The sequence below is a fragment of the Dipodomys spectabilis genome, unplaced genomic scaffold (genome assembly GCF_019054845.1).
Source record: "Dipodomys spectabilis isolate Male_0828 unplaced genomic scaffold, ASM1905484v1 ptg000266l, whole genome shotgun sequence".
Classification (NCBI taxonomy): domain Eukaryota; kingdom Metazoa; phylum Chordata; class Mammalia; order Rodentia; family Heteromyidae; genus Dipodomys; species Dipodomys spectabilis.
In genome coordinates, this window is record NW_024870943.1 from 2,719,921 (window position 1) to 2,851,969 (window position 132,049).

Genomic DNA, 132,049 nt, shown 5'->3' on the forward strand with positions numbered 1-132,049 from the left:
TTGTTGTGTTGGGGATTGACCCTTGTGCATGCCAGACAAGTGATATAGAGCTGGGCTACACCACAGCCCCAAGTTTTGGGTTAGATTTTTTGGGGGGGAGGTTGAACTCAGGGCTTTGTGCTTGTTAAGCAGGCTTTCTATGATTTGAACCCTAGTCCTCTTTTTTTTTTTTTTTTTGTCGGTCGTGGGGCTTGAACTCTGGGTGGGCCTGGGTGCTGTCCCTCAGCTCTTCAGCTCAAGGTGAGCGCTCTACCACTTGAGCTACAGCACCACTTCCGGTTTTCTGGTGATTTATTTATTTATTTATTTATTTTTGGGGGGGGGGTTCCGGTCGTGGGGCCTGAGCGCTGTCCCTCAGCTCTTCAGCTCAAGGCTAGCGCTCTACCACTTGAGCCACAGTGCCACTTCCGGCTTTTTTTTTTTTCTGCTTATGTGGTGCTGAGGAATCGAACCCAGGGCCTCATGCATGCAAGGCAAGCGCTCTACCACTGAGCCACCTTCCCAGCCCCTCTGGTGATTTATTGGAGAAAGGAGTCTCATGGTCTCTCCTGTCCGGGCTGGCTTTGAACCACGATCCTCAGATCTCAGCCTCCTGAGTAGCTAGGATTACAGGCGTGAGCCACCAGCGCCCGGCTCCTCTTTGTTTTGAGTTATGTTTTGAATAGTCTGTTTATGCTTAGTTAGCCTGGACTTGAGAGCCTCCTTCTAGGCTTCCTGCACAGCTGGGCTGACTAGGATGCTCCACCACACACTTCTTTAAAATAAGTAAAGGCGGGCCTGGGTATGTAGAACGCTTGCCTAGCATGCATGAAGCCCTGGTTCAATTCTTTAGTACCACATAAACAGAAAAAGCCAGAAGTGGCACTATGATAGTTCTAGCCTTGAGCAAAATAAGCTCAGGAACAGTTCAAGCCCTCAAGTTCAAGTCCCAGGGCTGGCAAAAAAAATTAAAAAATAAGAGTTTTGTCTGGGGCTGGGGGCTTATGCCCATAATCTTAGCTACTTAGGAGGCTGAGATCTGAGGATCAAGGTTTGAAGCCATCTCGAACAGAGATATCCAACAAAAGGCAGAAGTGGAGGTGTGGCTCAAGTGGTGCTAGCTATGAGCAGGAAAGCTGAGGCCCCAGTTTAAGCACTAAATAAGGAAGGATTTGTCAGTCATGGGGCTTAAACTCAGGGCCTGGGCACTGTCCCTGAGCTTTGTCTTCTCAAGGTTAGCCCTCTATCACTTTGAGCCACAGCTCCACTTGTTTTCCTTGTGGTTCATTGGAGATTGGAGTCTCTCATGGAGTTTCTAGCCCAGGTTGGCTTTGAACCACGATCCTCAGATCTCTGCCTCCTGAGTAGTCAGGATTACATGCATGCGCCATGGCATCCAACTGTGCCTGCTGCTTTTGTCCATTGCCATTGGCTCTTGGATATGAACTCGGGAACAGTGCCACCATTTCAGTAGACAACCTGCCTAGCCAGTGCCAGGCCCTGAGTTCAAGTCCTGATGCTGTCAAAACAAAGAAACAAAGACGAGACACACTGATCAGAGGAAATTCTGTACTTTATTTCTCTCCTAGCTCCCCCCAACCCTGGACCAGCGCCCCCTTCACCTATGTGTAGCCCATCCCAACACCTTCACAAACACTGATTCTTTCCCAAGCTAAAATAAATCCCCCCTACCCAGCCACCAGCTACAGCACCCCTTTCTTCCCCACCATCTGGATCTGTGGACTGGCTCCCTCCCTCCCTGAGCTGGCCTGCTTTTAAGCTGTGTTCTCTTCTTTGCATGGTAGCTTCCCTCCTAGCTTGGTTCTGTGGCCCCTCTGCCCCATTTGCAGGAAACCACTCATTGAAATCTCAGAGCCTCATGGGAAGGGAGCAGAAGCCATGTACCATGCCCTGGGCTCATCCCCAGTCCCACAAGAAAAAGCAAAGGAACTGCAGAGCCAGAGCTCCTAGCTCCCACAGAGGGCCTCAGTTCCCTGGGATACACTGGGGGAGAGGGGATGTGTGTGTGTGTGTGTGTGTGTGTGTGTGTGTGTGCAGATGTTGAACATCTGGTAGGGGGGAAAAACTCAAACATGGGTGAGAGGCGATGATGAGGACAAAGACAGAAGGGGACAAAAGGGGACCTGTCACTGGGCCCCAGCCCTGTCTAGCTGCTGCGGGTCCTCTGGCTGCGGGCCTTGTACACCTCGATGAGCAGATCCTTGACATACTGGATCTCCCGCTCCACCGACTCCGCCCTCTCCCTCAGCTCCCGGTTCCTGGCCTCCAGCCCCTGGCACTCGCCCTCCAGGGCCTCGCCCTCCGCCCGCTTTCTCTGGCGGTACCTGAGAGCCGCTGACTTGTTCTGGTCTCTCTTTTTCTGCTTGCGGTCCCCACGGGTGGTAGCAGGATTGGGGTAAGGGGCTGGGCGGCAAGATGGCGGTGGTGGTGGAGGAGGGAGAGGAGGAGGAGGAGGAGGGGGCACCTGGGGGCCTGGCAGGGATGCCAAGCCCATGTCCCCCGGCCCAGCCTCACTGCGGCAGTAAATGGCCAGCAGGTCCAGGGTATCCAGGGCAGGGGGCTGGGGGAGGTCAAACGTGGGGAGGGGCAGAGGGAGGGTGGGCGCAGGTGGCAGGGGTGGTGGTGGGGAAGATGGTGGGAGGAGGGGGGCATCCAGGAAGAAGTCTTCCATCTGTTCTAGCTCCTTTTTGAGTAAGGATGCCATGACTTCCAGATCAGGGGGGGCTGGGGAAGGGGGAGGGAGGGCACCGGAGGGAAGTGGGGCTTCCAGGGGGAGGAGAGCTGTGAAGTCAACTCGTTCGGTCATCCAATCAGAGAAGCCATCACCTGGGGGTTGAAGAAGGGACAGAAAGTTCCCTGAGCTCTACTGGGTACTCACACGTACGTGTGTATGTGTGTGTGTATGTGACTTATTTGCTCAGATTATTCAGGGAAACTAACCGGTCAGTTAAGTGTTTTCTTCTTTTTTCTTTTTTTGATGGGTCCTGGGGCTGGAACTCGGGGACTAGGTGCTGTCTTTGAGCTTCTTTTGCTCAAGGCTATTGCGCTATCATTTGAACCACAGCTTCACTTTTTTTTTTTTTTTGTCAGTCATGGGGCTTGAACTTGGACGTGGGCATTGGCCCTGAGCTCTTTTGCTCAAGGCTAAGGCTCTACCCTTTTGAGCCATAGTGCCACTTCTGGTTTTCTGGTGGTTAATCAGAGATGTGTCTCATGGACTTTCCTGCTTAGGCTGGCATCAAACTAATCTCAGATCTCAGCCTTAGTAGCTTGAATTAGAAGGCTGAGCCACCAGTGCCCAGCCTCAGATCCCTTGAGTAACTAGGACTACATGTGTGAGCCAGTGGAGTCCCAGCTAAGTTTTCTACTTAGAAATCATCTTCTGTCTCTTGCCGGTCTCCCCACTACCCTGTGAGTTCCAGGGACCAAAAATCAGGTTACTTTTGTCCCTAGATGTGTCCCCAGTATCTAAACTAGTGCTTTGGCACATTTTTAGACTTAAATATTTACCAAATGAAGGAGTAAATAAACGAGCTCTTTCCCTGTCCCTAGGCCCCCACCCCACCACTTTACCCCATATCCATTCTCCACTTGCCTTACCTGCCAGGGGCTCTCCCCCCCCTGGAAGCCCGCCCTCCAGGGCTCCCCCAAGGACCTCATAGGGAGCCAAGGGGGCAGGGGCCAGGGGGAGTTTCCCATAGTCTACAAGCCAGCCCAGCCCGCTAGCTGGGAGCAGGGCCCTGTCCAGCTCCAGCCCCAGGGTTGCCAGGAGTGACATGGCCGTGGCACAGGCGTCGGACACCGATGGCGATGAGGGCTGTGCCAACTGGAAGGTGGCTCTGACGGTTGCTCAATTGGGTGAGGACGGGCACCAGGGTAAAAGTGGAGGACCTGCATGAGTGAGACAAGAGTGGGTGGGGTCAGAGGCCAGCCTCACCCACCAGCAAGGAACTGGGAAAGCCGGCCACGCCCAATGCCTATTGGTGGTGGTGAGGTCTTCCCATCCCTCCAATCAAGGCTTGAGACCAGGCCTTGTCTTCTTAGAATTCTTTCCCCAAAATTTTAAGCCCCAATTACTCCCAAGGGAATTCGCTTTTATTAGGGAACCCACCCCTACCCCTCTACCTTGTCACCTGACAAACAAATCTAAACGTCTCCCAGGGGAATTACCTTAAGCCCCGCCCACCCGCTTCCTAATACTCCTCTGGGAGAAAAATAATTTCAAATTCCCAGGGGAATTTTCGGCGCCATTCCTTCCCTGGGTTTCAAGCCAAACTAGTGCCCGTGGGAACTCCTCCACACTCAGGCTCTCTATCAATGTCATCCACGCAAATCCTGCTTTTCCCTTTAAATCGTTACAATGATCAGACTGTCAGTCTCTCCCCAAGCCCCGCCCCCACGGCCTAGCCCCGCCCTCAGCCTCCCTAGAGGCCCGGCCTCTTTCTCCCGATGAGCCGCGGGCTCCCCCTAGGCTGTCCTCGTCCCCGGCTCCGGTTTATGGAAGCCCCGCCTTCTGCTGTCAATCTAAATTAATCCCTGCCCACATTGGTGGCCGAAGGAAATGGAGCTAGACTCTGTCCAGCCTTCGGCGCGGCAAGCGCCAAAGCGCATGCTCCAACTGTGGGGCCGAGCATTGTTCCCCAGCTGCCACTCTCTAGGGGATTACTGCGCAAGTGCCACCCGACACGGTCCGCCCTTCCTACGGAACAGGGCGGGATTAATGCGCAAGGAGCAGCAGCTCGCGGGCCACGTGTCCAGGCTAGTGCGCATGCGCAGTAGCACGAGGGTGGCCTTTAAACAGCAACTCTCCGGGAAAAACTTCCTGGCTCTCCCCTCTACCGCTTTCCCCGCCTCCTTCTCTTAAGCAGAGTGCGCATGCTCAGCAGCGTGCTGAGGCCCCCTTCTGCGCCTGCGCGACCGTGATTCTCCGCTCGCGTTCTCCCCCACCCCCCACCCCGCCCTCCCCGGCTTGGCGGTGCAGGCCGCGAGCTGCGAAAGGGCGGGAAAGGCGGTTGGAGAGGGAGGGGCGAGCGGTTACTTACTCCATGGCTGCCGAAAAGAGAGGCGGCGGCGGCCTCGGCTGAAGGAAGAAGGCGGGAGCGGTGAGCGCGGGCTCGGTGAGCGCGGGCACGGGTCCGGGGTACGACGGGGTCGCGTTTACAGCGCCATGGCGGGGGCTGCGCGGGCGGCGGCGGCGTGGCGGCGGGACAAGTCGTGGTCTGAGGACAGGGAATGAGGCGGCCCCGGGGACCGGGCACAGATATACTCGGGGCGGCGCGGCCCGCCCGGATCCTTCCGCGCCCCGCCCCGCCTCTGCGCGGGCTTCCCCCGGGAGGCCGCCCCGCACCCTCAGGATCGGGGGGGGGCCGAGCCCCTGGCCCCCCATCTGGCCATCTCGCCTCTGGGGCCCGGTTCCGGGGCCCGGCGCGTCCGCTCTGATGAGGCTGGGGGATCCGACCCCATCCTCCCCTCTGACCCACGGCAGCTTCTTCTCTTCTCTCTCTGGCTCGCGAACTTCCTTCCAGCTCCGCTTTGGACTCCTCCATATCTCCCCCGCCGACCAAGCACCCCAGAAAACCCGCGTGGGTTCGGCGGATGTGAAGTCACACCCATGCCGCGCCGCCTTCAAACCCGAGGACTGGCCTGGGGCCTCGGTTTAGTATTCGTAAAAGGAGAAAAATCTTCCGTGATGCATGCCCAGAGTCAGCCCAGGCCACATAGCCAGTTCCAGTCCAGCTTGGGTTAGACTAAAAAAAGAAGAAAAAAACTAGACCAGGAAGCCCTGAGCTTAGAACTCTTAAAACCCTTTTTTTAAAGTTAGTTTTAATTTTTTAATTTTGTTTGGCAGAACTGGGGATTGAACCTAGGGCCACACGTTCTACTCAAATATTCTAGCACTTGAGTTACATTCCCATCCCTTTTGATTGTATTGACTCCCCCACCCCCACCCCTTTGGCAGTCTTGGGGCTTGAACTCAGGGGATGGGCACTGTCTTTTGCTGCTTCTGATCAAGGCTAGCACTCTACCACTTGCGCCACAGCACCACTTCCGGCTTTTTTGTGTATGTGGTGCTGAGGAATCGAACCCAGGCTTTCATGCATGCTAGGCAAGCACTCTACCACTAAGCCACATTCTGGGCCCTGTATTAACCTCCCCCTCCCCCCGTCGTGGGGCTTGAACTCTGGGCCTGGGCACTGTCCGTGAGCTCTTCTCTTCTGATGGTTAATTGGAGATAAGAGTCTCATGGACTTTCCTGCCCTGGCTGGCTTTGAACCGCAATCCTTAGCTCTCAGCCTCCTGAGTAGCTAGGATTACAGGTGTGAGCCACCAGTGCCCAGCTGTATTGACTTGTTTTTGGTCAGTTGTGGGGCCTGAACTCTGGGCCTGGGTGCTGTCCCTCAGCTCTTCAGCTCAAGGCTAGCACTCTACCACTTGTGCCACAGCGCCACTTCCGTTTTTTTCTGCTTATGTGCTGCTGAGGAATCAAACCCAGGGCCTCATGAATGCAAGGCAAGCACTCTGCCACTGAGCCACCTTGCCAGCCCTGTATTGACTTTTTGAGATAGGGTTGTAGGTAGGGTGGCTGGGATTATAGGTGTGCATCTAGGTAGGGTGGCTGGGATGTCTGGCCGCCACTGGATATCTGTTAGTGAGAGGGAGCTTGTTTGCACTCTGCTTATAGCCCTCCACCAGCCTGGTGACATGTTTTTCTTCTGCTGTGGTTACCTCTCCCTTCCCTCACTCTGCCCCCATTCCTATCAGGTCATCCCACATGGGAGTTTTCTCATGGCAGTTAAGAGACCTGAGTCAAGAACCAGAGAAGGCAGGGGTCTTGAGAGTTACATGCAGGCTTCTTCAGCCCCCTTCCCTGTCCCATGTAGGAAGTCCTTGGGATCTGACTACCTTCCCATAGAACACTTCTTATCCATTCCATTGAGCATTTACACTCTGTTGCCTTTGCTGATAGGTGCTATATTTATATAAGCAGTATAGACAAAACAAAATTTAAAAGCAGTCAGGCACCCGTGGCTCATGCCTGTAATTCTAGCTACTCAGGAGGCTGAGATCTGAGGATCACAGTTCACAGCCAGCCTGGGCAGGAAGGTCCCTGAGACTCTTTATCTCCAATGAACCACCAGAAAACCAGAAGTGGAGCTGGGGCTCAAGTGGTAGAGTGTAACCTTGAGCTGAAGAGCTGAGGGACAGGGCTCAGGCCCAGAGTTCAAGCCCCATGACCAACCAAAAAAAAATTAAAAGCACATTCTGGAGCCAAATTATTTGGGTTCAGACTGCAACTGCACCCTGTATGACCCTGGCATGACTTCCTTGTGCCTCAGTTTCCTATGTGGACATTCATAGTGTGCCTGGTATACAGTAGTACTGCATAAGGGTTCTTACTAGTATTGCCATAGATATGTTCTGACTCCATTGTTAAGCTGTAAGTGCTATAAAACTGCTCTTCCACATTTTCAGGAGACATAGGGACCCACTTCCACTCAGTAGATGAGGACCTGGAAGGTTGAGTGGGGTTGGGGCTAGGCTACAGGCCTGCTCTGGGCAGTGAGCATGCACAATTCTTCAGAATCTGCCTCTGAGAAATGTCCTGGGGGTTGCTTGTTTTTGAGATAGGGGTATCATTCTGCTGCCAAGGTTGGTGGTCTCAGTTGAACTTCTTCAGATTTCCCAAGTAGCTGGGACTATAGGTAACAACACCCCTCATTTAGCCCGCTGCCCCTTGCTGGGGATGGAGCCCAGGCCTCAGGCATGCTAGGCAAGCATTCTACCACTGATATACATCCTAAGCCAGCATGTATTTTTAGATATTTTTTTGTAGACAGGACTTCAGTGGTAACAGCACTAGCAAGCGGGAGGGTTTGAGTTCAAGTCTCAAATGCCAAAAGAAAATTCAAAAATACTATATTTACAGGAAAGATATGGTGGAATTTCTTTTTTTCTTTATTTTTTTTTCTTTTTCTTTTTTGGTGGCCATGGGGCTTGAACTCTGGGCCTGGGGCACTGTCCTTGAGCTCTTCTGCTCAAGGCGAGTGCGCTACCACTTGAGTCCCAGCGCCACTTCCAGGGCAGAGTTTCTGTCTGCCCTTCACCCTTGCTTTCCTATGGTTAGTATCTTGGACTGCTCTGGGGCCTTTGTCCCAACCAAGGAAGCTGCTGACTGAATTTCACACTTGCGATTTCACTAGTTATCAAAATGCCCATTCTCCGTCTCAGCAACCACCCAGGACACCACACTGGTCAGCCATGTGTCTCCTTAACTGTGGCTGCCTTGAGGCCCCTTTCTCTCATGACCTTGACAGTCCTGATGAATTCTGGATGAGTGTTCATGAAATGTTTTTCAGTTTGGTTTTGTCTCAGACTTGGGTTACATTTTTCCCCCTTTTTGTTTTCTTTTTTTCTAGTACTGGAGCTCAGGGTCTCATGCTTGCTCAGTTTGCTTGCATGGATGGCACTCAACCACTTTGAGCCATCCCTCTGGCTTAGCCTTTTGCTTGTTATTTTTCTGCCTGGCCTGGCTTTGAATTGTGATCTTCTGTATCTCAGCCCCTTGAACACTTATGAGCCACTGCACCTGGCTCTTGATTTTTTTTTGTTGTTGTTGTTGTTGCGGGGCTTGAACTCTGGGCCTGGGCGCTGTCCCTCAACTCAAGGCTCAAGGCTAGTGCTCTACCACTTGAGCCACAGCGCCACTTCTAGCTTTTTCTGAGTGGTTTATTGGAAATAAGAGTCTCAAGGACTTTTTGGCTCCGGCTGGCTTTGAACCTCATGTCTAACTGGAATGAATTTGTGTAGGAGAATGCTGTTGCATGCAGCATATGCTGAATGAGAAGACAGTGGTGGGCCCCTCGTTCCCTGTGTCAGCTCTTGGACCTTTTTCTCTCTTTAGCTGTTGTGTCCCACTCAGTGCTGCTGAGTAGGTGCTGGTCTGCACACTTAAGCTACTCTTCCCAGCAGCTTCCAGATATGACGGTGAGACATCCATGGCTGTCTGCCACTCAGGTCTTGGCACCCTGAGCCGTAGCCAGTGCCCAGTCCTGATCCAGCATTCAGATGCCGCAGTCTGACCTCTGCCTCTAGGTTGCAAGTGCTGTGGCCTCTTCAGTCAGCGGGGGTTGGGGGGGGAGGGTGTTGGGGGAACTCTTTTACAGTGCGGAGGGACTTGGCTTGGGGAGTGAGGCGGCAATTGCAAGCAGGTTGCATCACCCCTGGTTGTCTGATGGGGAGGGAAATGAAGGAATTCTTTGGAGACCTCCATTGCCTGGCAACACATGAGTAGCAGAGCCCTGGATGAGAGGCTCCAGCACAGGAAGGAGGTAGGATATGGGGGGAGCACACCAAGAAGGAAGGAAAGAAGCCAACCGCATTGTGCAGGACCCTAAAAGTCTGGGGCATTATGCCTAAAAAGGGGCCTCAGCTTCGCCTGCAGGAGACAAGACCGAGGCGATACAGGAGTTGCATAGAAACTGCTCAACAGGAAGGGCACAGACTTAAAGACACGGTGGGGTGCCTTCAAGCCTGGACCTTTACCCCAGTCTTGCTCCTATTGATCAGTTGCCAAATTCTGTTGGCTCCTGACCTACTGCTCGCCATCCATCTCCCTCTGCCCTAGAGGATGCCCCTCACCTATTTCCCAATCCAGGCAGAACCCAGCATGATGGAAAATCCTACAGTTTTGCATCAGATTCTGGACCCTGCCTCTCTCCCCTCCCCCCTGCATGGTCCTAGCCAGGGGGGGTACAGGAAAGGGCCTTGGTTCTTTCTGCAGAAACAGATGTCTGTACGTGACTGTTTTCATGAGCACATAGGAGACAAAGGTGAGGGCCTTCCTGGGTCCCAGAACTGTCTGAGCACACCCCCCCCCCCCCTTTGTTCTGTAGGTGTCAGCAGGGGAGGAATTTGGCACCTGGTCCTGAGCAGCACTGGGAAGATAACTGGGTCACGAGGCTGGGGGGGAGTGAGCAGAAGTTTGAAGGTGGGTGTCCTGGCAAACAAGAGCAGGAAGGCCAAGGCCAGCTCTGCTGGGGAAAGGGCAGTGTGGGGAGGGGGGCTGGGCAGGTCAAGCACAGAATGCCACGTGTCCCAGGGGCTCAGAGTCCTCCAGGGCCATCTTGTCCCCCTGGGCGGAAGTACTTGCAGCCTCAGAGCTGCTCCTGTGTGTCACCTTCCCTGCTAGTGTCCTCGCATCACTCATCCCTGCCTCCCTCTGCACAGCCCTGCTTCCCTGACCTCACTCTGCCTCTTCTGAAGGCCCTGCGGTTGCATTTAGGGGCCACTCTCAATCTGGAAGAATGTCTGCTTCAGAAGATGTTTAATGTGCCTACAGATACCATTTTGCCACATAGGGTAACGTGCATTGGTGCTGCAGACTAGTGTGTGACAGCTCTGGGTGGCCATTTTTTAGCCTTCCACATTTCTTTCAGATCCTTGGGCAAATTACAGGGCTGCTGATGGGTATTCCTCACATGCCACCAGGGACTGGACACATCCCTGAAAGGACGGGGTGACGCGTGTGTGTGTGTGTGTGTCTCAGTTGGTCGAGGGGCCTGAACTCTGGACCTGAGCGCTGTCCCTCAGCTCTTCAGTTCAAGGAGAGCGTTGTAGCACTTGAGCCACAGTGCCACTTCTGGCTTTTTTTTTTGGGGGGGGGGGTCCAGTCGTGGAGCCTGAACTCTGGGCCTGGGCACTGTCCCTCAGCTCTTCAGCTCAAGGCTAGCACTCTACCACTTGAGCCACAGCACCACTTCCAGCTTTTTTCTTTTTGCTTATGTGGTGCTGAGGAATGGAACCCAGGGCCTCATGCATGCAAGACAAGCACTCTACCACTGAGACACCTTCCCAGCCCCCAGGTGACATGATGGACAACGTAGTGTCCTCTGGCCCAGGTTGCTGTCTCTTAACACCATGTGTGCCTTCCCCACATGCTATTTTCCTGAGCAGGAGAACAGAGCGCCAGAAGGAGTAGTAGGCCCTCCAGGAATACACAGGCACTTCTCCCGGGGAGCCTGTCATACTGGGCAGTGGTGCCAGCCTGGCAGTGCAGAGCTGCTGGCTTTACAGGGTGAGTGGAAATCCATTCTTTTCTATGAGGCTCAAGTTGTTTTTTTTTTTATTGTATACTTATGTGGTGCTGAGGAATTGAACCCAGGGCCTCATGCATGCAAGGCAAGCGCTCTACCACTGAGCCACCTTCCCAGCCCGAGGCTCAAGTTTTGAAAGTCAGTGAGTACCTCACAAATTTGGTGTTGTTTGGGTTTTTTTTAACTGTATTTTTTGTCTTTTCTTTTTTGGTACTGGGGATCGAACCCAGGACGTTGCACTTGCTAGGCAAGCACTTTGCCACTGAGCTACATCCCAGCCCACCTCACAAATTTGGAAACACCCCCAATGAAGCCTGAATGTATCTAGGACTAGGGCTGTGGGTCCACAGGACCTTTCTTAAATCTGTGGTGCTCTCATGACCATGCCAGAGAGTACGTGGTTTCCCTGTGCAGCCCAAGCTGGTCCTGAACTCATAATTTTCCTGCCTTAGCTTCCCAAATGCTGGGATTGCAGGAATGTGCCTCCAGCCCAGGCTACCAGGTACACAAGGGCACAGGAGAGGAGCTGAATCCAGCTTGTCCTCCTGGGCTCCTTAATGCCCCCTCAGCAGGTGTGTGGGCACTGCCCTGTGGAGAGTGATAGGGGCCCATGGCTGTGAGAGCACTAAGCTTCAACTCTTGAGATGTGTGAGTCCTTTGCCACTTTTCTTGACCTTTCTGTCTACCCCACCACAGAGCAGGAACTATGGGAACAGAGCTAGGGCAAGGGAGGGAGGGACAGAGGGGGTGCCTTCTGTCTTCTATGCATGGTCTGCTCCACGGGGCATGATGCTGATTTGGATTCAAGAGGGAAAAATTCTGGTCTTAGAAGGTCATGGACATGGCCTAAGTGCTGGACATGTTGGATGGTGGTGGCAGGGAGTGAAGAAAGGTCACATCAAAGAGCCTCGGGAGTGTTAGAGGCTTGGCTGGCAGCCTGGGCCAGAGTCCTGTGTGGCTTTGGACAAGTTACATAAGTTCCCTTGACTTCAGTAAACTCGTCTGTAAACTGGGAGGACTGGTATTAGATCCCCTCTTAGGAAATTGCTGGGGAAAGTGATTTACAGGTGAAGCTTGGAAAGCAGGGCCTGGCATGTGTCTTGCAACATAGTAACTGCCGGGCCAGGTGTGGCTGTGGGGTGATGCTCTCTTCCTCTCCCTGTGGCTGCTCCCACTTGATTCCCAAAGAAGCCTCCACCACAGCCCAGTGTGGGCACCCACCCCCACCCTGCAACATCACTGCCTCCTCCTCCTCCCCTCCGTTGTTGATAGTGGAGAGGCCGGGAGGGAGCGATGGTGTGCAGCTCTCCACCCTACTCAGACACCTGCTGCCCGCCTGGGGCCCAGGGCCTTCCTTGTACCAGCTGTCCTGCCTGTGGAGCCCCGTGACCTGCACCAGAGGCCTGAGCATGTCACTCTTTTCCTTCAGCCCATCATCAGCCACCATGACCAGTTCTCCCTCTCCCCCCTCCAAGGCATGGTCCTGTCTTCTCTCAGCTTGGCCCCTACCTAGCACAGCACCATAGTCAGTTGGCTGGCTAGTTTAATATCTCAGTCATGTCCGTTTACCAAAGTGGACATCCAGAGTTATGCAGCCACTGCCAGTGTCAGAATGTTTTCATTTGTCTCCCCCCTACCTCCCTGACCTCTTGGCCATTGTCTCTCGTTTCCTGTCTGGTATCCTGTCTTGGAGTTGCACTCCGCAGAGGCATGAGTAGTAGGCTGTTCTGCACATGGCTTCACTCAGCTTTGTCTTTGCACATATGCCAGTGCTTTGTCTTATGGAAGTCGGATTGTGTTTAACTCTTCATGGGCTTCCACCACTGCACGTTTGGGTTGTTGCTCTTAGGAACAATGTCGCTGTCCTGTGAGCATGCATGTGTAAGCTTTTGTGCTAGCAGATATTTTGGGTACTTGGGTTCTCTTGGGTAGCTCTTAGTGCTTTACGGCGTCACAGGGCAGCTTGGAGCCTGACTTTCCAAAGTGGATGAACTGTGTGTGTCGCAACCCCAAGCTCCAGCTTCTCCATACCTCACCAGTACCTGCCCATTTCTCTGCGTGTGTGTGTGTGTGTACGCGCGTGCACGTGCGCACGCGTGCATGCATGCACGCACACGTATGCACCAGTGCTAGAATGTAAGCTCAAGTGCATGCTTTTGCTTTTTTTTTTCCTGTTCACAGCTGGTGCTTTACACTTGAGCCATGCCTTCACTTGTAGTTTTTTGCTGGTTAGTTGGAGATGTCTCACAGACTTTTCTGCCCATACTTGTCTCAAATCATGATCCTCAGATCTCTACTTGCTGAGTAGCTAGGATTATAGGCTTGAGCCACAAGCATGATATGCATGTGCTTTGCATCACGTTGAAATATAGCAAGACCATAGAACCTCCTACCCTCTGCCGTTTAGCAAAGAGGGGATGGTGTTTTCAATGCAAGAAAGAAAAAGTTCTTTTGTTTTTTAATAAAGTAAGGGTGTTGGGTGCCAGAAGAATCCTCAGATCTGTTCCAGTCTTCTTTTATGTTATGTTAAGGGAGGTAGTTTAGAATCTTCCTTGGGAGCAAGACATGGTAGCATATATGCCTTGTAGCCTCAGCTATTTCGAGGCTGAGTGGCAGGAGGATTACCCAGGGGAAAAAGCTGCTGTTTGTCCCTTACCTGAGCTCCTGGGTGTGGCCGGGCCTCTGGAGTGCAGAAGAGAAGGTAATTGCTCATTAGTTGTGAGTTGATTTCTTGTTGATTTCTTTCCAAGGAAAGAAGGAAGAAGAGGGGGAGGTTGAGAACTTAAGTAAGGATCCAGGAGTCACTTAGTCATGCTGTGGGAAGGGGGCAGCAGCAGGGGTTGGAATCTCTCTGAAAGCCTTGCTTTCCCCATTTACCTGCTTAAAGTAATTTCTAAGACTCAGTGAAATGCCAAAAGAAAGGTACAGAGCTTCGCATGTGCCACCTCTCCTGTATACACAATACAAGATGCATAAGTGACTGCGCTCAGGGAGCCTCTGGGAACAGCCTGTCTCCCAGGACAAGAACTGGTGGCGAGGGATGGGGACCATACTGTGCCTTTTGTCCTTCTCAGTGGAGAACCGTGTGCAAATGGCGTCTGCGCAGGCAGCCAAGCTTCCTGCCTGCCACTGGGCCTGGGAGGAAGGATGGCCTCATGAAGCCCTGAGGAGGCAGTGGCACCCCTCCCTGTCCCTCTGTGTATTCATCCAGGAGGTGAGAGAGGGCCTGTGTTCCCACATATGGGGCCCGCAGTCTCTCTCTGTGCTGCAGATTTACTTGGAACAGCAGCTCTGTGCCTGTGTCTGGCTTCTTGTAAATCTGGGATGAGGTGGGGTCCCTCAGGTGGGTAGCTGTGTAAGAACTGAGCAGAACAGCCCATGCCACCACCAGTGGCACCCTGTGGAGGACCTGCTACCCTGTCCTGTCTGCCCCACTCTTTGGAGCCATACTGCCTGCCTCTTCCAGGGGCACCGGCCCTCCTACCTCACCTGAGGGCTGCCAGACATGGTACTTGTGTGTGTGCCTGTGTGCGCCGGTACTGGGTCTTGAACTCAAAAGACCTCGTTGTTGTTGTTGTTTTTTTTGGGGGGGGTCCGGTTGTGGGTCCTGAACTCTGGGCCTGGGCGCTGTCCCTCAGCTCTTCAGCTCAAGGCTAGCGCTCTACCACTTGAGCCACAGGCCACTCACTTCTGGCTTTTTTCTTTTTGCTTATGTGGTGCTGAGGAATTGAACCCAGGGCCTCATGCATGCAAGCAAGCGCTCTACCACTGAGCCACCTTCCCAGCCCCAGACCTCAAGTTTTCACTTGGCTTTTTCTACTCCATAGCTGACTCTACCACTTAGGCCATGCCTCCAATTCTGGAGAAAAGACTTAAGTCTTTTTTTTTTTCTTCCTGGGCTGGCTTTAAGCTGTGACTCAGATCTCAGCCTCCTGAGTAGCTAAGATTACAAGCATGAGGCACCAGTGCCCAGCCTTGATTTCCAGTCCTGAAGGCCATCCCTGAGCTGACCTGTTTCCTAGCTTTGGAGCTTTTCTTTGGCATGAGGGAAAGAGGGAAACTGACCCAAGGGATGTTTAAGGTAGTTTGGAGTTGGAACAAGATGTTTGACAGGGCAGAAGGAGGGTAAGAGAGAGAAGTGGGGCCCAGGAGAGGAAAGAGTGGTTGAACCCCAGGAGGGGAATCAGATTCCCCTGAGTGCAGCCGCCCACTGGTTTCTGGTGTCCCTCTTTCCTCTCTCATCTCTGCTCTCACTCTTGGCAGTTTTCACTCCTCAGGCCCTACAGCTCTTAGTTATACAAAAGAGTTTCCTTGTGATATTCCTATACGTGCGTGCAGTGTGTCCCCACCAAACTCACCTCCATCTGTCTCCCTTGCCTCCTTTCAAATATTGTCAGCAGGGCTGGGAAGGTGGCTCAGTAGTAGAGTGCTTGCCTTGCATGCATGAGCCTCTGGGTTCCATTCCTCAGTACCACGTAAGCAGAAAAAGCCGGAAGTGGTGCTGTAGTTCAAGTGGTAGAGCGCTACCTTTGAGCTGAAGAGCTGAGGGACAGCGCCCAAGCAGAGTTCAGGCCCCACAACCGATCCCCTCCCCCCACCCCCCCAAAAAAAATCAAATATTATCAGCAGGTTCCATTGTTCTGTTCTTATATGTGCAAATAAACTACTGTGCCCATACTCAACCTCAGTGACCCTCTCTCCTCAGCAGCCTGTCTTACTTTACTGGACTCTTTTAGGTATATAAATTGTACCAAGGGGTTTCTTTGTGGTATTTCAGGCATGTGTATAAGCATTGATGAGAATGACCCTCTCTGGTGCTAGGGATGGAGTATGCCAGGCACACGCTGCTCTCCTGAGCCCCACCTTTCCTTGCCCAGGCTGGCCTTCAGCTTGCCATCTTCCTACCTCCAGCTTGGAATCCTCCTGCCTTCACTTCCTGATCCTCCTGCTCTCCTTCTGAGTAGCTGGGATTGTAGGCATGAGCTATCACCCCTGCCCTCTCCCTAGAGTGTTCAAATAGCTAATTCCATGGGGCCAGAGGGGCGTGTGACTTGCAGAGCCGCGGCCCTGTCCTTCCTAGGCCCACTGGCTCTGCAGTCACAGTGCCACCAGGTGGTGGCCGACCGCACACCAGCAGCAGAACGTGGCTCCTGAGCAGTTAACCCCTTCACTTTCCAAATGCTGTCCAGAAGAATTCAGACCATCTCAGCTTAGCACTCTTGATTTCAGGTGGGGAAACAGAGGCATTTTTTTTTTTTAAGCATCTTAGATCCCAGGGCTAGAAGTAGAGGTGCTGGGCCACTTGTACCACAGGCTGGACCTTGCTCAGCACTAACATAGGGGAGAAGATCACACTGCGGGTACTGGGCTGTGTAGAGTGAAGTTCAGAGTACTGTTTCTGTGAATTCCAGTTCCTTTCTGACCAGAGGGATGCTGAGAATCCTAAGGAAGGCAGGGGCTGTCTATAGTGCTAAGCCAGTCCATAGATCAGTATTGGCACCCACTGTCATAATTTCAGGTGCGAGATAAACCAAGAGTGTCTTACCTGGGCCTGGCGGTCCCCTCAGGAGCTGGGTGATCACCAGATTTGCTTTAAGGTGTGCAGAGTCAGGACAGCCCGGATACCTGGCTAACCCTTTACTGTGTGCTACCTCAAACCCCTTTACACCCAGACACTCATGGTGCTTCAGCCTCTTTCTTCACCTGCGGCCCTCTTCCACTGGACACTTCTCCATCCTCGTCCCCTGGCTCGCCTTGACACTCCCGTTCTCTTTACCACCCAGCTTCTCCCTGTTGACATGGCTTCTGCTCTGAGCCTGCCTGCCTGTGGCCTGCTCCTGAGCTCAGAGAACCATCCTTGCTCAGAAGACTTACCCATGGTGTATCTTCGGGGGTGCATGCTAATCACAGAGCCTGGAACAGGCTGAGGTGACACAGGCAGTGTCTGTGCTGACAGCGTGTAGTCAGCCAGCCAGGCGCCCGTGTGAGGCAGCTTCTCCTGTGTGATTTAAATAGTGTGCAAAGAGCTTTTTATAAGTACTCTTCTGCATATTTTTAGCTGCAAGTTACTAATAGTGGAAGCCCTGGAGCTAGGTTGAGTTCGTGATGCGTAGGTGTAGCTGTTCCACGGTGTAACCAGCCTGGCTCCAGGTGTTTCCACTGTGTCTGTGACACAAGAGTGGGTGTGAGCGCAGGGCAGGGTCCTGTGCTTCCATGCTCCAAGCGACAGCATTGCTGGGACACTGTTGTGTGTATTAGGGTGCTCTCAGGAAAACTGGCAAGGGAGGAGGACTGGAGCCTGAACTGGGCCAGGCCCTTGGGTTTTCAGCTGTGACCTTGTTTATTCTTTTTTGGGGGGAGGGGGGTCCGGTCGTGGGGCCTGAACTCTGGGCCTGGGTGCTGTCCCTCAGCTCTTTAGCTCAGGCTAGCGTTCTACCACTTTGAGCCACAGTGCCACTTCCGGCTTTTTTCTTTTTTGCTTATGTGGTGCTGAGGAATTGAACCCAGGGCCTAATGCATGCAAGGCAAGCGCTCTACCACTGAGCCACCTTCCCAGCCCCCCTTGTTTATTCTTCACAGGGGTAGAGACTGTACTTATAATAGCCAGGGAAACAGGCATGGAGTGCTCTGGACTAACTTGCCCAAAGACCCAGAGTGGCAGAACTGAAGGTCTTTCCATGGTGTGAGGAGTGGCTTTGTCCCTGATGAGTAGCTTTGGGCTGCACCGCCTGGCTGTTTCAGGGACAGGAAGATGGTGAGGGCTCCGTGTGAGCCCCCCAGGTTCAGGGCTGTGGACCATGCAGTGGAGTAGAATAGAAGATTTACAGCAGGGGACCATGGTCTGGTCCCCTCCTGAGAGAGGGGCAAAGATGGAGTGTCATGCAGTGCTGGCCATATGGTTCTTAAGAATGGGTTAGCTGCCCAGAAGTGTCTATATTAGAATTCCCATGAAGAACCCAGAATGGAAGAGAGCTGACTGACTGAATTAACACTAAATTTGAGGTCAACCACATACCACATCCGGTCTTAATCTCATACCCCTTGCCTCCTTTGTGTGTATGGGGACAAGGGAAGGGCTGTTTGGAGGCTTGAATGTGTTCTTGCTTAGCTTTTTAGCTTATGGCTGGGGTCTACCACTTGATTTACACCTCTAGTTCCAGTTCTTTACTGGTTGATGTTGAGCCTCTCATTTATCTGCCCAGGTTGGCGTTGAGCTATGCACCTTAGATCTCAGCTTCCTGATTGCCTAATTATAATAAGCATGGTTGTGTGTGAGCCACTAGTGCCTTGCTTTTATTTATTTATTTATTTTTGCCAGTGTCTTAACTATGTGGTTTAGGCTAGCCTCAACTTTAAAATCTTCCTGCCAGCCGGGCGCTGGTGGCTCACGCCTGTAATCCTAGCTACTCAGGAGGCTGAGATCTGAGGATCGCGGTTCAAAGCCAGCCCGGGCAGGAGAGACTGTGAGACTCCTATCTCCAATAAACCACCAGAAAACTGGAAGTGGCGCTGTAGCTCAAGTGGTAGAGCGCTCGCCTTGAGCTGAAGAGGTGAGGGACAGCGCCCAGGCCCAGAGTTCAAGCCCTACGACCGACAAAAAAAATCTTCCTGCCTTCATGTTCCCAGTACTAGGATTACAGAGGTGTGCAACCTCTCCTGATCCCAGCTCGCAGATCTGCCAGGCAGTTTATACTTCATGCCTGAGTTCGTCTGCTCCACTCACAGATCATTATAGATTTAGTGGCATAAGACAACACAAAATCCTCCTCCTCTTCTAGGAGTTTGAAGTCAGGGTGCTCTCAGGGCTCCAACATCTGCAGACCCCAGGGAGGATTGCTACCCTTTCTTTCCAACCTTGTACTTTCCAGCTTCCTTGGCTTATGGCCCCTTCTTCCAGCCTCATCTTTGATGTGTCGATCCCTTACCCCAGTTGTCACATAGCCTCTGCCTTAGTCACATCTGCAGAGTCCCTTCTACCATATAAGGTCACAGATGCCTGGGTCAGGGATTGGGTCATGGGTGTGGTTGGGGGTGCTACACTGCATCCTGTGCTGACCCCGCTGGAAATCAGGACTGTCTATTCCTGCCACAGCATGGCTACTGGTTGGGGCCAGGTGACACAGAGCTCCCTCCAACAAGCTATGGTCAAACCTGGCCCTGGGTACCATCCCCAGCCAGCCTAGAAACCTTACTCAGCTCATAACTTGTAAATCTCTCGCATTGTCTAAGCCGTCTGTGTAGCCCAGGCTGGTGTCACAGGCCTGCTGTTTAGCACCAGGGAGACAGAGGGAGGATGATCAGAGTGCTAGCCTGGCTCTGTAGCAAGACTGTGTGTGGAAGGGATCGGCCTGACACCTCATGTGGACATAGATGAGTGCTTTGTGCTGCGAGGCCCTCAGTCCTTCGGTATGGCATGGTGTCAGTGCACCCCACATCTGTCAGGGCCTGGGAAGTGCTGTGCCACGTGAGGCTGGCTGGCTTGTGGATGGGACCAGTGCCTGGCAGTCGCGGCAGGCCACAGCCAGGCTCAGCTCCTAGCTCAGCACTTGCTAGCTTGTGACCCTGGGATGCCATCACAGCTCCCGCCCTGGGCACTGAAAGAATCTGAGCCTTCATTTTGCCCAGCCTAGTGCTGTCTCCCCTTCCTTGCTTGGTGGCTTCAACTTCCCAGGTGCACCATGGCATGCTTTGGGCTCATCGCAGAGTACAGGCAGCCAGTGGGAAGTGGGCTGAAGTTGAATGGAGGTGGGAAGATGGCCAGGGAAAGGGCCAGGTGTTTCCTGTCTTCTGGCTCCATATCTGCCACTGCTGCCTATCCTCGAGCCAGTTGCTATAGCCAGGGGCATCTAGTGCCCTGACTGAGCACCACGGTTTCCATGCCCACCCATACTCTCCATTCCGGAAGTGCTGGGGCAGTGTGCTTGCCTCACAGCCTGGATTGGTTTCCCGGGCACATCTTGTTGTGCCAAGTCCAGCCTGGTAAGCCATCTGGCAGCAGGCAGCAGGCTGGTTCCCGTGCACACAAAGTGGGTCCTGGGGAGCAAGTTTCTGGGGGTATTTGGTGTCCTAGCCCCACACACTGCACATGCCTCCATCAGGCATCCCTGGACTAAGACTGGTCCAGGCTGTGTCCTGCCTTCTTCCTGGCAGTGGGAAGTTCCCACTGTACCAACCTCAGTGACCTAGCCAGAGCTCCCAGTGCCCAGCCTTGGGTGTGGCATGGGCGGGGCTTCCAGAATCTCCTTTGCTCATTGGGCAGAGCACAGTTCAGGTTATGCAGAAGGATGGGTGCTGCTGTTCTAATGCAACCCCACACCGCGCATGCTCCGTCAGGCCTCTGCCTTGCCTTCCAAAACTGATCATGTCCCTTCCTCTGCTTTAAAAATCTTCCCAAGGTTGCAGACGCCGAAGGATTGGCTTGGGAGCTCCGGAGTAGCTGCTGTCGCCAGAGTCTGGAGCCATGAGCGGGTTTAATTTTGGAGGCACTGGGGCCTCTACAGGCGGGTTCACATTTGGCACCGCAAAGACATCAACAACCACACCCTCCACAGGGTTTTCTTTCTCTGCTTCGGGCACCGGATTGTTTAATTTTGGGACTGCCTCCCAACCGGCTACAACCACCCCTACCACCAGCCTGTTCTCGCTCACGACCCAGGCTCCAGCCACACAGACTACGGGGTTCACTTTCGGAACAAATCCTGCTTCTGGAGGAAGTGGCTTTTCTTTAGGGATCAGTGCCCCAAAGCTAAACTTGACCAGCACAGCTGCCACCTCTGCCCCAGCAAACACAGGCGGCTTTGGGCTTGGCAGCAGCACGCTCACCAATGCCATATCAAACACCAGCACCTCCAGCCAGGGGGCTGCCCCCTCTAGCTTTGTGTTTGGCTCCACTGCCACCACCACCACTACCACCACCACCTCCACAGCCCCAACCACCACATCTGGAGGGTTCTTGTTCACCAGTGGAGGTGCAGCCCAGTCCGGGGCCTCTGCATTCAACATTGGCTCCTTGGGCAGTTTGGCCCAGCCCACTGCCCTTCCCGGGTTACCCTTCAGTGCTACCACCCCAGCAAGCACCGGGGCCGGGGCCAGCACCGCCCCTGCTACCACCACCACCACCACCACCACCAGTGCCGGGCCCACCCTCTTTTCTTCCATAGCTGCTGCCCCCACCTCGTCCACCGCCCCGGGGCTCTCCCTTTCAGCCCCAGCAACCACAGCTGGGGCTCCCGGAGCTGGGACACTGGCCTTCAGCCTGAAGGCCCCTGGAGCAGCTTCTGGCACCTCCTCCAGTGCACCTACGGCCACCACCACCACCACTACCACCACCAGCAGCGGCGGCTTTGCCTTGAGTTTAAAACCACTTGTGCCAACCGGGATCCCCAGCAACACAGCAGCTGCTGTGACCCTTCCACCTGGCACCAGCACCACGACCGGGGCTGCTGCCTCCCCTGTGATGACCTATGGGCAGCTGGAGAGCCTCATCAACAAGTGGAGCCTGGAGCTGGAGGATCAGGAGCGCCACTTCCTGCAGCAGGCCACCCAGGTGAACGCCTGGGACCGCACGCTTATCGAGAACGGGGAGAAGATCACCACCCTGCACCGTGAGGTGGAGAAGGTGAAGCTGGACCAGAAGAGGCTGGACCAGGAGCTCGACTTCATCCTGTCCCAGCAGAAGGAGTTGGAGGACCTGCTGAGCCCACTGGAAGAGTTGGTGAAGGAGCAGAGTGGCACCATCTACCTGCAGCATGCCGACGAGGAGCGTGAGAAGACCTACAAGCTGGCCGAGAACATTGATGCGCAGCTGAAGCGCATGGCCCAGGACCTCAAGGACATTATCGAACATCTGAACACATCTGGCGGCCCCGCCGACACCAGCGACCCCCTGCAGCAGATCTGCAAGATCCTTAATGCACACATGGACTCGCTGCAATGGGTCGACCAGAACTCCGCCCTGCTGCAGCGCAAGGTGGAGGAGGTGGCCAGAGTCTGCGAGGGGCGCCGCAAGGAGCAGGAGCGCAGCCTCCGGATCGCCTTCGACTGAGGCTGCGCGGCTGGGCCATCCCATCTTCTTGTTCTTCCTTTCAAGTGATTTGTGCTGTTGGGAGAAGTGTTGTGTGCTTTGATTTCTAGCTAGCAAATGGCAACTGTTTGGACCCCTCTGATCCAGGCAGAAACCTCGAGAATGTTTTTGTGTTTATACTTGTGTCCCGGCCCCTTCTCCCCTCATTCCTACCCCCACCCCATCCCCCGGCTAAGGGACAGAGCAGTGCTGGCCCTGCAGCCACCCTTGTCCAATGCAGTCATGGGTGCAGGGCGAAAAAGACTGCGGCAAGGAAGCTGTCCTCATAGGAGATGGCAGCCTGGTCTTAGAGTACAAGATGTCTGCTTGTGACAACTAACCGGAACCAGGGGCAGCTGTGAACTGGACAGCCAGCCAGCTAATGGGAGAGGAGCAGCCAGCTAAGGGGACCTGCACAGGAGTAGGGGTAGGGAGGGTTGGGGTGCAGAGGCCTCCTCTGCCGTCTCATTTATCCTTGAGGAAGCCAGAGACTGCACCACACCTGTGTGCTGTGCTTTCCCGGGTCCAGCCCAATTCCTGTTTGGTGGAGAACAGTGGCAATCAACCTGCCACAGCACCAGTCCAAAGAAACATCTGCCACCGTGGCCTCCCTTGCCAGAGGCCCTCGCAGCCCTGGCCCCGAGCTTCCCAATGCCAAAGCAGAGTAGCCACAGTATCTACGAAGAAGCCAGCTGTGTCCAGGTATCTGTTTTCGCTCTGTGCTTTGCTGTACTCCTGCAATGCCTATGGTTGTATGTTGCTTTCTAAATAAAGTAAGAATTTTGAACTGAAGTGCCGTTGGTCTGTATATGTATTAGACATGGACTGAGCAGGTCCACGGCTGGAGCCAATATCATTGGTCTGGAAGGCCAAAAGGAGCTACCCACCAGTGCAGGAGGAAGCCCCTTTGTGGTAAGAGGGGGTGACATGACTCCAGCTGTTCCCCATGTGGGGACTTGTCCTCTGCCACCATCCTGACGGCATCAGCCTAATGGGGACAGGTGGTGTCTGTCATCCGGGGCTGGCTGGAGGGTTCTGCTGTGCTTCAGTGGGGTGCAGATTTGTGTGGGAGGGTGACTTCCAGCTACTGGCCTTACCCCTCCACAGGTGGGGAGGTGGCCTTTTGCCCTCCCTCCTCCTATTCCACTCAGTTTGCAGCTTCACAGCCCTGTTTCTACAAGTCTTACAAAGCAGAGATGCTAGGCAGTCATCATTTCCTTGTGCCATATTGGCCTCTGAAGCACACAAGTTTTGAGGGAGTTTTTGGTCAGTTGTGGGCCTTGAACTCAGAGCCTAGCTCTGTCCCTGAGCTCTTTTTGCTCAAGGATAGTTCTACTACGAGCTACAGCTCCACTTCTGGTTTTCTGGTGGTTAATTGGAGATAAAGTCTCACAGGGACTTTCCTGCCCAGGCTGGCTTTAAACCACAATTCTCAGATCTCAGCCTCTTCAGTAGCTAGGATTACAGGCATGAGCCACTGATGCCTGACTTTTTTTTTTTTTCTGGGGAGGGGAAGGAGTAACAGGGTTTATAAAAGTATGGAATAGGGGCTGGGAAGGTGGCTCAGTGGTAAAGTGCTTGCCTTGCATGCATGAGCCCCTGGGTTCGGTTCCTCAGCACCACATAAGCAGAAAAAGCTGGAAGTGGTGCTGTGGCTCAAGTGGTAGAGCACTAGCCTTGAGCTGAGGAGCTGAGGGACAGTGCCCAGGCCCAGAGTTCAGATACCATGACGGGCAAAAAAAAAAAATGGAATAGTTCACAAGTTTGTGTGTCATCCTTGAGCAAGGGCCATGTTAATCTATAATGTTCCAATTTTAGCATGTGTGCTGCCAGAGTGAGCACAAGACATGAGCTTTGTTCCAGTAGATGCTGTAGTGGTATGGGAGAATGAGCTTAGAGGAGGGAGATACCCCCTCATACACTACCGCCTTGATCTTCAGTCCTTGGGCCTCCAACCCTCCCTGGCTATTCTGCTCAAGGGGAGGCCTTGGGTTGCCTAGACTTCAGTCTTGTGTTCCAAAAATAAGTTGGAAGTTGGAGTGAAATGCCCACTTTGTCCCCTACAAAGGATCTTGGGCACTGTACTTTGAACAATACAAGTTCTTCAAATAAGTCAGGAAAATCACCATGTGTAGTCCCAGCAGGCTACTGGGGCAGTCAGGGAGGGGTCCCTATGGTTGCCACCTGTGGACATCCGCCTTCTTATAACTGTAGTTTACCTTTCCAGGAAGAAAACAGGCTGATCGTTGTAAGTTCTTCATTCACTAACATGAAGACAAATGTGACTGAATTTGGACTCAGAGGCTTTTAAAGGTGACTCTCCTTTAGTAAGCGCTTACCAAATTTCCTTTCCCCATTAAAGTCAGGCATACTGGTGCACACCTGCAATCCCAATATCCAGGAGGCCAGGGCTGCCAAGGTTTCAGTAAATTCTAAGTTTGGGCACTGTAAGAGGCAGCTGGTGTCCTGTAATCCCAGCTACTTGAGAGGCAAATGTCAGAAGGATAGTTACCAAGACTCCATCTCAACTGATAAGCTGGGTGTGATGATTCTCATCTGTCATCCCAGATACACAGGGAGTATTTAGTGAAATTGTGATCCAGGCCAACATGGGCACAAGTGCAAAGACCCTATTTGAAAATTAGCTGTAGGAGCCAGAGGCATGGCTCAAGTGGTAGAGCCCTGCCTAGCAAGTACAAGGCCCCAAGTTTGAATCCCTGTACTACAAGAAACAAAACTGAGCTGGGCTGGGCACTGGTGGCTACTCAAGAGCCTGAGATCTTAGAATCACGGTTCAAAGCCAGCCCGGGCCAGAAAGTCTATGAGACTCATCTCCACTTAACCACCAGAAAACTGGAAGTGGCGCTATGGCACAAGTGGTAAAGTGCTAGTCTTGAGCTGAAGAGCTGAGGGACAGCACTCAGGCCCAGAGTTCAAGCCCCACGGTCAACCCAAAAATAAACTGAGCTGGGTGCCAGTGGCTCACACCTGTAATCCAAGCTACTCATACTCAGGAGGCAGAGATCTGAGGATCGCAGTTCAAAGCCAGCCTGGGCAGGAAAGTCCTTAAGACCCATCTTCATTTAACCACCAGAAAACCAGTAGTGCTGTGGCTGAAGTGGTAGAGTGCTTACATTGAGCTGAAGAGCATAGGGATAGCGCCCAGGCCCAGAGTTCAAGCCCACAACCAACAGAAAAACTTTTACCACCAGGTTTTTGGCTTTTTGAGATCCTCCAGATGGCCTTTTCAGGATTACAGACATGGGCCACTGGCTCTGCCAGGGTTCAGGTATGGCCTACATCCCACTATCACTTAACATTGAATCCCTTTCCAAGTGTCCTAGGCCCATCTCACCTCCAGACACCATCCAGCTTAGCCACCATGAACACCAAAGATTTTCCTGCTGGGTGACCTTGACTGGACCTGGGGTCATAGCAGGTCATCCCCTGTGTCTAAGGAGATAGTGCCCTTTCCCAAGTCCACAGAACTAGAAGCAACAGGCTATCACTCAAATATAATGTGGAATCTCCATTCGAGTCTTGATTCATACAAATTTAAAACCTGAGATGATCCCAAAAATGTAAACCTTGATTTGATGGTATTATATTGCCATTTTACAGTATGAAAGTGGTATTGTAGTTTTATTTCTTTAAGTGTGTAAGTTCTCTTATGGAACATGGGGGCAAACTATGAGCCTGTGTTCTGTTGTCAATAAAGCTTTATTGGAACACAGCCACGCCCTAATTTGCATATTGTGGATGGCTGCCTAGAGACAAACCACAAAACCTGTAAAGCTTCCACTCTTTCTGGGAAAGTTTGTGATACAAAACTTCCCAAAGTATTAACCTACAAAATAATAGGATGTGGCTGAAAGAATGGAGGCTGTGGAGTAACGGGCACGCTGGCGTCTGTTTCTGTGTGTGTTAGAAAGTGTCCAAAGTAGCACACTTTGGAAACAGGAGGTCCTGCCCACTGCGTCCTCCCGGCTGCTCAGACCACGCCTCAGGACCTGGCCACCGTCATTCGCCTGGTTCTGCACATACCCAATGATGACTTCTGTCCCTGGCTAAGCAGAAAGGCCATGGGCACTAAGCGAGCCCCCCTGAGCCAGCTATGCAGTGAGTGCCCTTCACCTGGGGTCCAGGGTGTTCTGGAAACTGGGGAAGGAGGGCTCTGGGAAGGAGACCCCTCCCTCGGGGTCGGGGCAAAAGATCAGGGTCTCAGGTAAGTGTGTGGTGTGCTCCCTCCCATCCAGCCTGGTTCCCGGACAGCCCTGCCCCCTGACTGGGGGGCAGTCTCCAGACAGACACAGCAGGAGCCAGGTCCCTGGGGTGCGGGGCTCCCCAGATTTGGCTGCTGTGCATATGACTTAAACACTAGAACTGTCACCATCCGTGTCGTCATGAGGCTGGCTGGAGTTGACCAAACCTAGGAGGGTTTTTCCACCATTATTCCCTGGAAGACTCCCACTTGTTTCTTAGAAGCAGAATTTCCCCAAACCAACTGAAGAAAACAGGTGTTTGGTGTGGCTTCCTTACCCCACCCTCCTCCACTTTTGTCCTACAACTTTGGCTGTCTCTCAAACTAACCAGCGCTGCCCACTGGCCTCCTGGGCTCAGGCCTTTCTAGCCTCACCTCACTTAACCCAATATGATCTCCAACATAATAGGCAGGTGTGGTTCTTAAGCTTGGTGTTCGTGGCTCATGCCTATCATCCTAGCTACTCAGGAGGCTGAGACCTGAGGATTATGGTTCAAAGCCAGATGAAACACATCTCCAAAAAGCCAGAAGTGGAGCTGTGGCTCCAGTGGTAGAGTGCCAGCCTTGAGCAGAAAAAGCTCAGGGACACTCCCAGGTTCTGAGTTCAAGACCCAGGATGGTGGGCATGCATGTGCGAGTGTGCATCTGCGCGTGTGCGCACACGTGTGTGCGCACACACACACACACACACAGCTTGACAACCTGAAAAGCAATCCCCAGTTGATCCATGACCTGACCCCAAACCAAAGCAAACAGGTGGCTGGGGGCAGTGGGGGTGGGGAGGAGGTTGCTCCTTCCTGTTATCCCAGCTGTCTCAGGACAGTTCTTTGCAATTATTCCCAATGTTGGCCCAGATTCCCCCCCTCCCCCCCCCCCCCCCCCGTGGTGCTCTGAAGGGCCACTTTGCCCCACCCCACATCACTCCATCGGGTAGTATCTGAAGATGATTTGGGTGTCTCCCCATGGGGAGGGGGGGTGCTATGATGTCAAGTGGGCAGAGACTTAGGGGTGTTGACCCCTACCATGCCCCAATGGCTCTATAGAACACACCAGGCTGGGCGGAGCTGTGAGCAGCAGGCCACTCCCCCACACCTGGCCCCAGGAGCCCTCCCTACTCCTTTCATTATAAGTCCTCCTGTGTGTGGACATCTGAGCTTGAAACTGGGCCTCCAGGCAGAGGCCAGGCCACTGTTTGCAGATGTGGACCAGCTGCGCTCTGTTTTCACTCTGGCTCTCCCAGCAATCCACACCCGGCAGCATTCTGTGGGGGTTTCCAGCCCATTCCCAGCAGCACCTCACCCTTTCCTGCCTCTGCTTCCCTCCTTCCAACCCCGGGGGGATGCTTGGGTGGCCAGGGGCATGGGCAGAGGCTCCTGCAGGCCCAGGCTGTTTCTCTGAGGGGTCACCCCACAGCCTGGCCTGCCCTGAGTGCCACAGTAGGTCCTCAAGTTAGGAATGAGAAGGTAGGGGGCTGGGAAGGTGGCTCAGTGGTAGAGCACTTGCATGCTCGAGGCCCTGGGTTCGATTCCTCAGCACCACATAAGAAAAAAGCCAGAGGGGCTGGGAAGTTGGCTCAGTGGTAGAGTGCTTGCCTTGCATGCCTGAGACCCTGGGTTCGATTCCTCAGCACCACATAAGCAAAAAGAAAAAAAAAAGCCGAAGTGGCGCTGTGGCTCAAGTGGTAGAGTGCTAGCCTTGAGCTGAAGAGCTGAGGGACAGTGCCCAGGCGCAGAGTTCAGGCCCCACGACTGAACCCCCCCCCCCAAAAAAAAAAGGGAATGAGAAGGCAAGACAAGTGATCACTTGCCAGGGCCGCTCCAGACCCCTCCTTTAGGTGTGCCACAGGCGCTGCACACAATGCTGCCTGGCTGTAATCACCCCTGAGAAGCAGCAGACTGGGGCACTGCTGCCCCCAAAGCCCCGCCCATTTTGCAGAAGGGGAGACTGAGGCTCAGTGAAGTGGAGCCAGAGAGGGACTTGAGAGAACGGGACCCTGGCCCAGGTCTATACAGTCCAGGGAGCAGAGACTGCTCGGGGACCTCATGACCAAGGACAGGGCTAGTCCCCTCCCTTACCAGTTACTTAAATATTTATTTCTGGCCTCCCAGCCGCCCCCAAAAAGAAACTGATACTTCCTCCACATCCCCACCCCCCCTCCAGACTCCGCCTCCAGCCAGACTGTCATTTCCTGAAGACCAGCTCCCAGGGGAGGGGGGCGGTTAGGACCAGCCGATTTAAGTAGGGTAGGGCCCATGTGGAGATGGTACTTGCACCCAGGGCTCCGAGGGGTCCAAGGTAGGGCTTTGGGGAGGCCCCTGCTGGGGGATAGATATGGGAACTCAGGGGCCAGGACTGACAGGGAATGGGGAGAAATAATAGATGGGGCAGCAGAGAAAGAAGGCACAGATGGGCAGAGACAGAAGTAGATATGAGGGGATTGCGGGTTGGGGAGGCACTTTGGGGGACCCCAAAGAATCTAGGTGGAGGGGGCCCAGGAAGAGCCCTAGAACAGCCCCTGAGGAATCACTAGCCATAGTGACCCCTGCCTCTCCCCCACCCCAGACACGGCCTCCCACCCCAAAGTTATGGCCCAGCAGGGTAAGTGGATCGATGATTGGGAGCTCTGGGGTGAGGGGCGGAGTCTCCTTGTGTCCAGGGCCAGTGCTGAGCCTGTCTTCCTCTCCCCAGCCCTGTACCTCTTCCTCCTTGCCCCCATCCTCCTTAGCCTGGCCGTCTCCCTGGATTGGAAGGGGGCCTCCGGCCAGGACCCATTTGAGAGATGCATGCATGACCCTGACTACGACCAACTGCTCAAGGTGGTGACCTTAGGCCTCAACCGGACCTTGAAGCCCCAGAAGGTGATTGTGGTTGGCGCTGGTGTGGCCGGGCTGGTGGCTGCCAAAGTGCTCAGCGATGCTGGACACAAGGTGAGAAGCACTGCTTGTGGTCTGCCTTGAGTCTTTCCTGCCCCAGGATAGGAGCTTTTTTGTTTTGTCAGTTGTGGGGCTTGAAGTCAGGGCCTGGGCGCTGTCCCTCAGCTCTTGGCCAGTGCTCTACCACTTGAGCCACAGCACCACTTCCTGTTTTCTGGTGATTCATTGGAGATAAGAGTCTCACAGACTTTCCTGCCCGGGCTGGCTTTGAATCGTGATCCTCAGATCTCTGCCTCCTGAGTAGCTAGTATTACAGACGTGAGCCACTGGCACCTGGCTAGGATGGGAGTTCTGAGCTGAGGCTGCCTATTCCTGCAGGGGGACAGAGGGGGACTGCAGGGATGGAGGGAGGTAGAGAGAGGGAACTTTTCTCTCCACCTCTCCCACCCATCTCAGAGGGAAATCCCACTCAAAGTCTAAATGTCAGCGGGGAGTGAGAATGGGGATTTGTGTTGGTGGAGATAGAAATTCCACCCGAGGGAAGTGTAACCTGAAGTCTAACCACTGTGGCAGTCACTACAATCTGAGGACAATGGGGGAACTCTCCCCACTCCTCTGAGCTGGGAAGTCCCTATACAGTCTAGCTGGTGGCCTTTTTGCTGCAGTCTGGAAAGGCTCACTTTCCATTCTCCCACCACCCTTAGAGAAGGTCCTCCTAGTCAAGGTCTGTGCTACTGTAGGGAAAGAGGCAAGCGGGGACAGGCATGGGGGTGGTGGAGGAGGGAGGAGCTGAAGGTCTGCTTCCCCCCGCCCCAATTCCTCAGGTCACCATCCTGGAGGCAGATAACAGAATTGGGGGCCGCATCTTCACCTTCCGGGACCGGAAGACAGGCTGGATTGGGGAACTGGGAGCCATGCGCATGCCCAGCTCCCACAGGTGAGGCCTGACCTGTTATCCCCGTACCCCTTCCTTACCCAGATTTGAGCTGGATTCTTGAGTCTGTTCTAGGTGCGGGGGATAGACACTCCAGGACCTTGCACAAGTGTTCTACCACTGAACTGTCCCCCTACCCTGTGCCAACACCTGACCCCTGTACAATCTCTCTGTGGTCCCTAACACCGCCCTTCCATGATGCCCTGTCCCCAATGTCCTCAGAACCCCAACCCTGCCCATCCCCTACCTCCAGCTAGCCATCCCAAATCTTCTCATTCCAGTGAAGCCAATCCTGTTCCTCTTTCTGCCCCCAAACCTGTCCCATAGCCTCAATCTCTGACCCATCCCTACTCCCCGGGTCCAAGCACCTCTAGGGACAGGCCCTGCCCTCTTCTGCCCCAGCCGACTTCACCCTGTCCCTCTGCCCCATAGGATCCTCCATGAGCTCTGCAAGAGCTTGGGCCTCAACCTGACCAAGTTCACCCAGTACGATGAGAACACATGGACGGAAGTGAACGACATAAAGCTGCGCAACTACGTGGTGGAGAAGATGCCTGAGAAGCTGGGCTACACCCTGAGCATGGCGGAGAAGGGCCACTCACCAGAGGACATCTACCAGATGGCTCTCAACAGGGTAGGTGCTGGCTGTGCATCTAGCTTTAGCTTCCCTGGGGCACTCCTCAAGCCCAAGCTCCACAGGTTCCAGTTTCTTTTCCTCCTTCTGTATACTTGCCTTTCGTGCGTGCGTGCGTGCACGTGTGTGTATGTGTGTGTGCGCGCGTGCATGTGTCTGCCTGCCTGTACTGGGGCTTGACCCTTGGGCATACTGTCTTAGTTTTTTTTTTCTTTTTTTTTTTTTGGTCTGTCTTGGGGCTGAACTCAGCCTGGGTGCTGTCCCTCAGCTCTTCAGCTCAAGGCTAGTGCTCTACCACTTAAATCAGTGCCACTTCCGGCTTTTTTTTCTGCTTATGTGGTGCTGAGGAATCGAACCTAGGGCCTCATGCATGCAAGCCAAGCACTCTGCCACTGAGCCAACTTCCCAACCCTAACCCTTTTAGTTTTTTCGTTTAAGGCTGGCACTTTACCACTTGAACCACACCACCACTTCTGCCTTTCTGGTGGTTCACAGTCTTGCTTCTTCTACCCCTCCAGCTTCTTCAGGAAATTTGTCTTATCCCCCAAAGTCTCCCTTGGGGTCCAAATGCACCCAGCTTTCTTCCTTTTTTTTTTTTTTGTCAGCTGTGGGTCTTGAACTCTGGGCCTGGGTGCTGTCCCTCGGCTCTTTAGCACAAGGTTAACCCTCTACCACTTAAGCCACAATGCCACTTCCCGTTTTCTGAGCAGTTTATTGGAGATAAAAGTCTCACGGACTTTCCTGCCCAGTCTGGCTTTAATCTGTGGCTCCAGGTCCAGTTTTCTTTTTGTTCTCCAAAACCCACTGAGCTCACCCGTCAGTCCTGGCCATGCCCCCACTCAGGAGCTTCTGCTTGACCCCTCAGAGCCAGCTCTCATCCCTACTACCAGAGAGCCTCCCTTGTGGCTTTAGGGAGGAGCTGGCCACAGCTCACTCTGAGAGCCCTGTACTTGTCCAACTCCTTCTGGGGACCAGAGTGGGTGACCAGTCCAGACTGGTTCTGTGCCTGACACTGAAAGCTGGGGGCTCAGGAAAATGGAACTAAGTGAGGGACACATCCTCCCAGGGCAAAGGAGAGGGCAGAGACCTAATGGGGCAGAGAAACTCTGGGGAGGGGACAAACCTTGAGACAAATGTTGAAGCAAGGATCCCCATGTGCCAGGAAAAGCCAGGACAGGAGAACCATGGGGCAGCCTGGCCCTTGACACAACTCTATAGAACTCAAGCTGTTGTGACAAAGGGCGACCAAGGGCTTGCAGGAGCTTGGGATCAGTACATTTCTGTGGCTTTTGGTGTTGGGGAGCCCAGGAGGGCTATGGGTGTGGGAGGGCTAGGGAAGCCCCCAGCAGCCATGACCTGTCCCTGTGGTGTAGAGTGCCACTTCTGTCTGTCCCACGATGGGCCAGGCACACATGGTTGTTGAGCCCCAGGACCCAGCATGATGGAGAGACCATGCCTGCCTGTTTGGAGCTTGCAGGTGGGCACAGAAATAGAGATGAGCTGTGGTGATGGCATAGGCTGAGGGCAGCTGTGTCGATGAGTGCGGGGGAACTCACACACCAGGGCTAACACCTGAGCTGCAGTGGAGGGCACAGCGTGGGCGAAGGCCTGGGGTCTTCAAAAGGAGTAGCAGATCACTGGCCAAGGCAGAAGCAGGCTGGGGAGTCGGCCCTCACCCCAAGGCAGCCCAGCACCACCGGCTGTTCTTTTGCAGGCCGTCAAAGACCTCAGATCTTTGGGCTGCAGAAAGATGATGCAGAAGTATGAACGGCTCACGCTCCTGGTGAGTCTGGCCTCAGCCTTGCTCTGAGAAAAAGGCCAGAGAGGCGTGAGGGACCCTGGGCTCCCCATCCGTCCTCTGGGCCCGGGAGTTGTAGGGAGCTGAGACGCCCTGCTGGGGAGGGACCTCCACGGGAGTGGGCGGAGCTGGCTGGGGAGGGACCTCCACGGGAGGGGGCGGAGCTGGCCGGGGAGGAACCTCCACGGGAGGGGGCGGAGCTGGCCGGGGAGGAACCTCCACGGGAGGGGGCGGAGCTGGCCGGGGAGGAACCTCCACGGGAGGGGGCGGAGCTGGCTGGGGAGGGACCTCCACGGGAGGGGGCGGAGCTGGCCGGGGAGGAACCTCCACGGGAGGGGGCGGAGCTGGCCGGGGAGGAACGTCCACGGGAGGGGGCGGAGCTGGCCGGGGAGGAACGTCCACGGGAGGGGGCGGAGCTGGCCGGGGAGGGACCTCCACGGGAGGGGGCGGAGCTGGCCGGGGAGGGACCTCCACGGGAGGGGGCGGAGCTGGCCGGGGAGGAACCTCCACGGGAGGGGGCGGAGCTGGCCGGGGAGGGCCCATCCCAGCCCTGACTTGGGCCACGTCCACCCCGCAGGAATACCTGCTTGGGGAGGGCAACCTGAGCCAGGCGGCCGTGCAGCTTCTGGGAGACGTGATGTCCAAGGACGGCTTCTTCTATCTCAGCTTCGCAGAGGCCGTGAGGGCCCACAGCTGCCTTAGCGACCGGCTCCGGTGAGGGGCTGGGCAAGGAGCAGGCGGATCCCAATAGGGACCCGCAACCGGGGTGGGAGGGACCAGCGGGGACAGGAGGATCCCAATAGGACAAGCAACCGGGGTGGGCGGGGCCCCCGGGGCGGGAAGGGGCCCAGGTCACGCTGAGGTCCCGCCCGCAGGTACAACCGCATCGTGGGTGGCTGGGACCTGCTGCCGCGCGCCCTGCTAAGCTCGCTGTCGGGGCCGGTGCTGCTGAACGCGCCCGTCATGGCAGTATCTCAGGGGTCGCACGAGGTGCGCGTGCACATCGCGACTTCGCGCCAATCGCGGAGCCTGAAGGAGCTGACCTCCGACGTGGTGCTGATGACGACCACCGGGCCGGCACTGCAGCGTATCACCTTCTCGCCGCCGCTGTCCCGCAAGCGACAGGAGGCGCTGCGCGCGCTACACTACGTGCCGGCCACCAAGGTGTTCCTGAGCTTCCGCCGGCCCTTCTGGCACAGCGAGCACATCGAAGGCGGCCACTCGAACACGGACCGCGCGTCGCGCCTGATCTTCTACCCGCCGCCCGGGGAGGGCGCGCTGCTGCTGGCCTCGTACACGTGGTCGGATGCCGCGGCGCCGTTCGCCGGCCTGAGCCTGAACGAGGCGCTGCACTTGGCGCTCAAGGACGTGGCGGCGCTGCACGGCCCCGTGGTGTACCGGCTCTGGGACGGCACCGGCGTCGTCAAACGCTGGGGAGAGGACCCGCACAGCCAGGGCGGCTTCGTGATGCAGCCGCCCTTGCTTTGGCAAACGGAAACGAATGGGCCGCTCTACGACTGGGCGGTGCCCTATGGCCGCGTCTACTTCGCTGGAGAGCACACGACCTACCCACACGGCTGGGTGGAGACGTCCGTCAAGTCGGCGCTGCGCGCGGCCATGAAGATCAACAACCGGGAATGGTTTGGGCACACGGTGGCCACGAAGGAGGGGCATGGGGGCGCGCACCCGGGGGCCAACGCGGAGGGCCACGGACCCGTGCGCTCAGAGGCCAACCAGGAAGGTCACGGACCCGTGCGCTCGGAAGTCAACCCAGAGGGCCACGGACCCGTGCGCGCGGACGTCAACTCGGAGGGCCATGGACCCGGGCGCTCAGACGTCAACCCGGAGGGCCATGGACCCGGACGCTCGGAGGTCAACCCGGAGGGCCGTGGACTCGGGCGCTCGGAGGTCAACCTGGAGGGCCACGGACTCGTGCGCGCAGAGGATCTGGGGGAGCTGGGAGAGGCATCCCGGGGCGGAGACCGCCCGGAAGCCGGCCACTCCTCATGCGGAGGGTCCAAGGAAGAGGAGGCCCGTCCTGTTGCCCCACGCTTCCTCTCCCTTCCCCGCACCACCCACAGGAAGCGCCCATAATAAAGTATTTTCTCTAGAAGCCTCATGGTCCATCCCCTCCCTGGCTCAGTTTGTCTGGAATGGAGGCCTCACCCTCCCCCCGAACTTCCAACAGCCGCGTGACCCTGCAGCCACCCCCCGGAGGGGGCCCGGCTGACACTGGCCACTCAGCTCCTAATGGCTTTCCACCCGGCCACCGCTTAAGCGCCGAAGAGCCCGTCTAAAAAGTAAGAGACAGCAGCCCTGACTGCAAGCAGGTTAAACACGAGTTTATTTTTTCACATAAGCAGTAGCTGGGAGGCCAGGCTCGAGTGGTGGCCGTGGGATTCAACAGGCCTCCACACACCAGTGTCCTGGGGGCCTTGCCCTACCAACAATCTCCAGGGCGCTACCCAGCCTGAGCTCCGGTCTTCACACCTCCGGGGCCACGCCCTCGCCGCAGGGCCCACCTCTCGTGCCTCATTGGCCAGGCACGGTCACGTGGTCACACCTGGCTCAGGAAGCCATCCCCCACCGTGCGGAAGTCAATGCACAGCTGCTTTGCCCCCCAACACGAGGCCAACCGAGCAAAAATGTCAGTTTACTGAGAGCAGCCAATCAGGAGTCGCCGCCCTGGCAGATCCTGCCCAGGCGGGGTCCAGGCCCCAGCGGCTGGGCCTCTAGGCGTTGGTGCTGTCCTCCTCCTCCGGCAGGATCTCCAGGCTGCTGTCCGGCTGTGGTGCTGCCTCTGCGGGAGCTGGTGGGGCTTGCGGGGCTCGCCCAGGTGATAGAGGCAGCGGGGAGGCGGGGGGCGAAGGGCTGTGGGGCTCAGAGGGTGGCACCAGGCCCAGGACCTCTTGCACGTTGTGAGGCAGCTCCTGGAGGAGCAGGGAGGATGAAAATCAAGCTTTCGGGGAGAAGAGGGCGGGGAGGGGGAAGGAGGGGGGACTCACTGGGCAGGCGGTGAGCTGTCGGTACAGGGCTTCGGCCCGCTTCAGCACATCCTCCACGCTCAGCTTCATGGTCAGCTCGTTGATGTGCTGTGGGAGGGTGAGGTCAGACCTGCGTCCGCCCCTACTACTATCCCCACAGGCGCCCTCCCTCTTCCTCCCTCTCACTCCCCCATGTGCCCTGCCCCCCCCAGGACCCCTCCCATTCCCACTTCCCCCACAGGAGCCCTGCCTCCTCCACAGCCTCCCCCAGTCCCATTCCCCCCACAGGAGCCCTGCCTCCTCCACAGACCCCCTCCCCTCCACAGACCCCCAGCCCCACTCCCCCCACAGGCACCCTGGCTCCACACAGGCCAGAGGGGGCACAGGAGGCTGGAGGAACCCTCACTTTAAGGATTTCATTGGAGCCAAAACCAGACAGCATGAGGGTGTCCCGTTCCATGTCCAGAATGGCACAAGCCACCAGTAGGTGCAGATTGGGGCCAGGAAGTCCCGTCCACAGCACCTGGGGGGGGGGGGGGACGGGACAGAAGAGACTTCTGTCTGGGGTTCTACTCAGGTCTGCCTCCCAGCCGCCCAGCTCCTCCCCCTTCTCCTTCCTCCAACCCTTCCATCCAAGCTGGTTGACACACCTCCCACAGCCGCAGGATGTCGGGGAAAGGGAACTCTCTCTTGAACCAGATGAGCAGCCACCGGAAGCAGAAGCAGAGAGAGCCAGAGTCCTGTGAGTCTGCAGAGGACAGAGGTTTGTTGGGCCATGAGACAGTGAGTGGCCGATTTCCTCATTTCCCACCCGCCCTGTTCCAGGTCAGCAGGGCCAGGCACTGAGAAGTGACCCAGACTATCCCAGACCCACCAGGGCAGCTAACGTGTGTGGCCACACAGGGGACCTTTCCCACCCTGCCTGTCCCCTTTACTCAGGTTGGCCTCAGGTCTTAGGAGGATCCTGGGATCCTCAGGCCTCAGCTTGCTGAGGAGTTAGGATTACAGGCGTGAGCTAGCCCAGCACCCAGCCCAAAACTTTTATTTCCTTGTTAGTAACTGGAGGAATACATCATCTCTCCCCAGTCAGTCCTGCCGTGTCCTTGAGGAAACGTCCACTCATGAGTTCTCCTTAGTTTGTTATCTGAGTTTCCAGCACTTTTCACAAAGAAGAGATGAGAAAGGAAGTTTCTGGCCAGGTTATGGGGCCTGAGAAGCAGTTTCAGACCCAGCCCAGGTGAGCCAGAGCTGGCTGAGAAGAGCAAGAACCCCCCCCCCCACTTTGGGGGTAAGGGAAACCTTATTTCTGAAAAGTACCAGCAACACCTAGAACACAGCTGACACAACTTGGGATGCAGTGAGTGTGGCAGGTCAGCTGGATGCCCGGCTATATCAGGTACCACAATCCATGCTTGCAGAGGCTCTGCTCACAATGCCAGGCCACGCACGCGTACCCAGAAGCCTTAGGTTCTGGGAACTATGGGATGTTTCTCTAGTTCTTATCAAGTCCTAGTGTTCTCTGTGGCTACTGACAGGAAAATTTTGGCCAGGTCCCTGGTCCCACGTCCCATGCCCACCTACCTGCCACCCTAGAGACATACCCAGGAAGTCGCAGAGTGGCTGGTCCAGCACCCTCAGGAGCAGCAGAAGTTGGCCAAGCTGCCGCTTCATGGTCTCCTGGCTCTCCTCAAAGTTCCCCTGCTGTGGGGGGAGTGTGGCAGTGGAAGGTGGATGAAGGGCCAGAAGCTGTTTTGTGTGTGTGTGTGTGTGTGAATACTGAAGTTTGAACTCAGTCTTTTTTTTTTTTTGGTCGGTCATGGGGCTTGAACTCTGGGCCTGGACGCTGCCCCTCAGCTCTTCAGCTCAAGGCGAGCGCTTGAGCCACTGAGTCACTTTGGGCTTTTTCTACTTACGTGGTGCTGAGGAATTGAACCCAGGGCCTCATGTATGCAAGACAAGCACTCTACCACTGAACCACCTTCCCAGCCCCTGAACTCAGGGTCTTTTGCTCATGCCTCCAGCTGTGTGTGTGTGTGTGTGTGTGTGTGTTAGGGGTGTGTGTGTGTGTGTTTGTGTGTGTGTGTGTGTGTGTGTGTGTGTATCCTGCTTCTGGTACTTGACCTCCAGGCCTCTGCTTTTTCTGCTAACAGCTGGCACTCTTATCACTTGAGTCATGCCTTCAGTTTCAACTCTTTGCTGGCTAATTGTAGATATTTACTTTTCTGTCAAGGCAGGCTGAACTGCAATCTTCAGAAATCTCAGCCTCCTGAGTAGCTAGGATTACATGTGTGAGCACTGATGTCCAGCTCATTTTGCTTTTGTTATTTTCCAGTAGGGTCTTAGTGCTTATAACTGGGTAGGCCTGCACTACTTACACTTCCTGGACTAGCTGGGATGAATGGTGCATACCTCTGTGCCCAACTATAGGTATGGAAGGGAGTTTTGAGAACTTTTTGCCCAGGCTGACGTCAGACCTTGATCCTCCCAATCTCAGGCTCCTGAGAAGCTAGGATCACAGGTGGGAGTCACTGTCCTCACCTGAGGGCCCTCACTCTGGAGGGCCTGCCCGACCCCCATAGCTCCCCCCGCCCCGAGCCTCACCACAAGCTCCATGAAGCCACAGAAACACCAGAAGGCATCAACCTCATTCTGAAGGACGTAGAGGATGGGGGACAGGAGGTCACTCATGCCCTGGACATAACCTGACAGAACACAGGGTCAGGGGATGGCCCCAGGCCTGCGACGCCCCGGGGGCCTTGCCCCCACCCCCAGGGCACCTCACCGAGGTCGAAGTGGTACATGCAGTAGGTGAGGAGGATGTCGTTGAGCAGACCCAGCCCTGGGTTCTCGGGGCCCTCGTAGAATTTGTTGGTCCTGTCCGTGCGGCTCACGTCTCTCTCTGTAGGGGCCCGATGCAGAAGCAAACGCAAGACAGGTGAGCAGACTCATCCCCATTGGCCTCCATGCTTCCCATGGGCTCTCGTCCACCCTGCAGCTGTCCCTGCTGACCACATACGGGGAGACCAAGGCCCAGACAGGCAAGAGCAGGATCTGCAGGTGGGAGCTGACAGGACCCCAAGCCCCTGCCCCATGTGCCAACACTGCCACCAGTGCCATCTTCATCTCCCTCTGAGATGAGCCCTTTGCCCTTGCCCTCTGTACCACAGACCACAGCTCTCCCTCCTCCACGTGGTACCCACCAATAAGGCTGCGGTAGCCGTGCAGCAGCGAGTTTCTCCGTTCCTGCTCGGGACTCACCGACTTCCACTGTAACTTCATTCGGAAATACTCATCTCTGAGAGGCGGGTGGGAGATGACAGATCCTGGCTCTCCCCCACCCCAACCCACCCCCCAAGTCCCAGTCACTCCACAGCCCTGCTTCGCCTACCAAGATCCAAGGCACATTTGCCACTCCCCTCCCCCTTCTGACAGTCCACCTCAAGACTTGGGGGAGGCTGGCACCTCTGTTAGAAAGTATGCCAGGGACAGGAAGAGTAGGGTACAGCTGTACCCATGAAGCCCAGCAAAGGGGCTAGTCACAGCCAGTACATGACACACATGAGGAATGAGGTGAGAGGGGACCCACGGGGGAGACCAAACACACTGCAAAGCTGTGATTACTAAAGCAGTGTGGCACAGGGATGAAAACAGCATGGGAGACAGGAGCTGGTCCATACGAGCAGGAGGGGTCTGGCTGGTTCACCATTGTGCCTGGCAACCACATGGCAGGCTTGTCACGTGGGTCTGTGGAACAGTCCTATTGGCCGTCCATGGTGTCCCTATGCAGCTCAAGGCCAAGCCTCACGGGAGACATGAAAGCCTGAGGCTCCGTTTTCCCACTCACGTTTTCCTGCGCACATGGGCCTTGTGTTCCTCAGCTGAGTCCTCCCAGCTGAAGTAGCCCAAGAGGAACTTCCAAGCCTCTCGCCGCAGGCTGGGGCTCAGTCCCTGGGGGTGGAGTGGGAAAGTTCATGGGGGCCTCCTCCTAAGCCACCCACCAACCCAGGCCTGTCTCCCCATCTCCCCATGCTCACCCCGGAGAAGATCCGGTTCTTCAACTCAGGCACGTGCTGCAGGCAGCCGTCGGGGTTCATGTGGCGCGCCCACTCCTCCTCTGTGACCGGAGAAGCCCGCTCCACAGTGGGCCGGGGCCCTAGCTCCACCTGCAGAGCCCAAGATGGCTGAGTCCCTGCCCCGTCCCCATCTCCAGGTAGCACTAAACCCTCATCTGGACAAAGCCTCAAGTCAGAGGAGGAAGCCTCAGGAATCCTCTGTGCCCGGCTCACCCACAGGTGCTAGCAAGTCACTCCTTATACGACCCCAGGAGGAAACTGTGGCCCAGAGGAAGGAAGTCACCTGACAGCCTGTGTGCCCAGAAAGTTCCCGCAGATACTCACACAGGAGATGACCTCGAATCCAGGCTCGGCTTCATCATCGGGAGGTGGGAGGTCAGGAGAGGAGGCCCCCTCGGGGTGCGGCTGGAGGGCTCCCCGGAAGAAGTTGGTCACCCGGGAGAAGCTGCTGAAGGTCGTGGAGTAAGGGTCCTGCAGGAAGCGCTGGAGACAAGGAGGAAAGTTGTCACGGCTCCCACGCAGGCTGCGCCCCGCCCGCACCCTGCCAGGCGCAGAGGCAAGGACACTCACAGACACCACATTTGAACTGTCCTGGTCGAAGAGCTGCAGGTGGTGGAAGGAGTTGGAGAGGGCGGAGGAGTCATGGGGGAAGACAAGGTAGAGGCGGGAGTCCTGTGGGGAGCTGGGAGGCGGGAGGGATGCACAGGTGACACACGGTGGAAGGCCTCGTGTCCCGGGTTGTCCCTACCTACACTTGTTCCAGTGTCCTAGCTACCCTTAGAATGCCTCATTTCTGTGTATGTAATTGCAGGGAGAGGGCACAGATCAGAGCTGGAACTCAGTGGGTCCCACATGACCCAAGGCTGTCCAATGAGGGCCTTCCATTTCCCTGGCCAGGATAACTGACTCAGGGAAGAGCCAATTAAGAAGCAGCCCTGGGGTTTTGTTCCACTAGAGCAAGAGAGTTTTCTCTCCACTGGGACTGTTAAGCCAGGGCTGCTCATGGCCAGAAGATAACAGGACCTCAGAGAGAAAGGGCAACTCTTGGTCCTGCCTGAAATGAACACCATTTTCTCAGTTACATGAGTCAATTTCTTTTTCTTCTTTGACGTCAATTTGAACTCTGGTGTTTCACAACACAGCCCTGAGGGTTGGGCTGCAGCTTCGGGGGGGAGGGGGGGGGAACGGAGAGCCTGGCCCTCAGGTAGCTCACCTGGCCAACAGCAGGTAGCGGCTGAGGACACGGAGCAGGGCGCGGGTGCCCCCATGGTGGAAGTGTAGCGCAGGCAGGGAGCCTCCGGCCTGGGTCACCAGGACCAAGTAGGCCCAGCTGAGGCCTGGCTTGGAGCGGCGGATGGACTTCAGCTCCCCCAGACTGACCGAGAAGGCCCAGGGTCCCCGGGGAGAGTTAGGCTCTGCACCTGGAGACAGGGGGAATGGCATGCTGCTGGGGGCAGTGCAGGAGGCAGGGGCCAGAGCAAGCTGATGTCAGTCAGTCTCACCTCTAACCTGCTCTTCACCCATACCTGAGCCACAACAGAGGGGCCAAATATACTCCAAATATTCTCCAATATGCCCAGAGTTTCTTGTTTCTGGCCTGACGCAGGCATCTCTTTGAAATGGGAGAGAAAACTTCCCAGTGTCTCTCAGAGCCCAGCTCTGAAAATGCCTCTCCCCAAACGGCCTTGCCTCTCTCCTAATAATAACTCAGTACTCCATTTTGATGGCCCAAGTCCTCTTCAGGTCCAAGAAGGTGTAGCTAGCTGCATCCCCGTGTCCTCAGTGGCCTGGCAACCTTCAGGGATGGGAATTATGAAGGTGCCCAGGGCCAATTCACTCTGTTTCGCAGGGGCTAGAAAGCCCAGGTAGCCATGTTTAGTGTGGGCAGAAAGCCCATACTGGAACCATGAGTACTAAGGGCAAGATAGGTCTCACTTGCCCAGGTGGTGGTGTCAAGCACTGATCAGCATACCTTTCTTGGGCTCTGAATGGTGGGGCCGTGGCCTCACAGTGCTGATGACGGCCCAATCAGGTTCATAGCCTGGGTCAAAGGTGGGTTCCTCCTCAGAGGTACCAGACTCAGCCCCACTGGAGTCCTTGGGGGAAGAAAGGAGAAAGAGGGGCTGTGGACTCAGGTTCTAGATTAGAGCCTCAAGGTCCTGTTAGAAGGCAGGAGTAGGGCTGGGATGGTGGCTCAGTGGTAGAGCGCTTGCCTTGCATGCCTGAGGCCCTGGGTTCGATTCCCCAGCACCACATAAGAAAAAAGCCGGAAGTGGCGCTGTGGCTCAAGTGGTAGAGCGCTAGCCTTGAGCTGAAGAGCTGAGGGACAGCGCCCAGGCCCAGAGTTCAGGCCCCACAACCGGACCCAAAAAAAAAAAAAAAAAGAAAAAAAAGGCAAGAGTAGAGTGCTGGCCTAACACATATAAGTTCTAGGGATTAGGGCCTCAGCTTGGGAGAGGAGAGAAAAACAACACAAAGCCACACGCAAATGAGCACAAGCAGCAGGATTCTTACTAACAGTTTTTTATTTTTTGGTCCGGTCGTGGGGCCTGAACTCTGGTCCTGGGCGCTGTCCCTCAGCTCTTTAGCTCAAGCTCAAGGCTAGCGCTCTACCACTTGAGCCACAGCACCACTTCTGGCTTTTTTCTTTCTGCTTATGTGGTGCTGAGGAATCGAACCCAGGGCCTCAAGCATGCAAGGCGAGCGCTCTACCACTGAGCCACCTTCCCAGACCCCTAACAGTTTTGTAAAAGGCATAAAACCCCAAGAACCCACCACACTAGTAAGTGAAGAATTGCGCATGGCACCTTAAAATGTGAAAGTTAGGGGTTAGAGGTGTGGCTCAGGTGGCAGAGCAATAGCCAATGAGCAAAAGCATCAGGTACTGAGTTTGGGTCTTGATCTCAGAAGAAAACAGAGAAGATGAAAATACTAGCTGGGTGATGGTGGTGGCTCACACCTGTAATCCTAGCTATTCTAGAGACTGAGATCTGAACACTGCGGTCTAAAGCCAGCTCCATGCAGAATAGTCTGTGAGACTCCAATTAACCATCAAAAAGCCAGAAGAGGAGGTGTAGCTGAAGTGATAGAGCACTAGCTTTAGGCAAAACAAGCTAAGGGAGAGCATCAGACCCTGAGTTTATGCCCTTAGTTTTGGCAGAAAAAAAGTGAAAGCACTATATTATTCAACTTCAAGAAGAAACCAAGTATAAACACATGCTATACAACGGAAATCCTGAAAATGCCATAAAAGATGGTTGGTGTGACACAAGGAGAAGGCCCTGAGTTCAAACCCCCAACTAAAAGAGGCTAAACAACCCTGCAAATACACTGGGCCATAGTGCACTTACATTCCTTTTTTTGGGGGGGGGGGGGTCCGGTCATAGGGCCTGAACTCAGGGCCTGGGCGCTGTCCCTCAGCTCTTCAGCTCAAGGCTAGCGCTCTACCACTTGAGCCACAGCGCCACTTCCGGCTTTTTTCTTTTTGCTTATGTGGTGCTGAGGAATCGAACCCAGGGCCTCATGCATGCAAGGCAAGTGCTCTACCACTGAGCCACCTTCCCAGCCCTGCACTTACATTCCTATAGTACCAGTAAGAGAAATAATACTAGGTTGAAGGGACTGCTGGACAGACTCCAGGAAATCTGCAGATGAGAGCTGTCCTGAGAGCTGAGGAAGTGCTGTTGACGCCCATGAAGGATAAGGAGGAAGGATGGATTGTGGCAGATAAAGCAAAAGATGAGAGCCTCAAGTGGGCCTGGCCTTTGAACTTGATGGTGTACTGCACCAGGAATATGTCACACTACAAGCAACTGGAAGCCCCTTCTCTTGCACCAGGGCTCCCTCAGGAATAAAGAGGGAGGGGCATCTCTCCTTTCCCACACAAAAGGAAACAGGGGCAGAGAGGACCTAGTTTACAGCCAGGCTCCCACAGCAACGTTTCATTCAATGCCTTCCACCGCTGCGTCCAGAAAAGATGAACAAAAAGGGGAAAGCGGGAAGCCTACCTTCTTGGAGAAGAGGATCTGCGTGGAATCTCCGGCCTCCTCCACCGGGGCCCAGTGCAGGAGGACGTCATTGTCCTGAGGGAAGTGAGGGGGACTTGGTGGGTCTCCCACCCCAAAGCCTTTCGCTGTCCACAGCCCGACCTCATTCTAGTTCCCACCCTGGTCTTCCGAAGATCTCCTCAGGTTGACTTCCCTCCCGCCTGGGGCCCGCCCAGCCCGGATCCCTTCGGCCTCACCTTCTCCACAACACGGATGACGCCCGCGATGAGGGAACCCGAGTCCTGGTGCTTCTTGGCGCTTGTGTGTAGGTACACACCGCCCTTCTCAAACACCACCTGCGGGCGGGACTTAGTAAGCGCCCGGCAGGTGGCAACCAATAGGAACGGCCTGGGGGAGGAACTAATGCAGGGAAGGCGGGGCCAGAGACGCAGAGCGGAGGCGTGGTCAGGCTCAGAGACCCGTCCAGCGTTCGGTGTCGGCGCGCATTCCAAGGGGGCGGGGCTAAGAAATGCCGTCTCCCTCTGGACCGTGGAGGGAAGGGTGACAGCGCGTTTATGGCGGGACGGCGTTTGCCGAGGCTCTGCCTGGTCATCAGAGTCCCCACACGCCACGAGAGAGAAACACATTAACCGACGGGGGCGTTTCGTACAGGCGCAAGCCAGGGAATGGGGTCAGGGTACTTACCCTGTAGCCGGATTCTTCCATAGCCGCCGCTGAGGCCCCACTGTCCCGGCCAGCTCCTTTTCCGGGTCAACGTGTTGTCACATCCGGAGAGAGCACTCCCCTCAAAGCTAGCCAAATGGTACCACTCCTACCTTACTGGAGCTGGAGTGGACGAAACCATCTGTCAAAATGGGGGAGACTAGTAATACAAAAAAATCTAGTCACATGACAGACGGCGAGCGTGGAGGCCGCCAGCGGTAATACGCATGCGTAGTGCTTCCACTCGCGCCACGAAGTAAACAAGTGGGTGGATCCCAGAGCGCCACACCTCTGGCCTCCCGCGCTCCCGGGAACGCCCACCTCCTCCATCTTGTGTACTGGCACCGACGCTAAAGCACGTGCCATTTTGCTCGAGGGCACAGCCGTAGCCAGTCGGCCGCGGCCATGTTAGTGCGGGGCACCGCAGCGAGGTGTCGGAAAAGGGGAACAGATAAGGGAAAAGGTGAGAGGAGCTGTTCAGCCGCAGAGGCGCTGAGGGACTCAGGATAACGGGACGAAGGCGCCAGCGTCCCCGCAGACGAAGCCGTCCCCGATGAGCTCCTGAGTCACCGCGGAAAGTGGGTTGAGCCGCCATTTTGAAGCTGGGCAAACCGAAGCAAGAAATACTGCCATATTGGATCTTTTGACAGCTTGATGCGGAAGGGGGGTAGGTTGGAGGGAGGGAGAGCCCATATACATGATGGACAGGTGAAACCCGACTGACTGTCATGTTGCGGACGGACACCGTGCCCTTCGCGTCTGAAAACTCGATTACCAGTGCAGGGACGTACGGTGGCTTCCTCGGTTTATTACGGCCCCGTGTGAACATGTGCGGACAGCCATCTTTCTTGGGGGCAATCAAACTGGTCTAGGCTAGTTCCTGCCTCAGGCGATACCTCACACCATCTTCCTTATGGGCACTCTGCCTTTTGTCATTGTCCACTAATGTGGATGAAGCCTCCGTGTCCGCCATATTTGTCTTGGGTGGCCCCGGAAAGGGAGGTGGGGTGTGCGCAGAGGAGGCGGGACATGCAGGCGGAAGTGACGCGGGGGCGCCGCCATGCCTTTTGAGGGCGGTGACGGCGCCTGGCCGTCCATGCTGGCTCCGGGCACGTGAGTGGAGGCGGCGTTGTGAACCCGGGTATGGGGAGGCTTTGGCCGTCCTGAGGTGGAGGGGCGCTGGGAGCGAGTGCGGCTAACGGGAGGGGCCCAGCTGGCATTGGTTAGGGGTCAGCTCGTCCAGCGACCCTCGGTTGAGTGCTGGAACAGAGTGTCCCCACAGGAGCCTGTCGTGCCTTTCTCGAGGCAAATCGTAGTCAGCCTCGTCTTTCAGGGCCCAGATCCATTTGGGGTGCTTAGCCTTGGGCGTGGGCAGTGTACGCACGGCTTCGCGGGGTCGTTCGGGGGGTTCAGGGAGCCCCTCACCCGGCCAAAGGCGGGACTTCCGGTCCTGGCCCCTCACCTGGGCGGGATTTCCTGTTTTCTTCCTAGACCCGTGGTTCTTGGCTGGCTCCCGGGCGTGGTGGGGTGCTGAGCCCGACGTTCAGCTCGCCCCAGCATGCCTTCACTCCCGATCTGTGGGGTGTCCCACTAGTGACTCTCGGTCACTGGCGGACACTCCCCTGTCTACACCTCTTGAGAGGCCTGTCACCTACGCCCCCCTCCTGGGAAGGTGGATATTCGTCTCCTGCCCCATCTGTCTCCAGGCCTCCGCTCCTAGGAGGCGACAGGATTTCCTCCTGGAGGGAGGGCCAGGAGACTGCCACTACTTGGCTACTTTCCTGTCGGGTCACGGCCCCGAGTCCCCCGGCCTTTCCAGAGAGGTCCGTGTAAGTTGCCCTCTTCCTTTTTGCAAAACTCTGGCTGCTCTCTGAAGTGAGGGTACGGTCACGAGCCATTCACTTGGTTTCATCCCAAGATCTAGTGCAGAAATGACTGGATCCTGTTGTCCTTTCCCTGCTGTCATTTTAATGGAAGCCTCTTGTTTCCTAGGGACTGGAAAGTGAGAACCCAGGCTGGTGTGTCCTTGGGCGAATCCCATCCCTACCCTGAGCATCTCTTTCCTCCATCAGATAGAGGAAACCCTTGTGTCTCGTTATAGCTGTGTGCCTACTGGGCAGTGTGGCAGCTTGTGTGAGCCTCACTTTTCCCTCCTGGAGGGCAAGACTATAATTTCTAAGGCAGCCAGGGTGGCAGGTGGGGATAAGAACAGGCTTAAGAGCCAGGTGTGGTCTGGTGGCTCAGACCTGTAATCCTTACTACTCAGGGGGCTGAGGCCGAGATCATGCTTTGAAGTCAGCCCAGGTAGAAAAACCAATTAACCAGCAAAAAAGCAGAGTTGGAGGTGTGGCTCAAGTGGTAGAGCACTAGCTGTGAGCAAAAAGCTGAGCAAGAGCCAGAGGCTCCGAGTTCAAGTTCTAGCTCTGAGTCCAGGCTGTCCAAGTGATGACTGCAATTCTGCCTCTTTCTGGCCCTGAGGCTTAGTTGGCGGGGTGATGATCACAGCCCTCATAGGGAGGTGAGGAAGGGCTCATGTGTGGGCCTTGCCTGGATTAGCCTTCCTCTTGTTCAGTTAGCAACTTCCATCTTGGTGAGTGAGCTAGGAGGTGAGAGGTATGCAGTCCTTGCACAAGTTAAGTTTCCAGCACATTGGCTCCCGTGACTGACGCTGATAAAGGCCTACACAATGAATTCTGTGGCCTATGATGGGCTTGAACTCCTCTAATGCGTTCACTACCTCTTCAAGGAGGTCCCTGCTGTCTGCTAGCTCTATTTCAACTGCTTTGGTTAATGGAGAAGAAAGAGGCACAGAGACAACCAGTAAGTGAGCCAAGGGCACACAGCAGTTTTCAGTCAGCGTTCAGGTGGAAACCCAGCATTCTGCCTCTTGGTTTTCTCACTGTTGTCTGCCTGGGGCCGGCCTGTCTGGAGGGGCATAGCACCCTAGCCTGGGGGGTCTTAACAGACTGATGTAGGAGGCGGGCAGTGGTACAGCTGTCACCAGCTTGAATGACAGGAGCTGGAGTGGAGGGAATGCAGGCATCCAGAGAACTCTCGCAGGGAGAAAGGAGGCCTTTGGTGTGGGCGTGCACACTGCTCTCCCCTTCCTCAGCTCCCACACCAGGCCGCCCAGTCGTGGGAGTGGACAGGGAAGGGGCTGGAACACGACACTCAGGCACTGTGGATGGCAGCCTGAGGTGAGGAAGAATCCCCTCCAAAGGGCTGAGAGATTGGCAGTGCCAGGTGTGCCAGTGTCTGCCTCAGCAGGAGAGGACAGCAGGGTGGGAGCCGGGGCCCGGATTGTCTTTTAGGGTTAGCTATAGCTGTAAGAGAGAAACAGCTGGGATCCATCGTAGCCAGCTACTCTCTTCAGCCAGCGGGTCTCAAATGTCATCTTCCAGCATGGACCCAGTGGTGGGCAGGTTGCTACTGACAACTTTTCCTCCCACTTTACTGGTATAAGCCACCTTGTCACTAGAGGCTGCGACCTCCAGGGTGAGGATGAGCCGTGAGGGACATGGTGACACAGGATAGTGGCAAGGGTCGGGGAAGTAGGAAGTCTGGAGAAGGCACCACAGTCAGCCGGGACAAGCGGGGTGCCATGGGTGCTCAGTGCCCCACGGGCACCAGGCTATCCCAGTTCCCCTCTCCTGCTCTGGCCCACAGGGCGCGGATGGCGTCGGGGCGGCCAGAGGAGCTGTGGGAGGCTGTGGTGGGGGCTGCCGAGCGCTTCCGAGCCCGGACTGGCACAGAGCTGGTGCTCCTGACCGCCGCGCCCCCTCCACCCCCCCGCCCGGGGCCCTGCACCTACACTGCCCATGGCCGCGGAGCTCTGGCTGAGGCTGCCCGCCGCTGCCTCCATGACATCGCACAGGCCCACAAGGCGGCCGCTGCAGCCCGGCCCCCTGGACCCCCACCTGCCCCACAGCCACCCAGTCCTGTTCCCAGCCCGCCCCGGCCAGCCCTGGCCCGAGAGGAGGAGGAGGAAGATGAGGATGAGCCCACAGAGACGGAGACCTCTGGAGACCGGCTGGGCGGCAGTGATAATGGAGGTGAGAGAGCTCTGGGTGGGGGCTCCATGGCCTGGCCCTGGTCAGCTCTCCAAACGGGGCTCTCCTGGGAGGGACACTGCCAAGGACATTCATGTTGTGATCCCAAGATCCTCCAGGGAGGCTGGCTTAGAATGAGCTGCGTGTCCTTGGACCACTCAATTACCCTCTCTGAGCCTTATGCCTATGTCCTAAAGTTAGTTTTTGTTGAGGTTCTTGGGAGCCTCAACGTTTTCACAAAGTCAGGGCTCAGAGCTAGTGGTCTCACCTTCCAGAAGAGCTACGGCCAGGGAATGCTAGGTGGTTTGCATGTGTGTGCGTGCATGAATTTGGAAGTTGGATACTTCCAAGACTGGACTGTAACTGGGGCTTTGAGAAGTAGGAGTTCTTCATTTGTTATTACTCATGGCCAGCCTCCTCTCCATTGCTGAGAAAACCACACAGACTAGAGGACAGAGTACTGGGTTCAAATCCTCCTGGTGATGCCACTTTTTAAGCTGTGAGCCCTCGGGCAGGTGACACGACCCACATCTCCACCTGTGAAGAAGGAGTCATCTTCCATCCTGTCAGCGAGGGTTTTGTTTTTTTTGTGTGTGTGGGGCGGGGGGAAGTGTCGTGGTGTGGGCCAGAACTTGGGGTCTGGGCCTTGTCCCTCAGCTCTTCAGCTCAAGGCTAGCGCTCTACCACTTGAGCCACAGCACCACTTCCGGCTTTTTCTGCTTATGTGGTGCTGAGGAATCGAACCCAGAGCCTCATGCATGCAAGGCAAGCACTCTACCACTGAGCCACCTTCCCAGCCCTCAGCGAGGGTTTTGAGTCACACCATCCCAGACATGTTAGAGGTGTCCGGTCATGTTTGGTGTTGGCTCCCAAGGGGCAACAGGTGGACAGGAATGGCTCCATTAGTGACGAGGCTGGTGCCAGGCATAGCAGAGGCAATGGCCGGCTGTAGGTGGGGCATGTGGTATGGGCAGCCTGACCACGGGCCTGCGCCATCCACAGGGCTCTTCGTGATGGACGAGGACGCCACCCTCCAGGACCTGCCTCCCTTCTGTGAGTCAGACCCCGAGAGCACAGATGGTGAGTGTCCCCTGTCCCCGGCTCCCCTCGTCACCCTGGGGCCTGGGACCTGTACAGAGACGGGGCTGAAGTTGGCCATGGTCTTGCAGATGGCAGCCTGAGTGAAGAGACTCCAGCCGGCTCTACCACCTACTCGGTGCCCCCTGCCTCCGCACTGCCCACCCAGCAGTATGCCAAGTCCTTGCCCGTGTCTGTGCCTGTCTGGGCCTTCAAGGAGAAGAGGGCAGAGGCACGGTCCTCGGATGAAGAGAATGGGCCGGTGAGGGCAAGGGGGACTGGGCGGAGGGGGGGTGGGTCAGAGCCACTACCTCCAGGGATGCACTGTCATCCCCTGGATTGGCCGTGGGGTCTCGCCAGAGCCCCTTGGCCCTGTATCCTGGTGCCTTGTGGGAAGCAGCTCCAGTTACTGGACACTCGGCCCCGAGGCCTGCCATGTCTGCTGTCCTTTCTTCTGCTCAGCCTCCTGGCTCCTGGGCCATGGCTGTTATTGGCTCAGGACCAGCCCTTTTGGTGGCCGTGTGATGTCCCTGCACCGTCATTGCATCTGGGCCCTTGATAGCCCCTTATTTCCAGGCGAGACTGAGGCCATGGAGGTTCCCTACTGGTGGGTGGCAAGTGCACGCCTAATGGACGGCAGCAAAGGGCAGAGCGGCTAGGAAGGCTTCCTGGAGGAGGTGGTGTCTGCGTGGGGTGCAGCAGCTCCTACCCAGGGCAGGACGAGGTGGACCAGGCACCAGAACCAAGGCGGGACGCGCTGGGCGGGCCTGGCTCCCCAGTGCAGGCTCTGACCCCTGGGGTCTCGGTTTCCGCAGCCTTCCTCGCCCGACCTGGACCGCATCGCGGCCAGCATGCGCGCACTGGTGCTGCGGGAGGCCGAGGACACCCAGGTCTTCGGGGACCTGCCGCGGCCGCGCCTCAACACCAGCGACTTCCAGAAGCTGAAGCGGAAGTACTGAGGCCCCAGGAGCGAGGCTCCGGGCCACGGCCGCCCGCCTCACACTACGCCCCCGCCCCGCCCCCGGGGCTGGCCAATCGGAGAGGGGTCGTGGCCCGGCCTTGGGGGGGCCCAGCCAATCCCCAACTCCCTTCCGGCCTGCCGCCTCCGCGTGAGGGGGCCCAGACTGTCCTGTTTCCTATTGGTCCGTCGGCCCTTTTTCTGCCCGGCGACAGTCTCTTTCCTCGGTGGGATTGGCTCGTTCCCCGGGGGCGTGGCTAGTACTGAGCCGCGTCGTTCTCTCGAGCCACCGAGTTTTGAGTCGCGAGACTGCTGCTCCGGGCCCGCAAGCGCCCGGCTGAGCCCCAGGATTGGCTAGTGGCGTCCACGGCTTGGTGACTGGGCAGCTCTTCCATGCGACCGGCTCCGATCAGCCGCGCGGAGGCGTGGCCGAGCACCCCTGCCGAGCCCCGAATTTACACTACTGGGCCGGGTCTTTTTTTTGCCCGTCCTCACAATTGTAAGCCTACTTCTCAGGGATGGCCCAGTCCTGTCCCTGCGTGTCACCGGCCCGTCCCACAACAGCCTGCCAAACAATCTCGTCCTTGCGTTCAGGACGGTACCAGCTCTCGCCCCTTTCCCCCCACCCCCACAGGTGCCTTAAAGGGCCCTCGTCCACCCTAGGTGGGGGGCAGGGGCTTCACTCTCCTGCCCTGGCGTGGGGAAGAGAGTGGGGTGGGATTCGGGAGTTGGGAGGGGCGCTCTGAGATTAAAGTTTTACCTCTGATACATGAGTGTCAGGTGTTGAGTGCTGAACCTTTTCTAAAGCCAGAGAACACTGCGAAGCCAGAGGTGAAAAGATTTGCCCCAGCCGGGCACCGGTAGCTCATGCCTGTGATCCTAGCAACTCAGGAGGCTGACATCTGAGGATCACGGTTCAAAGCCTGCCAGGGTAGGAAGGTCGGTGAGACTTTTTGTTGTTGTTGGTTATGGGCCTAAACTCTGGGCCTAGGCACTGTCCCTCAGCTCTTCAGCTCAAGGTTAGCCCTCTACCACTTGAGCCACAGTGCCACTTCTGGTTTTTTCTGCTTATGTGGTTTCTGAAGAATCGAACCCAGGGACTCAGGCATGCAAGGCAAGCACTCTACCACTGAGCCACCTTCCCAGCCGGTCCGTGAGACTCTTATCTCCAATAAACCACTAGAAAACTGGAAGTGGTGCTGTGGTTTGAGTGGTAGAGCACTAGCCTTGAGCTGAAGAGCTGAGGGACAGCACACAGGCCCAGAGTTCAAGCCCCATGGCCAACAACAACAACTTAAAGCTTTCCTCCCCATTTTATGAATAAGAAAACGGGGATTCGTGGGGAGAACAGTCCTGTGTTCATGGGCGGGATCTACATTATCAGGGGTATGACTGTTAGAACTGGAGTCTTTGAGGACTGGAGGCCAGGAATACCCACACAAGAACACCTACCAGGCCTTGTCTGGCACGAATAAGCTGCCGGAGGGTAGACACTGGCTAGAAATTAAGGCTGGCAGAATTTAATATGAGTATCAAGGGATGATGGATATTATTTACAAAGAATATGTATTTATCTTCTATTGGTCACATAGTCCATTACACAGTACCTATTAGCCACAGACTTTTGCTGCCTTGTTATAAACACTATTTGCTCAGTATAAATTCCCTCTTTTCCTCCGTAACAAATCCAGAGCTATCTGGACTATTTTTTGTCTCCTAAACTGAAGTTCCGGATATCCCTAAATTAAGTCCTTTTTTTTAAAGAATGAATATAGGGTCTGGGAATGTGGCTTAGTGCTGCAGTGCTTGCCTAGCATGCATGAAGCCCTGGGTTCCATTCCTCAGTACCACATACACAGAAAAAGCTGAAAATGACCCTGTGGCTCAAGTGGTAGAGTGCTAGCCTTGAGCAAAAGAACCTCAAGGACAGTATCCGGGTCCCGAGTTCAGCCCCTAAGACTGACACAAATAACTTGGGGCTAGGAGACTGAAGAGCGTCTCACATCAGAACCCCTCCTGAGGAGTGCAAACAACGGTGATTTTACACAGGGCTAGTTGCCTGCGTCCACACGTTCGTTCTTAAGCTCTGGCAGGAACTGACCATCTTCACTGTAAGAGGGAACTGCGGCATGCGGGCAAAGGAGAACATCTTGCTGTGGCGGGCGCGATCGTGGGGTGGGGGCCCGGGTTTCTTCCATTGGCAAAAGGATCACCGAAAGGCACGGCAAGCTTTTATCTACTCCAGCCAAGGGGCCGCGGAAAACCTGCAGATGGAGGCTCCACGCGCCCCCTACTGGCCAGGATCCCACACTGCAGTCGGGATGCCGAGAGGGCGGAGCCGCGGGGGCCTCGGCACCGCCTAGAGGCGGTCCTAAGGCCCAGAGGGGCCCGGCTCGCGGTGGGAGGGACCAAAGCACCGCCTCTGCGTCACTTCCGCCTTCGGAGTAGTAGAGCGGCGTGCCGCAGGCGGAGCCTCTAGGGCGTCTACAGACTTCGCCGGTGAGTACCGGGAAGCGTGAGAGCGCGCAGGGGCGGAGGGGCGCCCTCCTCCCGACCCCCCAGGGCTGGGAAGGCGTCGTCGCCTGGGAGACGGTCGGGACCCAAGGCCGATGGGTGGCAGCCGAAAGGGGAAGTTCCCAGTGACCTGAAGGGGGCGGGACTCCCGGGTTCAAGCCCGGCCACCCGTCACCTGCCGCGGGTCCCTCCTCATCCCAGGCCGGAGCCCACGATGGCCGAGGGCGAGGCCCGAGGCCGCCTGTGGCTGGAGAGCCCCCCAGGGGGGGCGCCCCCCATCTTCCTGCCCACGGACGGGCAAGCCCTGGTCCTCGGGCGCGGACCCCTGACCCAGGTTACAGACCGGAAGTGCTCCCGAAACCAAGGTGGGTGGGGCCTCGGCGGGAGGGGGTGGGCCTGCGCCGGAGCGGGACCCCGGTGCTCTTGGAAGGAGGGCACCACCGTCATCCCAGAGAAAGGGTCTGCTAGCAGTCTTTCCCGAAGTTGACGGGTGTTCCTGGGAAGCTTAGGAAGCTAAAGGGTGTGCCCGACCTGGAACCAGCCGGGGGAGGGCAGGGCGGGGTGAATCCCGGGAGAATTATGCTGGGCACTGGAGGTGCAGAGGGCATCTGGAAGCCTGAAATGGGCCACTGCCCTACCGACCCCATGGGGAAACGTAAATGTCCTTGGTGATCTGTGTCTTCACTTGGTGCAATCCTGAGCAAATCGCAATTGTACATGGTCCTAGGAACTTTCCCGCTTAGAAGCCCATTCTCCCATTTCTTGGGGGTCAGTGATGGGATGGGTACTGTAGCCCCCCTGCTTCTGCTGAGGCCTGGGAGCAAAACCTAACCCAGCCCCCTCAATCCTCAGTGGAGCTGGTTGCAGACCTGAAGACCCGGACGGTGGCAGTGAAACAGGTACCTGGGCTTCAGCAAGGGCTGGGGGCAGAGTTCTGGGAAGACTCACCATGGTAGGGAACTTTTTAATTGGGCAAAATTAGAAGCTTATGACCTCTCCAAATCTTTGATTGGTCATCCGCAGCAAGGAGGTGGAGCCTGAAGCTTTGATTGGTCATTGAGAAAGTTGAGCCTCTTGGCTCTTGGAGTAGAGTTATTCCCAGCTGTCCCCTTTTTCTCTGCAGCTGGGTGTTAACCCTACAACTGCTGGGACCCAGGAATTGAGGCCAGGGTTGGAGGAGTCTCTTGGTGTGGGGGACACACTGTATTTGGTCAATGGCCTCCACCCGCTGACCTTGTGCTGGGATGATACCCACGCACCAGGCCTCCAACCAGATTCTCCACCTGGCACCCCACCGGTGACACCTCCCAGGGAGAAGCGGGAGGAGGAGGCCAAACAGCAGAAAAAGCGGATGCGGACAACATCCCCAGGTTGGCAGAACTTGGAGAAGCTGCTGGTGTTCACAGCACCTGGAGTGAAGTCTCAGGACAAGGTGAGGGTCACACCAGACTGGAGAGCAGTGGGAACTATATTGGGGGGACCCAGCTGATCCAAGGGCGGCTGCTGTAAAGGCCTGCTGTATGTAGGCCCCTGCTGCCCCTAGGGACTGGACTTCAGTGATGACCAGCCTGGCCCTGTGCAGTCATGGTCTTATTCTCAACCCTACATGATCCTTGAAACACAGGTGACCTGATGGGTTGTGAGTGCCCCATAGAAGCCTTGGTCTGGTTTTGACTTTTGTGGTAATTAACCCGCTCTGGTGGATCAGTCTGGGCACGATGGTGGGTGATTTATGAGTGTCCATCTGCACGAGTGGGTATGGGGCACAGGAGAGACAGGAGGCGGTATGGGCCGGGCTCTGTACTTAGAGCCGGTACGGCTCCATTCCTCCTGTGCCTGGGCCTTGCATGAGACGTGCGGACCCCATGCCTCTGTGTCCTTGCCTCTGAGACAGGTGGGGCTGCAGAGAGCAGGTGGCAGCCTGGTGAGGCCTCGAGGGTGCAACTGTCCTCCGTTCTTGCTGTTCCCAGGTGGCTGCCTTTGATCTGGACGGGACACTCATCAGCACCCGTTCTGGAAAGGTCTTTCCTACCAGCCCCAGTGACTGGAGGTGAGAAGGGGCCAGAGAAGAGACCAAGTGACCGCTTGGAGCCCCTGGCCCTTGCTCAGGCACTGCTTCTCATCTGTCTTAGGATCTTGTACCCGGAGGTTCCTAGGAAGCTCCAGGAGCTGCATGCCCAGGGCTACAAGGTGTGTGCGCATGCCCATGCTGCAGGTCTGTGGGGGGTCTTGGTGAGGGGCCTCCTGGTGACATCATCTGCTCCTCAGCTGGTGATCTTTACCAACCAGATGGGCATTGGGCGAGGGAAGCTGCCAGCAGAGGAGTTCAAGGCCAAGGTGGAGGCTGTGCTAGAGAAGCTGGGGGTTCCCTTCCAGGTATGGCTAGAGGGAGGCTGGGGAGAAGTGGGAAGGGATGGGGGCCTTGCCAGGAGGATGGGGATCCAGAAAGAGCCAGCCCCAGCATGAGGCCCAGGCAGGGGCTGGGACAGACCTAGTATACGCTAGAGGAGAAGCCAAGGAGACCTAGGTCTCTGCCATACCCACAGGTGCTAGTGGCCACGCACGCGGGGCTGTACCGGAAGCCAGTGACTGGCATGTGGGACCACCTGCAGGAGCAGGTGAGCCACCCCTCCCCCCCACCGCCGGGTCCCATGTCCTGGGACCTCCTCTTCCTCTGCCTCCCTTGGTCCTTGACATCGGTGTCTAGCTGTCCTGTCCCGGGGGTGGCTTGAGCCCAGTGCTCTTTAGCCATGAAGACCAGAGTGGCTGACGGGTGCCGGTGCGGGCATTCGTTTGTGCCCCTGTGTGCCAAGGACTCCTAGTGTGACCAGCCACCCACAGTGCTTCAGCACCTGGGTGTCTGCAACCTGAATATCTGGGCTGGTGTAGGGCGCTGGGGGGGCTGTGAGGCAAGATAAAGGGGTGTCATTTTTGCCAAGGTGGTGGGGGCCTCTGAGAAAGTGTCCTTTGAGTAAAGGTCACGGGAGTAAAAGCTGCCCGGCTGGGCATGGCAGGCCAGGCCACAGGTGGCTGGATGTGGGCACAGCACGCCCTCTGCTGGCCGCCGGGGCCAAGGCGGGGGGAGCCAGGCGCCAAGTGGAGTCCAAATCCTGGACCACTGGAGGGAAGGGACCTGAGATGTGCAGTGCAGGACAGTGGAGCAGCGGGGACCCCTTCCGTGCGAGGTGTTGGGGTGCTCAGTACCTGTCTCTCCCAGGCCAATGAGGGCGTGTCCATCTCCATCACAGACAGCGTTTTCGTGGGGGGTAAGGCGGAGGGGGGGGATGAGGTGGGGGATGGGGGGGCGGGACTGGGTCTGGCTGGGTGGTGGACAGGTGCCTGTGTTCCAGATGCCGCCGGCCGCCCTGCCAACTGGGCCCCGGGCCGGAAGAAGAAGGACTTCTCCTGCGCAGACCGCCTGGTAAGCCCTACCCCATGCCCTGCACCCTGGGGCCGCGGGCACCGCCTGACCTCGGACCCCCTCTGCCTCTCCAGTTTGCTCTCAACCTCGGCCTACGCTTCGCCACGCCAGAGGAGTTTTTCCTCCAGTGGCCAGCAGCCCGCTTCGAGCTCCCAGCCTTCGACCCAGTGAGTTCGGGGGGCAAGCGGGGCTTGGGGCAGGAGTGAGGGCACAGACCCCATGTCCCCCTCCTGTCCCCCACATCCCCCTCCTGTCCCCTAGTCCCCCCCTCCTGTCCCCCACATCAGCCCCACATGCCTCCTTCCTCTCGTCCAACCCTCCAGAGGACTGTCCCGCGGTCCGGGCCCCTCTGCCTGCCGGAGTCCGCCACGCTCTTGAGCACCAGCCCCGAGGTGGTGGTCACCGTGGGATTCCCTGGGGGTGAGATGCCCTGACGCCACCCTCAGTCCGGCTGCCCTCGGGGTCCACACCCCGATGGCCCCGCACTGACCCGATCCCGCCCCCCAGCCGGGAAATCCACCTTCCTCCAGGAGCATCTGGTGTCGGCCGGATACGTCCACGTGAACAGGGTGCGACCCTGGGCAGCCTCTAACTGGGCCGCCCTGCCCACCAGTGACCTGTCCCCCTCCCCCGCCCCTCCCCTCTCCCCCGCCCCGTGGTGACCTGTCTCCTCCATCCCTCCCACTCTGCCCGCAGGACACGCTGGGCTCGTGGCAGCGCTGCGTGAGCGCCTGTGAGGCGGCGCTGAAGCAACAGAAGCGGGTTGTGATCGACAACACCAACCCGGACGCCCCCAGCAGGGCCAGGTATGAGGGGCCCGGAAGGGCTCGCGGGAGGCCCCGAGTGGGGTCGGAGGGGCCGGCGACAGCCGGCATCTTGCTATCCTCACAGGTACGTCCAGTGCGCCCGGGACGCGGCCGTGCCCTGCCGCTGCTTCCACTTCCCTGCCTCGCTGGAGCAGGCGCGCCACAACAACCGGGTGGGTCCACCCCGCCCACCCCGCGGGGGTCCAACCCCTGGCGTCCCCCCCCTCCCGCCCCACCCCCCTCGAGCCGCCCGTGTTCTCTGCTCCCCGCAGTTCCGGGAGATGACCGGCTCCTCGCACGCGCCCGTGTCTGACATGGTCATGTTCGGATACAGGTACCTCTCCCAGGCGGGGCCCGACGGGGCGTCGCCTCCCTTGGCCTCACCGCCCTCTCCTCCCCCAGGAAGCAGTTTGAGGCCCCCACGCTGGCCGAGGGCTTCTGCGCCATCCTGGAGATCCCCTTCCACCTGCGGCTGGAGCCGCCGCTCGAGCGGCTGTACCGCCAGTTCTCGGAGGGCTGAGCTCCGGCCTATACCCCAAAATAAATGTCTATTTTTGTTCCAAGCCTGGCGGCCTTTGCGGGGAGGATGCGCCGCTGGGGTCCGGGGCTGCGCCAGACGCAGTGCCCACCGCGTGCTTGGAGGTGAGGTCCGGGTCTGCAGCACTGGGCGGCCCGATCCGATCCCGGCTCACTCTGTTCTAAAACAGGACCCAACCCTGCCAGCACCGCTTTGCTGACGGCTGAGCGCGCACACAGCCCCGAGGCCGCCCGGCCCACCACCGGAGCCCTCCTGGCTCCTGGAGAGGGCACAAGAAGGTTCCAGAGGCTAAAGCCACTGGCAGTCATTCCTGGCTTAGGGCAACTGGCATTCACTACCTGTGCCACGTGAGCTGGTGACACATCTGCAGCCCCCACCCACCCCAACCTCTCAGGACCCCAATCCCCTCCCACAGGATGGCCCCTGGGCCACTGCTGTGAGCAGTGGGCACAGCTGCGCCCCTCATGTGCAGGAAGCAGTGATAGGGGTTAAAAGACTTTATTGGGGAACAGCACAGGGGCCGGGACCGTCCTCGGTGACCGCAGGGCGCTGTCGTCATGGTGCTGGGCAGGCGCAGTCCCGGGGCCTCTGCTCAGAAGCATGGAACCTGGGGGGTACAGTGCAGGGGCTGGCACACCCCGTCCACAGCTGGCCAATGGCCAGCAGGTGCTAGAGGCAGGCCTGTCATCCTGGCCCCCGGGGGTGGGGCCTCTTCCCGGCCCCCCCACGGGTCCCAGGGTGCATAAGCCTTCCTTTGGGGCGGGGGGGCACTCACCAGTCTCCGCGGGGTCTCGTCTGGGACTCCTGAAGGCCCGGCTAGGGGCGCCACTACCCCCCCATCTGCAGAGGGAGAGGGGTGGTGAGGGGCAGGGGCTGGGGGGGGGGGACAAGGGTGAGGTGGGGGAGGGTGGCGCTCACCCCGCGCTGCTGCTGCTCCTGCTCCAGGTTCCGCTGCAGCACTTGCTGCTGGTTGGCGATAACGCGGCGGATGCCGTTGACGAAGTTGCTCTGGTCATGAGGGATGAGGCCGATGAAGATCTTCTTCTCAGAGGAGTAGAGCAGCATGAGCACTCGGATCTCGCAAGAAGCCTTGTAGGAGAAGTGCACGCAGCCAGCCTGGGAGTGCGGGCCGGGCACGTCACTCACAGGCCGGCTGCCAGGGGCGGGGTCACCCGTGGCAGCCCCTGGCAAGGCAGGGACAGGCTGGGCCCCGGGGCAGGCGGTGGTGGGACTCAGGGCACGTGGAGGTGTGTGGAGGGCCCGCCAGGCTGTACTCACAAAGCCGTTGTCCATGATCCGGCAGAGGCTCTTGAGCGTCTCCAGGTCCTTGGTGAAGTGGAACTGCACCAGGCGCGAGTTGCGGAACAGCGGCACGAGCGTGGTCTGTGGGCCAGGGCAAGGCGCAAGCTGTGCCGGGGAGCCCCGCCCAGCCCTGGGCCCCACACCCCTTGGCCAGCGCCGCCCCACACTTACCAGCAGCTGCTGCGGGATGAGCTGCATGCACAGCTTCCGCGGCCACTGCTCCGTCCGCCTGTGGACACGTGGAGGGCGTCAGGTGCGGGGTGTCGGCGCGCGCTCCCCATGCCTCCCGGCCCCGCACTCACAGGATCTCCCCCTGGTTCACGTAGACGTGGGACGGCAGCCACCTCTTGGACCGGCTGTTGGGCTCAGGCCTGGGCTTTGGGGCAGAGCAAGGGGTGGTGCCTCAGGCGGGGCAGACCCCACAGGGCGGCCCTGTACCCTCAGGCCTGGTCCGCTCACCTCCTGCCACTCCATCACGCCACTCCACGCCAGGAACTTGTTGTTGACGATCTGCACAGGCCCTGAGTGCATGCCTCCGGGGCCCACGGCCTGAAGGGGAGGCGGGATGGGATGCGCCCTGGAGACCACCCCAAGACCCTGCACCCCCTGCCTGGACGCCCCCTCCCACCATGCTCTGCCTCAACCAATACCCCAGCACCTCCTGCCCTCCCAAGGCTCCCCCGCTGCCAGTGCCCCTTTTGTCCCTCATCCTGGTGGAGCTGCTCTCACACCCCTGGGTAAACTGAGGCCCACCTGCTTGCGGGTGGTGATGACCTGGCGGATGGCGTTGACGAAGCCGCTCTGGTCGTAGGGGATGAGGCCCATGAAGATCTTCTTCTTGGACGAGTACAGCAGCATGAGCACGCGCACCTCGCACGGGGAGATGTGAGGGAAGAGCATGCAGCCCGCCTGGGGGAGGGGGAGTGCTGGTCAGGGCCGGGTGCATGCTGAGCTGTCTGCACCTGGGCGCCTGCCCAGCCCCACCCCACTGTCTTGCGACCCACGCAGGGAAGTGCTGCATGGCTGCTCATTAAATGAAGTGCCAGCAGAACCTCTTCTAGGGGCGCAGAGCGTCTGACAAAAGCCCACTCACTTGGTGTCTGGGCAAAGGGGGGAACCTGCTACCTCCTCACTGCCAGCCTAATTTCCCTTTGCCCTGGGTCATGGACCGCTGCAGGCTGAGAGAAGCCCGAGGCCAAGTCTCCGTGGCCGTGGCCGTGGCCTGGCCTCGTGACCTGCCCTGCAACCCCACATTGCCAGTGGGGGGATTGCTGAGTCCGCTCCACCCCCAGCCCTTCTAGCAGGGCAGGGGGTGGGGTTCCTTCGCGGAGCCACGCCCCTCCACTGCCGATCACGCCCGCCAGGCCACGCCCCCAGGTCACGCCCACTCACGAAGCCGTTGCCCATCACGCGGCAGAGGCCCTTGAGCGAGTCGCAGTCTCTGTTGGTGAAGTGGAACTGGGCCAGCTGGGAGTTGCGGAACAGGGGGCCCAGGGTGGTCTGGGGGTGACAAGGCGGGGCAGGTCAGCAGCGGTGGGGGCCCCGGAAGTGGCGGGTCACGGGGCAGGGGTGGCGGGCGCTCACCAGCAGCTGCTGTGGAATCAGCTGCATGATCAGCTTCTGCGGCCACTGGTCCGTCTCCCTGCGGGGAGGGGGGCGGGTCAGGGGGCGGCGCCGTCCGCCCGGGGCCGCCCACCCCAGGCACTCACAGGTTCTCGCCCCGGTTCACGTAGGCCTGGCACGGCAGCATCCGCTTGAGCTTGGCGGTGGAGTCCGAGTAGGGCCTGCGCTTCTGCGGGGAGGGAGGGGAGGTGCGGGGTCAAGGCCTCGCCCGGGGCCCAGCCCACCCCCCTTCCCTCTGGCCCCGGGACTCACCTCCTGCCACTCCAGAACCCCGCTCCAGGCCAGCAGCTTGTTGCTGAGCCGGTGCTCATTCACCGCCAGCCCCCCGAGGGTCAGCCCCGGCGAGGATGGCCCGATGGGACCCAGGGCGCCGAAGACCCGAGCGCCTTCCTGCGGCAGAAGGGGACACTGAGGCTGGGGCCAGGCTGCACCACACACTCCAGTGGGGACCTCCCATCCCCTACAGGGGGAGCAGGAGGGGTTCCTCTTCTGTGTCTCCCCAACTTAACCCTGCCACACTAAAACACACCCCTAACACTGCAATGGACAAACTTCACTTCCAGGCTCCATCCAACACCTCATGGCCTGCTCCCAGGCTGCTGGCCCAGTGGGGTGCTGCCAGCCCCCCCCCCCAACTCAGAAGCCAGATGCCCTGACAGCTTTCTGTGCCTGGCTGTGGGGCCTTGGCACAGCTGCCCCACGCAACAAGCTAGCCAGCTGCCAGCCTGACACACCACTGGCCCTGTCCCCCAATGCCCAGAGCCCTTCGGAGGAGCCCATCACCCTCAAAAGAGAGCTCAGATTTCACTTGCAGTCCAGGTGCCCAGGGCACCTTCCTCGCTGCCCCCAGAGGAGCTGAGTGAATCAGGACAGCGCGTGGAGGGTCTCATACCACCATGTGCAAGCAACAGAAAAATGCAAAGCTGCAAATCATCACAGACACTCGATACAAGCCAAAGCCTCTCAGAACAAGCCAGGGAAGGGTCTGGAAAGAGGCAGGAAGCCCATGTGTGAATGCTCAGCGGTAGGCAACTCTACATGAAAACATTCTATGTGGTATGGTTGATGGGGCTTGAACTCGGGGCCTGGGTGCTGTCACTGGGCTCTTTTGCTCAAGGCGAGTGCTTTACCACTTTGAGCCACAGCACCACTTCTGGTTTTTCAGGTGGTTAATTGAAGGTAAGAGGCTCAAAGACTTTTCTGCCTGGGCTGGCTTTGAATCATGATCCTCAGATCTCAGTCTCCTGAGTAGCTAGGATTATAGGGGTGAGCCACCAGAGTCCGGCAACCTTCTTATAACAGCTCTTTCCCAAATATGAGGTCTTTTTTCTTTTTGCCCCAGTCCTGGTTCTTGAACTCAGGGCCTGGGCACTGTCCCTGAGCCTCTCTGTGCTCAAGGCTAGCACTCTACCACAAGTCACAGTGCCACTTCCAGGTTTTTCTGTGTATGTGAATCTGAGGACTCGAAACCAGGGCTTCCTGCATGCTAGGCAAGCACTCTACCACTAAGCCACCTTCCCAGCCCTGCATATGGTCTTTTTAAATCAGAATAAGCAGCAGGGTTTGCGTGTAACCCAGCTTCTTGCACATACCAGGCCCTGCCACTTGAGGCACGCCTCCATCCCTTTGCTTTTCGTTTTTGACAGGGTCCCACTAACTTTGTCCTAGTTGGCCCGGGACAGAAATCTTCCCTCCAGCTCCTGAGTAGCTGAGATTACAAGCATGTACCACCACACTGGCTTTAAATTTTCATTTTTGTGGAGCTCATGATGCATAAAAACAATGAACATGTTTGCCATCAGGCCAGGTGACCTGGGGGTGTGGCGATATGATCAGGAGGAAGCTGGGAGCAAACGCAGTGAGGAAGTGTTGGGGTGAAGACAGACAGGAGGATGGCCTGAGGGAGGATGGCCTGAGGCAGAGAATGGCGCTGCTGAAGCCTGGAGTTTCTGGACATTCAGCATCGGATGGCTGGGTGCTGGCATATGAAGCATAAATGTAGTGAGGGAGGCTAGCTGCAGGAGCCACAGGAGCCCACGCCCACGGGGCTGTGTGTGGACCAGAGCTGGTGCGCTGCACACGTGCTTAGGGCCTGCATTGGACCCATGGCCAGTGTTTACTGCCATGCCGACAGGCCCAGATTAGTAGCAAGCAAACACGATTAGAAGCCCAACATCACTTCCAGCTACACCCTTCAAGGAGGCAGCGGTCTGGACAGCGAACCCCTCTCTCAGCCTCTGGAGAGCGGGGATTCTGAGCAGGTGCCAGCTGGCCCAGCTCGACCCAGTTCCTAGCACAGGAGTCGGGACCTGGAAGCACAGGCAGAAGGACAGGACGGCCCCTTCCCCAGGCCCCTCTGCCCTCCTGCCACGGAGGGGGCGGGCCGCACTGAGGGCCGCGAGGGGAGGGTGTATTCGGGCTAGGTAGACGCACGGGCCTCGCTGTCACGCGTGGTGAGAAAGTCTAACTCAACAGGGAGGCGCCAGGGGCGAGGGCCTCGTCCAACTCCTCGCGGACTCCCGGAGAGCCGCCGAGGCGAAGCGGGGCCGGGGCCGAAGCGCGCCCGAACCCCCCCTCCCCCGCACACCGGGGCCAGCGGTGCGCGTTAGTCCGCGCGTGCACCGTCGCGGTGGGCAGTTGGAACCCATCCTAGCCCCCAAGCAGCGCCCGATGTGTGTCAAGGGGGTGCGGGGCCCCGAGGCGCGCGGGGCTCGGCGTCCGCCCCGCGAAGGCGGCCCGCATCGGCACGGGCGCAAACGCTAGGTGCGCAGCGCACAGCCGCCGTCCGCGCGCAACGCCGCGGCCCGCGGGCGCCACGCGCGGGGCCCCCGCGCCGCCTCCCCACGCCCCCTCCTCCAGCCCCACACCACGGCTTTCCGCCCCGGGCCTCCCCGCGCCCCTCGCCCGCTCCCGGCCAGCGCGGAGTCGGCGGAACCCCGAGCGCGCCCCGCCCCCGTCCCCGCACACCCCCGCCCCGGCCCGAACGCTGAACAAAGGGGAGCCCGGCGCGAGGGGGAGCAGGCCCGGGGGTCCGGACCCCCCTCGGGGCCGCGGAGGGGACCTCCAGGACCCAGGGGGCCGCGGACAAAGGCGGGAGCCGGGGGCGGGGCCGCGGAAGGCTCTGGAAAAGGGCGGGGGGCTCACCATCGGAGGGGCCGAGCGGGCCCGGATCCGCGGCGGCTGCGGGCCTCGAGGCCCGGCCGGCCAGGAGCGGGAACGGACGGCTCGGACGACAAGGGGCCGCGGGGGTCGGCCGCGACCCCCGAGCGGGCCCCCAGCGCTGGAGCGGTGCGGGGCGCGGCGCGGACGGACCATGGCGGGCGCGGGCCGAGGGGTCGGGCGGGAGCTGCCGCGGGCCGGGCGCTGGGCGGCGGGAGGCACCGACACTGAGGGGCGCGGGCTCGCGGGCCGGAGAAGACGGGCCGGGCCGGGTCGTACCAAGCGCGGGGGACGCCCCGTTGTAGGGGTCGCCGCGGCCGAACCACTGCGGCGCCCGTGGGGGGAGATCCCGGCGCGTACCAACTGCGACCGCGAGGGGGTGGGGCCGGAGCGTACCAAAAAAGGTCGGCCGAGCCCCGGAGAGGAACGATTGGCAGTGGCGTGGCGATGGGCCGTCCCAGCGAGGGGGCGGAGCTGCGAAGACGTGCGGGCCAGGAGCAGCTTTGAGGGGGGTGTGGCGGCAGCGAGACTGCGTTGGGAGGAGTGGAAGAAATCAGGCGATACCAAGTCGGCCACGGGGGGGGGGGGGGTAACACAAGGAGCTCTCACCAAAGTCCCGAGAGACGACACCAAAAGACCTGGGGAAAGACGGGAGGCTGGACTAGAGGGCCAGGGGGCCACGGAAACTACCTGGAGGCCTTGGGGCTATGGGTCGCACCACGCACGAGGGAAAGGCTTTTGGAAGCGGTGACGTGGCTAGGCGGGCAAGGGACTACAACTCCCAGAGTACTACGCGAGACATGGGCGGGATCGGGGGGGGTCCTAGAGGCCCCATTGGTCTTAGCTGCTTGCCCATTGGCTCCTGGGCCAAGGTTCCACCCACCTCCTCCTGCACCTCCAAGCTTCTCAGACCGCTTGTCTCACAGTTGGTTGATTCTTTCGCTCAACTAAAACCGAGCGCCCACGTAGTTGCTAGTTGTGTACGATGTTGTTTCCGTTTCTAGCAACGAGGGGCGAAGAGTCGCCCTGAGACGTAGGTTCACAGCTAGAGTCACCCCCGAGAAGGCCGGTGGTAGGGCGAGGGAAGATGGGGCAGAGATTGTTTTCTGTTTTGCAGGACTGAGGATGGAACCCAGGACCCCGGTTTGCTAAGCTTGGGTTCGACCATTGAGCCAGCCCCTAACCTTTTTGTGTACTGGCGGTGTACGGTGTGAACTCACGGCCTCAGCTTGCTAGGTTGGCTCTCTACCATTTTAGGAACCAGCCCTGCTTGTTGGTTACTTTGAAAATGGAGCCTTACCCAACTTGGCTGCCCCAGCTGCCTTGGAATCATGATCTTCAAGGTCCCAACCTCCCAAATAGCTGAAATTACAGGAGTGTGCAACCAGCACCTGGCTGCAGTTTGAGAGTGACCATTTTCACTCACCCAAACAGGCTCGCAACGATGTTTTGTTTTTCCCCATTTCCTCACGAACTTTCCAGTCGTGTCTCATTGCTATTAGAAATTATAACAATGCAAGCCAGGTACTAATGGCTCACTGTAATCCTAGCTATTCATGAGGCTGAGGATCGTGGCCAGCAAAAAGCCAGAAGTGGAAGTGTAGTAGAGTGCCAGCCTTGAGCAGAAAAAGCCAGGGGACAGTGCCCAGTACACACACACACAAACACACCATGCATTCCAGCCTGGCCCCAGTAGTAGCAGTACTTGCCAAAAACAAAAGGATCAGACTGTTTCCAACTACCCACTCCCTTCTCCCTTCCGGGGGCAAGCTAATCTTTACACACTGGGGTGACTTTTATCTTCTGGTGTTTGGGAGGAAAGCTTTCTCTGGAGGTTGGCTCTGTCAGTGCTGGCTGGCTTTCAGGCCGGCCGGGGCTCACCTGTGCTGGGGGTGCTCCACTTGTCCTCTCTGTCTCTGCATGTATAGCCTGATCAGGTCACAACAGTGCCCATGTCTCACCTAACTGGATGTGATGATCAAAAGGACCCTGGCTGGCCATCGATGATCAAACGTGGCTGGCAACACGTCTTATCTTTCTGACAGTCTGTTTTGGAGCCCAAGGACGATTTCCTGCCTGGCACATTCACCCAGTGAAGCGCGTGCAGAAAACCTCCAGCCTTTGCTCTTCTTCCCCTTCAGCGGCCTCTGTCAAGAGACTACTCCTTCCTCAAAAACCAAAACAAGAAACAAAACCAAAAACCAAAACCACCACTTCCATGGCACCACTCTTGCCTGGCTCCCTGCCCACCCCTCACACTGTGGGTCTTCCTGAGGGTACCCTCTTTGCTCTGGAATCTTCTTCCAGAGATCACAAAAGAATGGCAGCTGGATGGCAGATTTTGTTTGATCTTCACAACGTTTTTTAATTTGCAGGCCATTAGGCGAGGCAAGCACTCCACATTCGCCACAGTCCCCGTCATTCCCTACTGGCTTACACCCGTCCTCGTCACACATTTCATCACCTGCCCAAGCCCCTGGAGTCATCTGAGTTTTCAAAAGCCCTGCTACATGGCTGGCCTGGCACCTTCTGCTGCCACAAGCCCCCTACCCTATCTTCACATGCCTGAGAATCTTCTGGAGTGCTTGCTGTAAAGGTGGATGGCCAGCCTCCTCCCAGCCCTAGACTTGGTCCAAAAGCTCCAGGGCAGGGATCAGAAACTCGTGTCTCCAAGGGGCCAGGCGGCTCACACAAATGAGTGAACTAGTCAGGTATAAGAAAAGTCCAGGGCCACAAAGAAGATCAAATTGGATCTTTACTCAACTATGGTGAAGGCACGGAACAGAATACAAACATGTATGATACTGTCGTCTTATGCTTTAGATTCAAAATTGAAAAAATACAAATTGAAAAATAGAACTATTTTAATTATTAAAATTTTGCTCTCTCATAATTCTCTTGCTCCTGTGAGCTGCGGCTGGAGGGCCGGGCGAGGCCGGGCCGGCAGGGGTGCTCAACCAGCCTCGAGTCCTTCCACTGGAGCCATTATTTTTGAGTCAGAGTTGTAACGGAAAACAGCTGCTGGACCCGCGTGGGTACCCCCAAACGTGGACAGAGCTGAAAAAAAATCTCACAGTCTTCCAAAAGAACAGTGTTTAAGAACCAGCGCCCGCCCGCCCTGATTTGCGGTCTGGGCTCACACAGTAGGCCACGGGCCGACAACAGCAAAGGGCCAGCATTGGCTCATTTCAAGAAAGGAGGGGTGGGTGGTCCGGGGAGCCTCTTGGTGGGGGGAGGGGGGGGGCTGGTGTGGGGCCCACAAATGTGGTAGACAGTAGCCTTTCACAGTCAGAAAGCAACTACAGCGAAGGAAGAGCCCCATTGTGTCAACGGCTCCTGGCGCTGGCGGGGTTGGGGCCGACATGGCCATGTTCAAGGAGTGGCTTGCGCAGAGCCCCGCAGAGGCAGCCGGGGTGCAGAGGGGGTGCAGCTTTTGCGTGATCTGAAATGGCCCCAAGTTCAACCGCTGGGATTTCTGTCACAAGCAAGGCTCCCCTGGCCCGTGGCTGGAGCTCAGAGCTTTGTGGCAAAGGTCTCCATGACGTGTGCTACTGGATTCCTGGGGAGGGCGGGGGAAGGGGGAAGGATGGGGGGGGCCGGACCTCGGTCCTGAGCAGATGCCGCAGGGTGACAGATCCTGGCGTTGCCACCGCTGCCTGCGGTTGTGCTTACGAACCCCTGAGGCGCACAGGGACACCGGCTTGTCTCAAGACATGACTAAGGGGGGGGGGGGGCTATCTTCCAGCAGAGGGCCTGCCTTGGCGCCCCCCCCTGCCAGGGGAACACATCTTCGGTCACCTCAAGATTCTCACCACCACCAATAAATAAAGCTAAGTGGTTGGACAGAGTTTAGGAGCGGCGGGGAGAGGAGGCCACGTGCGGAGGACTCAGCCAGGCACCCGTGAACTCGTGGCGCCGTGCAAATGCCCGTGGCACTCAACACGCCTCACAGTCGTGCATTCCAACTCCTCTCCACACTCGGGTGCTCGTGCCCGGGGTTGGGGGTGGGGTGGGGTTCTCTTCCCATCACTCCTTCCGCTCCTACTGACACTTGAGCCCCTTCTTGAGCTCGCTGAGGATGGCGGCGCGCGTCTGCTCCGTGTACTGGCTGTAGCTCTTACTGTGCTGGGACTCATAGTGGCGCTTCAGGTTGTACTCTTTCAACACAGACACGATTTTTTTGCATATTAAACACGTAGGCATGTTCTTCACTTCCACAAAGAAATAGTCTCGCTCCCATCTTTCTCGAAACACGCGGCCCTCTCCTTCTCTCTTTCGTTTGGCCACTTTTGAGAGACATGGGTATAAGAAAGAGTTCACTTTTCTCTGATCGCTCCCACACAACAACACAGTGCCAGCCCCGAGACGCCGAGCGCCCTCCCCGCGGGGCGCGGGAGGGAGTGCTGGGGACTGTGGCGAAGCAAAGGGGCGTGCTTAGCCCGCTGCTGCCAGGTGGAAGGGTGGGCCCAGGGGTGCCAGGTCTTCTGATTGGTTAAGAGCAGCCGTGTGTGTGTGTGTGTGTGTGTGTGTATCATCCGTTTTGCACAACTAACTCATCAGAAAAAAAGTGCCACATCTGCTCACCCAGGGAAGGCCAAACAAAACCTGGCTGCAGCGCGGCCACGGCCCATAGTCACGAGACGCAGCCTCCCCTGGGATGGGCCAGGAACCCGCATTGCCAGCCAGCGAGCCAAGTGCGGTCCACACGCGGACCACGCTGACCAACACTACCCTACAGTCTGACAAGATAGCCACTCTGCCTGCAGGACACCCCTGCGCCCTGCTGCCCCGGCCTCTCCTAGGAGGGCTTTCCGAAGCCTCGCCTCGCCTGGCCTGAGCCAGCTCCCCGCCTCAGCGCTGGCCACCGTCCATCCACCTCGTGCACACCAATGCCTGCCCTGTCCACACCTGTTTCCACCATCACACGCTGCCCCTCGGGCACCACTGACCTACCACCTCAAACCTGTGCCACTCAGGCCCTCCGGGGGGGCTGCTGGCACTCAGCACACCCCTCTCGGCCTCCTGCATAGCCGAGGGGTCACCCTGACACCAGAGCCAGCCACGCCTGTCCCCGGCGTGCCGCCTACCCTGAGCCCCCAGGATACACCTAACTGCCCACACTGGGCTCTGAGCCCAGCCCCGCCCGTGGAGCCGTGCCCCGGGGCCTGCCCTCCTGACTGCTGCTGCTCTTTGCAGGTGCCGGGAGCCCCGGTGGGTCAGATGCTCTTCGGGGCTCCCTGCCAGGCCCATGCCACACGGGACCCTGGGTGCTTCCTGCCTGGCTGGCAACACTGCCAGCTGAGGCAACAGGACGTAGCCCTGGGTCTCCTGCCCACAACTGGGGGACGTCAGTGACGGGAGCCGGGGTGTGTGTTCAAAGGAACTTTATTGGGTGTTGGGGTTCAGATGAGATCCATGAGGATGTCGTCCTCCATGACGCTGGGCTGCAGGCCCGGCTGGGGGACCGGGCCCCGGGGACCCCCGCTCAGCAGCATCTGACCTGGGGGGCAGGGGAAGGGACTGCATCTCCCAGAAGGCCCTGGGCCTGTGTCCTCCCTCCTCCTCTGGAGCCCAGGCACTCCTTTTTCCCACGTAGCTTTGCGAACCCAATGGCGGCACCTTCTGACCCACGTGCTGGCAGTTTCCCATGAGCCTCTCTGACCCTAAGACCGTTTCCAACGCCCATGGGCGAGGATCATGGAGAGACTTTTTGTGCCCACAGGCTGGCCTTCCCATGGCCCTCAAAACCCTCGAAGGGCCTCGGACGGGACACTGTCCACACCCCTGCCCTCCTCTGCAGCCCCTTACCTGGAAGTGGCGCACGGGGGGGCAGCTGCGCAGGCCAGGACTGGGCGGGCGGCGGGTGCAGGAGAGGGGGCCCCAGCTGGGGCTGCCCCAGGCTCTGGTGTGGTGGGGGCAGCAGTGCGGGCGCCCCTGGTGGCTGCAGGTGGTGGAGGGAGGCCTGGGGCAGGGGCACCCCAGACTGGGGCTAGGGGAACAAGAGGGAGGCTCAGAGGCCGCTGGAACCCATGTGGCTCCCCATGCTGCCTCTGGCATGGAGGCAGCTGGGAGGGGTCTGGGGGTGCGGAGGACAGCAGCGGGGTCTGCCTGGACCTCACCCCGCCGGCCAGAGCCAGCCTCCCTCCACCACACGGGCCAGGGGCCACAGCTGCCGCCACCCCACCCCAAATCTCACCGGTGGGGGATTGAGGAGGAGGCTCCGTAGTTGAGGGTTGGCTCCAGGATTCTGAGGCCGAAGGGTGGGTCCTGGAGGGGGTGGGCCAGGGGCGGCTCCGGGGGGAACCTGGGGTGCACCTGGAGGAGCCTGGGTGGTACTTTGAGGCTGGGGTTGCCCTGCGGCCCCAGAGGCCCCCACAGTGGCCTGAGGCTGGGGCTGCGGTGCACGGAGCTGGAGCTGGCAGAGAGAGATGGGGGTGAGGGAGAAGGGCAGAGCCCCAGACTTCTTGATCTCAGAATAAGTGAGAACAGGTGATATGCAATCCCTGACTTTCCCCCAGCTGTGTCCTCACCAGATTCTGTGGGGGCCTTGCTTGGTCCTCTAGAATAGGGCCCAGGCCTGGAGGCGCCTGCTGTGCCCCCATCTGCAAAGGGGAGAAGAGGTGCAGGTCAACGGGAGCCATGAGGATTGGGGCACACAGGGGGCGGGGGGGGGCTGAAACATTTTCTTGGGGGCCAGGCAGGCTTGGGAGGGGGAAACACACTGCCAGGCACTGAGGAGAACGGCCTCCAGGAAATAGGGTGGGAGCTGGGAAGGTGGCTCAGTGGTAGAGTGCTTGCCTAGAATGCATGAGGCCCTGGGTTCAATTCCTCAGCACCACATAAACAGAAAGCCAGATGTGGCGCTGTGGCTCAAGTGGTCGAGTGCTAGCTGTGAGCTGAAGAGCTCAGGGACAGTGCCCGCCCAGAGTTCAAGCCCCACGAACGACACCCCCCCCCCAAAAAAAAAAGAGGCTGTGTAGAACTTGGGGGGCCATGACTTGAGAGACTGGAGATGGAGAAGGCCAGGGGAACCCGACTGAGCTGGGGTCATGGCTCACCCCTCGCTGCTGCTCCAGCTTCTGCTGCTGGACTTGCTTGTGGTTGGTGATGACCTGACGGATGCCGTTGACGAAGCCGCTCTGGTCGTAGGGGATGAGGCCCATGAAGATCTTCTTCTTGGACGAGTACAGCAGCATGAGCACGCGCACCTCGCACGGGGCCGTGTGGGGGAAGTGAACGCAGCCCGCCTGCAGACAGAGGCTCTAGATCCCTCTCCACTCCTGGAGGTAGCCCACAGCCCTCTCTACCTCCTGGTTCTAGGTTTCAGAAGCTCAGAAGTGGCTGAGCAGAGAGCCCTCATGATTGACAGCTGCTCTGGGGACTTGGGAGTGGTTTGGGAGGAGCTGGAGTTCTGGCAGGTATGGGGCAGGATCAGCCTGGGGGTAGGGGTGCAGCTCAGGGGATAGGGGAGACAGGAGAGGCCATGTTGCCCGGCAGCCGGGGGCAGCTGGGATTGGGACCTGGCAGGCAGGTGCCTGGGCCATGGCGGCATTCAGCCCACAGCAGGCCCAGGCCCAGGGCGCTGCACTGGCCTCCCCATGTCCAGTCTCGTCCAAGTGGACAGAGCACAGGGAGCCCTGAGGAAGAGCCCCAGAAAACCCCAACACTGGATCCCAAGTCCCCAATGTGAAACTAGGCCTGCACCTCCACTTCCAGGCTCCTATTTACGTCAAAAATCAACATCTGCTCTGGTGCCTGGCTTGGACCCCAGCCACACACACACAGGGGACACGGTTCTCATTGATGGGGCAGGCAAATGGTCACTCGGCCCAGCTACCACTGAGGGCACCCCCCCCCCATGCCCCATGGACACAAGTTGAGCCAAACTCCCAGGAGCTCAGAAGGGCGGACAGAAGAGCGGGTGCCCAGGTCACCCCACACTCACAAAGCCATTGCCCATGATGCGGTAGAGGCCCTTGAGGGACTCCTGGTCCTTGTTGAAGTGGAACTGCACCATCCTCGAATTCCGGAACAGAGGGCCCAGGGTAGTCTGCAGACACAGGCAGCTGTGAGGAGAGGAGCCGGGGCAGGAGGGACAGGGGGAGCAGGTGGGGGAGAAGAGAAAGGGGGGGAAAGGAAGGGGGGAAATGAGGGAAGAAGGTGGGAAGGAAGGGCAGGGTGAGGCGCTCACCAGCAGCTGCTGGGGGATGAGCTGCATGATCAGCTTCTGCGGCCACTGCTCCGTCTTCCTGGGGGAGGGGAGCAGGACGGGGTCAGCAGGGTGGGACCCCAGCCTCCCCCTCCCCTACCACACACATCCAGGCCACCACCTACAGGTTCTCTCCATGGTTCACATAGACCTGACAGGGCAGTGACCGGGTCAGCTTGGTGCTGGCATCCACCGAGGCTGGCTTAGGTTTCTGAGGGGGAAAAATACATCTCAGGGAGGAGGGCTCCCCTGGTCCCTCCTAACCCCCACCCTGGTGGCCCCAAAGCTCAGGACACCCCAACTTGAAGTCTTGGTTCCTCCTCCACCAATCCACGTTCATCTAGTCTCAAAAGTCCCCAAACTTGGGGGCTCACCTAGTCCTAAGTCCTATAGCCCACTAGACGCCAGGGCCAGAGTTCTGGGGTCTTCACCATACCCTAACTGACATGGGCGCTTGGATTATAGGCAGAAGCCACCAAGTGCTCGACCCAATACAACTTTTTTTTTTTTGTTGGGTCTGGGCCTGGGCACTGTCCCTCAGCTCTTCGGCTCAAGGCGAGTACTCTACCACTTAAGCCACAGCGCCACTTCCGGCTTTTTTTTCCCCTGCTTATTTGGTGCTGAGGAATTGAACACAGGGCCTCATGCGTGCAAGGCAAGCGCTCTACCACTGAGCCACCTTCCCAGCCCCCTCAACACAACTCTTTTTTTTTTTTTTTGGTCGGTCGTGGGGCTTGAACTCTGGGCCTGGGCGCTGTCCCTCAGCTCTTCAGCTCAAGGCGAGCACTCTACCACTTGAGCTACAGCACCACTTCCGGTTTTCTGGTGGTTTATTGGAGACAGGAGTCTCACGGTCTCTCCTGCCCGGGCTGGCTTTGAACCGCGATCCTCAGATCTCAGTCTCCTGAGTAGCTAGGATTACAGGCGTGTGCCACCAGCGCCGGCTCAACACAACTCTTAACCTGGGCTGCAAACCCGTGGACTCTTGGGACTCATCTCTGGACCACAAGTCCTGTACCTCAGGAGGCCCCTGCCTGTCCACTCACCTCTTGCCACTCTAGAACCCCACTCCATGCCAGGAGCTTGTTGGGGACAGACTGCTGCCCACCGAGAGCTGGGGCCCCCATCTGGGCAGGAGAAGGGCCGCTCACCCCGCCGGGGGCCACGGAGCCAGCCTGAGGAAGAGGAGGAAGAGGAGGTGAGGCCGTACTACAAGGACAGAACAGAGCCCACTCCTCCTTGCCTCTCACAAGGCCCCCGCCACCCCAAACACAAGGACGGTGAAGTCCGTGTAGCTGGAACTCCCAGTTCCAAGGTCCCAGAGCTCTGCCTAGCTCTGTCACAGCGAGATTCTGCCCCAGACTCTCCCACCCCAAAGCCACACAGCATGTGCACCACGGGCTCCAAGATCCTGGACCCGGGGAAGCTAATTAGGAAGTCCTTAGCCAGGGGAAGCGGTGGAGGACATGCCAGAACATACCATAGACGCGGCCCCAGACTGGGCAGGAGGGGCCAGGCCTGGGCCAGGCGCTACAGTAGACACCAAGCTGGGCTGGGATGAAGGAGGCGGCTTGGGGGCACCAGGGGGCCCTTGTGGCAGTGTGGAGGCTGGGGCCTGGCTGAAGGGGGGCCCCACTCCTGAGGCAGCTTGCTGCAGAGGGTTGATGGGCGAGACTGTAAGAGAGATCGGGGCACAGGTGAGCTCATGGTGCGGGAAGAGCCCCGCCGCCCGCCACCCACCTGCAACTTCAGCCCTGGACTCACAGCGTGGGCCCAGCCCAGCCTTCTGGTTCTTGGCAGCCTCCACTGCATTCTGGGCAGCCACCTGAGCGGCACTCAGGTTCCCAGGGACCTGAGGATGGAGGGAGCCAGTGAGAACCATGCACCCTGGGCCTGTGGGCCCAACACTGAAGACACCCACCCTGCTCAGGAGGCCACGACTCTCGCATCAACCACTGCCACCACTGCTCCACCCACCCACCCTCCTTCCCTCCCAACATCCACTGGAGACGGCTTCCCCTTCCATGTCCACCCCAGGGCTCACCCAGGTCCTCCCAGGAGACCATGGCTCCTGCAGGCCCGAGTCACCTCCATACCTGGTACTGTGGTGGGACGGGGGGCAGAGCTTGCTGGGGGGCTGTGGAGAGGGTGGCAGCCGAGGATGGGGCAGGAGGCAGGGGAACCGGCTGCTTTGGCTGGAGCGGGCCTGCGGCTGAGCTACCCCCAACTGGAGCATGACGGACAACCGAGGCCCAGGAGAAGGGGTTAGAGGTGGAGAGTGGAAAAAAGCCAAAATCAGGTCCGAGGGCACAGGAGATACAACAGCCCCAGCCCAAGGGGAGAAAAAAACCCCAAACCGGGTCAGCAGGCCTGGGGAGATGGTAGCTCTGGCTGGAATGCGTGGCTCACCAGGCAGCACCAGCCCCCGCACCAGCACCATGTGCCTGGGGTCCTGGCTAACGTCCGCGGGGGGCTGCAGCGGCTCCAGCAGGGCGGGGGGCGCCGCCTTCTCAAACAGAAGGCGGAGGGCAGGCAGCTTCCGTGGAGACACAATGGAGAAGTGGATCCCTCGCTGCGGGGTAGGGGGCAAAGGGTCAGGACAAGGTCCCCCTCTGCCTCCCACCTCACCAGAGACTGGACAGCAGGGGCCCTAAAACTACAACTCCCATCAGGCAGTGGTCCAAGGACAGCCAGAGCTGTAACTTGAACCCACACCATGGAGGGATCAGATGTTGAGCCATCTATGACTGCTCTGGGACAAAGGGGGTCCATCCTGTAGTCCTCCTCCCTCAGACCCAGGGGCTCATCCCACAGACCTGCTCCCTCAGACTGGGGCCCCTTACCTCCCCAATCTTCTGCACGAGGCTCTCAGTGGTGCACCCTGAGTATGTGGTACTCTCCACAGCTGGCAGCAGATATGGGGGTGAGTTGCAGATCAAGAGACAGACTCGGTGTGTCTGGCCACTGAGGTGGGGGGATGAGGAAGATGTGAAAGCAGGCACCCCAAGGGCTTGGAGGTACACACAGCCCACCCACACAAAACCGTGTGCAAAGCCTTCTTTCGCAAATGACAGCACCAAAGCGCCCAGGTTTGGTGACTTGCTGCAGGACATCAGCAGCTAAAGGGGGGCTGGAGGAAGTCCCACCAGCTTCTCATAGACAGGCTATGCATGGCGGGGCAGGAAAGAGAAAGGGCAGGAGGAAGGAGACCAGGGCGCAAGGAGCGGGCGAGTAGGGACTCACATCTGCTCTCGCATCTTCTTGAAGTCATCAAACAGCTGCAGGGCGGTGCTGAGGCCTTCCGCGATGAGGCTGCAGCTCTCCCCGCCCCCCCCCATGAACCTGCAGGGGGTCGAGTGCTCATCAGATCCAGGGGCCACACATAGGAGCTGCCACCATCCCAACCCCATGTCCTGCCAAACAGCCTGTCCCAGACTGCCCCGAAAGTTAGCCACCAACTACGAGCTCCCTGCTCTTTCCATGGCACCTGAGGGCCAGGCCTGGAGGCCAGCAGGCCCCTACGAGGCCTGGAATCAGAGAATGGATGGGCAAGGAGCCTGGAAGCAAGCTCAGGGCCCTGTGAACCCCAGTCCTGTCCATCTCCTTGCTCCTTCCTCTCTTCCACGCCTCCTGCTCCATCTTTCCTGTTTTTCTTTTTTTCTCTCAAGTCTGGCACTCTATCACTGAAGCCACAGCTCCACTTCCAGCTTTTTGCAGATTTAATTGGAGATAAGAGACTCATAGACTTTCCTGCTCAGGCTTAGAATCAGGAAAAAGAAGAAAAGAAGAAAGGTTGGAAGTGGAGGCATGGCTAAAAGGGTGAAGTGTCAGGTGCTGAAAGAGCTCAAAGCCCCAAGGTTCAAAAAATAAAAAAATAAGTGGTAACTTAAAGGCTGGGGGCGTGGCTCAAATGGAAGAGCCATACCTTGTCATCCCAGCTACTAAAGAGGCAAAGGCAGGAGGATGGAAAATTCCAGGCCAGCCTGGATTACATAAAGAAAGAAAGCGTGAAACTCCCTAACCTTATGAGACCCAAAAAACTTGCTTTTGTCTCATTGAACACTGTCACCCAAGATACATCCCAGCTGACACAATCAAATCAAATGAGAAAAACTTAATGAAGGGCTGGGAATGTGGCTTCATGGTAGAATGCCTGCTAGCATGCATAAAGTTCTGGGTTCCACTCCTCAGTACCACATAAACAGAAAAGGCCGGAAGTGGCGCTGTGGCTTAAGTGGTAAAGTGCTAGCCTTGAGCAAAATAAATCAATAAGTCAATAAATAAAATAGAAGCTCAGGGACAGTGCCCAGGCCCTGAGTTCAAGCCCCAGAACTGGCACAAAAAAAAAAAAAAATTAAAGGAAAAAAAAAAAAAAAGGAAGAACAAAATGTGGTCTGAATACCACAAAGTTTGTGCTGAATCACATTCCCAAAGAAACCCAAAGATGAAATTACACTGAAAGTGCTCAGGGTCTCTGTTAACCTACTCAGGGCCCTCTGCCCCTTCCCCCCCAGTGCTGGTGCAAACTCAAGGCCTGATGCATGACAATCAAGCACTCTACCACTGAGCCCCCAGCACCCATTTTTTGTCTCTTCCATTACCAGGCCCCAGGGACCTCAGTGCCAGATGCCATAAGAGGCAATGATCACGTTATATGTTATAGACTGTGATAGACAATTTGCTCCAGGAAAGTTAGAATGAACTTGTGACTTTAAATGAGCATCATTATTCCACAATACTGTGAAATTCGGGAAATTATGTAATCACTTAATCACAATTTAAAAAAAAAAAAAAGAACCTCAGGGAAGGTAGGGAGGGAAGGGATGGTAGGGGGAAAACAATGGAGAGGGTAACAATGTTCAATAGGAAGTATACTCATTACCTCACTCATGTAACTGTAACCCTCTGTATAGTATCTTTACAATAAAAAAAAAAGAGGCAATGATCAAAGAGAATAAACAAGACCAGCAGCCATCCTGGATGCAGGGGTAGTCACCCAGGGCTGAGCCCTGCCTGCCTGAAGCCTGCTGACAATTCCTTTCATCTTTTGGGAGCTAGAAACTTTTGCTGACCAATTTAATTGCCATCACGCAATGAGGACCCCAGGTCTGCCTGCCTTCCACCACTCCTCTGTGGAGGTCATTAGCCTTGGAAGAAAGGATAAGGGACATGGGGGAATGAGCTTTCCCAAGGAAGGCCCTCCCTGCCCCCCACATGCTAGACATGCCCGCGGAGATAAGATTTCCCCAAGAATGAACAAAACTTGCTGTTACAGCCCCAGGAATGTCACGGACACTGAGTGCAGATGGTTACAAATGAGTAGATCCAAACCGTGAGAAGAATGCCTGAGCATGCTTATCTGCAGGGCGTTTGTCTTTGGCTCTGGGAACAGCACATTCCAAGTTAAGGGCCAGAGACACGAAGCTCAAGGTGTTCCCTTCTCAGCCCGCTTATCTCCCAGAGATTTCTCCCACGGAAGGGCTGCTTCTCCCAACACAGCCTGTCTGCCATTACCTTCCTTCCCTGTGGTACTGCGCCCCACAGGAGGCAAACAACAGGAGAAAGACAGAGATCCCAACACTCACAGGGCAGTGAGGGGACCAGCAGAGGATCATGGGACAGAAGAGGGAGCAACAAGCTGCTTGAAGGAATGAAGAAAGGAGTCCCACATAGGAAGATGTATGAGGTAATGGAGTTTTCTGGGAGTGATCAGGATGGAGTACATGCTAAAGACTCATTCATTCACTTACTCATTCATCAAAGTATTCCTGGGGCCTGCTTTAGGTACGATGGGGACTAGTGGCTTGAGATGCATGAGACCTCATTTTGTAAGTTATTTATGAGCTAGCCAAGTTGTTCTCCACTGGGGTGAATCTTGTCTCCACCCTCCCCCCCCCAACATTCAATAATTCCTACAGATGATTTTATTTTTTTTGGTTGGTCGTGGGGCTTGAACTCTGGGCCTGGGCACCGTCCCTCAGCTCTTCAGCTGAAGGTGAGTACGCTACCACAGGAGCCACTGTGCCACTTCTGGTTTTCTGAGTGGTTTATTGGAGATAAGAGTCTCCTGGTGCCGGGCGCTTGTGGCTCACGCCTGTAATCCTAGCTACTCAGGAGGCTGAGATCTGAGGATCTCGGTTCAAAGCCAGCCCGGGCAGGAGAGACCGTGAGACTCCTATCTCCAATAAACCACCAGAAAACCGGAAGTGGCGCTGTAGCTCAAGTGGTAGAGCGCTCGCCTTGAGCTGAAGAGCTGAGGGACAGCGCCCAGGTCCAGAGTTCAAGCCCCACAACCGACAAAAAAAAAAAAAAAAAAAGAGTCTCATGGTGGCTCATGCCTATAATCTTAGCTACACAGGAGACTGAGATCTAAGGATCTTGGTTCAAAAGCCAGCCCAGGCAGGAAAGTCCATGAGACTCTTATCTTCAATAAACCACTCAGAAAATTGGAAATGATACTGTGGCTCAAGTGGTACGGCACTAGCCTTGAGCTGAAGAGCTGAGGGACAGCACCCAGGCCCAGAGTTCAAACCCCACGACTGACAAAAAAAAAAAAAGGAAAAGAAAGAAAAGCACTAGGGATAGATGCCAAGGCCTGGGGCAGTGGCAGCTTCTGATAGTGTATCTCTGTCCACACTCAGCATCCTGTGTGCACGCACGCGCGCGTGCGCACACACACACACACACACATGTGCGCACACCTAGCAGCTTCCTCACTTCTCTTGTAGGAGTTCACTCCCTCTAGGGAAAGCCAGCCTGGTCACACAGCCAGCCGGAAGAGGTGGGGCTCCTTGGAAACAGCTCTTCTGTGCTACTCTTGAGTGACTGCAACCCTAAGAGAGGCCACGACTGAACCATCTAGCTAAGTGTAAGTCCCAAATTCCAGACCCACCAACAGTGCACAGGTCAATTACTTGTTTAAAAAAAAAAAGAATTGGTGAGAGACCAGAAAGCAAAACAGAAAATATAGAATATGACCAAGGAAAACTATATGTACACTTATGGAACTATCACAATGAAACCCTGCATAATACACACTAATAAAAAAAATTGTGGGCTGGGAAGGTGGCTCAGTGGTAGAGCGCTTGCCTTGCATGCCTGAAGCCCTGGGTTCCATTCCTCAGCACCACATAAGCAAAAAGAAAAAAGCCGGAAGTGGTCTGTGGCTCAAGTGGTAGAGTGCTCTAGCCTTGAGCTGAAGAGCTGAGGGACAGCGCCCAGGCCCAGGCCCACGACCAGACCCCCCCCCCCCCAAAAAAAGAAAAATTGCTGGGCAGGGTAGTATATGCCTATAATCCCAGCATTAAAAGAGAGTGGGGAGGAGGATCTCAAGTTCAAGGCCAACCTACGGAGCATAGTGAATCCTGGGCTAATCTGGGCTATAAAACTTGTCTTGAAAACTCCTTGTGGTGTTCAACCACTAAGTTGTTACGGGGAACCTCATTATACAGCAACAGATGAAAACGGTAACGCACAATACACCACCATTGCCACTTTGGAGAATGAGCCACAGGCACAGGAGCCTTTCCCCTCTGGGGAGAGAGGTTCTGCTGAAACTGTACACATGAATAGATAAGTCAGACAGAAACAACTCCATCCTACAACTCCTTGAAGATAATATTCAAAGAGGACAGGAAAAAAAAAAAAAGAAATGTCTATGGGGAATAAGGAGCTGTCATTCAACCCCAAGACACAAGACTCCAGAACTAAAATGTGAAGCAGGAAGACCTGACCCAAACCACACAGCAGGATCTCCTAGCCCAGCCCCAGCCCCAGCCCCTGGATTCAGGCCTCAACACACCCATTTGAAAGGCCAAGGACACAGGGCTGAGGTGGCAGAGGAGAGGGTCACACACAGTACAAGGAACAAGATGAATCCTGCCAAGCACAGAATCCTCCCCCAAGTGACAAAAGGGACAGAAACACATCACCCTGGTGGTCGCTTCAGCTACCCAAGAGGAGAGAGCTCCAGCCCAAGCCACCACAGTCCTCCCACCCTCTCCAAGCAGGGGGGAGTGCTCACCTAATGCCATCCAGCCAGGTGACAAACTCATAGGCGCTGCTGGTGGGGGCGTGGCATTGTACGTAGGACTCCGGGGCACAGTCCACCGTGTTGAAGACCACAAGGCTATACTGGGTTCCCCCATACTGAAAATGGGAGACAGAGACTTTTAATCTGGGAGGAAAGCTCCAGTGAATCCGAGAAGGAACTAGGGCTCCCAGCTATCTCACACACCGAAACCCTGACCCACACACTTCCTTCCCCCTCAGGACTCCAGGCCTGAGCCTCTGCCCTCAGACTCAGGGGTCCAAGGCCCAAGCCTCCTCCCTCAGACCCAGGAGACCAGGTCCAGCCCCCAGTCCTCCTTCCTCAAACTTAGGGCTCCAGGTCCCAGCCCTTCTCCCTCAGATTCATTGATCCAGGACAAACATCCTCTCTCAGATCCAGGGATTCAGCTCAACCTCCCCTCTCAGACTAGGGGTCTAGGGCCCCAGCCTCCTCCCTCAAACCCAGGAATCTAGACCCCAGAGTCCTCCTTCAGACCCAGGAGTCCAGGGCCAAACTCTTCCCTCAGACCCAGAGGGCCAGCCCCCAGCCTCCTCCCTCAGACCCAGGAGACCAAGTCCAGCCCCCAGTCCTCCTTCCTCAGACTTTGGGCTCCAGGCCCCGGCCCTTCTCCCTCAGATCCATAGCTCCAGGACAAGCTTTCTCTCTCAGACCCAGGGATTCAGGCCCAGACTCCTGTTTCAGACTTGGGGTCTAGGTCCCAGTCTCCTCCCTCAAACCCAGGAGTCTAGACCGCAGCGTCTTCCCTCAGGCTCAGGGGTCCAGGTCCCAGCCTCCACCCTTAGACCCAGGGGTCCAGGCCCAGCCTCCTCTCTCAGGCCTAGTGGTCCAGGCCCCAGCCTCCGCCCTCAGACCAGGCGAGCCCAGACTCACGTCTCCCCCGAAGTCCGTCTCGGCAGGGGGCCCACCATTGAAGTACCTGCGGGGACCGGGGTAGGTAAAGGTGGGGTCAGGTTGGCGGCCGGGAGCGCCGGTGGGGGCGGGGCTGGGGCGCGGGAGCCGCACTCACTCGATCGCGGGGAGCAGGTAGTGGTTGCGGAGCCCCTCGAAGTAGGGCCCCAGGTTGGCGGTGCCCTCAATCACAAACACCACGTCGGCCACCAGGCCCCCGGCGCGGGCCGGGCCCTCGGACCCGGGGACCATGCCCCGCGCCACCCCCGCCGTCGCCACCGCCGCCACGGTCGCCGCCGAAGAGCGGAAGTGCGCCTTTTTCGCGCGTGCGCCCTTGCGGGTCCGCGGCTTGCGCTGCGCATGCGCGCCGCCATGCTTGTGCGGGGCCGCCCGGGCCTTCTTTTTTTTTTTTAACTTCATCACCGTTCACACGCACGGCGTGGACGTCTCTGACGGGGTTCTCGGAGCCCCAGGGGGATGGCTGAAGTACTACGTGAACCCTAAAGAGCCAACTACCGGTCGCTGAACAGCAGCGCCTCTTGCCATCTTTGAGCGGGGCGCCCGTTTGCCCGGGGTCCGGGGGGCGGGGTCAGGAGGCCTGGTTGCTACGCAACGCGTCCACGGCCCTTGTTTCCTCACAGAGAGCTCGAGTTTCTGGTTGGCCTCTGGGGGAGGGGCGGGGGCAGGGAACGAGGGCAGGACCAGTCACGTGGTCCGAAGCGCGGTTACTAGGCAACGCGTAAGAGTGGCAGCTGGGAAGCCGGTGCGAGTTGTTTTCTTCCCTTCCCCGCCCCCCCCTCTAAAAGAAGCCGTAGCCCAGCCCAAGTGGACGTTGCTAGGCAACACCTGATAGTTGTTTTCTGGGAAAAAAGCCAGAAACTGACCCAGAACATAAATACATTCCAAGAGGATTAAAAATGTGAATGCAACAAATGAAACCCGAAAACGGTATCTGAAGGGAAAGAATATATGGTAAAATCCTGAAAAACTGGAACTGACTCGAGTATCACTCCCGCAAAAACACAAAATACGAAATCTTGATCTGTTGACTCTTCGAAGACCGCATAAATTGTGTTGAAAAATACATAATAAAGTGGAGAACATCTTTGTAACACGTGTGGATAGAAATTTGTTATGCAAATGCATCTTGCGGATAGCAGTTTCGAAAAATAAACAACATGAAGACAGGAAGGAGGCTGAGGAAGCCTTATTCCCTACATAAAAAGACCTTTCATCTGGTAATCCCAGCTATTTGGAGGCGGAGGCAGAACTATCGCAAGTTCCAGGCCAGCCTGGGTAGATAAAGTTAGGAGACCCTGTCTCAAAAACAAAACACAAGGAAAGAACTGAAGGAAGGGGGCATGCATGGTCTCAGCGGGTTAAAGTTTCAGTTATCATAGGGAAAAAAATTAAACGAGGATTTTGAATGTTCCTAACAGAAATTATGAATGATGGATACAGCAATTATTCCTGATCTGATCTACCTACATTGTATGTATTGAAAGGTTACACCATCCTACTGGAATATATACAATTCAGTGTCCACCAGAAATAAAAATATGTAATTTTTTTTTGCAGAACCTAGAACAAAAATGATGATGATGATAAATGGGACATAAGTTAAAAAGAGGAGGGCTGGGAAGGTAGCTTAGTGGTAGAGTGCTTGCCTTGCATGCATGAGGCCCCTGGGTTCAATTCCTCAGCACCACATAAGCAGAAAATGCCGGAAGTGGTGCTGTGGCTCAAGTGGTAGAGCGCTAGCCTTGAGCTGAAGAGCTGAGGGACAGCACCTAGGCCCAGAGTTCAAGCCCCATGACCGACAAAAAAAAACAAATTTTAAAGAGGAACTGTGAGAAGAGGGGTGTGGAAAAGGCAGGAGAGAAGGAGAGGAAAGGGTACTTGGGGGTGAAGAAATTAGAAATTAATTTTACATATATGAAGATAGCATTATGAAACTCACCAATTGTGTGTGTGTTTGTGTTTGTGTGTTTTTGTGTGTGTGTGTGTGTGTGTGTGTGTGTGTGTGTGTGTGCCAGTCCTGGGGCTTGAACTCAGGGTCTGAGTGCTGTCTCTGAGCAATGCAAGTTCTCTACAACTTGAGCTAGGCCTCCACTTCCAGTGTTTAATTGGAGTTAAGAGTCTCAGGGACTTTCCTACCCAGGGTGACTTTGAATATTGATTCTCACATCTCGGCTTACCAAGTAGCAAGAATTATAGGCATAAGCTACACATCCCTAGCTTGGCAGCACTTTGTTGTTGGTAGTGGTGGTCATGGGGCTTGAACTCTGGGCCTGGGCGCTGTCCCTCAGGGATTCAGCTCAAGGAGAGTGCTCTACCGCTTAAGCCACAGCACCACTTCTAGTTTTCTGGTGGTTAATTGGAGATAAGAGTCTCTTTTTTTTTTTGGTCTGGTCGTGGGGCCTGAACTCTGGGCCTGGGAGCTGTCCCTCAGCTCTTCAGCTCAAGGCTAGCACTCTACCACTTGAGCCACAGCGCCACTTCCAGCTTTTTTTTTTTTGCTTATGTGGTGCTGAGGAATCGAACCCTGGGCCTCATGCATGCAAGACAAGCACTCTACCACTAAGCCAACTTCCCAGCCCAGATAAGAGTCTCACAGCCTTTCTTGCCCGGGCTGGCTTTGAACCGCGATCCTCAGATCTCAGCCTCCTCAGTACCTAGGATGACAGGATTGAGCCACCAACGCCCGGCTACAAATGTAACTTTTATGTTTCAGGAAGTAAGACTTCCTTTTTCTAATAACAAAAGCAACCATCTCATTTGATGATTACTAGGTAACCCCGCTGGACTGAACCATTCCTGAAAGTTACGGGAGATGATGGTTTTTTTCCCTCCCATATTCTCCAGGGGAGGAGTCTGGGACCCGCAGCCATCTTTGAGAAGGGCAAAGCAGCGTGCATGCAAATGAGATGGAAGGGCGGTTGCTAGGCAACCCCTGGCGCCATCACCATCTTTAAGTAGGGCAGCGCGTTTGCCCGCCCCTGGGAAATGCGGTTGCTAGGCAACGGCTTAGCTTCGCTTCGCCATCGCCCCGTACCTTTTTTTTTTTTGCAATCTAGGATGTAAATCATCATAACCTGCAGGATAGTTGCTAGGCAACACCTGGCCGCCACCACTCCTCATTAAGTAAACGAAGTCAAACCCTGCGTTTGTTTGGGGGAGGGGGCTGTACCTACAAAGCTTTAGACGCCATCTTTGTTACGGGTACTGTGACTTCCGGCTGGGGCGGAAGAGAACCTAGCATGGGAGTTCGTTGAGAGACTTGAATTAGATGGAGAAGGCGGGAGTTGGGTTGTCTTCCAATTAGTTTTCCACCTCGCCCTCTGGCGGCTCCGGATGGCAGGCCCATTTCGAGAGATGGCCGGCTGGCTCCCAGATCGGCCCTGAGCTCACCCCCGGGGGGCACAGAGCCTGTTCGCGGGCGCTCCAAATGGAAGAGGAGGGGCCAGGGGCCACCGTGCATCTGCTTTGCCTCGCAGCCTCCAGCGGGGTCCCCCTGTTCTGCAGGAGCAGTCGGGGCGGCACCCCCACCCGCCAGCAGGTGTGTGGTGGTGGGGGATTCTGGACCCTTGGATCTTACATTTCTTGGACTCCAGATTTTCTGGGCTCTTGGGGCTAGGGAGGGTTCTGTGTTGAGTTTAGAGGTCCGAGGGACCACGAATTAACCTGGTTCCCCGGAGAGGCTCTGCCTGACGGGGGGGGGGGAGGGGGGCTGGAAAGAGGGAACTGGGAGCTTCTGCCTAATGCTCCCAAATCTTCCCCAGCTCCCCTTCTCTGTAATCGGCTCCCTCAATGGAGTCCATATGTTTGGACAGAATTTGGAGGTGCAACTGAATTCCGCCAAGACTGAGGACACAACTGTGGTGTGGAGAAGCTTCCATGACAGGTCCCTGGCAAAATAAAATTAAATAATTGGGGTGTGGACAAGGCCTGGGTGAGAGCCCCTGTTGAAACTGACCCCAGAGTCTTCTTTCCAGTTGTCTGTTTGGCTGTAGGGGTCTTTAACAGACTAAAAAACTGGTTCTGATCCCTGTCTTTTCTCTGGAAAAGAGGCAGGTTGGGCTGAGGGAGGGTGTAGCTAAGGTAAGACGATCTGTGCTATTCCTCTGCTGTTTCCCAGACCTGGACCCGTTGCTTCATCTCATCTTCTGTTTCTGCAGCATCACTCTTATCGTCCTGTCATCTGAGGAGGACACCTCAGAGCTGAGGCTGGAGAGACTGCTCCAGATGGTATTTGGGGCCATGGTGAGACTCCCCAGATCTCTTAGCTTTCTCCTCTCTCAGACCCAGGAGTCCAGGCTTCCAGCATTCTCCTTCCTCAATCTTGGGTGCACAGACCCTGCCCTTTCTCCCTGACACCCAAATGTTCAGGGAAGGTACCATCACCTCTATAAAACCACTTATCAGCCAGATGCTGGTGGGTCACATCTGTAATCCTAACTACTCAGGAGGCTGAGATCTGAGAATCAAGTTTCAAAACACAGGCAGGAAAGTCCATGAGATCTTTTCTCCAATTAAGCACCAAGACAGAATTATAATTGTGGCTCTAGTGGTAGAGCACTGGCCTTAGCAAAAAAGGCTCAGGGGCAGTGCTCAGGCCCTGAGTTCAAGCACTAAGACCTGAAAAAGAAAAACAACAACAACAACTTATCAAGGGTCCCTACTCTTCTGTGTGGTTCTTGTAGGTTCTTTTTGTGGGACTTGAAGAACTGACCGATATCCGCAATGTAGAAAGACTGAAGAAGGAATTAAGGGTGAGGCTGAAAGATGGGAGAATGGAGACTTAGAATACATTGGTACTGATATCTGAGAACTACAACTCCCAGCAGCCCTTGGGGCAATATGACCCATGGGTTTTGGGTACAACTTGGTTTGTCTGACTCCAGAATTTTCTGGAGGAAGCAGATCTGGAGATCACCCAGATCCTGGACTCCTCATTTTTCTCTCTCTGACAGGCCAGTTATCACCTCATAGACAGTTTTCTGGGGGACTCTGAGCTCATCGGGGACCTGACCCAGTGTGTGGACTGTGTAATTCCTCCAGAGGGGTCCCCCCTGCAGGTATTGGAGAGGCTGTGGAAATCTTTATCTGTTTCCATGGCTTTGGTTTGGTTCTCATCCTCTTTCCCCTTGTCTGGCCCCACTTGACCCTAAAAAAAAATATCATGGGGCTGGGAAGGTGGCTCAGTAGTAGAGCGCATGTCTTGCATGCATGAAGCCCTGGGTTCAATTCCTTGGCACCACATAAACAAAAAGAAAAAAGCCGAAGTGGCTCTGTGGCTCAAGTGGTAGAGTGCTAGCCTTGAGCTAAAGAGCTGAGGGACAGCGCCCAGGCCCAGAGTTCAGGCCCACGACTAGAACCAAAAGAAAAAAAGAAAAAAAAAAATCCTTCTGTACCCAGAGCTGTCCTGTCTGTCTGTCCCCTGCTCATAGCTCCTCTGTGGCTGTCATTTCCCACAGGACAAACTCTCAGCTCTGAGACTTGGGGTTTCGGGGCCTGACATATCTACAAAGTGCCTTCTTAACCTGCCTCCACAAAGCACTTTCCTTCTTTCCAACCGAGGAGCATGCTCTATCTACCTTTCCTAAAATACTCCTGTATTCAGCCACTATGGCCAGCAGTGTGAACTCAACACCTTGACTTCTTTGGGCTGTAGTGGGTTGGGGGTTGGGGCTACTTGACAAGTTGCAGTAATCAATAACTTGTAGCTGTGGATCAGATTGTTAGCTTTGGCCTGGGTCAGCCAGGTAGTTTAATACAGCTGCGCAGCGAGGAAAATGGGGGTCCCTGACAGTGCATGACGATGAAGGAGTTCAAACTCAGGGAGGGTAAGATACGGGGGCTTGGCTGCTCAGCAAGCCCCTGACTGTCCGTGGGTCTCCTCCCCCTCCTCGCACACCTGGCCCCTGACTCCCAGTCGGCCTTGCTCACTCAGGAAGCCCTCTCTGGGTTCGCCGAGGCCACAGGCACAGCCTTCGTCAGTTTGGTGGTGTCCGGCCGGGTGGTGGCAGCGACAGACAGCTGGTGGCGGCTGGGGACCCCGGAGTCTGTGCTGCTCCCCTGGCTGGTAGGGTCCCTGCCGCCCCAGGCTGCTCGCGACTACCCGGTGTACTTACCCCACGGGAGTCCCACGGTAAGTGGGCGGGCTGGGGGCGGGCGCAGCGTGGTGCCCCAGCAGCAAAGGGCTTTGAATGGGCCAAGTGCGGTCAGCTGCGGCCCCTGCCCTGCCTCAGGTCCCGCACCGGCTCCTGACCCTCACGCTGCTGCCGGGCTTGGAACTGTGTCTCCTTTGCGGGCCACGCCCGTCCCTCAGCCAGCTGGACCAACAGGTGAACCGCGTGGCGTCCCGCTTTTTCCTTCTGATACATACTCCCTGCCTCCCTGAGCAGTCCGCTGTTTTGCTCCTCCCCGCCCAGTCCCTGAGGGCACGCCCACTTTGGGTGTGCTCCAATCACCTTAGTCCTAGTTCCGCTCAGTTTCCTACCAGCCTCCTCCCGGGCCCCGCCCCCGTCCGCTGGCCACGCCTCACGAGGTCACGCCCCTCGCCACACCCCCTGCAGCTGCTGGAGCGCTGGTGGCAGCCGCTGCTGGACCCTCTGCGGGCCTGCCTGCCCTTGGGCCCGCGGGCCCTCCCGGATGGCTTCCCGCTGCACGCTGATATCCTGGGGTAGGGCTCGGTGAGAGGAGGGAGGGGTTTGGTGGGCTTCACCCCCTTTTTCCTGGCTGTGATCTCCACTCCCTTTCCCACAGACTACTGCTCCTCCATCTGGAACTGAAACGTTGTCTTTTCACCGTGGAGCCGTTGGGGGATAAAGGTAATGGAGGGCGGGGGCCTGGAGGGCGGGGGGCCGGGGCCGGCCCTCCGTCACCAAGCCTCTCCTTTCTCCCAGAGCCTTCTGCAGAACAGCGCCGGCGCCTCCTCCGGAACTTCTACACCATGGTTACCACCACACAGTTCCCACCAGGTCAGCAGTGCCTGCTGGGGCGGGGATGCTGAGGGCCAGGACCCCCCAGTGGGAGCAAGAGGAGGGGGTAGAGAGATAGGCAGATGCTGGCACCAACCAGGATGGTTCTTTGCCCACAGTGTAGGGTATGAGAACCCTTTAGATTGTAAGTGGGAAAGAAAAATTGGCATTCCATAGCTATTTTTGGTGCTGGAGATGAGGCCCAGAGTTTTGCATGTTTGGGGCAAAGGCTGCTTACCTGAACCACCATTCCCCACCCCCTCCCCCCATCCAGTGTCACAGATTCCACCAGCAGAGAAAGAGGCAGGCAGCAGGAGGATGCCCGGCCCAGGTGAAGAGCAGGATGCACATGCTCACTAGCAGAGTGCCAGACTCCTTCCCTCCTCCCCTCATCCACCTGTCATGTCAGCGTGTAATGTGGATGGGTCCCTTGGGAGCATTATTCCAGCGCCTGGGTCACAGTCTAGTGACTGGCCTGTGGTGTTACCTGTGGTGTCGGGATTTGTGGTCTATGATTGCACAAAAACAACGACCCAGACTGGGCAAGGCAGAGGGTGAGAGGAGCCAGTCTGTGGCTTCCTGGTCACAGATAGGCAGACACAAACATAGGTGGCAGTGGCATCCAAGAGCTGGCATCAACTGCCTTCTGTGTCCTCTCCTCAGAATCAGGGCCAGCAGAGAAGGCAGAAGATGTAGTCCGCTCAGCCCAGCTGCCCAGGGCCTGCTACGTGGTGCTGGGGCCAGGCAGCGGGTGGCAGTTCGTGGCTCTTCATCTGGGGATGCGGCTGCTGCTGCTGCTGCTGTCCCCTCAGAGCCCCACCTATGGGCTGCGCAGCCTGGCCACCAACACACTGCATGCCCTCACCCCACTCCTTTGACACGATTTGGGTGGGGCACTGACACACAGCTGGAGCTAGTAGCATCTCTCTGTTTATTCGCTCACAATAATACACGGCCCCTGGACGAGGAGGGGGTAGGAGGGGCTACAACAGGGTGGGGGAGAGGAGGTGGTACCCACTTCCCTGGCCCCTCTCCCCTCTGTGCTTGGGGGGGAAAAGGGGAGGGAGGGGGCTCCCCCTGACCCCCCCAGAATGTAAACAGCAGCAGATGAACAAAAATAAAAATACAAAAGGCCGGAGGAAGGTCCCAGGCATCCCCCCCACCCTGGGGTCTTCCCTGTCACCAGTGGAGGTCCCTATGCTGTCCGTCCACCAAAGCTGCCTCAGTCCTAGGGGCTGCCTGGTGCTGGCCACATCTCCAGGGTAGATCCAGGGCTCAGAATTGCTGGGCCAGTAGCTCACAAAGGTGGCGGGAGACGGGCTCCTTGCTGGTACGCAGGGTCAGTCGGTACATCTGGGGAGAAGCATTGTGTGAGGAGCTTGGGGGGGAGAGGCAGGTGGATGAAGTCAGGTGATAGAAGACCGGAAGTAAGGAATGGAAGACAAAAGGTGGGAAGGAGGCCAGAGGCTGAGAACAGGGCATCTGGAGTTCTTCTTCCCCACTGGGTTTAACCACACTCACCTGAGCCTGGGCGTTGGGTTCCAGGCGGAGCAGACAGCCCACCTGGAGGGCTTTAGTCTGGATGATTCCAGCCCCCACAAAGTTCTCAGGGTTGGGGTCCACATTGTCCAGGAGGGCAGAGCCAAACCCCAGAAGCTGGTGGCGGGGAAGAGCATCAAAAAATGCCAGGGTTCTGTAGGTCCCCCACAGGAGTCGTGTCCCAGTCTCCCCAAGCCCTGGCCCTGCTTTACCCTACAAACATGCCTCTCACCTTGGCCTTCGTCACTTCAGCATCCATGGGGTGGTTGGCTTTGAAGATTTTCTGGGCTTCTTGCAGGGGGCTGGGGGCCGGGAACACTCAAGTCAGGGCCGCCCCGCCCCCTGTGTGATTGGCTCCGCCCCTCACCCTGTAGCCCTGGCCTCTGTGGATGGCCCCACCCATCGCTCTGTAGCCACGCCCATATAGCTGGCTCCACCACTAGCCCCGCCCCGTGTGGCTAGCCCCGCCCCTTGCCCTGCAGTCCCGCCCCCTCACAGGCTCAGCTGCTTCCAGCGCTGGAAGAAGTCCTGGGCCGCCATTTCTGTGGGTTGGAAGAACTTGTTGATGGTCACCGGGAGCTTCAGGGTGAGGGACTGGGTTGCACCCCCGTACCTGGTTGGGGAGGACAGGCTGTCAGGCCCCGCCCTTCCCCAGAGGATCCCCTCCCCACCTTGATGCCCCCCCCACTCACCGGAAGCGCACTGAGAGCAGGGGCGGCGTGAGGAAGTCCCGTAGGCACTCAATGTTGAGCACCTGCTGAACCTGGGCCCCGCCATCCACCTGAGCAGCCACGCGTTTGGTCTGCACGGCCAGCTGTAGCGCGGGGGTCAAGGAAGCCAGGCGCTCTGGGCTATAAACTCTTGATCTCCTTACAGCCCCAGCCCCGGTCTTTGTCAGGAAGTCCAGGGCTGGGGAGACCCTGGGCCTACCCAGGTGCATGCATCCCCGCCGTCCACCAAGGGGTCACAGCGGGCCACCTGGCAAGCTACGTAACTTCTCAGCCTTATCTCCAAAGTGGACACGTGTGAAATGTCCTTGCACTTCACGGAGGATTCGTTAGGCTAAGTGACACCTCTCGAGTGTACAAGGCTCTGGCGTGGTGGTATGGAGGACAGGACTGCTGGGCACACATAGCCAGGTGCCCATGCCCACTGGAACGGAGCTCTGAACCTGGGCCTCTCCCTGGGCTTCCCAGTGGCTGTCTAGAGGGGCTGGGGGGGAGGGGGCTGGGGTCCCGGCCAGGTCTGAGAGGATATGAGTCTGGAGGTCTCCCGGGTGGACAACAGTCGGTGAGAAGTTCTGGAACTGCACGGAAGTCTTGTTGCCGTAGAAGAGATACATGCGGCCTGTGGATGGGGATGGGGGGGGGGACAAGGCTGCATCAGCGGTCCCCTGACCGCATCCCCAGCCTGCAGCCCCGCTCCTCCCGCAGGCCACTGAGACGCACCCAGGTTCTGCCGAAACTCTGACTTGACTCCGATCTGCAGCAGCTGGTTCTCAAAGAGGACCCCGTTGTTCTTGCACACAAACCTGGGTGGGAAGAGAAGACAGGATGGCAGGATGGCTGGGAGCCTGTCTTGGCCCTGCCTGAAGGCCGTCAGCCATCTCCTTCTCCTCATCCCTCTCTCCCAGGACTTACTTGTTCAGCAATTCATCAGCTTCAGGGATGGGAGGGCCAATGTCCTCAGGACCTGGGCTGGGGGAGGGGAAAGGAGTGAAACGGAGGTGAAGGGAGCTAGAGATATGACCCTGGAAGGATGGATGGGTCCCCAGAATCCACAAATCCAGACCCCCCCCCCCCAGAAACCTCAGAGGACAGAATCAGACTGACAGTAGCCACTGTCAGTGGGATCAGGACCCACCACGGGGTACCAGATGCTGTCCCCCCACCTCCTGAGGCCAGCCCTTACTCAGCAGTTGGAGCTGGGTCAGCCAGCAAAGCCATGGGGCTCTCAGGGGCAGGCGGCTCCAGCTCGCTGGGCCATCCAATCCCAGAGCAGACAGAGAAGACAGGCGTGGCAGGCAGCCAATCCCAGAGAGCAGCAAGAGGACCGAAGACAGAGAGACAGAGCGGGAGGAGGGAAGGAGAGAAGGAAGAGCAGGCTGAGCAACAGTCAGGTTGGGCGAAAAGGACCAAAAGGACAACAGAGGGTGGCCAGGGCGGCGGCCTTGAGTGGCCAGAGGGAGGCAGCAGGCAGGACTGGCAAAGATGGCAGGGACAGGGAGAGAGGATCAGGTTGGAGGTGGGGGTGGGAGGGGGTAGAGGTTGAGAGTTGGGGTGCTCTCGGGTGGTACCTGAGGAAGGCCTCCTCGGGGGTGGGCCCCAGGCTGGGCGGGGCAGCCGGGCCATCAGAGAAGACATCCACCAGGAGGTTCCCAGCTGCCGTGGGAGCTGGGGGTGCTGCTGGGGGAGGGGCTGCCCGCAGCCCCAGGAGGTCAGCAGAGGGCGAAGGTGTGGACTGCAGAAGTGGGGGACGAACGTGAGATAGGGCAGTGGGCTGTGGGCCCCAGCCCCCAGGACCCACTGGGCGGGACTCACCACAGTGCTGGGGGTGGGCTCCACGCCGCCATTGATGTCATTGCTACTGGGGTCCCTGCGGCCATCGTCCAGGGCGCTGGCGGCCCCGGGCCCCTTCTTGCGTTTCAGCTTGGCCAGGATGGAGGACTCACGCTCCGGGAAGGGCGGCATCTCCTCCAGCACGGTGGCCTGCGGGTGGGATGGGGCTGGTCGGTCAAAAGGGTGACCCTTCCGGTCCCAAGGGGTGGGAGGGTCCTGGGGCTGGGGATGCAGGGCTCTGACCAGGACATCGGTGCTGGCCACGGAGCTGAGGGTGAGGTACTCGACAGCGCGCTGCTGCAGCTCCACGTCGGCGTTGCGCAGCTGTGAGCCGGCCCGCAGCACACCCTGGATGGTGGCCTTGGTCTCCGGGAAGAGGTTGATGAACTTGATGTACGTGGACAACAGTAGGGCTCGCGTGGCCACGCTGCACAGGTGGAACTTGGAGTGCAGCAGGGAGAACTGCACCGGGGGACTGGGGAGAGGGGGAGCCGGAGTGAGGGGCTGCCCTGGGTGGAGACCCTCCCCCCCAAGGCCCTCTGGGATCACAGGCTGGCTTGAGGGGTGGGCAACAACAGCTCTGCCCCAGATTCCTGGCTCCTGGGTTCTCTCTTACCCAGAGGATTTCTTGGAACCCCAGGATTCCCAGCCCTGAGTACCGTCTCCCCCTACCCCCAGGTTCCCAGAAATACAGTTGCTTACTACCCTCACCTGGAACGGGGGTCCCCGGCAATCAAGTTTCCAAACTCTCCGAGGATGTAACCCCCGACCTTGACCATATTCTCATGGCAGGCTGGGGCCTGGAGGGCCTAGGAGGAGGGCAGGGGGGAGGACAAGGAGGAGGGGGGGTCAATGGCCTCAGCTCTGAGCATACTCAATAAGTGCCAGCTGGAACCTCACCTGGGATGAAGGTAGGGAGAGTGAGGCACAGAGTGATGGGCCTGAGGTCATGCAGTCAGAGTACTCCCATCCTGGGCACAGGAAGTGAGAATCTACACCAAGACCCAGGGCCCGGCAACCTGGCCTTCCTTGGGGTCAGGGGGTGTGGTTACTGACCTCAAACACCGTCTTGGCAGCGTAGCCCTGGACGTCATCGCGGTTGGTGACGATCTGCAGCACACGGTACCACACCTCTTCACTCACGTAGTCGCCGGCAATGCGGATGAGGTTGAGGATGGTGTCCACGTACCAGCTGTAGTCCACAGCATACTTCTCCGCCAGGATGGCCACCTTCAGCACCTGGGCAGGGAGGGCCAACCAGTATGGGTGCTCACGTGTGCGTGCACGCATGGATGCACTGCATGCGTGCGACACAGCAGTCGGCAGGGGCGTTCACTACTGCCCCCGTGTGGACGCCCAGGGAACCTGGCCCCAGCCCTCCTCCCTTAGACTCACGATCTCCTCGCGGATGGCATAGTCAGCCGTCTCCAGGTACCGCAGCATTTCGGACACGATCTGTTTGGCATTGCTGCGGTCACACATGGCGTAGAGGAGGTCAGCTGCCCGCTGCCGCACGCTGACATCCCGTTCGGTCTGAGGGAGGAGAGCAGGGCCTAGGCTGGGTTCGAGGCTGGCCACCCCCTGGCCTTGGAGCCCTGGGTGCCCTGGGCAGGGAGGAGAGGCGGGTGGAGGCCCACCTTGAGGGCATTGATGACAGTGTCGATGTGTGTCTTGACGGCCTCATGGGAGAACTCGGAGCTGGCCAGTGTGCACATGCTCTCCAGCGCCAGGTAGCGCAGGTTCGTCTCCCGGTGCTGCAGGAACTGGCCCAGCTGGTTACAAGCCCGCACCAGGAGGTTGGGCTCGCTGCGGGCGGGGGCAAGGGTGACGGGGAGAGAAGGACAGACCTGAGGTGACCATCATACTACTCCCGAGGGATCCAGGCCTTGACTTCTCCCTGCGCTCCCAGCCCTGGCCTTCCTAGGGACCCGGACATCTGGGCCTAGATAAAGATGTGCAGCCAGCAATCCTGCCCCAGGAAGGCTCACAGGACCAGCTTCACGGGGTCCTGTCTCATACTGCCATGCTCTCCCTACTTAGAGTCCAGGCCCCAGCCTCCTCCCTCAGACCCAGGGGTCCAGGCCCCAACCTCCCCCCTCAGACCCAGGGGTCCAGGCCCCAGCCTCCTCCTTCAGACCCTAGGTCGCAGCTCTCTTTCCTCAGATGGCCTGTGGCACCTGTCGTAGTGGATGATCAGGCTGATGGTCTCGAGGAGGATGGCGTTCTTGGCGTTGGAGTGCTGCACCTTCTTGGACTTGGGCGGTTCCTGGGCCTTGTTGAGCACCGTCTCCAGACATTCCACCAGCCGCCCCTTCACCGCCGCATCCTCTGGGGAAGCAGAAGGCCATGCCCCGCTGAACTTCCCACAGCCCCCTCCTTGCTGGAGCCCCACTAGCGCCCCCTAGTGGCCTCACCGAGCCCAGTGACGCCAGCCAGAGCCCACGCCAACCGCCATCACTGGCTTTAACCCGGGTGCCCTGTGCGATCACGGGCACGGAATGGTTGTGGTGTAGAAAAGCATCCTCAGATCTACAGGGGACTCAGGGGACAGAGGAGAAACCTGGACCAGGGCCCTGGCAGCCCGAAGCCGCTCCCTTACCGGGCGGTGGGTAGCACTGGAGGAGCCGCAGCAGCTTGACCGAGAGCCAGGGCGCGGGGACGAAGTAGTAAGTGTAGTCTTGGAGGTCCGTGGAGGCCGAGGACACAATCTGCAGGGAGACGGGGGCGAGGATGAGCGGGGCCGGTCCTGCCTGGCTTCATACTGAGGGGAAACTGAGGCTCGGGGGTGGGGTGAGCCTTAGCAGGGGTGAGATGGGGGCTATGCCTGGGCTGGGCAAGTGCCAGCTGGGCAGGTGGGTGAAATCCTTGCTAGTTTCGTGTGGCAGCGCCTCGCAGATCCTGGGTCACATGTCACAGCGTTACCACCCTGGCCGGCTGGCATTGTCTCCTTGGCAACTCTTTCCCCAGCTCCAGAAGCCCCCATGGGGAGTAGCTGGGTGAGACCCTTCTCCCAGCCCTAGGCCTGATCAGAAAAGAGGTGGAAAGACCACTTTTCCTCACAGCAAACTTCTACTCCACGGTGAAACCCACTCCCCTTTATAGGGGGGTTGAACTCAGAGTGTAGCGCTTGCTAGGCAGGTGCTCTGCCACTGAACTGCACCACCAACCCTTTTATGCATTGGTTATTTTTGAGGTAGGGTTTTGCTTGATGCCCAAGCCACCGAGGACTGTGATCCTCCTATTTGTGCTGAGATTACAGGTATGCACGACTACACCCAGCCAATGGTCAAGATGGAATAGAGCAAACGTTTCTTTCCCCGACTTCCCTTGAATCTCGATCCCCTGGTCTCTACCTCCAAAGTAACTAGCATTACAGGCTTGAGCCACTGCACCCAACACCTGAAAACCCCTTCTCTGGAGGGTGGCAGACAGGGTGAGATTGACGGAAACGTGTCGTCAGCATGGGCAGAAATGGCCAGTGGAATCCCTCTCTGAATTAATATAAGCTAAGAAAACAACCAGCCGGGAGCCGGTGGCTCACACCTGTCATTGTAGCTACTCAGGAAGCTGAGATCTGAGCATCGCTGTTCAAAGCTCAGCCTGGACAGGAAAAGTCCATGAGATTCTTATCTCCAATAAACCACCAGAAAACCAGAAAACCAGAAGTGGTGCAGTGGCTCAAGTGGTAGAGTGCTGGCCTTGAGCCGAAGAGCTGAGGGACAGCGCTCAGGCCTAGAGTTCAAGTCCCACAACCGACAAGAAAAAAAAAGTTGCTGGAGGCCGGGCTGGGCTAAGGGGGCATCCCAGGGCAGCTCTTGCTTTAGGCACCTGGCTCTTGACCCCCACAGCTGTGCTGTGAGGTGGCTCTGGCATCGTCTCCTGGCACCGTCAGCACCTGGACCGGTTCCTAAGCTCAGAGAGGTCAGGCCTCTTGCCTGGAGCCAGTTAGTGCTGCACCCGGATGGGCCTGGCTCAGAACCACGGGCTGGATTGTTGCTCAGGGGAAGAATGGGAAAGCAGAGAGGAGCTGTGGGGCTCAGGAAGCCTGGCTCCTCTCCCCCACCCCCCAGACCCCACTGGCACAGGGACCACACACACCCGGCTCAGGCGAGACACAGCCAGTGAGATGCAGGTCTTGAAGTCATCTGGGTTCTTCTTGCACAGGCAGGTGATGAGGCTGACGGCGGCTGTGACCACGCCCTGCAGGGGTGAGTGGGGCGGGTCAGCACCCAGGCTGGGCCTGAGCACGGGCAGAGGCTCAGGAGCAGGGTAGGGCAGAGTAAGCACAGGCATAGCTATGGGTTTAGGGGTGGAATAAGGAGGCTACAGAGCCTGGGTGTTGGGTACCCTTGGTATCTTGCGGGGGGAAGGGGAGCCATGGGGTCTGGGCAACCAAGGAATGATGGGGTTGGCCAATGGTGGGGTCCTGTAGCTGGGGAAGGAAGGGATGGAAGTAACTGGATACTGTGGGCATCGGAAAATGGCGGGGATATTCTGTGGGTTGGGGTCAGGGACAGGGGGTGGGCATCACTAGACAAGATACCAGGAGGCGGTGCATTTCTGGAGAGCAGGGTGGGTCATGCATATCTGGGGCACGGTGGGGGGCAGGGGCGGCTCTGGAAGCATGGGCGAATGTCAGGACAGCTGTGGGGTCACACTGAGGGGGCCGGGCCGCAGGTCTCCTCACCATGTGCTGGTCGTTGAGCAGGTGCACCACGCGCGCCGTCCACTCGCCCATGGGCACCAGGTCCGGTGAGGCCTTGTAGAGCCGCAGCAGGCACAGGGCTGCACTCTGCTTCACGCTGTCCATGCTGTCCCTGTGGGGACATGGGGGGAGGGAGGGCATCAGGACAACCTGGCCCCCCCCACATCTCCCTCCTCTTTTGTGGGGGGGGGGCGCTGGCCAAGGATTTCCAGACAGGATGCGATGGCCCATCATGCTAGCTACTTGAGAAGCACAAATAGAGCATGGTGGTTCAAAGCCAGCCTAGGTGCAAAACGTCAAAAGAGCCAGGAAACAGTGGCTCACACCTGTAATCCTACCTACTCAGGAGGCTGAGATGTGAAGATCACAGTTCAAAGTCAGCCCAGGCAGGAAAGTCTATGAGACTTCTATCTCCACTTAACTTCCAAAAAGCTGGCACTTGGCTGTGGCTCAAGTGGCAGAGCACTAGCCTTGTGCACAGAGAGGTTCAGGAATGGAGCCCAGGTCCTGAGTTCCAGCCCTAGAAGACTCTCTCTCTCTCTCCCTTTCTCTCTCTTTCTTTTTTTTGGGGGGAGGGTCCGGTCGTAGGGCCTGAACTCTGGGCCTGGGCGCTGTCCCTCAGCTCTTCAGCTCAAGGCTGGCGCTCTACCACTTGAGCCACAGCGCCACTTCTGGCTTTTTTCTTCTTGCTTATGTGGTGCTGAGGAATCGAACCCAGGGCCTCAGGCATGCAAGGCAAGTGCTCTACCACTGAGCCACCTTCCCAGCCCTCTCTCTCTCTCTTTCTAGTGCGTGTGTGCATACACACACACACACACACACACACTTCACAAGACTCCATCTTGTGTACGCCTGTCATCCCAGCTATAGGAAAAGCACAGTTGACCGCTGCAGCCACCTAGAGCATAAAGCGAGACCAATACACAAAGGAGCTGGAGGTGTGGCTCAATGGGAGGGCACCTGCTCGGCAAGGGCGAGGCCCTGAGTTCAAGCCCCCAGACTGCCAGAACCCAGTTCTGCAAATCAAAAACAAGAAAGATGCTCCCGGGGGTAACACCAGGGCAGAAGCCCTTGGCCTGGCTCCGTGCCAGGGCCTCAGTCAGGTCGCTTTGCATAGTGGCCCCAAGGGGGTTCTTTCTAGGTCACCCTGACTTTGAAGTATGGCCTTCTAGAGGTGCTTATTACAAACAGACAGACATGCCACAGGGGATGGGGGGGGTGGGGGCCACGCAGGCCGCCCAGCGATGTGAGATGACCACAGAGGTACTACAAATGCTGGGGTCTCCAGTGCAGCTAGGGCTCCGTGGCGGGGCCTGTGTCCTCTCCGGTCTCCAGCCTGCCCGGCCCTCCCGTCCCCCTTCCGGGTTCCCACGTGACTCACCCAGCCACCAGGATGCGGGGGATGTCAGCGGCAAAGGCCTCGCCCATCTCCCGGCTGCCCACGTTGGCGATGCAGTGCAGGGCCAGGCACATGAAAGTGGGGTTGCGGCTGGCCAGGTCGTTCTTGATGGCGTTGTTGATGAGTCGGATCAGCTCTGAGTTCGAGTTCACCAGCACAGAGATGAACAAGTAACCCTGGGAGGGGAAGAAGGTGATAGCTGTGAGTCTGTGGCCAGGCGGCCTAACATCCCAGCTTCAGACCCGGAGTGCAGACCCCAGCCTCCTCCCTCAGACCTGGAGCACAGACCCCAGCCTCCTCCCTCAGACCAGAAGTGCAGACCCCAGCCTCCTCCCTCAGATCCAGGGGCCCAGACCCCAGCATATTCTATCAGACCTAGGAGTCCAGGCCCTAGCCTCCTCCCTCAGACCAGGAGTCCAGACTCCAGCCTCCTCCCTCAGACCTGGAGCACAGACCCCAGCCTCCTCCCTCAGACCAGAAGTGCAGACCCCAGCCTCCTCCCTCAGATCCAGGGGCCCAGACCCCAGCATATTCTATCAGACCTAGGAGTCCAGGCCCTAGCCTCCTCCCTCAGACCCGGAGTGCAGACCCCAGCCTCCTCCCTCAGACCTGGAGCACAGACCCCAGCCTCCTCCCTCAGACCAGAAGTGCAGACCCCAGCCTCCTCCCTCAGATCCAGGGGCCCAGACCCCAGCATATTCTATCAGACCTAGGAGTCCAGGCCCTAGCCTCCTCCCTCAGACCAGGAGTCCAGACTCCAGCCTCCTCCCTCAGACCCAGGGGTCCAGGCCCAGCCTCCTCCCTCAGACCCAGGGGTCCAGGCCCCAGCCTCCTCCCTTAGACCCAGTGGTCCAGACCCCAGCCTCCTCCCTCAGACCCAGGGGTCCAGGCCCCAGCCCACTCCCTCAGACCAGGAGTCCAGACCCCAGCCTCCTCCCTCAGACCAGGAGTCCAGACTCCAGCCTCCTCCCTCAGACCAGGCACCCGGGAGACTCACAATCTGCTTCTCTGTATACTTGTTGGAACTGAGCAGGTTAACGGCCTCCATGTGTCCGAAGTCAATGTCATGGCCCAGCAGGAAGATGAAGAGCAGTTTGCACACGTACTTTTTTTTGCTGTATCCATCCAGGGCCTTGTCCCCTATGGTGGGGGGGTGGGTGTAGGGTGCAGAGTGAGGAAGCGAAGCCCAGGGGCCCCCAGGGGCCCAGCTCCCGCTTCAGACCTGGGGTCCGGGCCCAGCCTACCTTTGAACTTGGAGCGGATATTGGCCAGTTCCTTATTGATCCTCTTGATCTCCGCCTCTTTGCTCTTACCTGGGGGGCGGGGGTGGGGAGGGGAGGAAGGGGAGAGGGAGATAGGGCAAGTTTAGCCACCTGTGTTCTCTCTCCATGAAGATAGGTGGCTGAGAGCCTTAAGAGCCCCCCTCCCCCACCCCTGGAGCCCCCAGCCTGGCGGGCGAGGCCCCGAGCAGGCCACAGTAGGGACTGACCAAAACATGGCTGGAGATCTAAGAGCTGAGCCGCGCTCGCTTGGACCCCACACCTCGCTGAGACCTTGGGGACACAGCCCAGAACACCTCCCCAGGCCTGTCTGTGTGCCCCAGTGCCTAGAGGCCTTACTCAGGTCAGGGGGACAGGATGCTGCCTGGCTGAGCCCCCGCAGCCTCAGGTCCTGGGGTCATCACCCCAGACCCCTTGGCCATCCTCCACAGGCTGCCGGCCATCAGCCATCCGGCTTCTCCAACCCAGCCCAGCCCAACGGCACCAAGCCCTGCCCAAACCTCGGCGCATGCCCCAAGGCACACCCCAAACCACTCACCCAGCCTCACCTCCTCCCTCAGACCTGGGGATCCAGACCCCAGCCTCCTCCCTCAGACCCCGGGGTCCAGGCCCCTGACTCCTCCCTCAGACCCCAGCCTCCACCCTAAGACCCAAGGGTCCAGGCCCCAGCCTCCTACCTCAGACCCAAGGGTCTAGGCCCCAGCTTCCTCCCTCAGAACCAGGGGTCCAGCCCCAGTCTCCTCCCTCAGACCCAGAGGATCCAGGCCCCAGCCTCCTCCCTAAGATCCAGGGGTCCAGGTCCCAGCCTCCTCCCTCAGACCCAGAGGTGGAGACCCAGGCTCCTCCCTCAGACCCAGGGATGGAGGCCCAGCCTCCTCCCTCAGACCCACGGGTCCAGGCCCAGCCCCCTAGTGAAAGAGGCCCCTATGCCCACTGCTGAGCCGCAGGCCTCATTCTGCTCTGCATGCTTCAAAGTCCACTCCACACTACGGCATTTATCTCCAGAAACACCCCAGGGACTCCCAGAATAGCTGCAGGGAGGAGACCTGCCCAGGTCCACATCCTGGCATCCCAGCCTTCCCCGTGAGGTTCTGATGCACTCAGTGAATGAAGGAAGGAACACACTAAACATGCCCTCATAGGGCATCATGGAGGGAAACCTGGCCCCCTCCCTCGGGGCTCTCCCAGCCTCGTGGAAGGCTCCTGAAAGCCCCACTGCCGACACCACCTCCGGCAGGAAGCCCTCCCAATTAACACCCTGCTTGGTGCCCGGAGATCCACTGGGCACACTCGCTGTCCAACAAGGCAGGGGGCACCTGAAACATGGCCGATCCAAAGGGAGCTGGGCTTTACGAACAGTGGGATTAAGATGAGGGAAAGAGGGGCTGGGAAGTTGGCTCAGTGGTAGAGCGCTTGCCTTGCATGCCTGAGGCCCTGGGTTCGATTCCTCAGCACCACATAAGCAAAAAGAAAAAAGCCGGAAGTGGCGCTGTGGCTTAAGTGGTAGAGCGCTAGCCTTGAGCTGAAGAGCTGAGGGACAGCGCCCAGGCCCAGAGTTCAGGCCCCACGACCGGACCCAAAAAAAAAAAAAAAAAAAAAGATGAGGGAAAGAAGAATGTAGAATAGCTCAGTGTGAATGTTAGAGGTCAGTGCAGTCATTCCTGCCTGTAATCCCAGCCACTCAGGAAGTTGAGCGAGTCTTGATCAAGGTTCAAGGCCAGTCCAGGCAACAAAGTAGCAAGACCTCATCTCTACAGACCAAGCTGTGTGGCTGCGCCTGCTTGTCCTTTCAGCTATGTGGGAAGAACGGGAGGGTGGAGGTGCAGGCTGGCCCAGGCCAAAATTATCTCAAAAATAATGAAGGGGCCAGGCGCTGGTGGCTCCCGTCTGTCATCCTAGCTACTCACGAGGCTGAGATCTGAGGATCACGGTCCTCATGGACGGTCCATGAGACTCTTATCTCCAATGAACCACTCAAAAACCAGAAGTGGCGCTGTGGCTCAAGTGGTAGAGTGCTCGCCTTGAGCTAAGAGCTGAGGGCCAGCGCCCAGGCCCAGAGTTCAAGCTCCACGACCAACAGAAAAAAAGTTACATATTCTAAAGAAATACTTTAGCTGTCCCTAATAATCTACAAGGATTGGCTCTAAGACCCCTCCCCCCAAATGCCAAAAAGCCCAGGGGGCCCCAGTTACTGCACAAAGGGATCTGCAGGGACCCCAGGCTTCGCCTCTTGGCTTCATGACTCATGTCACCCAGCACACACCCGCGTTCTAATGAGTCATTAGGGGAAAAGGATGCGCCCAGGGCAGAGAAGACGCGATTGGTTTGGAATATTTTTGGTTTGCAGCTGGTTGCATCCGCAGATAAGAAAACTAGGACTAGGAGCATCAGCTATATTTACACGAGTGAGCACGGCGTGTATTTCTTTACCTCATCTCTAAGCTGTCCGTATCTAGTCCACAACCTTCTCGCAAGGACTGTACCATAAAAAAATGAATAAGCTGGGGCTGGGAAGGTGGCTCAGTGGTAGAGCACTTGCCTTGCATGCGTGAGGTCCTGGGTTCGATTCCTCAGCACCACATAAGCAAAAAGAAAAAGCCGGAAGTGGCACTGTGGCTCAAGTGGTAGAGCGCTAGCCTTGGGCTGAAGAGCTGAGGGACAGCACCCAGGCCCAGAGTTCAGGCCCCACAACTGGATCCAAAAAAAAAAAAAAAGAATAAGCTGTGTGCCAGTGGCTCACACCTGCAATCCTACTCAGGAGGCTGAGATCTAAGGATCAAGGTTCGAAGACAGCCAGGGCAATGAAGTCCATGAGACTTTCATTTCCAATAAACTACTCAGAAAAGTCCGGAAGTGGTGCTATGTTCAAGTGGTAGAGTGCTGGCCTTGACCAGGAGAAGCTCAGGGACAGTGACCAGGTCCTGAGTTCAAGTACCAGTACTGGCTAAATAAATAAATAAATAAATAACCCAGGCACTTGTGGCTCATACCTATCATCCTAGCTGCTCAGGAGGCTGAGATCTTAGGATCAGGGTTCGAAGCAAGCCTGGGCAAGAAAGTCCCTGAGACTCTTGTTTCCAATGAACCACCAGAAAACTGGAAGTGGAGCTGTGGCTCAAAGGGGTAGAGCGCTTGCTTTGAGCTGAAGAGCTGAGGGACAGCACCCAGGCCCTGAGTTCAAGACCTACGACCGACAAAATAACTAAAACCTGAGGGAACACACACAGCACAGTTGGGAGGGGGGCAAAGACGGAGCTGTGCACAGATCTATGCTCAAGGAGGAGATGGGAAGCCCAGCTGTGGAGGTGACCCACCAAGAAAGGGCCACTCTGGTCAACTAGGCTCCTGACAAAGACTGGCCAGCACCCAGGCCAGCCGGCGGCGACGGCCATGAGTCTGCCATCACACAGGGCATGCAAACCTGTCGGGGCTTGACAGGAACCCTCTTCCTCCTTGCATTTCTTTTTGTTGGTATGGGGCTTGAACTCAGGGTCTGGGCGCTGTCCCTCAGCTCTTCAGCTCAAGGCTAGCGCTCTACCACTTGAGCCACAGCGTCACTTCTGGTTTTCTGGTGGTTTATTGGAGATAAGAGTCTCATGGACTTTCCTGCTCGGGCTGGCTTTGAACTGTGATCCTCAGATCTCAGCTTCCTGAGTCACTAGGTTGACAGGCGTGAGCCTCCGGTGCCCGGCTCCTTCTTGTGTTCTTCTGGTGTCGCTGAGGCTTGAACTCAGGGCGCTGACCTTGCTAGCCATGCCTCCAGCCGCTTTTGTTTTAGGTCACGTGTTTTTGCCTAGGGAGATTGCAGAGCTTCAGAGGGCCACCTCCTGCAGAGCTGGGATGGCAGGCATGTACCACCAGCCCCAACTTGTCTGTTGAGATGGAGTCCTGGCTCATGTTTTGCCTGGGTGGTCTTGAACCTTGCTATTTCCGATCTCCACCTCCCTAGGAGCTGGTACGACAGGTATGTGCTGCCATGCCCAGCTTGCAGAGGGACTTTTGGATGAGCCAGGGAAGGAGTCACATTGTGCTGCTCTTGGGCAGCCCCTGGATTGGGGCTGGGGACTCGGGGATCACGGAGGGCTCTTAGACAGAGGTACACGGAAGGGAGGCTGGCACACAGCTCTTGAGACTAAGGATGAAAAATGAGGCTGATGTGGACCAAGGAGCTGCGCTCTGGGTGGGAAGCGTGACATGTGCAAAGGCCCGGTGACACAGTGGAGGCTGGGAAGGGGTCAGGAAGCACACACTGTGCATGCTTCAAAGCCGTGGCTGGCGGGGGGGGGGGGGGGGGGGGGGGAAGGGCAGGGGGGCCTGGCCACCGGACATCCTCTCAGGGGGCTGAAGCTGCAGCACGGTTGGGCCTGTGGAGTAGGGCCAGGGTCAGCGGGTGAGGCCCAGGTGCCCGGTGTATTGCTCCCCTACCCCCCCCCCATACACACACACAGGCGCCAAGGGTGGAAACGGGGGAGGCAGCTGCCCCTGCCCTGGCTCCCGGCCTCTCTGAGTCCCATCCATCCCCCCCTCCAAAGTGCTCGCAGGAGTGGCGTGTGCACACCTGTAATCCCAGCTATTTGGGAGACAGAGGCAGGAGGATCACAGGTTGGAGGCCAGCCTGGGCTGCCTCAAATGCCCCAAGCTGCACAGCTGTTCTCGGCTAAGCCACAGAGAACACTGCCCCCAGCCCGCCGCCCGCCCTCCCTCCCTCCTTCTGGACTGGAGCCAGGGGTCCAGGGGAGGGGGGGCATGAGAGCAGGTGGGGGAGAGACAGGATCTGTGGGTCTGGTTCTCTCAGTACAGAACTAGGCTGGAGGTCCTGGGGGTGTCGGGTCACCTTTCTCCCCTTGCCCCAGAGGTCAGAGGTTGGAGGTCCTGTGCAAAGCTGAGTCAGAGCTCATCTCTGTCTCCTGCCTGGGGGCTCCCGGCTGCCCCAGGAGCCCTGGCCCCTCTGTGGTGGGATGGCCTCTCCTCTTCCTCTAAGGCTGTAGCTGACACCAGCTTCCCCTCCTTCCCCCCCATACACACACACCAGTCCCTCCTACATGCCAAGCACAATTCAGCCTCAGGGCCTTTGCACAGCCCTGATCCACAGATTTCTGCATGCCTCCCTCACCGGCTCCCTTTCCTCTTGCTCCAGCACCATCTCTGCCACAAGAGACTGGCCTGAGCAGCCAGCACAAGGGCCCTGCCCTCACTGCAGCCGCTGCCTGCCTTGTTTTACCCTCACCTCGCACAGCAAGAACATCTACCCACTGCAGACGCCCCATCACCCAAAACAGTGCCTTGCCTTCACCTGGTGCTCAATAAAGACTAGTTCATTCATTCACTCATTCATTCATTCAACAAACATCTCCGGAGACCTCCCCAGGGCGGGGCCCAGCAAAGGGCACTGCTGGGGACTCTGCAGGGATGAGGGGAGACAGCAGCGAGTTAATGGATCCTGATTTGGGGTTCTTCACCTGCTCAGCAAATGCTCCAAGGGCATGTGTGACTCTGCCCACAGTGCTGGGGAGATAGAAGGCAGCCCCCGCAGGGCCCTGCCTGCCGCATAAAAGATGGCTCCCTCTTATCAGAACCTGCCCCTCCCCCAGGCCTGTGCTCACCCCTGCTGAGCCCCACTGCACCCGGCCATCTCCACTCTGCAGGATGTCCCCCGTAGTAACTAGTTAATGTTCTCTAGGCACCAACCACAGGCCAGCCCCAGGACCTTTGCACCAGCCACAGCTCAGCCTTCACAGTTCTCTTCCATTTCCCAGGGCCTGGATCACTCCTTCAATACAGTTCCCAGAGTCTCTTGTGAAGCAAGCAGGCAGAACCCCGACTTTCAATGCTGAGGCCCCCTTCCTCAGGCTAAAGATAGCTGTTAATATATCTGCTTTAAAAAAAAAAAGGGATACAACTCACATGAACTTCATCCTTCTAAACTGTATGGTTCCCACTGGATGCAGGAGCACTAGCTACCCAGGAGGCTGAGATCTGAGGATCCGAGGTTCAAAGCCAGCCTGGGCAGAAAGTCTGTGAGACTCTTATCTCCAATAAACCACTCAGAAAACCGAAAGTGGCGCTGTGGCTCAAGTGGTAGAGCGCTCGCCTTGAGCTGAAGAGCTGAGGGACAGCGCCCAGGCCCAGAGTTGAGGCCCCCATGACCGACAAAGAAAAAAAAAAAGAAGAAAAGAAAAAGAAAAAACAGCCAAGTCAAAAACCAAGCTAGAGGCATTGCTCGGGTGGTGAAGCACCTGCCTGTTAAGTGTGAGGCGCAGAGTTCAATCCCTGGTTCCTCTTCCTGCCTAGAAAGCAGACTGAAGTCAAATGAGGAGCACCAAGTCATGAGTCCTCCCTCGTACATTCACCACTACCTTACCCCAGAGCCATTTCTTCACCCCAAAAAGAAAGCCTGGACTCTGGAGCAGTCCCCTGAGTTCCAGCCCCGCCTCTGGGCCTGGGCTGCCCCGGGTGCCTTGGGGCTCCAGGACTGGCCAGCTGGGGCCATTCCACTCCATGGAGTCATGCTTTGCATGGCCTGGCCATCTGGCTTCCTGTGCGTGGCACAGCCACGCCAGGCGTCTGGGCTGTGTTTCCTGGTTTGCTCTGGTGCTGGGGCTTGAACTCAGCACCTTTCATTGGCTGGGTAGATGCTATACCAGACACACTCCCCAGACGCCCTGCCCCCGGCCTTTTTTATTTTGTCAGTTGTGGGGCTTGAACTTGAGCTACAGCACCACTTCCAGCTACAGCACCACTTCTTTTTGCTTATGTGGTGCTGAGGAATCGAATCCAGGGCCTCAGGCATGCAAGGCAAGCGCTCTACCACTGAGCCACCTTCCCAGCCCCAGATCATGATCTTTCTTACCGCTGCCTCTCGAATAGCTGGGATGACAATTGTCCTGAGGTTCGAATGCAGGGCCTCATGCACGCCAGGCAGGGACTCTACCACTTGGGCCAAACCAAAGCCTATGCCTTTGCTATTCGCCTTTTTATTTATGAGTAAAATGAAGTTAGAAATTCCAACTAGCACCCATCAGAACATAAGTAAATGCTACTAGTATTTTATGGAAAACGACATATAGCTGTTAAATAAAGATAAACAGCATTCATGATTGTGAACCATCACAGAGGTACAATTAAACCACAGCGAGATGCCATATTTTGGTGGGGTTTGTTTCTTTTTTTTTTTTGTCAGTTGTGGGGCTTGAACTCAGGGCCTCTGAGCAATTTTTGCTCCAAGGCTAGCGCGCTACTATTTGGAGCCACAGCACCTCTTCTGGTTTTCTGGTGGTTACTTAGATATAAGAGCCTCATTCATGACCTTTCCTGCCTGGGCTGGCTTTGAACCTCGCTCCTCAGATCTCAGCCTCCTGAGTAGCTTAAGATGACAGGCCCAAGCCAGTGGCACCTGGTTATTTTGGTGTTTTTGAGACAGCATCTCACTAGATAACCCGTGCCAGAATTTGAGATCCTTCTGCCTCAACCTCCTAAAGTGGGAATTACAAGTGTGCACCACTACATCCCATCCTCTGTCCCTTTTCCCAGCTTAATAATATTCTGTAGTAAGGATGGACCGTGTTTTGTTTGCCCGTGGAAGGACCTGGTGTTTCCATGTCCTGTTACTGTCCTTATGCCACGGCCACAGAGCACAGAGACCAAGGGCAGCTGCCACCTGCAGGCGGTGCCACAGATGTCTGTTCTGTCGGTGTGTGCCCTGTGCCTGACACACTCATTTGCTGAGGAGACACTGAAATGTCTGACCGGCTGGCCAAGGCCTATGGCTAAACCATTACCAGTGCCTCTGGTCTGCGTCTCCTCTTTGCCCCCTGGGGTTTTGCGGTGACACCTCTGTTTTCTCTCTCCTTCCCCAGTCCTCTCTAACAGATTCCTCTGCAGACACCCATCGGGGGTTCAACTCAAAACGGGTTAAATACCAGGGTGTAGGTAGCTCACGCCTGTGATCCTAGCTACTCAGGAGACTGAGATCTGAGGATCATGGTTCAAAGCCAGCCCAGGCCCAAGAGTGCAACAGACTCCCTCTCTGAAATAATCAGCAAAATGCCAGATTGGAGGAATGGTTCAAGTGGTAGAGCACAGGTGGTGAGCTAAAAAGCCCAGGGAGAACACAAGGCCTTGAGATCAAATCCAGGTACTGGCACTGATTTAAAACAAAACAAAACAACCACCTCTCAGCAGTCCCTCCCCCCCCCCCTCCGCCCCCCATCCACCATTCTTCTGACTTTGGTTCTCAGCTGCCATCCCAGATTATTTCAGTGTATCTTTCCCCCTTCCATTTTTTTTTGGGGGGGCGGTGCTGGAAACTGTCTCACTTTATAGTCCAGACTGGCCTTGAACTTTTGATCCTCCTGCCTCGGCCTCCCCCATTCTGAGATCACAGGGATGCACCGCTGTGCCCAGCTACACAGGAATTATTTTAGAACATCAATCGGCCGTGGGCCTCCATGGCTCAAAATGGGCCCTTGGCTGTGAATTCACTCAGAGAAATTTCCGCAAAGCCCTGTCCCTCCCTCAGGAGCCCTGCCTTCTGTCGCCTCGCCACCCCATCTCCTGTCTCCCTGCCCCACACCCCACATCCCTGCCCAGGCTCCAGCCAACAGCGGTCTCCTCCTCTTATCTGAACTCACTCCAGCACGCTGCAACCTCAGGACCTTTGAATGTACCAATTCCCTGCCTCAATCTACCTCGTTCTTCCAAAATCCACTCCCTCAGATTTTTTATCAAAGTGGACATTGTTTTTCATTTTTCCTGGTTTTTTTTCTTTTTTCCTTTTGTGTGTGTGTGTGTGTGTGTGTGTGTGTGTGCTGGCACTGGGGCTTGAACTCAGGGCCTGGGCATGCCATCTGTCCCTTAGCTTTTCTGGTCAAGGTTGATACTTTATCTTTCTGGCTTTTTTTTTTTTTCCTGGTTGAGAAATAACACTCTTCTGGAGTTCCCTGCCCAGGCTGGCTTTGAACCACAATCCTCAATGCCAACCTCCTGAGTAACTAAGATTACCTACTACCAGGCCTCCACAGGAGGCCTCTGCTAGGCACCCTCTCTATACCAGCCCCTTGCTTCTCCCTCCTTCCTTTCTCTTCCCAACTCCAGTCATTGTGACAGTGTATCATTTACTGCCTTCCCAGTGTTACTTTCCAGCTCCTTCTAGGTTGCATGAACAAGGATTTTCCTTTCTTTCTTTTGCTTTTGTAGTGCTGGGGATGGAACCCAGGACCTGCACCTTGTGCATGTATGCAAGTTCTCTTTCACAGCTTCTTATTCATAGCTGTAACCCAGTGCTTAGACCTAATACCAGGTATGCTGTGGTTACAAGTATCTGTCACCTTTATGGTGGCTCGGGCTAGCTACTTGGAAGGTGGAGACTGGGCAGATCAAGGTTCAAGGCCAATCCTCAGACCAAACAGTTCTTGAGATCATCTCACTCACTGGCTGGAGCGCCGGAGTGAGTAGAAAAACACATGAAATCTCCCCACCAGACTGGAAAGCAAAACCTGGGCTTGAAATTAACCAGTGGAAAAAAAAAAAAAAGAGGCTAGAGGCCTGACTGAAGTAGAGGACCTGCCTTAGGGAGGTGAAGCCCAAAGTTCACATGCAATGCCACAGATGAAAACAAATGAATGAAATGTCCTGGAAATGAGGCAAGAGTCGGAGGAATGGACTTCACCAGCTGCAAGGCTGAGCCTCAAAGAAGTTCACATGGCTGAAGCACATCCACTTTTCACAGCTGCCTGGCTTCCCTCGACCCCTTCTAGCTCCACCCCCCCCCCATTTTGGCACCACCTCCTTTAATAACTCCACCCCCCCTTTTTTTCTTTTTACAAATACCACATCATTCCTCCAACTGATACATAACTGTTTTCAGCTCCTCCAGTTTGCTGAGCACCTACTATGTGTCAATTCTTTCGACAAGGAGGGTACATTCAAGGTCACCCAGCTAGGGAATGGCAGAACTCAATGGCCGGCCCCCACGGCCCCGCCATGCAGCTGTAGCTTCTGAAGGCTCTCGGCATCTCCCCACACCCGCCAGCGGCTCCCGGGAGTTGCAAGCTGACTTGCCGCCAGCCCCTCTCATCTCCCATTGTCACGACAACCCTTCCTGTCGGAGATCACGGTTCCCCTATTGCTTGTGGTCAGCTAGGCAAGGGCTTAGACCTTTAGGCCTGTGGGGCACCCTGACCCCTGACCTCCTTCTGGGATAGGACTCCCCTAATGCTGGCTCTCCAGATCTCTCAGATAAGCCCCTCAGACGCACCCCCCACACCTCCTGAGGTCTGACACCCCCTCCCCAGTATCGTTTTAGAATAATGGCCTCTCCTTTCGATGGCCCCCGACCCGAAGCCATCTCCCTCGTGCCCTCCGCGTCCCCTAGCCATCCCTCCTCCAGCCCCTTTATCCCCCCCTGCCCCCCCCCCCCCGCGCCTCCACCAGGCTCCCTCTGTCGCTCCTCCGCTGCCCATCTCTGCTCCTCAGGCCCCTGGACCTTTCCCCCACTCCCTGCCACACGCGCCTGGGGCCTCGGTGACCTCCGGAGCCCCTGGCCCTCGAGGACACCTCCTCCGGAAGGCCCTCCAGTCCTGCCTCGGTAGGCCTCCTGGGTGGCACTCGCCCCGGGCCCCCGGAGACCTCCTCCCACCCCATCACCCCTCGGGGTGCCCCTACCCATGCACCGACTCCTATTCCTATGCACATCAGGGATCCCTTGAACCCTGTCGTTTGTCCTAGGCCCACCCTCGCTTTTCCATCCTCCCAGGGGGGCGTCTCCGTGCCCCCCTACCCGCTCGTGGGGGGGAGACACCCCATGACATCCCTCGTCCTGCACCCCTCCCACCCGAGGGCTGCTCCCGGGGCTCCGCGACCCTCGCCCTCTAGGCCGTAAGGACTCCCCGGCCCTGGGCCCCGCGGGGACCCCCGAATCCTTCCACCCCGCCTCCCCCGCGTCTCCGCTGTACCCCCCCCCCCCCCCAGGCCCCGAGCTCACAGTTCCGGATGTCGGAGATGAACACCGCGAGCCCCCGCATCCCATCGCCCTTGGACACGGCCGGCATGATGGCGGTGGTGTCGGCTCCGGGCCTGGCCGGACGGGGCGCAGCGCAGCGGGGGCTGGCAGGCGGGACTGGGCGGAAAGGACCCCAGGCAGCGCCGCGGAGCCGGCCGGGGGGGGAGGGCGGGCGGGCGGGCGGGCAGGCGGGCTGGCAGGCCGAGGCACCTCCCCTAGCTCCGCCCCTCCGCTCTACCGTCCGCGGCTCGCAGGTGTCTATTGGTTGGAGGTACTGCCACTCCAACTTAGACTCGCTCCCTATCCTCTCTCTCATTGGTCCTAAGAAAAAGACAAACTGCTACGATTGGTCCTGTGTCCTGCTATTTCCGTTCGGCCACGGAGTTCAATTACGCACCCTAGGACCACCCCCTCCGCGAGACAGAGTCCAACTGTGATTGGGTCTCAACCCCTTGCTCCAAGAAGGGAGGGAGGGACGTGCAGGAAGGCGGGGGAACGGGACCGAGGAGGCGGGACTTGGGTTGAACGGAGCCAATAGACGGATAGCTGGCCCCCGCAGACGTCGCAGATTCGTCGGGCATGTCCTACTTCCGCCCTCGATTGGGCGGTTGTGGGGGGCGGGCGAAGGGCGACGGCCCGTAGAGAAGGGAGGGAGAGAAGGTGGAGGGAGAACTGTCACTCAGCTAGGCTGGGATAGGTAGAGCGACGCCTGCAATTCCCTGCTGCAGAAAAGGGGCTGGGCGGGGCCAGAGAGCATCAGATGTTTACTGCGCAAGCGCCTCCCTCTGCATTTTTTTTTTTTTTCCCTCCACTCCTCCACCCCGGACTCCTTAAATCTCCTTCCTGGAATCAGTCCTGCCTGTCTCCTTCCAACGGGTCAGGACTCAGGAGATTTAGAGTCCCAGAGCAGAGAGCTCTATAATGCAAAGATCGTCTTAGAGACGAGGTTCGAACTGGGGTCCAGCGAGGTCAAACGACTCGTCCAAGGCGCCACATCCTACAAGTGAAAGAATCCAATTTTCTATTTCGATTTTTAACTACATTTCCCTTTCTGTTCCTCCCCAACCAAAATGTCCAGAGCAACTTTTCTTATAGTAGTTATAAAGTCAAAGTTGAAGCTCGGCTAAGGCGGCTTCAGTAATCCTGGCTACTCTGGAGACTGAGATCTGAGGATCACGGTTCCAAGCCAGCCCAGGCAAAAAAAAAAGTCAGAGACTCATTTCCCAATTAACCACCAAAAAGCCAAAGTGGAGGTGTGGCTCAACTCCACCCTTGAGTGAAAAAGCTCTGGGCCATTGCCAGGACCCTGAGTTCAAGCCCTAGTCCTGGCATAAACAAATAAATAATGTTGACTCCTTTACCAAACTCACAAAGCCTCCCAGACAAGAACGAATGACACCTCTTGCTTCCTAGCTCAGCCACTGGTTTTAATAAGGAAAGGGTAAATTTGCTTGGGCTGGGCCCCCACCCCCTTAGGCTGGCTCCCCAGGGACACTTTGGTTGACAGGCTCTGGCTTAAGTCAAGATGCCAAAATTCCAACGCCCTGGGCTATTGAGAAATTTGGGCCAAAGGGAACTGGAACAATCCATTTCTGTCACTTCTAGGAACTAAATTCCACCCCTGTAACTTTTCGTAATCTCCGAAGCCCTGTATTCCTGGCATGAACCTACAAGGTAGGTCCCTGGGTCCTGAGAAGGAAGACCCACTCTTAGTGGTGGGAGGTTGCAAAGAGCTTACCTTCCAAATTCAATGGACTGGTCCATCTGGAATCCCAGGAGTGGGATTTGGGAAAGTCCATTCTGGATTCTAGAGGGCAGATATCCTTCAGATGTTTTAGTGACTGGGAGAGTCCATTTGTAATATGGAAAGGGGGAGGAGGGGAAGACTCTGCTCCTAAATTGCAATCCATTAAGATTTAAGCAAGCAAACAAAAATATTAGTACCAGAACTTGAAGAAGTCTTACTTAAGGAAAGATGTGAAACATTCCAATATTTGGGAGGAAAATGCCATAAAAATACTTTCTTTAAAAAGATCCGGATTTTGGTGCTGGGAAGGTGGCTTAGTGGTAGAGTGCTTGCCTTGCATGCATGAGGCCCTCGGTTGGATTCCTCAGCACCACATAAGCAGAAAAAGCCAGAAGTGGGGCTGAGGCTCTCAAGTGGTAGAGCACTGGTCTACAGCTGAAGAGCTGGGGGACAGCGCCCAGGCCCAGAGCTCAGGCCCCACAACTGACCAAAAAGAAAAAAAAAAAAAAACCGGATTTTTTAAAAAATGCAGATTTTTAACACTTTTTAATATTGAAGGAACATCTATAGAACAGGGGGGAAAAACTGCCCCTAAATAGGGCAGAGAAGCACCTTCCCCGCACCAATCCTCCAGCTCTTCATTCATCCATCATTCCCATTCTTTGTCCAGAACCTGTCTAGAAGGAGATTGGGTTCACTCTGGGCTCTTAGTGTGGGGTGAGGGCAGTTAGATTGCCCCAAGACTCCAGAAAAGAATGAGCCACACATTTCTTTTTTTTTTTTTGGAGGGGGGGGGGTCTGGTCGTATGGCCTGAACTCTGGGCCTGGGCGCTGTCCCTCAGCTCTTCAGCTCAAGGCTAGCGTTCTGCCACTTGAGCCACAGTGCCACTTCTGGCTTTTTTCTTTTTGCTTATGTGGTGCTGAGGAATGGAACCCAGGGCCTCAGGCATGCAAGGCAAGCGCTCTACCACTGAGCCACCTTCCCATTCCCGAGCCACACATTTCTTAAGCCTAGCCCTTAAGCACCTGCCCTAAGGGTGAGCAAGATGGGGAACGCACCAAACATTTTGTTTGTTTTGTTTTTGGGTCCGGTCGTGGGGCCTGAACTCTGGGCCTGGGCGCTGTCCCTCAGCTCTTCAGCTCAAGGCTAGCGCTCTACTACTTGAGCCACATCCGCCACTTCCGGCTTTTTTTCTTTTTGCTTATGTAGTGCTAAGGAATCGAACCCAGGGCCTCATGCATGCAAGGCAAGCACTCTACCACCAAACATTTTGAAGAACCCTGGCACACTAGGATCCGGGAATTGGCCAGTCATAGCCCCGCCCCCATATGATCATTGGTTAATCCTGTTGAGTTACAGCAGTGCGGTCCAATGGGAGCACAGTGGGTGGGACACGTATAACCAATTGACTCCAGCCATATTGTCAATAATAAAAAGACATACATGAATTTAACTTCGATAACAGATGCCAGTGTTTATAATAGAATGATGACAACTATCAAAAATATCATAAAGCCGGGCGCCAGTGGCTCACGCCTGTCATCCTAGCTACTCAGGAGGCTGAGATCTGAGGATCGCCGTTCAAAGCCAGCCCGAGCAGGAAAGTCCATGAGGCTCTTATCTCCAATAAACCACCAGAAAACCAGAAGTGGCGCTGTGACTCAAGGGGTGGAGCGCTGGCCTTGAGCTGAAGAACGCTGGGACAGCGCCCAAGCCCAGAGTTCAAGCCCCATGACCGACAAAATATAGATAGATAGATGTATCATAAGGCAGTTTTCTATCCTGTACACACACACAAAAAAGTTGTTTAATATATGTTGCATATCCAAGTATGCACCAAATAAACTCTCTATATTCATTCCAAGACTTTATTTATTGCTGGTCTTGGAGCATGAACTTATGGGCCTGCGCTGGTGATCTACTAATTGAGCAACAACTCCATTTCCGGCTTTTTGGGTAGTTAATTAGAGATAAGAGTCTCACAGGCTTTTTGTGTCTTGCCTGGCTTTGAACCTTGATCCTCAGATCTCCACCTCCTGAGTAGCTAGGATGACAGGCATGAATCACCGGTGCCCGGCTATATTTCATTTTTAAGACACGGTCTAAAACCAGGTCCAGGTGGCTCACGCCTGTCATCCTAGCTACTCAGGAGGCTGAGATCTGAGGATCCGTGGTTCAAAGGCAGCCCGGGCAGGAAAGTCCATGAGACTCTTATCTCCAATAAATCACTCAGAAAACCGGAAGTGGCACTGTGGCTCAAGCGGTAAAGCGCTCGCCTTGAGTTGAAGAGCTGAGGGACAGCGCCCAGGCCCAGAGTTCAGGCCCCACGACCGACCAAAAGAAAAACAAATGAAATATAACTGGACACCAAATATATAGCTCCCAAGCATAATTCTAGCCACTCGGGAGGACTGAAATCCAGAGGATTGTGGTTCAAAGCCAGCCTGGGCAGGAAAGAATATCTCCAAATAACCAAACAGAAGCAAGGATGATGGCTTTGGGGACGGAGTGGGGAGAGAGGCTGTATGATCCCACAATTCCCATCAGTGAGGGGAAACATGGAGCTCTCTCCAGAACCAGTGGCTTGGCCCACTCTGGTGAGCTCTGGATGGGAAGGCGGAAATCCACTGCAGGTGGAAGTAGAATCCAGGGCTGGAAGGGTCCATGTGGGCCCTGGGGGTGGGGGGAGGAGCAAGGGCGCCATGTGCCAGCACCTTGCACCTTGTGTCCCCCCCTCCCCAGGACCCGGTGGTCGGGCCCTTTGTGAGTCAGCTGAGGGGGCCAGGGGCTGTGTGGGCCAGGGGATCCAGAGTAGGTGGTGAGACTCCCCAGGGGAGCAGGCCCCCCACGCCATGGCGAGCGTGGTCGTGAAGACAATCTGGCAGTCCAAAGAGATCCATGAGGCTGGGGACCCCCCCGCGGGGGTCGAGAGCCGCTCCCAGCTGGTCCCGGAGGCTCCCGGGGGGGTAACCAGCCCGGCCAAGGGAATCACGAAGAAAAAGAAGGCAGTATCGTTCCACGGGTGGGTTTGCCGCACGCTGGCAGGGACGGCCCTAGGGCCCAGCCCTTTCTCCAACCGAGTTCGAGTCCCACCGTGGGTGCTAGAGGAAGAGGAGGGGGCAGATGGTGGGGCAGGGGGGGCAGGGGGGGCAAGGGGGGCAGGAAAGAAGGAGGTTAGAAGCAGGGTGGAGAAGAAAAACAGCCGGCAGTGGGGACTGGCTTGAGGAGAGAAGAAATCAGGCAGTGGGCGGAGGCAGAAAATAAAAGCTGGCATAGAGCTGGCATCCAGGGGATGCCATCCAGCAGGCAGTGGGGGGGCTGGCCCTCGGTATTGGGGGGACAACTTGACCTTTCTACCTGTTCCTCCTTGGCAGGGTGGAGCCTCGAATGTCCCATGAGCCAATGCACTGGTGTCTGAACCTTAAAAGGTCCTCAGCCTGCACCAACGTGTCCTTGCTCAACCTGGCCGCAGTAGAGCCCGACTCCTCTGGGACAGACTCAACCACAGAGGACAGTGGCCCGCTGGCCCTACCCGGGCCTCCTGCCTCCCCCACGCCACCCTGGGCTCCAGATGACCCAGACATCACAGAACTTCTGGTGAGGAGTTCTGGGTGGAGAAAGAGAGAGAGGGAGGAGTTTCTCAATTTGGTTGAGTGGGCTTAGAATGAGAAAGCTCTAGAAGTTGAAGCCCCAGTGGAGAAACCAATACCTTCTTTGATAGATCAACCCTGAGTCCAGTAGGTGAGCATTTAGTCAAAACCTCTAAATGCTCCAGGTATTTCTAGGATCACATCTGGATCTTGAAGATAAAGGAAAAGTGTCCAGGCACTGCGAACAGCATGTACAAAGGGACAAGGGCTGAAAAGTATGAGAGATGGAGGAAGTGAAAGGTATTAAGTCACCCAGGGTGCAAAATACCAGTGTCTTGGCTGAGAGTAATGGGGAACGAGTGTGGGTTCAGAGGAGAGAGGGGGAAGAACTTGAGAATTTGGCTCAATTCTTACTCCAAATGCCTTGATTATAGGCATGTGCCCACCACTCTTGGTTTTGTTTTTCCTTCATAGATGGTCTAGAAAGGAATTGGTATAGTGACCCAGTTTAAAGAAGAAAGCAAGGGCTGGGAAGGTGGCTCAGTGGTAGAGCGCTTGCCTTGCATGCATGAGGCCCTGGGTTTGAGTCCTCAGCACCACATAAGCAAAAAGAAAAAAGCCGGAAGTGGCGCTGTGGCTCAAGTGGTAGAGTACTAGCCTTAAGCTGAAGAGCTGAGGGACAGCGCCCAGGCCCAGAGTTCAGGCCCCATGACCGGACCCCCCCCCAAAAAAAAGAAGAAAGCAAAACAACAGCAAGAAAAGAAAAAATTGGGGTACAGAGAGCTGAAGTGACCTCCCAAGGTCATGGCCAAAGAGTTGGTGAGAAGCAGGGGCAGGACTAGAATTCAGGTTGCTGGGGTCACTGCTAAGGCAAAAATCCTTTCCTCAGCCCTTCAAGGTGGTGTCCACCTGTAATCCCAGCACTTGGGAGGCTGAGGCAGGAGGACTGCAATTCAAGGTCAGCCTTTTTTTTTTTTCCCCTAAGATACTTCTGGGTGGGAGGAAAAATGGAGGCAAGACACTGGTGACAGAGGCCAGGGAGGTCAGAGCTGGTTGAGGGTCAAGGTGGGAGGCCAGCTGGGGGTGGAGACTGCCAGCCAGCTCCCTTCTTCCTGACTCCTGCAGTCCTTCTGCCTCCCACCTCCCTCAGTGTGGCTCTCAGACAGTTCTAGCAGCCTTTGCTGCCTCCCACCAGAGCTATTTCTGAGTCATATCCCCCAGCGCCTGCTGAGACTGGGAAAGAGCCTTGGGCCAGGAGATCAAGGGCATCTGAGCTGCTAGAGGCTGGGGGAGGACCGGCCTCGTCTCCTCTGCAAAAGAAAGGAAAAAAAAAAAAGTAATGGCAGTTCTTGCTTTGGGACTCCTGCAGGAGCTGGGAGAAGGGCAGAGCAGATACTGGGCCCCCAGCCATGGAGCTACATCAAGAGAGATGGGAAAGGGTAGGAGGAGGGTGAGGGACCCAGTGAAAGGTTGAGGGGGGGGGGGGGAATAAGGGATGGTAACAGACCTAGAAGAGAAGGGGACAAAGACCCAGAGAGAGGAAGAGGGGAACAGAGACCAAGAAAGAGAGGGGGACAGACACAGAGAGAAGGGGACAGAGACACAGTCAGAGGGAGACAGAGACTCAAAGAAGAGGACAGAGAAGAAAGAGGACTGAGACAGATTGAGAGATTGAGGGGTGGAGGAGAAAAGGAGGAAGAGAGAAGAGGACAAAGAGATGAGGGGGACAGAGTCCTAGAAATGGGATAGAGGCCCTGGCGAAGAGTGACATCTTAGAGTGCTGATTTGGGACAGATCAGATTAGCAACACACTGTAGGTATTGGTCATCTACTGCTGCAAGACAAACTAGCCCCAAACTTAGAACACAACACCACTGGTGTAACTTCATTGGAAGGCGCTGTGTACAGGGATCAGATGAGGCTGAAAGCAACATTTCATCTGATGGCTAGAGAACATGCCACCTAGATGGCACCTCTGAAAGCCCTTGTTGGAAGCTTCCACTCCTTCCTGGATGTTGGCTGGAGATCTCACTTTAGAGCTATCATTCCCCACAGCAGGAAAGAGGAAGCAAGAAACCATTGCTAGATTCTTCAGTTCCACTGATTCCAGCCCAGACCTAAGAAAGGAAACAAAGCTCTGGCTTTGTCAAACTCTTTTTCTCTATGGATAGGATCATGTCTTTTTCCCACTTTATTCTATTGATACGGTATATGACATTGGTTTTCCTATATTGAACCAACCTTGCATTCTTCCTAATTGATTGTAATATATATACACTACTGAATTTGCTTTATTATATTTTTTTTTCCAGTCCTGTGGCTTGAGCTCCTATGGCCTGGGCACTGTCCCTGAGCTTCTTTTGCTCAAGACTAGCACTTTAGCACTTGAACCACAGTGCCATCTCTGTCTTATTCTGTTTATGTAGTACTGAGGAATCAAACCCATAGCCTCATGTATGCTAGGCAAGCACACTACCTCTAAGCCACATTCCCAGCCCCTCCTGCTTTATTATCTTTAAGTTTCAGGAAGGATGTATTTTTGTATAACATAGTTCAAGTAGGGAGGAAAGAGAAAGAGAAACAGTCCCATCCATTTTCCTGCAAATGACACCACTTCAATCTTCTTTATTGCTAAATAATACTCCTCATTATTTACCACATTTTCGTTATCTGTTGTTAGGTATCTAATTGGAGGCTCTATCCTCCAAATAATCACACACATACATACAAAAAAAGCCCGAAGGGTGGCTATAGTTTAAGTAGTAGAGCGCCAGCAACAGTAATAGACGCAGGCGACAGGGTCTAGGCCCTGAATTCAAGCCTCAGTTCTGGCACAAAAAGTAATTAAATAAAGTATTTGATTAAAGCTGGTGCCAATGATTCATGCCTGTGATTCAAGCTACCCGGGAGGCTGAGATCTGATCATATCAATTCAAAGCCAGCCCTAGCAGACAAATCTGATTCTTATGTCCAATTAACCAGCACAAAGCTAAAAGTGGGGCTGTGGCTCAAGTAATAGAGCACCAACCCTGAATGAAAAAGCTGAGCAAGAGCTCAATGCCGGGCTGGGAAGGTGGCTCAGTGGTAGAGCGCTTGCCTTGCATGCCTGAGGCCCTGGGTTCGATTCCTCAGCACCACATAAGCAAAAAGAAAAAAGCCAGAGGTGGTGCTGTGGCTCAAGCGGTAGAGCACTAGCTTTGAGCTGAAGAGCTGAGGGACAGTGCCCAGGCCCAGAGTTCAAGCCCCACCACTGACCAAAAAAAAAAAAAAAAAGAGCTCAATGCCTTGAGTTCAAGCCCCTAGTAGTGGCACCAAAACAATAAAACAATCAAAATCCAAACTTCCTCAGGAACAGTGGCTCTGGATTACCTTACCAACCCTGACTTTTATTTTATTTTGTCTTTTTCTTTTTTTTTGGTACTGGGGATTGAACCCAGGACATTGCATTTGCTAGGCAAGCACTTTGCCACTGAGCTACATCTCAGCCCAAACCCTGCCTTTTATATGAGCCATAAAGTCCTTTTTCTTTGTTCTTTTTTGCAGTGTACTTGCTAGGCAACAGCTCTACCACTGAGCCATATCCCTAGCCCTTGTGGGTTTGTTTTATTTTCTTTTGTTTGTGCTAGTCCTGGAGTTCGAACTCAGGCCTTGGGTACTATTTCTAAGTTTTTTTGCTCAAGGCCAGTGCTCTCCCACTTAAGCTACAACTCCACTTCTGGCTTTTTTGAAGTTTATTGGAGCCAAGAGTCTCATGAACTTTCCTGCATGGCCTGGATTCGAACTGTGATCCTCAGATTTCAGCCTCCTGCGTAGCTAGGATTACAGGTGTGAGCCACTGATGCCTGGCTTGGTTTTGTTGTTGTGGGCTTTTTTTTTTGGGGGGGGGGGGGGTTTCTGGTCGTGGGCCTGAACTCTGGGCCTGGGCGCTGTCCCTCAGCTCTTCAGCTAAAGGCTAGCGCTCTACCACTTGAGCCACAGTGCCACTTCCGGCTTTTTTCTTTTTGCTTATGTGGTGCTGAGGAATCGAACCCAGGGCCTCATGCATGCAAGGCAATCACTCTACCACTGAGCCACCTTCCCAGCCCACATTGTGGGCTTTTTTGATGGTCATGGGGTTTGAACTCAGGGCCTAGGCATTGTCCCTCAGCTCTCTTGCTCAAGGTTAGAACTCTACAACTTTGAACCATAGTGCCACTTCCAGTTTTCTAGTGGTTAAGTGGAGATAAGAGTCCCAAGGACTTTCCTGCCTGGTCTGGCTTTGACCGACCCTTGATCCTCAGATCTCACCTCCTAAGTAGCTAGGTTTACAGGCATGAGCCACCAGTGTCCAGCTAATTTCAACTATTAAAATGTGGCAAACATTCACATAGATTGTCTCCTCCCCTAAGTGTGTATTGCTGTTACTGAGTAGTTGTTTTATTTTATTATGTTTTGAGACAGAGTCTCAGCTGGCTTCAAATTCACAACTGTCCTGCCTCAGACTCCTTAGTGCTGGAATTACAGGTGTGTGCTACCATGCCTGGCTTCTTATTTTAACTTTTATCTTGAGGGGACGTAATGTAGGGCCACACATATGCTAAGTAAGCACTCTACCACTCAGCCACATACCCCAACTTTTTTTTTTTTTCTAGCAGAATACTGGGGTTTCAATTCTAGGCCTGGCAATTGTTAGATACTCAAACTACATGAGCCGAATCCCCCATGTCTTTTCATTTTTATGATATTTTTCAACTAAGGTCTCATTTTTTGCCATGGCCAGCTTGGACATTGGTCCAAAGAATGGCTGCCAGTTTTGCTTTCCAGACAATTGGGGAAAATAGAGAATTCTCATTTTCTGATGCCTTTTTTTAAAAGCATGACTCTAAAACTGATAGACTAGTTCCACCCCCACTCCATTGGCAGGAAAGGAGTCACATGACCACAGGTGTCTGCAATGGATTCTGGGAAATGCAGTCTGCATATGCATGTGTCAAGCTAAGGCTTGAAGTCCAGAGACTACATCCTGCCACCATTCCTCAGGAGGAGGCATAAAGCATTTTCTGGTGGTATAGAGTGATGATCTGAGGTCACATGTCATGGTTTAAAACAAAGTTTCTGAGTTTAAATCCTAGAAAGTTAAGAAATAGGAGCCTGCTGGGTACCAGTGTCTCATTCCTATAATCCTAGCTACTTGGGAGGCCAAGTATCACAGTGTGAGGCAAAAAGTTCAGGCAGGAAGTTTGCAATTCCCTATCATACCCAATAGCTGGGCAAGGTGAGGCACACCTGTCATCTCAGCCATAGCAAGAATCCTGAAATAGGAGAATCACAGTCCATGAAGATGCCCTGGCAGAAATGGAGACCGTGTCTCAAAAATGGCTGGAGGTTTGGCTCAGCAGTAGAGTCTGTCTAGCAAGGGCAAGGATTTCACACTCTAGAACCAAGGCTGAAAAGGAAGTGTTTCCAGATAATATGGCGAAAATGCAGGACGTTACAATTCAATAATAACTAATATTGATAAGCAAAAAACTAAATCCTGGTTAGGCCATCTAATATGTTGTCTACCTGAAAGAACATGGGATGTCCCTCTCTGAGATCCTTTCGCCCCACATCGTTTTTTTTTTTTTTTTTGTCGGTCGTTGGGCTTGAACTCTGGGCCTGGGCGCTGTCCCTCAGCTCTTCAGCTCAAGGGGAGCACTCTACCACTTGAGCTACAGCGCCACTTCCGGTTTTCTGGTGGTTTATTGGAGATAGGAGTCTCACGGTCTCTCCTGCCGGGGCTGGCTTTGAGCCTCGATCCTCAGATCTCAGCTTCCTGAGTAGCTAGGATTACAGGCGTGAGCCACCAGCGCCCGGCTTTGCCCCACATCTTACATGGGCCAAATCATCTCAAGAGATTTGGTTATGGGGAAGAAAAGAGATTATCTGCATGGGTGCTGGACCTGATGGTACACAAATGCTCAAATCTGGAAAGTGGACTCGTCTTTCCATTCTCAATGGCTTACAGAAAAGATCAGAGCATATATTTGCACAGTTTGAGGTTCTCTTTTGTTGGTACTAAGATTTGAAGATTGTAGTTGTTCTACCACTTGAGCAACACACCTTCAGCCCTTTTTGCTTTACTTACTTTTTCAAATAGTGTCTCATAGTTTATGTCTGGGGCCAGCCTGGATCGCGATCCCCTTATTTTATACTTCCTAAGTAGCTGGGATTACAGGCCTACCCCTATCATGTACAGCTATTGGTTGAGATGAGATCTTGCTAACTTTTTGCCTGGGCTGGCTTCAAACCTCTTTTCCAGGTCTCTGGAGTAGCTGGGGTTACAGGCATGAGACACTCTATGCTGTCATTAACAGTTTACCAGTTTACCTTTTTATTTCTACCTCAAGAGTCTGAATAGCTCTCCAAGCACAACATGAAGAAGCAATGTCTATCCTAAGATTCTTGACTCAGAGTCAAAGAGGCGCTGCCCCTGACCAAAGTCACAAATCATCCCAAGACAAAATCCGGGTGTGAACACAGCCTCCTAATTCTAGAATTTATCTTTGGGTTGACACATGGATTGAAACGCCCCCCTCTCCCGTCCCATCTCCTCCTCTTCTCCCAGAGTGGGGTCAATAGTGGATTGGTCCGCGCCAAAGACTCCATCACCAGCTTGAAGGAAAAGACCACCCGAGTTAACCAACATGTACAAACCCTGCAGGTATGAGGAGCCCCTTCTCCCCCAAATACTCCCTCTTCATCTGAGTACCTCTTAGATAGAGCCTGCTCTGCAGTCAATTTATAGCCCAGATTGTTGTTTGAGAATTAGAAGGAAAAGATTTCTGGGCTGCTCCCTCCAGCTTTGGCTAACCCTCCTCTCTTCCATGCTTAAGAGCGAGTGTTCTGTGCTGAGCGAGAATCTAGAAAGAAGGCGTCAGGAAGCAGAAGAGTTGGAAGGGTATTGTAGTCAACTCAAGGTGAGGTGCTAGGGGTGTGGGGTAGGATGGGGTGAAGACAATAAGAATAAAGAATATGAACTAGCCAGGCACCAGGGGGTGCTCAGCTACTCAGGGGGCTGAGAGCTGAGGATCCTGGTTCAAAGCCAGCCTAGGCAGGGAAGTCTGTGAGGCTTCCATAAAAACTAGAACTCTGTGAGATCCCCAAAACTAGAAGTACTGGGTGCCCGTGGCTCATGCCTATCATCCTAGCCACTCAGGAGGTTGAGATCTGAGGATCACAGTTCAAAGCCAGCCTGGGCAGGAAAGTCTGTGAGACTCATTTCCAATAAACCACCAGAAAACTGGAAGTGGTGCTGTGGCTCAAGTGGTAGAGCACCATTTTTTTTTTAACAAAATGCCAAGCAAAAACATGAAGCACTTCAAGTCCCAGTAATGGAACTGAAAAAAAAAAAAATGAAGAGAAGAGAAGGAATGGAATGAGGGGTATATGAGAGTTGGGAGGACGTGGGGGTGGGGGGTGTAGTACAGGAAAAGTTTGGCTAAGAAGGGAGAGGTCCCTTTAGCCAAGGGGGTGAATCCTGTTTGCAGGGAGGAGGGGGTGATCCTTAGGGAAATAGCAAGGCTAAGGGTCGCGAGGCAGAACTGGAATGGGAAGGTAGGGCCTGCGCCCTGATATCCTGGCCCAGGAGAACTGCCGGAAGGTGACCCGATCGGTGGAAGACGCTGAAATCAAAACTAACGTCTTGAAACAGAATTCTGCCCTCCTGGAGGTAAGGTGGGAAGGGGAGATGGGCCTACTGTTTGTGTGGGAAAAGAGATCCACCACCGAAGGATCTTTCTGCCCTGCCACCATCCCTACTGCCACACCCAGCTGGGTGGCTCTCCTCCCCCGCCCCTTCCTCCCTCCCTTCCCTCCTGCAGTCACCTGCAAGTCACAGAGACAGCAAGTCCTGCCCAAGTGTGTGCTGGTGTCATTATTCCTGAGGGGCAGGCACACAGAGGGCCTGGATTGGGGGCGGATGGAGCCAGGGTGGCAGGCTAGCCGACATTGAAATGGATTGGGCTCCAGCTGGACCTCCATCTCTTCCCTTAAGGCCAGTCAGTGGAAGGCTCTTTAGACATGGGGAGAGCTGGGATGGATTGGCGGCTGGCATGGGGTTGGATGCCATGACCCCTTTCCGCCCAGGAGAAGCTGCGTTACCTCCAACAGCAACTTCAGGACGAGACTCCGAGGAGGCAGGAGGCTGAGATGCAGGAGCTGGAGCAGAAGCTGGAGGCCGGCCTCTCCCGGCACGGCCTGTGCCCCTCTGCTGTGAACCAGGGTTGCTCCGGGTCCTCGGGGAACTCCGAGGACACTCCGCGGCCGCGCTGCCTGGCCCCCGGGGCTTGGGGAGTGGGGTCCCGGGCAGGAGAGGCCCCCTACGTGAGCGAGCAGGAGTTGCAAAAGGTCTCAGCCGGCTTGGAAGAGCTGAGGTGGGCAGGGCCGAGGGGTGGGGCTGGGAGAGGCCTGGGTGGGCGGGGCCTGGGTGGGCGGGGACGAAGGGGGCGTGGCCCTGAGCAGCTGGTGTGGGAGGGGACAAAGGGATGGGCCCTGGAGGAGGTAAGGGGGTGTGTCCTGGAGGCTGTGTGGGTGGGGACGTGGGTGTGGCCTCAACGTGGTGGGGGTGGGGCCCTGGGTGGAACTTTTAATAATGGATGTGGACGGGACTAAGGTAACAAAAACCATCTTGAGCGTGGCTTAGGGGTGCAGTCTAGGGAGAGTTCTGGGGTAGTAATCTTTATGGGCAGATCTCTTTTTTTTTGTTGGTCGTGGGGCTTGAGCTCTGGGCCTGGGCGCTGTCACTCAGCTCTTTTGCTCAAGGCTAGTACTCTACTACTTGAGCCACAGCTCCACTTCCGGTTTTCTGCTGGTTAATTGGAGGTAAGAATCTCACAGGGACTATCCAGCCTGACTTTGAACCGCGATACTCAGATCTCAGCCTCCTGAGTAGCTGGGATGACAGGTATGAGCCACGGGGGCCCGGCCATAGGTCATTCCTTGAAGAACTAATTTTTGAGATTGGGACTGATGGATTAGAGATTTCTTGGCGTCTGAGGCACCAAACTAGACAGGGTTGTGAGGAGCAGAGGCTTGTGGCTGCAACTCGGGAGTCCAGGTTCAAGTCAGGCTAGCCAACGGGGAGAGAGAATAAAGGCAGCACTCTGGATTTCCACAAATGGATGGCATGAGGGAATTCGGGGAGCAGCTGGGTCTGGATGTTGGAAGACCGTGTTCTCCTTGAATGGGACTAATAGCCAAGTGACCAATCCTTGTCCCCACCCAGGAGGGAGGTGTCCTCGCTGACCGCCCGGTGGCACCAGGAGGAGGGAGCTGTGCAGGAGGCCCTGCGACTGCTCGGGGGACTGGGCGGTCGACTGGACGGCTTCCTGGGCCAGTGGGAGCGGGCACAGCGCGAGCAGGCGCAGTCAGCGCGGGGCTTGCAGGAGCTGCGAAGTCGAGCTGACGAGCTGTGCACCATGTAAGGGCTGCGTGTGGCTGGGGGTAAAGGGGAGGACGCCAAACTGAGGGCAGGGTTTAAGGAAACGGGTGAGCCAATCAACTGGGTCCGAGTGCTTCACGCCGCTTAGTAATTTGAAGACCAGCCAATCAGACAACAGGAAAGCATTCCCATACGGAAAGGGGTGCGTTCAACACCTTATAAGGTTAAGGGGCGGGGACAAACGGAATCAAGGAAGGCCAATCAGAGAACGGGACCAGAGGCAGTCAGCTATTAAGGACCAGAGGCAGTCAGCTATTAAGTGTGAATGTGTGAAGCCGTTTGGGAGACAAGTAACTGCAGGTCCTTGGCTAATAGTGGGTGCAGGCTTGAGAGGAGAGGACTGCTCAGCCACTGGTACCTCTCCTGCCCCAGGGTGGAGCGGTCCGCCGTGAACATGGCTTCACTAAGGAGCGAACTGGAGGGGCTGGGCCCAGTGAAACCGATTCTGGAAGAGCTGGGACGGCAATTTCAGAACTCTCGAAGGGGACCTGACCACTCCATAAACCTGGATCGGTCCTCCCAAGGCTCCTGTACCCGCTGCGCCAGGTATGGGGGGTGAGGCTGGTACCTTCTGGGTCGTCAGTATTGAAATATATTGAAAGAGATGGGGCTGGAAAGGTGGCTCAGTGGTAGAGGGCTTGCATGCATGAGGCCCTGGGTTCAATTCCTCAGCACCACATAAGAAAAAAGAAAAAAAGCCGGAAGTGGCGCTGTGGCTCAAGTGGTAGAGCACTAGCCTTAAGCTGAAGAGCTGAGGGACAGCGCCCAGGCCCAGAGTTCAGGCCCCACGACCGGACCCAAAAAAACAAACAAAAAAAAAAAAGAAAAGAAAGAGATTTGGCACTATTAGCCAAGGATAGGGGAGTCTGTCCCTTGGGAGACAAAGAATCCCAGTACAGGCCAAATGCCTGTGGCTCACGCCTGTAATCCTAGCTACTCAGAAGGCTGAGATCTGAGGATCACGGTTCAAAGCCAGCCCAAGCAGGAAAGTCCGTAAGACTCTTATCCCCAATAAACCACTCAGAAAACCGGAAATAGCGCTGTGGCTCAAGTGGTAAAGCACTAGCCTTGAGCTGAAGAGCTGAGGGACAGCGCCCAGACCCAGAGTTCAAGCCCCACGACCAATACCCCACCCCCTGCAAAAAAAAAAAAAAAGTGGAGCTGTGGCTCAAGTGGTGAAACAGGCCTAGGCCCTGATTTCAAGCCACACACACACACACACACACACACACACACACACACACACACACACACACATCTCTGTGCATTTGGGGACCTGCCAATCATGCTGTATTATGAGAGCCAAGTTTCCTCCCTCCCCATTAGATAATATTAGTTTCTTGAGGAGCTGGAGGAAGACTTGATATATTGAGAGGATCCTGTTTCCAAGTGCATTGTGGGAAGGCTCCGGTGTGGTTCAAGTGGGAGACAGGGTGTCTAAATATGTTGTGCAGAAAGTGAGATCTCAGTGTATCCTGGAAAATCAAGGTGGGGGCAAGTGGGGTGGTTCCCAGAGCTTCATAAGATCAGATTTAACTGGTGCACTGGGAGGCGAGTCTGGTGCCTTTTGAGTAGTAAGTGAAGGTCACCTGGTGAACCATTGGTGGTGCATGGTGGGCAGGTTGCATTAGGTGCAGGGTAGGGTAGGATAGGGTAGGATGCTGGGGCATCCTGGGAATGGAGTCGGTATGGCCCTCTACCCTTCCCCCAGCCAGGGGCAGCAGTTGTCCACGGAGTCCTTGCAGCAGTTACTGGAGCGAGCACTGACCCCACTAGTGGATGAGGTGAAGCAAAGAGGTCTGGCTCCTGCCTGTCCTAGCTGCCAGCGGCTACACAAGAAGATTCTGGTACCAGGGACCATGGGCTACCACGTTCCATTTTGCTTTTCTGTCAGAGCAGGGGATGGGGAACCCTGGGCATACGGGTATGCTGGTGCCAGGCAGGAAGGGAAGGGCCAGGCTGGGGGCAAGCAGGCATTGGGAAAGACCTTGCTATGATTCGTGAGGGGGTGGGACAAATAGCTTGGTGGTTACTGAGTCATGGACCCATCATGAGTAAACTTGGGTGATGGATTTGGGCCCAAAACATGAGTGGCCACAAGAACAGATAGCAGGAAGCATGGGCCTGATTTCCTATAGACCTACAGAGAGACAGGTATCCCTGAGGCTAGACAATGGACCTAACGACAATAGATCACAGGAAGCAATTGGAACCACAGATCTTCCTGGGGTATAACAGGACAGACTCAAGTCCCATAGCTGTTAGTGCATGGTGCATTGTAAGACCATAGAAATCCAGGGGGATCCCTAAGGGATGCTGGTGTAGGGGATATAAGATAGGTTGTGGATGAAGCAGACAGGCGAAGTAACATGGGATATTTGTCAGCCATAGGTCTAATGTGTGGGAGGCCAAAGGCTTGGTGCATTGTGGGAAGTAGAGAGCCACATTGCTAGAGACAATTATGAGATGCTGGACTCCTAGATCCTAGATGATGGGGTCTTTTCAGTGATCAGATGTAGAATGTCACCATGAACCTCCAATACAGGGTTGTTCACGGCCATTAGGGGACAATATTTTGGACATGATTTCAGGCTTGATTGGAACAGACATAGGAGCCTTTGTGAGACCAGTGCATTGTGGGATGCCAGCGTCTCAGGCTGGGGGCATGATGATGGGTGGGGTGGTATATGGGCCCCATGGGACCCTGCCCCTTGCCCTCCGCGATCCAGCTCCCCCCTCCACCCCCAGCCCAGTCCAGCAAGCCCAGCGGCGCCTACACCCCTCTCCCCAGGAGCTGGAGCGCCAGGCCTTGGCCAAACACGTCAGGGCAGAGGCCCTGAGCTCCACACTTCGGCTGGCCCAAGACGAGGCCCTGCGGGCCAAGAACCTGCTGCTGACGGACAAGATGAAGCCGGAGTGAGGAAGGAGGCGGAGGGCATGGGAGGAGGGTGAGATCTTTGGAAAAGGGCCTTGCCTCTCCTTCTGCCACCATACCCAACACCCCAACTCGCCATACCCAGCACCAAGCCTCACCAGCACCGAAAGACCCTCCCCCATTGGCTGTGATTACAGGGAGAAGGTGGCCGCTCTTGACTATCTACATTTGAAGATGTGCTCCCTCCATGACCAGCTCAGCCACCTGCCGCTTGAGGGGTCTACAGGGACAATGGGGGGAGGAAGTAGTGGAGGGGCTCCCCCAAAACGTGGGGGCCCAGCCCCTGAACAATAAATGGCCTCTCATGCTGGCATGAATTATGTCTCCCTTTTGGCATCAAAGAGGGGTCACCCAGGAATCTCCCTTGAAGGAGAATGGGGTGTTAGCGAAGAGGAGGGGAATTGGTTCATTGGAAGAGACAAAGAATTTCCATGAGGCCAGATGACAGTGGCTCATGCCTGTAATCCTACCTACAGAGACTGAGAACTGAGGACTTCATCTTAAAGCCCACCCAGATAGGAAACACTTATTTCCAATTAATCATCAGAAAGCCAAAAGTAGAGCTGTGGTTCAAGTGGTAGAGCACTAGCCTTGATTGCAAAAGCTAAGAGACTGCATCCAGGCCCTGAGTTCAAGCCCCAGTACAGGCATAAAAGTAAAAATGAAGGGCTGGGAAGATGGCTCAGTGGTAGAGTGCTTGCCTTGCATACATGAGGCCCTGGGTTCGATTCCTCAGCACCACAAATAGAAAAAGCAGGAAATGATACTGTGGCTCAAATGGTAGAGCACTAGCCTTTAGCTGAAGAGCTGAGGGACAGCACCCAGGCCCAGAATTCAAGACCCACAACTGACAAAATCAATTAATATACATATATATATATAAATGAAGTGTGTTGTTCACAGAAAAATCCACTTTTTTGTTGTTGTTGTTGGTCATGGGACTTGAACTCAGGGCCTAGGTACTGTCCCTCAGCTCTTCAGCTCAAGGCAAGAGCTCTACCACTTGAGCCACAGTGCTACTTCGTTTTCTGGTGGCTAATTGGACTTTCCTGCCTGGGCTGGCTTTGAACTGTAATCATCAGATCTCAGCCTCAGTAGCTAGGATTACAGGTATGAGCCACCAGTGCCCTTATTTATTTATTTATTTAGCCAGTCCTGAGGCTTGAACTCACAACTGAGCACTATCCTTGAGCTGCTGTTTTTGTTTTTTTTTTCCCAGTCATGGGGCTTGAAATCTGGGCCTGGGTGCTGTTCCTCAGCTCTTCAGCTCAAGGCAAGTGCTCTACCACTTGAGCCACAGCACCACTTCCAGCTTTTTCTATTTATGTGATGCTAAGGAATCGAACCCAGGGCCTCATGCATGCAAGGCAAACTACCTCTGAGCCACCTTCCCAGACCTCCTTGAGGAGCTTTTTGCTCAAGTCTAGCACTATACCACTTGAGCCACAGTGCCACTTCTGGCTTTTTCTGTTTATGTAGTGCTGAGGAATCGAACCCAGGGCCTTCTGCATGCTAGGCAAGCACTCTACCACTAAGTCACTTTCCCTGCCCCTAAATCCACAAATTGGAAAGAATAGGAATGCAGTAGACTCCCAGGCAAAGAAGCCATGGGACAGCCCAAGGCTCTGAGTTCAAACCCCAGTACCCCTCACAAAATAGTGCCTACGGAGTTATAGAGAATCCAACCACATAAGAATTAAAAAAAAAAAAAAATGTGTGTGTTTGCCAAGGAAGCTGGGTAAAAGGTGCACGAACATAAAGCAGACAAGAGAGCAAATTCCTGTAGTCCCAGCAATCAGGACATTGAGCCCTCAGTATTGGGCGCACGCACACACACACACACACACACACACACACACACACACGACAGGATGTTGCTATTTTTGCTTGAGCTGGCTCCATATTTATAATCTTCCTGCCACTGCCTTCTAAGTAGTTGGGATTACAGGCAGGTGTCACAGAATCCAATGTCACTTCCTGGAGGTGGAATAACACAGATTTCTGCCTGGGCTAGCCAGGAACTTCGATCTTTCCTATATCAATTACCCAAGTAGCTGGAATTACAAGCCGTAAACCACCAACACTTGCTAATCACAAAATCTCTCACAAGTCTAAGAGGAAGGCAGGGGCGAGTTCAAAGAAGAGGTGATCATGGTAGTGAGGTGCATAATGCTGAAGGTGGAGGAATTCGTCCCGAGCCTAAGATTGCCATGGGGAAGGTGGTGAGGCAGAGCACAGACACCGCCTCTGTGCAATAGAGCCCCGCCCCCAATAAGCCCCACCCATTCCAGCACAGCCCTGCCCAAAGCAGCCCCGCCCCATGACACACACACCCATAAGGCCCGCCTCTTGCCAGGACAGCCCCGCCCCCCAAACAGCTGGGTCTCTTGGAGCCATCCCTGCCCACACCTGATTTCAGCTTAGTGAAGCCTGCCTTGACTTCTGGCCCCTAGAACTCAGGTGGGTAAATTGGTGTTCTTTTAAGATGCTACATTTGTGGGGACATGTTTCAGTGGCAGAACAGCTAATCTCATCCCTGTGCTCTGGGATATTTGGGAGACCATCACAGCCTTCCATTTTCTCCCTAAGCACTTTTCTGAGCTTTTCTTTACAGGGAGACTTTTAAATCCAACCACAATTTCATTATTGAGCACAAGGGATTACACTAATTCCTTAATATAAAACACTTGGAACCATTAATATTTTTTTTTTTTTCTTTTCTTTGTCAGTCGTGGGGCTTGAACTCTGGGCTTGGGCGCTGTCCCTCAGCTCTTCCACTCAAGGCTAGTGCTCTACCACTTGAGCCACAGCGCCACTTCTGGCTTTTTCTGCTTATGTGGTGCTGAGGAATCGAACCCAGAGCCTCATGTATGCAAGGCAAGCACTCTACCACTGAGCCACCTTCCCAGTCCCCATTAATATGTTTTTTGACATTAATAAATGTTTATGCTGGGCATGGTGGCACATGTCTATAATCCCAGCACTGGGATAGAGGTTAGAGGGTGCAGAAGCCAACCTGAAATGTGTAATGAGACTCTCAAAACAAAAAAAAAAACAATAAAATGTTAATTTGAATGAATCAATGCAAATTATTTTCTTGGAAAGCTAATATAAGCATAGACTCAGGATCTTGGCTTGGTCCCTGAGTTCTTCTGCTCAAGGCTCACACTCCACCACTTGAGCCACAGTGCCACTTACAGCTTTTTCTGAGTTAGTTTATTGGAGATAAGAGTGTCACAGACTTTCCTGCCTGGACTGGCTTTGAACTGTGACCCTCAGATCTCAGCCTCTTGAGTAGCTAGGATTACAGGTGTGAGCCACCAGTGCCCAGATCAGTCTTTGTTTTTTTGTTTTGTTTTTGTCGGTCATGGGGCTTGAACTCTGGGCTTGGGCGCTGTCCTTGCACTCTTCAGCTCAAGGCGAGCGCTCTACTGCTTGAGCCACAGCGCCATTTCCGGTTTTCTAGTGGTTCATTGGAGATAAAAGTCTCACGGACTTTCCTGCCTGGGCTGGCTTTGAACCGTGATCCTCAGATCTGAGCCTCCTGAGTAGCTAGGATTACAGGCATGAGCCACCGGTGCCTGGCTAGTCATAGGTTTTTGAGATAAGGTCTTGCTATGTAGCCCAGCTTCGGTTGAGAATTTATGAGCCTCCTGTCTCAGCCTCCTGAGTGCTGGGATTACAGTAATGCAACACCCTACCCAGTTAGAAGTGTGAGATTAGGATAGAGTCCAACGGAGCTATTTTAATGTTTTTCAGTTCCTTGTGCTTTCAGTGTCATGCAAGAAATCTCTGCCAAATTGAATGTCATGATTGT

At 56.2% G+C, this 132,049-nt stretch overlaps 11 protein-coding genes and 1 non-coding gene across 23 annotated transcripts; 6 read left to right on the top strand and 6 right to left on the bottom strand.

The window, feature by feature from the left end:
• Positions 1–1,534: 1,534 nt before the first annotated feature.
• Atf5 (activating transcription factor 5) lies at positions 1,535–5,132 on the bottom strand. Its single transcript, XM_042700248.1, has 3 exons — positions 5,043–5,132; positions 3,601–3,891; positions 1,535–2,826 (listed from the first exon to the last, which is right to left on the bottom strand). The coding sequence occupies exons 2-3, from the start codon at positions 3,776–3,778 to the stop codon at positions 2,147–2,149; spliced, it is 858 nt and encodes a 285-aa protein (XP_042556182.1). The 5' UTR covers positions 3,779–3,891; positions 5,043–5,132; the 3' UTR covers positions 1,535–2,146.
• Nup62 (nucleoporin 62) lies at positions 5,026–22,947 on the top strand. 3 transcript variants are annotated; one of them, XM_042700242.1, is made up of 2 exons: positions 5,026–5,102; positions 20,489–22,947. In XM_042700242.1, the coding sequence occupies exon 2, from the start codon at positions 20,554–20,556 to the stop codon at positions 22,135–22,137; it is 1,584 nt and encodes a 527-aa protein (XP_042556176.1). In that variant the 5' UTR covers positions 5,026–5,102; positions 20,489–20,553; the 3' UTR covers positions 22,138–22,947. The 3 variants fall into 3 exon arrangements, with proteins under 3 accessions (XP_042556176.1, XP_042556175.1, XP_042556177.1); XM_042700241.1 differs by having other exon boundaries at positions 5,030–5,117; XM_042700243.1 differs by having other exon boundaries at positions 5,048–5,127.
• Positions 22,948–23,895: 948 nt separating this feature from the next.
• LOC122125903 lies at positions 23,896–23,997 on the bottom strand. The gene has a single exon (XR_006150788.1). It is a non-coding gene; the product is annotated as a U6 spliceosomal RNA (small nuclear RNA).
• Positions 23,998–28,640: 4,643 nt separating this feature from the next.
• On the top strand, positions 28,641–34,749 carry Il4i1 (interleukin 4 induced 1). Its single transcript, XM_042700099.1, has 8 exons — positions 28,641–28,711; positions 28,979–29,014; positions 29,105–29,343; positions 30,114–30,226; positions 30,656–30,857; positions 32,572–32,640; positions 33,233–33,369; positions 33,531–34,749. Exons 1-8 carry the CDS (start codon positions 28,669–28,671, stop codon positions 34,747–34,749), a joined length of 2,058 nt encoding a protein of 685 aa, XP_042556033.1. The 5' UTR covers positions 28,641–28,668.
• A 227-nt stretch (positions 34,750–34,976) lies between these two features.
• Positions 34,977–44,523, bottom strand: Tbc1d17 (TBC1 domain family member 17). The gene is made up of 17 exons (XM_042700240.1): positions 44,404–44,523; positions 43,956–44,054; positions 43,720–43,794; positions 41,685–41,808; positions 40,926–41,133; positions 40,283–40,394; positions 40,037–40,195; positions 39,674–39,802; positions 39,484–39,587; positions 38,840–38,934; positions 38,422–38,538; positions 38,241–38,341; positions 37,241–37,340; positions 36,290–36,387; positions 36,046–36,162; positions 35,661–35,747; positions 34,977–35,585 (listed from the first exon to the last, which is right to left on the bottom strand). Exons 1-17 carry the CDS (start codon positions 44,422–44,424, stop codon positions 35,388–35,390), a joined length of 1,944 nt encoding a protein of 647 aa, XP_042556174.1. The 5' UTR covers positions 44,425–44,523; the 3' UTR covers positions 34,977–35,387.
• Positions 36,584–68,940, top strand: Akt1s1 (AKT1 substrate 1). 8 transcript variants are annotated; one of them, XM_042700250.1, is made up of 6 exons: positions 45,170–45,534; positions 48,088–48,473; positions 49,473–49,550; positions 49,640–49,809; positions 50,363–50,526; positions 68,924–68,940. In XM_042700250.1, the coding sequence occupies exons 1-5, from the start codon at positions 45,482–45,484 to the stop codon at positions 50,504–50,506; spliced, it is 831 nt and encodes a 276-aa protein (XP_042556184.1). In that variant the 5' UTR covers positions 45,170–45,481; the 3' UTR covers positions 50,507–50,526; positions 68,924–68,940. The 8 variants fall into 8 exon arrangements, with proteins under 8 accessions (XP_042556191.1, XP_042556186.1, XP_042556189.1 ...); XM_042700257.1 differs by lacking the exons at positions 45,170–45,534; positions 68,924–68,940 and adding an exon at positions 36,584–36,589 and having other exon boundaries at positions 48,062–48,473; positions 50,363–51,273; XM_042700252.1 differs by lacking the exons at positions 45,170–45,534; positions 68,924–68,940 and adding an exon at positions 44,798–45,088 and having other exon boundaries at positions 50,363–51,273.
• LOC122125702 (polynucleotide kinase 3'-phosphatase) lies at positions 52,937–57,806 on the top strand. 2 transcript variants are annotated; one of them, XM_042700245.1, is made up of 17 exons: positions 52,937–53,004; positions 53,221–53,384; positions 53,872–53,918; positions 54,143–54,451; positions 54,990–55,069; positions 55,152–55,209; positions 55,288–55,395; positions 55,566–55,637; positions 56,237–56,285; positions 56,370–56,440; positions 56,515–56,607; positions 56,764–56,860; positions 56,948–57,009; positions 57,137–57,246; positions 57,332–57,419; positions 57,519–57,580; positions 57,649–57,806. In XM_042700245.1, exons 2-17 carry the CDS (start codon positions 53,234–53,236, stop codon positions 57,764–57,766), a joined length of 1,575 nt encoding a protein of 524 aa, XP_042556179.1. In that variant the 5' UTR covers positions 52,937–53,004; positions 53,221–53,233; the 3' UTR covers positions 57,767–57,806. The 2 variants fall into 2 exon arrangements, with proteins under 2 accessions (XP_042556179.1, XP_042556178.1); XM_042700244.1 differs by lacking the exon at positions 52,937–53,004 and having other exon boundaries at positions 53,015–53,384.
• Ptov1 (PTOV1 extended AT-hook containing adaptor protein) lies at positions 58,267–64,219 on the bottom strand. Its single transcript, XM_042700247.1, has 13 exons — positions 63,854–64,219; positions 60,962–61,099; positions 60,796–60,878; positions 60,671–60,728; positions 60,479–60,586; positions 59,840–59,995; positions 59,546–59,635; positions 59,389–59,462; positions 59,258–59,315; positions 59,063–59,167; positions 58,703–58,900; positions 58,560–58,624; positions 58,267–58,391 (listed from the first exon to the last, which is right to left on the bottom strand). Exons 1-12 carry the CDS (start codon positions 64,022–64,024, stop codon positions 58,613–58,615), a joined length of 1,251 nt encoding a protein of 416 aa, XP_042556181.1. The 5' UTR covers positions 64,025–64,219; the 3' UTR covers positions 58,267–58,391; positions 58,560–58,612.
• On the bottom strand, positions 66,607–81,347 carry Med25 (mediator complex subunit 25). 2 transcript variants are annotated; one of them, XM_042700238.1, is made up of 18 exons: positions 81,155–81,330; positions 81,019–81,064; positions 80,101–80,225; positions 75,321–75,419; positions 74,921–75,041; positions 74,487–74,649; positions 74,174–74,304; positions 73,842–73,929; positions 73,558–73,751; positions 73,124–73,252; positions 72,203–72,288; positions 72,060–72,117; positions 71,814–71,918; positions 70,927–71,115; positions 70,399–70,470; positions 70,065–70,283; positions 69,677–69,857; positions 66,607–68,154 (listed from the first exon to the last, which is right to left on the bottom strand). In XM_042700238.1, exons 1-18 carry the CDS (start codon positions 81,286–81,288, stop codon positions 67,910–67,912), a joined length of 2,385 nt encoding a protein of 794 aa, XP_042556172.1. In that variant the 5' UTR covers positions 81,289–81,330; the 3' UTR covers positions 66,607–67,909. The 2 variants fall into 2 exon arrangements, with proteins under 2 accessions (XP_042556172.1, XP_042556173.1); XM_042700239.1 differs by lacking the exon at positions 66,607–68,154 and adding an exon at positions 69,236–69,368 and having other exon boundaries at positions 81,155–81,347.
• A 2,958-nt stretch (positions 81,348–84,305) lies between these two features.
• Positions 84,306–89,145, top strand: Fuz (fuzzy planar cell polarity protein). Its single transcript, XM_042700276.1, has 11 exons — positions 84,306–84,595; positions 84,819–84,940; positions 85,215–85,299; positions 85,740–85,808; positions 86,010–86,114; positions 86,990–87,187; positions 87,288–87,383; positions 87,615–87,721; positions 87,805–87,869; positions 87,945–88,019; positions 88,683–89,145. The coding sequence occupies exons 1-11, from the start codon at positions 84,485–84,487 to the stop codon at positions 88,895–88,897; spliced, it is 1,248 nt and encodes a 415-aa protein (XP_042556210.1). The 5' UTR covers positions 84,306–84,484; the 3' UTR covers positions 88,898–89,145.
• Positions 88,934–110,710, bottom strand: Ap2a1 (adaptor related protein complex 2 subunit alpha 1). Its single transcript, XM_042700275.1, has 23 exons — positions 110,482–110,710; positions 99,465–99,533; positions 99,218–99,360; positions 98,203–98,396; positions 96,804–96,933; positions 96,215–96,316; positions 94,716–94,824; positions 94,294–94,444; positions 93,754–93,922; positions 93,512–93,649; positions 93,173–93,355; positions 92,828–92,925; positions 92,360–92,591; positions 92,099–92,266; positions 91,855–92,018; positions 91,199–91,255; positions 91,007–91,089; positions 90,816–90,905; positions 90,251–90,374; positions 90,055–90,171; positions 89,791–89,860; positions 89,541–89,675; positions 88,934–89,372 (listed from the first exon to the last, which is right to left on the bottom strand). Exons 1-23 carry the CDS (start codon positions 110,546–110,548, stop codon positions 89,295–89,297), a joined length of 2,871 nt encoding a protein of 956 aa, XP_042556209.1. The 5' UTR covers positions 110,549–110,710; the 3' UTR covers positions 88,934–89,294.
• A 4,389-nt stretch (positions 110,711–115,099) lies between these two features.
• Positions 115,100–128,531, top strand: Tsks (testis specific serine kinase substrate). The gene is made up of 11 exons (XM_042700100.1): positions 115,100–115,341; positions 115,622–115,844; positions 122,424–122,519; positions 122,692–122,775; positions 123,444–123,527; positions 123,944–124,230; positions 125,082–125,276; positions 125,670–125,843; positions 127,009–127,144; positions 128,089–128,213; positions 128,370–128,531. Exons 1-11 carry the CDS (start codon positions 115,100–115,102, stop codon positions 128,524–128,526), a joined length of 1,803 nt encoding a protein of 600 aa, XP_042556034.1. The 3' UTR covers positions 128,527–128,531.
• The last annotated feature ends 3,518 nt before the right edge of the window (positions 128,532–132,049 follow it).

What these genes read in the sequence shown, in the direction of transcription:
- Fuz (XM_042700276.1), top strand. Translation starts at nt 84,485, where the DNA reads ATGGAAGAGGAGGGGCCAGGGGCCACCGTGCATCTGCTTTGCCTCGCA. An exon ending in GACTGAAGAAGGAATTAAGG is followed by an intron (nt 85,809 to 86,009) that starts GTGAGGCTGAAA and finishes TCTCTCTGACAG; the next exon opens with GCCAGTTATCACCTCATAGA. An exon ending in CAGAGGGGTCCCCCCTGCAG is followed by an intron (nt 86,115 to 86,989) that starts GTATTGGAGAGG and finishes TTGCTCACTCAG; the next exon opens with GAAGCCCTCTCTGGGTTCGC.
- Atf5 (XM_042700248.1), bottom strand. Translation starts at nt 3,778, where the DNA reads ATGTCACTCCTGGCAACCCTGGGGCTGGAGCTGGACAGGGCCCTGCTC. An exon ending in GGGGGGAGAGCCCCTGGCAG is followed by an intron (nt 2,827 to 3,600) that starts GTAAGGCAAGTG and finishes TTCAACCCCCAG; the next exon opens with GTGATGGCTTCTCTGATTGG.
- Tsks (XM_042700100.1), top strand. Translation starts at nt 115,100, where the DNA reads ATGGCGAGCGTGGTCGTGAAGACAATCTGGCAGTCCAAAGAGATCCAT. An exon ending in AACCGAGTTCGAGTCCCACC is followed by an intron (nt 115,342 to 115,621) that starts GTGGGTGCTAGA and finishes CCTCCTTGGCAG; the next exon opens with GGTGGAGCCTCGAATGTCCC. An exon ending in AGAATTCTGCCCTCCTGGAG is followed by an intron (nt 123,528 to 123,943) that starts GTAAGGTGGGAA and finishes CTTTCCGCCCAG; the next exon opens with GAGAAGCTGCGTTACCTCCA.
- Med25 (XM_042700238.1), bottom strand. Translation starts at nt 81,288, where the DNA reads ATGGTCCCCGGGTCCGAGGGCCCGGCCCGCGCCGGGGGCCTGGTGGCC. An exon ending in AGACGGACTTCGGGGGAGAC is followed by an intron (nt 80,226 to 81,018) that starts GTGAGTCTGGGC and finishes TCCCATTTTCAG; the next exon opens with TATGGGGGAACCCAGTATAG. An exon ending in CCCCCGTGCGCCACTTCCAG is followed by an intron (nt 68,155 to 69,676) that starts GTAAGGGGCTGC and finishes GTCTCTCAAAAG; the next exon opens with TGGCCAAACGAAAGAGAGAA.
- Ptov1 (XM_042700247.1), bottom strand. Translation starts at nt 64,024, where the DNA reads ATGGTCCGTCCGCGCCGCGCCCCGCACCGCTCCAGCGCTGGGGGCCCG. An exon ending in TCATCACCACCCGCAAGCAG is followed by an intron (nt 59,636 to 59,839) that starts GTGGGCCTCAGT and finishes CCTCCCCTTCAG; the next exon opens with GCCGTGGGCCCCGGAGGCAT. An exon ending in TCATCCCGCAGCAGCTGCTG is followed by an intron (nt 59,168 to 59,257) that starts GTAAGTGTGGGG and finishes CCTGGCCCACAG; the next exon opens with ACCACGCTCGTGCCGCTGTT.
- LOC122125702 (XM_042700245.1), top strand. Translation starts at nt 53,234, where the DNA reads ATGGCCGAGGGCGAGGCCCGAGGCCGCCTGTGGCTGGAGAGCCCCCCA. An exon ending in AGCTGGGGGTTCCCTTCCAG is followed by an intron (nt 55,396 to 55,565) that starts GTATGGCTAGAG and finishes CCATACCCACAG; the next exon opens with GTGCTAGTGGCCACGCACGC. An exon ending in GACGCCCCCAGCAGGGCCAG is followed by an intron (nt 57,247 to 57,331) that starts GTATGAGGGGCC and finishes CTATCCTCACAG; the next exon opens with GTACGTCCAGTGCGCCCGGG.
- Il4i1 (XM_042700099.1), top strand. Translation starts at nt 28,669, where the DNA reads ATGTGGAGATGGTACTTGCACCCAGGGCTCCGAGGGGTCCAAG. An exon ending in CAAAGTTATGGCCCAGCAGG is followed by an intron (nt 29,015 to 29,104) that starts GTAAGTGGATCG and finishes TCCTCTCCCCAG; the next exon opens with CCCTGTACCTCTTCCTCCTT. An exon ending in ACCAGATGGCTCTCAACAGG is followed by an intron (nt 30,858 to 32,571) that starts GTAGGTGCTGGC and finishes GTTCTTTTGCAG; the next exon opens with GCCGTCAAAGACCTCAGATC.
- Tbc1d17 (XM_042700240.1), bottom strand. Translation starts at nt 44,424, where the DNA reads ATGGAAGAATCCGGCTACAGG. An exon ending in GATTCGAGGTCATCTCCTGT is followed by an intron (nt 39,803 to 40,036) that starts GTGAGTATCTGC and finishes TGGGCTCTGCAG; the next exon opens with GTGGAGCTAGGGCCCCGGCC. An exon ending in CGGCTACCGCAGCCTTATTG is followed by an intron (nt 38,539 to 38,839) that starts GTGGGTACCACG and finishes GGGCCCCTACAG; the next exon opens with AGAGAGACGTGAGCCGCACG.
- Akt1s1 (XM_042700250.1), top strand. Translation starts at nt 45,482, where the DNA reads ATGCCTTTTGAGGGCGGTGACGGCGCCTGGCCGTCCATGCTGGCTCCG. An exon ending in GGGCGGCAGTGATAATGGAG is followed by an intron (nt 48,474 to 49,472) that starts GTGAGAGAGCTC and finishes CGCCATCCACAG; the next exon opens with GGCTCTTCGTGATGGACGAG. An exon ending in CGGATGAAGAGAATGGGCCG is followed by an intron (nt 49,810 to 50,362) that starts GTGAGGGCAAGG and finishes CGGTTTCCGCAG; the next exon opens with CCTTCCTCGCCCGACCTGGA.
- Nup62 (XM_042700242.1), top strand. Translation starts at nt 20,554, where the DNA reads ATGAGCGGGTTTAATTTTGGAGGCACTGGGGCCTCTACAGGCGGGTTC.
- Ap2a1 (XM_042700275.1), bottom strand. Translation starts at nt 110,548, where the DNA reads ATGCCGGCCGTGTCCAAGGGCGATGGGATGCGGGGGCTCGCGGTGTTC. An exon ending in TGGCCAGCACCGATGTCCTG is followed by an intron (nt 92,267 to 92,359) that starts GTCAGAGCCCTG and finishes TCCCACCCGCAG; the next exon opens with GCCACCGTGCTGGAGGAGAT. An exon ending in CTGAAGTGACGAAGGCCAAG is followed by an intron (nt 89,676 to 89,790) that starts GTGAGAGGCATG and finishes CCCCGCCACCAG; the next exon opens with CTTCTGGGGTTTGGCTCTGC.